The 126,799-nt window shown below is 49.7% G+C and overlaps 2 protein-coding genes and 1 long non-coding RNA gene across 4 annotated transcripts in view; 2 read left to right on the forward strand and 1 right to left on the reverse strand.

Annotated features, from left to right (window-relative positions):
* Positions 1-2,281, forward strand: part of LOC122383550 (tectonic-2-like) — a 5,737-nt gene extending 3,456 nt beyond the window's left edge. For both annotated transcript variants that reach the window (XM_043370071.1, XM_043370078.1), the window contains exon 5: positions 1,099-2,281. In XM_043370071.1, coding sequence (XP_043226006.1) covers positions 1,099-1,264 — 166 coding nt within the window. In that variant the 3' untranslated portion in view covers positions 1,265-2,281. The remainder of the gene's footprint in view (positions 1-1,098) is intronic.
* An 8,743-nt stretch (positions 2,282-11,024) lies between these two features.
* On the reverse strand, positions 11,025-67,337 carry LOC122383500 (leucine-rich repeat-containing protein 4C-like). Its single transcript, XM_043370006.1, has 11 exons — positions 67,141-67,337; positions 46,789-47,016; positions 45,118-45,162; positions 41,243-41,322; positions 40,574-40,759; positions 38,721-38,896; positions 35,735-35,868; positions 27,075-27,227; positions 23,721-23,901; positions 18,874-19,013; positions 11,025-13,847 (listed from the first exon to the last, which is right to left on the reverse strand). The coding sequence occupies exons 2-11, from the start codon at positions 46,952-46,954 to the stop codon at positions 13,594-13,596; spliced, it is 1,515 nt and encodes a 504-aa protein (XP_043225941.1). The 5' UTR covers positions 46,955-47,016; positions 67,141-67,337; the 3' UTR covers positions 11,025-13,593.
* On the forward strand, positions 54,403-56,520 carry LOC122383561. The gene is made up of 2 exons (XR_006256860.1): positions 54,403-54,971; positions 55,689-56,520. It is a non-coding gene; the product is annotated as an uncharacterized LOC122383561 (long non-coding RNA).
* Positions 67,338-126,799: the final 59,462 nt, after the last annotated feature.

Here is a 126,799-nt window from a genome sequence, read left to right on the forward strand (position 1 = left end):
AAGCCGTCAGAGTACCTGGCGCAGTCGCCGGCTTAGCGTGCTGTGCTCGGATGGTTTATAGTCGGCTCCAAACTTGCTCAATAAGTCTTGCATGGTGTTAACTTTAACTGAAGTCCGTGTAATGAAGGCCTCCCACCACGGCACGTTCACGGCACCTGCTGCGCTTTGACTACCCAAGGCTGCTGAATGAAGATAAATTGAACTGCTGTTATGGGGATAATATCGATCGACAGCAGCCGGGTTACCAACGGGAAGAGTTTATCAACATTATGTTAACAAGCCGGCCAGTTATGCTAACTCCTCTTGCAGTTAGTTTCTCCAGCATTAGAGCAAATGAGTACCTTCTTAATCTTTAGTATGAGTACCTTTATGAAATGAGTACCGTTTTCATACTATCAATGAAAAAGTTTCAATGAACACTTCTCCCCTAGCCATTAATCATTAGTCGATGGGGGTGGTCATGAAATCATGGTTCTTAATTTATCGTACACTCTGATTTACGAGGCGCTCTCCCCTGCCAATTTGGATCGATATAGGGAAAACATTACGCTACTACGACGTCCTTTGGGGTCCGGATGCCTGAATCTGGATAAGTTATTGCATCAGCCTGTCGGTTGATTTAGACAGGGTTGTGCTAAGTTTGGTTGCGATAGGCTTGCTCAGTTTGGGGCCATTCAGAAGTGATTGGAACTTTTTCGCCCGGTAAGCAGTTGGTGGGTTACCGGCGTTTTCGAGAGACACATTGTGTTTCATTGGTTTAGGGATGAAACTCTTACTGGCCACTCATTTACCGTACAGTCGAAAAATAAAACAATAGGGCGGTAAAGAACGGAAAAGAAGTGAAAGTGAACTAAATGCACAGAGTCGCTATGTGTTGTGAAGTCCTTACACACAGAGCGTATGTTTGGAATTAAAATTCTGACTTTGGGGATTGTATAATGTACATATATTGACCCATCACCCGCATTACGAAACTTATTCTTATATTTCTTACAGGTGGCTTGGTGAGAGTAACATTTGAGCGTTCAGCTATTCCCACATCCCTTATCGATATGCATTTGTAACGCTATTCTGACGACACTGTGACGCTGTCGCCAGGGTGAACGTCACCTCTGCTGACCTGCCCGCCGACCAGCTTGGCCCGCTGCTGACACTTCAGTCAGGTCAGTCACGGCTGTCTGTCAGGGCAGTACATACACGCCAAGGTGCGGTACTGCCTCGCCCGTCACAGGGCTGCCGTGCAAAGGCAAAAACGCATATCTAACATTTTTCTGTCAGCACAAAATTTTACACAGGGGCGAGTTTTGTGTTTTTCGGTCATTGTGGTCTTCCATTGACCAGAAGCGCAGCAATGTATATATCATTTGAAACAGAATAACGCGTTCTACCTATGTACATGCGTATCATAGTCCAAAAGTAATAAATATTCATATAATTACATAAAAGTTTTTCTGCCATTGCAATATTTTCTTTGCGGGGGTGACCCATGCCAACGACAAACGCGTATCTGGGCAAATCCACACAACGGTAGATATGCGTATTTGCCACTCGGCACAAGGCGGTAGCACTATGGCAAATACGCGTGTTGGGAGATATGCGCACGTGCCATTGGACACAGACGCCACAGCTAGCTGGAAAAGAGACGTATAGTAAGATGTGCATAATTGCCACAATCGTCCTATCGGACTAGACAACTAACATATTGGATGATACGCTTGTTGTTTCGTGGCTCGTGCATACAAAACTTATGCCCGTAAATACATATGCACACGTAACTGACCACACCCTGTGATCAATACGGGAGATGCAGATTCACATAGCTGGCAAGACGTTTGTGCGTTGGTATACATAATGTTGTGACGCTGTCGTGGATCCTCACGCAAGTGCCTGGTTCCGTAAAAAGGTTGCCGGCCTTTTAACCCTCGCACTTATAGAGCGGGGGAGGGGTCGTATGGAGTATGGACCCCTCGGTTTTTCGAGACCGCCAAAAAGCGGCCGATCGCAACAAAACTTTACTTACCCTTGAGTTTAGAAATTTTACACCTACTCGAAACAATCTGATGACCTTGACCCAAATGACCTTTGAGCTGTGACTTATTTCTCAAGACCGTGTTTGGCCGAAATCGCGATTCGGCGTATATCAACTCACATTATCCGCGCGTTTCCAGTCTTCCAGGGGGGGGGGGAGTGTTTAAGGTCCAATGAGTTCCTTCAAGCACAGGGCCTCGGCTAAGGAAATTTGACTACTGGGGCAAATCGTCAAAGTGTGTTGGCGCCCTGCTGGGGGGGGGGGAGGTTGAACACCTGCAATTTTTCCTGCGGTTTTTCGCGGATATCTCAAAAACGGCGGCGCTCCAGCATCCATCAATTCTACACGTGTTGTAAAATTTCAGACCAAGGTCATTCAAGATCAGGTCACCAGGTCACTTCAAGTGACCTCACCTCATAAAATGTTTCAATGAATGCCGTAGCTACACCGAGTGACCGATCGCTTTGAAACTTCCAGCGATTGATAAGGGCAACACTGCATGTACAAAATTTATATCTCGGAATTTTCATATCGGGGACCTAAGGTCAGCTCAATTTTGCGACCTCTATTATAAGTCAATGGGAAAAAATTCAAAACCACCTCTTTTGGACGAAAGTCGTTCTAAACACTATAAAACACTGTACGTGACTTTGACACACTGAACATGAAAATAGCACCCGTGCCCCTTGCTTATATGCCCCTGAGGTCATCTCAGTTCACGAATGGTATCTAACAGTTTTTCGCGAATAACTTTTGAAAGAGGCATGCTAGAGCGATGAAAATGCCTTAGTTGTGTTTGGCTCGACGATGCAGATCGATTGATATGCAACATGACAATTTCCGGTCAGATCATGACCTTACCTGAGGTCGAATTTTCACGTTGACCTTCAAGGTGAAATTGTAGTTAATTTGATGCGTCTTGACGAGAGGAACACGATGTCGGTAAAAGAAAGCTCGTGCAAGGCATGAAATCTTCTATTTTGGTAGTTTTTGCCCATTGCAGGCAAAACCGTTGACGTTAGGTCAAATCTAAGAGAAATAACCAGAAAGCATGCTAATAAGGCTATCAAATGCGCTTTTCCGCGGTGCTGTAGCTCTAATTGGTTCCCGAGTTATGCGTCGGCATCTTGTAAACTGTCGATATTCGACCTGAAAATCGGCGAAATTTGGCGTTCACCATGACCTGACCTTTGACCTGACCAAAAAAGTGGCCGAAGTAATTTCGTCATTATTTTTGACGCTCTTTCGAATGAAGATGGATTATGGGGTGCAAAAAGACATGTCTGCCAATGCACGCCTATGTTTTTGGATAGACATTGAGGGTGCAGCTGCACGCCGTGCACTCCCTCTTCCGCCGCCCCTGATTTCTTGCCATAAACGTCTTCAACCGCTCCCGAATGAAAGAATGTGCGTTAATATTGATGTATTCTCATTTTGTGGAGGTTGGGCAAAGCCTGACGACTACTGGGGCATTCCTCGACTCTACTGAGGCATTTGCCCCAGTACCTAGTTAACATGTTAGCCGAGGCCCTGTTCAAGCAGGGGTAAATTTTAGCACAGGAGGCGCACTATATACTTTGTTTTTACATGCCGATTGCCGAAGTTGGCGTCCAATTTTGTTATTTCTTTCACAATATGATAGCAAATACATTTTTAAGTACATATTGAGAAAATCTAGTTAATACAACCATAAAATGGCAGTTAGAACTGTGCTAAGAGTAAGACCTGTTCCGGTTACGGCGGGATCAGCCGACGCGGAAAGTTTCAGCCGCAATTTTGTGCATAGGTAAACCCTCGTAACTCAAAATTTTACCGGCCGATTTTCGTATTTCTTTGACCATTTAATTGCCAGTACATTTGCAAGGCTCCATTGGGGTTTAGACGCGAATCGATTATTATCAGCGGTTACAGCGCATTGCAAAGACGGAAATGTCCGGCGCCGGTACAGTCTATAATTTAGGCGGTTAATAACGGCCAAGGCCAATTTTTTTGCGTTGAAGCTTTAGCTTTTGTCAATGCATGGCAAAACACCTGCTTAATTTTCAAAACATTTATAATATTTGTTTTACGCTGGCATGTTTTATTCAAAGGGGACACAGTCTCAGAGTCGGTACATATACCTAATCATCTAAGTCATTACGTAAAACATGGTAAAACATTCAATTAATAAGCGTTTTTGCAAGTCCCTCAGAAATCAGCCCCGGGCAGCGACGGACTGCCGGCCGGCCGACCGGCCCCGGGTGGCTGGAAGCAGGGGCCAGTCATTTGGTCCGGATGTGTAGGAGCGGGAGCAGCACTCTTTCACGTATATTCGCGTATTTATTTAGGCACATCGACATGCAATGTCATTATATCTGATACGATGCGAGATCACAGACCAGAGATCCAGCTTATAACTTATATTAAATATTTAACCGATGAATCAGATCAAAAGGACTATGTACGATGTACGTCAGATACGTATCCAGGATTTCGCCCAAGAAGGGGTCACCCGCTCTTGAAGGGGCCCGCGAGTCATCCGGGGGCCCGGTTTCAGCCCAGGCAAGGACGTATCCAGGACCTTTCGATGGGAAGGGGGGGGGGGCACGGTGGGTGTAGTCCCACTGGCAGACGGGCCTCTTTAAAACGGTCTTTGCCGTGAGAAAATGTGGAAAATTGGCAAGTAAAGGTATCATTTATGCCCGAGGAGTGTCCCTAATATTCACTAATGTCTAATGTGCATAGTATTTTACGAGCGAGAGAAGCGAGCGAGCTCCTCTGAGTCACCGTCCTCTGAGTCACCGGTGTGTGGCGCGCTCAGAGGTGCCAGTGAAAGGCCGTCAGATGCGTTGGTTTTGGGTCCTCACAGGCGCCGTTGCGGGGTCTCGGGGCTTAGAGACACTGGTGGGGCCATCATTGGCATGTGTGTGGCCGTGCAAAGTGGCCTGCAAGTGGAAAGTGGCCCTTCATAGGCTGGCAAGGACACTCAGAGGATGGTAAGAGGCCCTCAGAGGCACTGGTACGTGGCCCTCAGAGCCGCCAGGCCGATGTAGGCCCTTAAGATGCGCTGGTGTGGGTCCCTTGGAGGTGGCGTGAGGAGCTTCGCAGGTGCTGTCGTGGTGGCTTTTAGAAACACTGTTGTGGGCCGTGGGGCTATCACAGACGGATGTGGAGCCATTGCAGCTGATCCCTCATTGGCCGTTACTAGGGCCATCAGATGTCGGCAAGATTTTTTTTCGAACTACTCCGCCACCCATTATTAGGTGACCAGGAGTGCCCCCACCCTCAGCCCAGCGACTCACAGCACCTTACGTTAACACCAGACAAAAATAAAAAAGGATAAGTCGCGGCACTCCCAGCTAGGAAAATTGAAAAAAAAGTAAGCAAAAGAAGTGCGGGAACCGGTTAATAAATAAAGAGAGCCAAAGTAGTCATTGCTGAAAGCAGCGGATGACTGTTCTACTACATCTAAGAAAGAAGTCATTCATACATGCATACATAATTGGTTAGTAGAGTGCATTCAGACTTTCACTCCTAGAAGAAAAATCAGCAAATGGCAGTCCAGTGGGGAAACATTCTCTCATACACCGGCATTGGGCCTTTATGGAGATAAGTGTGGCTACATGGGAGCCAATTACGTGCTCTCACAAGCCCTGTGGTGCCTTTCCGAGTTGAAGCGCGGCTAGCACGAACCCTCTGCCACCAACTGGCGCCGCAGGGCCCCTCGGGTTCGAAGGAACCCATTGGGCCTTTATGGATATAAGTGTGGCTACATGGGAGCCAATTACGTGCTCTCACAAGCCCTGTAGTGTCTTTCCGAGTTGAAGCGCGGCTAGCACGAACCCTCTGCCACCAACTGGCGCCGCAGGGCCCCTCGGGTTCGAAGGAACCCTAAACCCGAGAACGGGCAAGTACCCACTCGCTTCCTGGCTATAGCCATTGAATCCAAGTGATCAGGAAGGAACCCTTCAGGTAATCAGGGGCCTCTCAGATGACCAGGGGTTTTCAATTGATCAGGGGCCCACCAGGTGACCAGGGGAACCTCTGGTACCCAGGGGCCCCTCAAGTAACCAGGGACCCCTTAAATAACCAGGGCCCCCTCAGTAAACGGAGGCCTCTTAGGTAACTGTAGGAGTCCCTCAGATAACCAGGGTCCGGCAAGGTCTCTCAGGTCCGTTTTTGACGAGGCTGTTATTGACGTCAGGTGCGAGCCCTTTGCCACCAGCAGAGGGCCCTTTCAAGCCTTTTGACTTTTGACTTTTGAGCCGTTTAAGGTCTCTTGAGGGCCGTTTGACGTCTCTTGAGTTCCCTTTGAAGCTTTCTAAGGGCCCTTTGAGCAGCCGAGGGGCCTTTGAGGCCTTTTGAAGGCCTCTTGACGTCAGCTGAGGACCATTTGGGGCCTTTTGATGGCCATTAGACGCCAATTGAGGACCCTCTGACACCAACTGGGGGCTCTCAGACACCAGCTAAGGGCTCTTTAAGTTTGACGCCAGCTCAGATCCCTCTGACAACAGCTGGGGCCCTCTGATGCTAGCTCAGGGCCCTTTGACGCCCTTTTAGGCCTTCTGAGGGCCCCCTGAGGCCTTCTAAGGGCCCCTTGAGGCTTTTTGAGGGCCGCTTGACGCCAGTTGAGGACCGTTGGACTCCAGCTGAGGACCGTTGGACTTCAGCTGAGGACCGTTTGATGCCTTCTGATGGCCATTTGGCGCCAGCTGAGGGCCCTCCGACACCAGCTGGGGGTCCTCTGACATCAGCTAAGGACCCTTTAACCCGCGCCGTGCTGGGGGGGGCGTTTTTACGCCCCCCCCCTCAGGTTTTTCGCGAATATCTCAAAAACGGCGGCGCGCAGCGCCGCCGTTTTTGGTACACGTGTTCCTACATCATTTCCGCACATGTTGTGAAAATTTCAGACCTAGGCCGTTCAAGGTCAGGTCACCAGGTCACGTCAAGTGACCTTACCTCAGAAAAAGTTCAAAGGCTCGCTATAGCTACACCGACTGAACGATCACTTTGAAACTTTCAGCGATTGATATGAGTAACAGTATGTATAAAATGTATATCTCGGATTTTTGATATCTGTGACCTAAGGTCAGGTCAATTTTGCGACCTCTCCATTATAAGTCAATGGGAGAAAATTGAAATGCGCCTCTTTTGGACGAATATCGTTCAAAACGCTCTCAAACATCGGTTCATAGGTAAACATGACACACTGAATAGGAAAAATGCACCTGTGACCCCTCTGTGTGCCCCTGAGGTCATCTCAGGTCATGAACGGTCGCCAGCAGTTTTTTGGCTATAACTTTTGATAGAGACGTGCTAGAGCGGTGAAAACACGTCAGATGTGTTCAGCTCGACGATACGGATCGACTGATATGCAACATGACCCTTTTCGGTCAGGTCATGACCTTGACCTGAGGTCAAATTTTCAAAATGACCTTTCAAGGTCAACAAATAGTTCATTCGACGCGTCTCGACGAGAGGAACACGATGCTGGCAAAAGTAATGTCATGGCGCTTATGAGTCAAAAGTTATTGACGAAAAAACGTTTTTCGTAAAAACGGCTATTTTTGGAGTTTTTGCCCTCTGGAGGCTAAACCGTTGACCTGAGGTCAAATCTGAGAACATTACTCAGAAAGGTCTGTAAAAGGGCTATCGAATGCGCTTTTCCGCGGCGCTGTAGCTCTATCGGTTCCCGAGATAGCCGTTGGCAGTTTCCAAAATGTTGAAATAGTCAACATTTTACCTTTGGTGACCTCTGGTGACCTGACCTTTGACCTGACCCAAAAAATGACCGAAGTGTTTTCGTCCTTATTTTTGACGCTCTTTCGATTGCCGCTTACCGCGTGTCGCTACGTGGCCCAGGAGCCGAGTTAGACGGGGGGGCGTGAAAACGCCCCCCCCCCCCAGCACTCGGCGGAAAGTTCAGGCCACCAGCACGGCGCGGGTTAAGGCCTTCGGAGAGCCGTTTGACGCGAGCTCAGGGCCCTCTGACGCCAGCTCAGGGCCCTTTGACGCCCTGGAAGGCCTTCTGAGGTCCGTTTGACGTTGGTGAAGGCCCTTTGAGGCCATTTGAAAGCCCTTTTAAGTCATCTGGGGCCCTTTGAGGCCATCTGAGGGCCCCTTGACACCATCTGAGGGCCCTTTGACGCTAATTGAGGGCCCTTTGAGGCCATCTGAGGGCCCTTTGACACCAGATGAGGGCCATTTGACGCTAACTGATGGCCCTCGAGACCATCCGAGGACCCTGTCACGCCATCCGAGGACCGTTTGAGGCCTTTTGAGTGTCATTGCAATTTCACCACAATCACCCTGGCTGCGCTACTAGGCATTTTATGGACTCATATGAGACTGCTGGGGAACGAGATGGGCCCTCCCGGTCTTTTCAATCTTTATTTAATCTCATTTTAACACGGTCTTCGGCGGTCTAATGATTAGGGGGCCCCCGACTTGAATGGAATGGATCATCTCATTGTCCTCATTGTGATATAGTGGAATCCAATGATTCACGAACTTACATTCGCAGCAGGCCCATGTCGTCCCCTATCTCCGCGTGTGTCCACTAACACGAATGACGTCACGCATGTGGGCGGAGCTATGGGCGGAGCCTAACGCACGCGGCAGTCCAAGCCGCCATATTTGAATTTATATTTTAATAGAATCTTGTCAATATTTTGGGTGAAGTCAATTTATATGGATAGCTTCGTGACAGTTTAGCTAAACTAATATTAATATAATATGGACGTGCGCATATTCAGCTTGGAATTGCTATTAAAGTTCCGCACCGCGTAGATTCGAACTCGGGACCTTTGGAATACTGCGCGGGCACGCTAACCACTACACTACCGCGACCGCGCGGCGGCCGGCGGCAGGGAGGCTGCGGAGACATGGGGGGACATTTTACGCTTTTGTGAAAAAAGCAAAAGATTTAGCGAAAAACACGTAATAGATAACTTGCAGAAAATTGTCTGCTCTTTCAGATAAGATACTTAGGTTTGATATATCTTGTGCAGACTTCATTCTACAGTGCTTCAAAAATCGCTCATTTACATGGGGATTGAACGGGGCTTCGAGACTTGACTCCAAATGACGTCAGGAGCTGACGTCACGAAAAGGTTGAATCGCCGGACGACCCTACCTGGTATATAGGGCCTTGCATTCGCAGATAATATTGGTTACGAGCCTTTCCCTTTTCACGGCAGATTCACTCATCGAAAAAAAGAATCACGTGTTTCACTACGATACCTCCGCTCAGGAGAAGCGGTCGAAAACGCATATCTGCAAAAATTGTCGAATGAACATGATTGAGAATCGCTCCACCACGACAAAAACGCACATCTACGTTGCTCGTTCACTGTTTACCAAGCCAAAAACGCGTATCTGCACAGATGTGCGTTTTTGTCTTGGAATGCAAAGACATTATAGCACACGGAAACCAACAATACGCATATCTGCAACAGATATGCGTTTTTGTTTTGGAAGGAGGATTATTTAATCCAGACGATTACCAGCAGGGAGTAGATATGTAAAAGTTATGTGTTTTTGCCTCTGTGGATGCCTGCCTAATTGTGTTGTGTGTGCTTTTTCCAAACTTATATACGAAATATTTAGTTATTAAATGACGTATAGACTTTAATATCGATATGAGCATGTGTAGCTCATAGAGAGGAATCGAATGGTATAAAAAAACAAATTTTGCCAAAATTGTTAGTTATGCGTTTTTGCCTTTGCACGGCAGAGGGGCATCGGGGTGGTGTTCGACCGTCGATCGCCGCCTATTACATTTATCGGTGACCTGATGACCAGTGCTCCGGTAACTCGGCTTGGTGACGCCATGATCCTACAACACGCAGATTAGTTCTTGTCAGGGTGATCGGTGCTGAAAGATTTGGTGCCCCGTGGCCGTTTGCTAGTGTATCAACGGCCGGATCACTCTGTGACGTCAGACATGGCGATTGGTGATTGGTGATCATCATGTGTTCATCGTGTGCTGGTGATCACTGGTGATCACTGATCACTGATCGCCAATCAGTTATCAGCACCCGGTGGCCTGTGAGCTGCTATCTCGGTGGTCAGCAAGAGCAACGACATTTTCCAGTGGCCTGCTGCTCCGGGCCCCGTGTCTTGACCCCGCACATCGTCTCCCTCACTTTATCTCGGGTGTTAGTTTACATTTATCTCCATCGCTCCGTCTCCGTCTCTGTTGTCTCCGGTTTCCATCTCCCATCGCTCCGTCCCTGTCGCTCCGTCTCCAGTATATCGTCTCCGTCTCCCCGATCCCTGGTCTGTCTCCGCCGCTGTTAAACCGTCCACATTCCACGGCCGTCGACCTCTAGGACGGCGGGTGTCTGGCAGACTCCCCCAGGGCTCCCCCAGGGAAATCAACCAGCCAGGTGGGGTGGAGTGCCCTTCCGGTGAGCGGGCACCCTCCTCCCCTTCCCGACAGGTGACTTGTTGGACTGAGGTCAGATAGGGGGATTCCGGAGGAACATTTGTCAAAGCTCGATCTTCGTGGAGAAAATGAAATGATTGAGGATTAATGTTTTTGAAATGGTGATTCCTGTTTAGATAATGTTATGTCGTGGACGATGCTGGTATTTTAGTACATGCCTTTTTCGATACCTACTACGTTGGAAACTTCTATATTCTGAACACTTCGTGGTCGTATTCTGAATTTGGAGCTGGCTTATGTAACTTTGGTCGTTAGGGAATTCTGGGTAGCAAGTGCACCGGAGAGGGCTGGAATTTCATTCATTTGGCTTGAATGAGATCTCGCAAGCCTACTCCATGACCCGTGCTGAGAGATTCGGAGAGTGTACTTGTGCTTATGCCTTCTTGCACAATAGCCATCAGACCCAAAGACGGGGGATACATGAGCAGAGTAAATGCGTATTACAAACGGATTACAATGGTGAGCAAATATGAAAATCCGTTCATGCGTACTTACTTGCTCATGTATTCGGAGCCATAGAGTGCCACTCTTCTGATGATCGTCAAACTACGATTAACAGTCGGTTGGTATATATCATAGTGTATTAGCGATGGTTGAGAGGTATATAGCGAGCCGTATGCACGACAATGATGTGGTCCTTCCTCGATAGCCGCCCCACTTTGTAGAAAAATACTTGGCTCAGTGCCAGGACCGCACCATTGGTCATAACGGAGATGAAGACAAAGTCACCACAGACCAATATATATCAAAACACACGCAGCGGCGGTGCGCGGGATCGGGCCGCCGCCCGCCGCGGTGGCTCGCGGCTCCTCCGGCCGACAGCTCCTCCCCGTGACCGCACGGATTCAGAGGGGATACCGACCCGGCCGAGGGGTCACCAGCGTCCACGAGCGGCGGGCGATGGTCGACCGACCAGCCGGCGCCAGACCAGTAGAGAGGAGCTAGAGAGGCAGAGGAAAAACACGACATTCATAGCTCACTAACAGCGACGCTCACGGAGCTAACGAGGCGCTAACGGGCCGCGGGCAGTGCCGGACGACTGCCGTCGGCTCGGAACGGAAACGCCGGCGGCGGCGGCCGCCGCGGCCGGCGCGCGGAGGCCACCAATGATATGATCTTTGTACCGGACGAGCGGTAACACATCGCAAATCACAACAAAGTTGCGCGGCAGGCGCTGCGCAGTGGCGGCGGCCGTGGTACGGCGACACGTTGCAGCCCCGCTGGGCCACGCCGGTGGCCTGGAGCGGGCTCTCGACCACGCGGGACAAACATTGGCGTTCGGTGGGAATCGAACCCAACACACACGCCTCCCTTCCGCCTCCGCGCGACGCTTCTGGCCGCGTTGAGCGTATGCTTGCGCGTCGCAAACTAAGTGCAATAGAGCCAACGCAGCAGACATTCACAGTCAGTGGCACACCAGGGCAATCAGCGTCATCAAACGGATATTTTTTAGAACACAGTTGCTGCACTGATTGCCTACTTGTTCAAAGATGCTGTTTAGAGGGAAGTGAATGGTAGGTATCCTTATGATCACTTCGGAGAAACGTTGCTCATTATATCATAAAATGAAATTGTTGGGAATGTCTGACTCGGACACCAGGAATGTATTCTGTATATATATCCTGTTTTATGACGCTGGGCCTTTGCATGCTGCACGCACATATAGCATTGGACAAACCTTGAACAATCGACATGCCTGTGTTCTAACGGACTTTTATGAAAATCTCATTTTCATCTCCTCATGCATTCTCCCTTTCATTTTCTTCTTTCACTCTCTCTCATTCCTGCTATCTTCTCTCTCCTCTCTCTTTCCCTCTCTCCCTCTCTCTCCCTCTCCCTTTCACTCTCACTCTCACTCTCTCTCTCTCTCTCACTCTCTCCCTCTCCCTCTCCTCTCTCTATCTCTCTTTCTCTCTCTCTCTCTCTCTCTCTCTCTCTCTCTCTCTCTCTCTCTCTCTCTCTCTCTCGTAGTGCCGAACCACGGCAGTGACGGGGCGAGAGCGCCTCGTCTTGGTCCGGTCGGCCCAACTCGGCTCACGTTAGCTCATTTTGCCCCAACTTAGCCTAGCTCGCCTCTTAGCTAGCACACGGGCAGCTAGCTCACACTCTGCATTTGAGAAAGAAGAGTGCCGGGTACCAATTTGTATCCCACTGCTCGACATAAACTCTAGTCTCGCGACAGATTCGTGCCGAATTTGAGACGAACTGTGGATAATTACGACGCCCAAAAGGTGACTAACACCCAGGGGTTAATGTTATGGATATTGGGTAATCTGTCATAAAGCTGAACCAGTTAGGCCGTAAGCGAATATTAGTGGAGAATTAAGCATGGCTTTCGGGCAGGAAAGCCGATGCCAGTTAACGACAAATGTCGGGACATCGAACAGATCCTATTGCATTCAATACACGAATTTTATATACATACATTTTAGGATAAAGTCGTGCGTGATAAAATGGAATTGACCCAGCTGCATTAAGTCTTATTTGAAGATAAATGATTTCTCACAAGCAACATTGGGGATTTCGTGATAAACAGTTTCTTTCCAACAATCGCACAGATCCTTCTTCTGAGGCCATTTCTTTTGATGGATATTGCTTCTGAGACTATCCGTTCTCCTTAGGGCGAAACAAATGGCTGAACCTTTCAGTGTCTGTATCATTAGGGGTATTTCTTCGGCGGCACTGACCATTGGCTGCCGGCCTGCTCTGAGAGCACGGGGCTGGGCTGTAGGTAACCCTCTGACGTCCCTGACCGCGGTGGCGGGCCGCTATTTTCTGACATTACTGACAGGAAGTGAGACGAACGGGTCTACAGTCGCAACAAACAGCCCTGAAACTCAACACAGTGCCGCCTGTCGTGCAGGACTGGTGCGGGGAATGGCGGTCAAGGTGGCCGTCTGGATGGCCACGGACTGGATTTGGGCGGGTGGGTCGTGGGACCGTGGACTGGCCGTTACTGGGATCGCGGGAGTGCAGATGAACGAGCACCACCCTTCCGGAACTCGGGACGGCGGAGACCCGCGCGATCGCGTCACTCGACAGTCACACCATACGTCCACGTCCACGTCCTACACTGGCAGACCTTGACCGTGGCAAGACCCACCTACCAACGAGACGCTCACAGCTGGTGGGCTCGCTACTGCCGCGCAGCTGCCGAGCCGGTCAGCAGCAGCAGCTGCAGCCAGCAGCTGGCCGCTGCGGCCGGCGGCTGGCCGCCAGTCGGACAGTTGAATTCGCTGCGCGGTAGCTTCTTGACGCTGACGATGTGCCGGCTGTCGTACTTTCTGCAGTGTGGGTCGTGGTGCAGCGACTGGAACTCCTCCTTCTCCGAGTGGTTGGTGATCCACTCCTTGAACCAGACCATGTCGCAGTTGCAGATGAGCGGGTTCTCTGCAACGTACAGCGGCGGGAGGCAGGGTTAGTGGAGCTCGGCGAATGACAAGTTATTCAACTTGCATGTGTGCAGTGTTTAGAAATATGTATTTCTTGGGAAATCTGACATATTCATACTTTTTTCGAAAACGTAGCTTCAGGTGCGCTTCAGGAACCGCTTTTTATGTTTCTGGCGGTAATTTAATCGGCATGATCCAACTTTGTATAAGTCACATTGATATAAGTCACCGAATGCTGGGTCACCGGCCCGCTTGCACTGGGAGGGCTCGAACTCCGAATGACGGTAAAATAAGTAACTAGAGCAATTTGCATTACTAAGGTAGCTCGACAGAGATTTATGGAGCACATAGGATATTTTGAATATCGAAGTTCAAGGTCGAAGTTGAAACATATGAAGCGAAATATACGACGGATTACAGTAGCATGAGATTTATGGAGGCCATAGGAAATTTTCAGTATCGAAGTTCAAAGTCGAAGTTTAAGCACAGGAAGCGAAATCTAGGACGGTTTAGTTAAGTACGTTTGCGTGTTGCATAGTACGTTGTCGTGGTTGGGGCATTCCACGTCAAATCAAACACCGAAATCCGTCATCCCCTTCGATTTTTCTGAAAATTTGTAGGCAGACTGGGCATGGTTCAAAACCGAGTTACGTATAATATTTTCGAAATTTGATAGCGTATCGCTGAGATATAGGTCATCGAATATAGCGAAAAATGCCACACATCAATTTTTTAAATGGCTATAACTCTGGTTCCTTTTCTGGTATCAAAATGATATTAACAGGGTCTTATAGGCAATTGATAAGGCTTTGATTTTTAATTATAAAATTAAATTGAAGTGACCTTGAAATGCATTTGACCTTGAATTAAAACAGAAAAATTTAAATAGCAAAAAACACGTCACCTTCGATTTGGGTAATTTTTACATATTATGTCCGTCACAATGTTCCTAACCATCTGTGAAAAAATTGGAGTGGGCCATTCATAACTTTCGCGGCAAACGCCGTTTTCATGCATCAACATCACGCAACCGCGCGTGACCTTGAAAGACAGAGTCAAGACATGCTTGCTTGTGTACACTTTCTGAAATGAATGATTGCTGATTAGTGATATCCCAAACTCTGCGAGAATGGAAATGCATAGTCATCGTAGTCAAGCATTCACGTTCCATAGTAAAAGTGTCTCAAGCAAACGGTATTTTGCGGTGAATTTTGAGCCGTGTGGAAATGCATCATGAAGTAAATTCAACGAAAACATTATCACGCAACGATATCTTCACGTCTTTTGATCTTCACTAAACGAAAGAACATACATTTTTTAGTAAGTATGGGGAATTTCTAGTTATTCCAATAATAAATATGGCAGTTAGAGGCCTGCTAAGAGTAACGTACCGCCGGCTGAGGCGGGCTCGGCCGATGCGGGAAACGCAGCAATCACAATTTTGTGTTTACACGTTTATATTTCCATTGTTTATCAACCGATTTTCAAAATTCTTTCATCATAAGATTGCCTGTACATTTCTTAGTCTTCTCACAAAATTTGACGCGAATCAAACGTAATCAGCGGTAGGGAGCGCGATGTAAAGACGGAACCGTTCCGTTCCGTCCCGGCACAGTCTACAATTCAGGCGGCGCGTAGCGGTCGGCGCCGGCTGCCGAGTCGCCGCGTCGCTGCGGCGACAGGATGTTCACTTTACACCGCTATTACTAGAACAGTTGTGAACCGATTTTCTTATTGCTTGCACGATGAGATGTCCAATTCAATTCTTGACAGGTAGCCATAATTAATTTCGCATTAATCTTATGAGATATTGGCGAAAAACAGGAGGGGTGGGCGAAATTCGCTCTTCCCCCTCCACTGCGCGTGCTAACATACGTTTGCATATGTGCAATTTTCTTCAAAACTTATGAATGGCCCACTCTAATTTTTTCACAGGTTGTTAAGAATATGGTAGGCAATAAAATATATGAAAATGAGCCAAATCGAAGGTGACGTGTTTTTTGCTATTTCAATATTTGTGCTTAAGAACAGAGTTAAGCAAATTTCAAGGTCATATATTTAAGTAGGTGAAATTCTAAACAAATGCTTAAGAAATTACCTGTACAGTAAGGTTTATTTCATTCAAATCAAACAAGTACAACTAAAGTTATGGTCGTTCAAAAATATAAAGATGCAACATTTTGTAAAAATTTGATGCCCTATATTTAGAAGACCTGTGGTCAGAATGTGCAAAAAACATCAATGTAATGTCCGGGGCCACACAGGAACTCGCTCACAAATTTATAATGAAATCGATGATGGTAAGGTGCAAAACAGCCGATTTTTGTTCGATTTGACGTGGAATGCCCCGGTTGTCTCCTGGATGGTCTGTGCTTACATTCGCGTCTCCTTCATGACAAGTTTTGCCACCCTCGTAGCCCTTTCTTTGTACTTTCACCGCCCCTCATTTTGCTATGTAGACAGCAGGACCGGTCATGGCCTGGACCGGTGATCTGAGTCCCGTTCGTGGCGTGACTCGGAAGCCACAGATGACCTCTGCACGCTATCGTGTCATCCCGGGCACACATCCGCCCCCTGCCATCGGCGGCTGGCGTCCCTCCTGAGCGGCCTGTCACCGCTCTGTCGCGGACCCATTACCACCAATGGCGAAAAGCCACTGATTGCAGTGGACTCGTTGTGAATAAATAAGTTTCAAGTTTCAAGTTTCAGTCGCCCGCAGAATCTGCTTTTACAATCCCGTCGGCATGGGTGACTGGCTGGGTAGACTGTGCCGCGTCACAGACCAGCGCTGCGGCACAGCCTACCCACGCAGTCAACGTCGTCGTACCGCGGCGCAGTCTCTCGTCTTGTGGACCGGGACAGCCAAGTTAATTATCATGCCGGATGCGCCAAGGAGCTGCTTTTGATAAGCAGAAAAAATGCCTGTCAATCCTTTGCCTTACTCCTTCCTGGAGACGCACGCATATTCAATATTCATCTCACCCTCCGTGATCGGGGGTGCGACAGCGTCCTTTCCCACCTGTGGCCGCCTGCCGCTCGCCGCCCGCCCGGGATCCCTATCCCGCCGGTATTCCGCCTGCAGCGGTGACCGGGCAGACCGCTACCGGCCGCAGACCTCTGTTTGTTGTCCGGTGTTTTTGGCTGCGGCGTCGTCCGGCCTCCCCAGGGACCGGGCGACGGTGGCGCGGTCTGGTGGCGGCGGCCCGAACTAACGGTAGCACACCTGGCCGTTGACGATCAATGGGTCGGCACCGGGCCGACGGCCGCTCTCCGGCGCCGACCTCCTCCGTCCCCGGCCGAGTCTCCGCCGACAGTATTACTTCAGTTCCCCGACCGAGCCCACGCGGACAATATCCGACCGACCCACAGCGGTCACGGTTCGTCGGAAGGTCATTTCAGGCTCAAAAGAAACGATATATACCATTCGAAAGCTGACGGTGAGCTGAATCCAAAAATGTAATTTTTATCAAAATCGATCGATGGCCTTTTTCGAAAATTGCGTTTTTGTAAAAACTTAATAATCTTTTATTCAACGGGCTGTCCCGGACATTCTTGAAAACATAAACATGTATTTTTGAGTTCCAGTGAAAGCTGAACGCCAAAAGAACAATATTTAGCGAAGCAATATTTCCAAGCATTAATATGCGTCTCCCACAGCCGACAATAAGGCGCAATCACACAGCTCAGTGTCACTATGGACCAAAGTCAGCCACACAGAAGCGTGAAATGACCCTTATCGACTCGCAGACCCGGCGCTCTCGGCCCGCCTGACCGGCCACGGAAAGAACGTTCGGCTCTCGTTCTACTAAACAAATGTCATATTTGTCAGTTTAACTGTCCACATCGCTATTAAAGTTATTCAGGCTAACTGTGAAGAAAATTCATTGTTCTTTCATCTTCACATCATGCATTAATTTACATTTGTTCATGTCTACTTTGCTCAATTGAGCTTGGTATCATGCCCATATAAGGAAAATTGGCCGCGCTGAAATGTCAGAGGTTGCACCGGCCTCAGCTCGGGTGGAGTGGGGGTAGCGCCCGGCGGGGCAGGGTAACCTTTGACCGGTCGCACGGCCGAGCAGCTGTCACCAGTACAGCCTCTGACAGTGAAACCCCGCTCACTTCCCCTGCGCGGGCACTGATCGCAGCTGGATGGAACAAAACATGTATAAGAAAAATGTAAATTAAAGCATGTTGTAAATCAAGCAGAACAATGAATTTTCTTCACAGGTATCCTGAATAACTTTAATAGCGATGTGGACAGTTAAAGTGACAAATATGACATTTGTTTAGTAGAACGAGAGCCGAACGTTCTTTCCGTGGCCGGTCAGGCGGGCCGAGAGCGCCGGGTCTGCGAGTCGATAAGGGTCATTTCACGCTTCTGTGTGGCTGACTTTGGTCCATCGTGACACTGAGCTGTGTGATTGCGCCTTATTGTCGGCTGTGGGAGACGCATATTAATGTTTGGAAATATTGCTTCGCTAAATATTGTTCTTTTGGCGTTCAGCTTTCACTGGAACTCAAAAATACATGTTTATGTTTTCAAGAATGCCGGGGACAGCCCGTTGAATATAAGATTATTAAGTTTTTACAAAAACGCAATTTTCAAAAAAGGCCATCGATCGATTTTGATAAAAATTACATTTTTGGATTCAGCTCACCGTCAGCTTTCGAATGGTATATACCGTTTCTTTTGAGCCTGAGATGACCTTCCGACGAACCGTGCGGTGTGCCATTGACATACTGTTTGAGATTATTTGCTCGAGTTGATTCAGTTATTTGCCGCATTGATGCCAATACTTTGCGAGATTTTTTATGGAGTCACATGAAAAGAAAGAAATACAAAATTTATTACGTGCAACACGACTTAAAGGATGCAACTGAACGTTACAATTGTTCTATCGTTCGAGCCGGCTCCTCGAAGTCGAATCTCTGTTCAATGACCGATATTAGGTAATCAAAGGACGGTTACGCTGGATTTCAAGTTCCCACCCTGAAGTTGCCGACCCATTGGCGAGGCTCACCGTAAAGGTCGATGACTTCGAGCGTGTTGAGCATGCTCTCGACGGTCTCCAGCGGCAGGGTGGTGATCTGGTTGTGACTGAGCTGCAGCCACTCCAGTGAGTGCATCTGCAGGAAGGTGCCTTGCGGGATGTCCTTGATGCTGCGGAGAGAGCGACGGGGGTCACTGCGATTGGAGGAGGACGAGGGTCGAGGCTGACACTGCGGGAGGGACGGGTCATTTGGCGTGTGACCCGCTGCTGTGGAGTGTGGGTCCACTCACATGACCCATCTCGTGTTTGACCCATCCGCTGTGGTTGCACGCTCATGTGAGTGCGCAGCTGTGACCCACTATTGTAATCACTACTGACTGGATCGCTTTGCATTGCAACTTGTCTACCGTGACCCGTCCGATGACTGATGGGTCCTGTCGTTTCCTTGACTCGCTTTGGTTCGTTTGCTGTGACCCCATCGCTGGCTGGCACGTCTGCTGTGACCCGCGTGACCCGTCCGTTGTACCGCGGTCGCCGGCAGTATATATCGACCGTGCCCCATGTCCGGCTCTCTGGCTAATGAGTGGCTGATGACGCCAGTTGCGCCGGCCCGGTGCAGTGATGCACAGGAAGGCGACACGCGCCGGCCCGACGCACGCCCGGCCGGCGGTCACGCTAATGAACCAGTGCCGACCTCATGACTGTGCTACTGCACGTGGGAACGCGGAAGCGCGCACAGCGGCGAAACGACCGGTCGGTGGATGTTTGCTCAATAAAAGTGTGTGTAGTGACTGTTTTGTGCGGATGCTTTTTTTACAAAATACATACACATTGTGCCTACTGGTGCGGGGCGGAAATTTTTGGTGGATGGGAAATATCCAGATCCCTCTCGCCAGTTGCCAACTGGCTAAATTTGCAATATGCATGCATAGAAACGCGGGTCAAAGGACGTGGATCCCTCCGGTCGTGAACTCGCTTCCACCGAATTGCGAGACGCACGCCGAGTCCGCTACTTCACACTGAGGACAAACTATGAGGTAATCATTGCCTGGTTCATCAACCAATCAGGCAAGTTATGACACAAATTATCCGTATGTTTGCCTGATCGCTAATGAAAATGAGACTCTAGAGATCTTATAAGATAATTGTGGGACGCATGCGCGACTAACGAAAACCGACAGAACTTTCCCTGTTCTGAACGAAATCTCGGATTCTTCCTGCTATCAATAGCTTTCACATACTTCTTCTGCAACTTGCTTAAAAAATGCATTACAAAAGGTTTAACAACATGCTTCGCTTTTAAATGGCCTCTTTATCCATTCCCACCGCCAGCACAACCCTTGTTTGGTGCGCCGACACCGACCGGACCGACCGACCGACCGACCGACCGACCGACCGACCGACCGACCGACCGACCGACCGACCGACCGACCGACCGACCGACCGACCGACCGACCGACCGACCGACCGACCGACCGACCGACCGACCGACCGACCGAGACCGACCGGACCGACCGACCGGCCGCTGCGGGAGGTCCTCAGACACGCAGCGGGGCGGACACGGCGACCAACAGCTACGCTCGCCGCCGGACTATTTTCCGCGCCCTAATGGAGTTTCAAATCGGCTGGACACGGGGCTGCCGCCGCTGCGGCGTTTTTGTCGACGGACGGCGAACGGCCGTGCGTGAGCTGTCGATTGGCTGGGCCGGCCCTCGCCGTATTGTTTGGGGGGAGAGGGAGGGAAGAGACCAATATAACGCACGCTTTGCAGTCAGGACAGGAATAAGCCGAAGATTACTGTAGTAGAATCCGCTCAGCGACATACACCGTGTATGTCGCTGAGCTGTATGGGTTGAGGACTTCATATGTGGTGGATGCTCACCGGTCAGGCTGGCTACAATTAACCACCCTCGTTATCGAGGAATCACTTATGTTCTGACAGGTTGTTTATCGTCGTATTCAAATATGCACGACCCACTCCGGCCGTGCCGTGATGCCCTCCCTCCGGAGGCCTTGTTTTGAGAGATGGCTGATTGACAACATTATTCTGCTGCACTTTGCAGGTAGCTTGCGACATTGTTCCGGGAAGTGGCACGGGCAACATTGGTCAATCTAAATATCTACGTTACGTAACAGTCTCAGCCACCTGTTGACAACGCGCCCACGGGAGCCATCCGGCTCGCTACGGGGCCTAGTTTCGGTGAGACGCTGACAGTGGTGATGCCGACTGGCAGGATTTTATCGCCATCGTCAGGATTTCGCCGGAATCGTGATGAGGCTGTATTGCCCGTGAGAGCTTCCCAGTTGGACTGAAACTAGAGCGTCCATTCGGTCGAATGGGCCGTCCACCGTCGGCGCCAGTGTCCAGCTCAGCCCATTGTGATGGAAATGGTGTTGCGCCACTCCCAGCGGATCTGTGCCGAATCGGCGCCTCGTCTCGGCAGGAGCCTTTCCGAGTCCTCGCTCAGTGTCGCCGCGCGCCGCACGATCGAGTGGCCATTTCACATTACACACATAGCTGTGAACGGTCACATTACACACATAGCTGTGAACGGTCGGCTTTATATCAGCCAGACCACCAGGCAGGGTTGTATACGACTCAGAGTTGAATCATGAATCGACTCAAGAATCAGTCGTTTTTCTTCGAGTCATGAGTTGAGTCGAATCAAATAATTTGAAAGCTTAATGAATCATGAGTCGAGTCGATTCACATATGTATAGGCCACTTGAGTCAGAGTTTGAGTCGATTCAAGGTAACGCGAGTCACATTTTGAATCGATTCAAGGAACTTGTCACAGTCTGCTCCAGCCACCAGGTAAGATAAACTTATTTTTAAAGTCATGAAACTGCTAGTGAAGTAGTGAGCACCTTTTATGTTTTGGCTGGCATCAGCTACCTATTATATTCAACTTTGGCAAGTCAGCATTGCAATTGCCTCAGCCTGTATTTATACCTATATGCAATCGCTACATCTGTGGACTGTTACTGGAATACTCACATTGGGTTGGCTTTGTGAGTGCTAGTAAGGGACACTAACAGGTATGAGATAGATGCCAGTTTACAATTGAAATAAAACCTTAAATAATTGTCTATCAAAGTTGTCTAGAAAGACCATCAATAACCCTCACATTTTTCTTTTCCGATGGTTCACAATTGCTAATTCGTGGTCGCGCATGACGTCGCAAATAACTATTCGTAAACAAGATGAAAATGAAGTTTTTATTTAATTCAAGCTGATAAATGAATAGGAACAGATTTAAAACGATATGAGAACTTGATCTTTTTAGCCAGAAAATTATAAAATGATAAAAGTGAAGAAAAAATATAACATGATTTGGTTTCAAATTAAAATTGTATGACGTCATTAACGTGGACAAATGTTTCTCGAGCTTGCATAGATAAGAGTAATATTTGTAAGTTATTAGCAATTTCTGTCGACAATCATGTTTGCTGCCATATCCCAAACGTAAAGGAAAAGCAAAAAATCGTAGCGGCGCTACCATAGCTAAATAAAAAAACGCTACCATAACGCAAATCAACTGGAAAGTGACGTTTTATTTAACTTTTGTTATTTATAATTAACGCAAACGTCCATTTTTAGGCTTGGTGTTGTATTTTTCTGCTAAATTTAATAAAAATTGGTTTGTTTATTTTGAGTTTAATTAGGTATGACAAGCTAAAGCTAAGGTTAAGATAATTGACGTCATGTGTTTATACCTTTAAAAAGTGAACCACACTACATTATTGGATTATGCCCTAAACCTTGTCCTGGTTTGGTCCTGGTTAATTCTCAAGGCCACAAGGCAACAGGGCATGAACAAAATGTTTTTTCTTTGCATTTTGATATTCTAATTAGCCTTATATTTGGCTTCATATTTGTCATATATTAAAGGCTTCATATTTGCATTCTTATTTAGAAATCAATTCTGTGCTGGCTTGCAGCTGGCACGTAGTTAAGTAGTTAGGTACATGTTGATTTGCTGCTGACATTTTTATTTACATTATAGGTATGCAAAGTGTGTTATGTGGTTTCAATAATAATAGCAACATGTTTTTCTTTATTTTTATTTCATACACAAATGAAATGGTTAATGTTAGATTTTTAAAATATCTACATATAGCTCACTAGTTGTCAGGAATTACATATGCAGTATGCACCCATGAATGCATTTCACTACATAGTAAAGCAAGCGTCACACTTCTTTTTGCAACAAAGGAGAGGCGCTGTAGGTTAGGTTTTAGGTTTTAGGTTTTAGGTGGTAGGTTTTAGGTTGTAGGTTGTGTTAGGCTATGCCAGGTTTGATTAGGTTTGGTTTGGTTTGGGTTGGTTGATTAGAAAGCATCTCTGGGTACAGCGCCTCTCCATGGTTGCAGAAATAAGTGTGACGCCTGCTTTACGACTACTTGTATTTCTTGGGTTTGCACAAACATTTTATGTTGAATAACTTGATGAGTCTGTCCAATGAGTTGAGTCAGAATTGAGTCATGAGTCGATTCAAATTATTTAACAGAACCCTTGAGTCATGAGTTGAATCGAATCGTTAAACTGAAAATATGCTTGAATCATGAGTCGAATTGATTCATATATTTCTTGTCATGTTTGAGTCAAGAGTTGAATCGAATCATTTCAATTAAAGTTTTTGGAATCATGAGTCGAGTCGATTCAGTTTTAGGAAACTCTCTTCTGAATCGACTCACCAAAAATTTGAGTCGTATACAACCCTGCCACCAGGGCGCCTGGGTCCCAGATTTCGGCACCATGGGGGCAAACTGATCACAATAATTATTCCCACTGAGTTCCCAAGTGTCGGCGACCGGCGTTACAACGGACGGTGTCCATTAGAGACAAAGCCCACCCGCTGTCCCGGAACACTCACTGGTTGTGCTGCAGCCGGAGGAACTTGAGCGTCTGTCCGTAGGCCTCGAAGGCATCCTCTGGGATGATGGAGATGTTGTTGTTCTTCAGGTCGAGCTCCTTGAGGCGGTGGAGGCCGCGCAGTGCCTGCTTGGGTATCGCGAACACCCGGTTGTTGCCGAGAGAGAGCCACTCGAGAGACTCTGCCGAACAGGGAAAGGCAGTCAGGAACTCCGAGACGGGTATGGTACTATGGTAGCTAGGGTCGGCGGACTAGGAAAGGTAGTCAGTAGGTAACCTCTAGTCAGAGTTTCTGCCGATTCCGGCTCGGTATGATGTCCGGGTCTGCGAAACAAGGGACGATAGTCGAGGTTTCTTTGTGCAACTGCACACTACGGTCAGACTCTTGGAGCGCAGTAAATTGTCAGTCTCCATGAGCATTGAGCATGCTGTGCACGTTATGTAAGGGTCTCTGTAGAGCACATCACAATGCTCATGTCAGTGGCTATCAAAGGCGCTGGCACATAGTTACGGCCGCACTGATAGATCCTGTAATAAGGTAATTCAATTTTCCACGAAAATATGCTTTTGTTCTCATGTGTATGCGGGCGGTCGTTAGACCTTCGTGTATCTATTTTTATTTTTAAAATGCCCTTGTCGTTAAGATATTTTGAACCAACAATGCATAAATGATATAGACATTGGCGACCAACTCGACGTGCATTTGCCATCATTCTGTGCCTTTTTGTGCCCAACACGCCGCACAACCATCCCTCCAACCTCCTATTCCACCCACCTATTCCACCTGTCACCCCATCAGTCATCGCGTCTCGGCCGGACATCACTCGGCGCGCGGCCATCGGTCCGTGTCGCCGGTGCCACTTGGATCACGGCGTCGGCTTCCGACTGCTCTCACGGCACATCCGGCCGGGCCGACGGCCATCCGGGGTCCGCCGGGGCTGTCAGGCCGGTCGTAATGGATGTAACGGGCGTCGGCGTCACCCCGGGGCTTTGGGCTGGTAGCCTCGTCACGGCCTCAGCCATTCTGGGAGTGGTGTAACTTGTTGGTCCAGGAACACGTCGGAGATCATATCCCTTCGGTGCCTTTGACTTTATTTTAGCATTTTATTTATCCTTTCCCGTACCATTTGCATGATCAGTTAGCAAAGACCAGCGGGCGCTCTCCTTCGATATCTAGGTCCAGACATCGTTTTATTGAACTTCATACTGTTCTTAACTACCGCACATTAGATAAAGAAAGTATTTTGATTTAGGCATGCATCGATTTGCCTTTATATGGGTTGAAAGTTATAGAGCCGTACGCTGGTGACGCAACCTGCGTTCTTAGCTAGTGCCTCTAAGTGCCTGACAAACTTTGGTTGTTTTCAAAATACAAACTGGCCATTTTATTACCCCTGTGCACGAAAAGCTGACATGTGCATTACGTTTCCGCCCAAGTGCCGCCTTTAACCTGTCGCCGCTTTGTACAAGTGTTATTTATGGCTGCATCCATTCTGCCCGGGCCGGCCGGCGGTGTTGGGCGGCCACTGACGTCGGCACTACGTCACCTGCTGTTGATATGACGTCAGAACATTAGGGTCGTGCGTGATGGACGGAGTTAGACACTACCCTGGGGACGCGGGCCGGCGTTATGGTGACCGAACGGGACCGGTGCCGGCTATTCTGGTATTGGCCCGGAACGGCCGGCAATTACGATATCTCCTCTGGAGACGCAAGTTAGCCATGAACTGCGTGACGTCCGTCAGTCTGCGTCAGAGCGCGTGTGTCAGAGAGCGGCGTCACTCCTGCCTTTCTCAACAAGTGGCAGTTTTTTTTCCTGACCATGGAAATAAGGAAGCGGCCGATACATGATGTCTTGTGAAAGTTACTTGACATATTTATGAGTGCTAAGCATCTTTTCGCTCATGGCACGTAATCTAGGCAGGGAAGGCAGGAGGTACGCCTTGAATAGTCCTTTTCTGAAAGCGGCTCCAGTGACATGAGCGCCATCCGTGTCATGGAACCCAGGAGCCAGCGTCAGTCTGCAGTCATCAACTTTCCAACCATGGTTCCAGCCATGTTTTCACCATGGACTATCTGCGGCACCCATCCACTTCGCCGCGCCCTACCAGCCGTGCCAGCTCTATCACGCTGCCCGACCTTACTCGGCGCCACGCCGAGCATCAGCGTCGCTCGCGCACCGCACGGCCGCGCCGGTAATTTGGCCAATCGGCCAGTCGGCTGGGAAGGCGGTCACGCCTGGCTATTCCAGTCGGGACGTGTCGTCTCAGACGGATCAGGCAGATGGAATTCGTCCCGGGACGGACCCAGTCACGGACTCACTGCAGTCAGTGGGACACTGGCAGTCAGCGATACTGCTGCAGGCGCCGCAAACTTCAGCGACACACCCTTGGAAAATCTCGCCTTGGAGTGTTGACCGGACTACAACATTCTGCAACGGTGATAGGTCGCAACTGATGCAGGCTCTTTTCCTCATCATCCAGTGTCACTTTTTTTCGTTTTGAAGTTTCTACCTGTCAGATATGGAAGGAGAGGTAACCCAGAGCGACTGGGCTGCTGTTTTCAGTGACGCAATACTGACGTTGCTCGACCCCGGCCCGTTTCGTCAGCGATCATCCTACGGTTAACGCTCGTCCAAAATTGCGATGTCACCCTGTGAGGTGTGAACGGAAGTTGTAGGTACTCGAGTCTACTGCCACTCATGTTGGTACAGTTTCACGCCGCAAAGCTGCGCACTGCTCTGCTGCCGCCTTCAGCCATAGTTAGAAGTTACAACTTCACGAGCTTGACGCCGCAAAGTTGAACACTTGTCTACAGTCCCACCCATCTAAACGCCTAGTTTTCCTCTGGACCCCAAACTGCTTTTCTGACTGGAAACGTCTTCGCGCAAGTATTCACTGGAGTCGAAACAGCGAACCAGTTTGTAATGATGGCACACACGACTTCTGGAAACCGTCAAGGTCAACGAGTTCGTGCCAGGATGGCAGCAGGAAGGGCTCCTTGGTTTACCAGGGGAAACATAGCTGAGGCGGTTAAGGTACAACTCAACAAGTTACCGAGTAACTGCATCGGTTTCCGACAAGATCTTGATACGTTGACTTTAAGTTGCGATTGAACAAACGAATAGTATCTCGAATTGATAACATCATCGCAAAATACTCCTGCCTGCGCTACGAAACTTCCTGTTCGGGTAGTCTTTTAGAGTCAAATAATGTAAGGCCGTGACAGTAGGGTATGCTCATTCCTATGCAGATCCTTTGAAGAAAGATATTTCTTTCATTTAAGTTTGGAACTCTTATCTCCTGTGTCTATCCATCAGTGTAATTATCGCTCAAAGCTCGGCAGTTGCACTTACGTTCCAGTCCCTCGAAGGCCTTCTCATCGATGTAGGTGATCTGGTTGCTCTCCATTTTCAATGTGGTCAGCTCCTGCAGTTCGGAGAAGGCCCCCGGCGGCAGCTGCTTGATCTGATTATGCTCCAGTTTCAGCGAGTCCAAGGTGTGCAGGCCTGTCGGACGGAGGATATCCTTGTTAGACTGATGCGCCGGTGGGACCTTTGGGGACGCGCATGCCTATCAGCCGGGAGAGCGGTCGCTTATTGAACCGGACAGGGCTCCCAGAATGGTACAATACAATGTTTCGCTGTGAAGGCGCGAGGTAAATGTGCCTACAACCAACCGCAAGCGGTCCGATGCTTGCCGACTTTTTAAGCGTCACCTACGTTTGTCTCAAATGCCAATGAAGTACGAGGGGCGTTCAAAAAGTTCCCGGCCCAACCATGAAGGAGTTGGAATTTCGGCCTGCAACGCGGTGTGTTCAATGATGTGTTATTGGGATGTCCACTTACGTAGCCATTAACCAATCTGCCCTGTGATTGGTTCAGGCTGCTAATTAATCGTAACATAGTTTGCCATTCCCGGTCAGAATGGGCGACGCCCAGAAGAGAACAGTGATATGGTTCATGCATTGCAGAAAAATGCACCAAACGTTATTCACAAAAAGCTAGTGCCAACACATGTTGAGGTTTGTCTTTCTTACAGTAGCGTCAAAAAGTGGGCAGCTCTGTTCAACTTTGGTCAACAGATCATTAATGGTCACCCCCGCAGTGGCCAGCCATCAACAGTAATGACTCAAGAAAATATGAAAAATAAGCACTTCTTTGTGAAAAATGACAAATGTTCTGGTCCGGAACAACGCAGCAGAAGCGGAGGTGTCTATCAGGTTCCTCAAATCCATTCTTCGACAGCGTATTAATATGTTTAAGATCTCTGCAAGATGCATCCCCCGTTTGCTGACTCCAGAGGAAAGGCAAACTCGAAGGGAGGCGTAACGCGAAAATTTTGGCCCCAATATCGAAGATCCAAAAGAGTTCATTGAACTACTTGTTACCGTGGAGGGATTGTGGGTGTCACACGTTGACCCTAAGGGCGTGACCGAGTTGCACAAGTGGAAGCACACTGAGTAAAGGCCACCAAATGTGTGCGACGTGTTTAAGTCAGACGGCAAGGTGACAGTGGTTGCATTTTGGAATGCTGGCGGGGCTGTGCTCGTCAACTTTCTAAAACAGGGGCGCACAATTAATGATGAATACTACACCTCCTTTCGATAACAGTAGCGAGCAGCAGCTATCAAGGAGAGACTAGGGAAGCTGACTAAAAGTGTGCGCCTGATCCAGGACCACGCACCAGCACACATGAGCAGGGTGACGATCAGCGAAGCAGTGAGCTGTGGCTTCGAGTTGTTGTCACAGCCACTTTTTTCTCCGTACCTTGCACCCTCAGGCTGCCACCTCTTCCCCAACATAAGGAAATTGCTTAGCAGTGGCAAATTCGCTGACAGCAAGGAGACAAAAGCAGCCGTCTTGGATGTGCCAGATGCGTCCATAACCCACTTGGCTATGGAGACCCTGAGGCCTCTCGCGAAGCGCTGCGCGAAATGTTTTTGTCTTAACGCTGGTTATTTGACTAAATTAACATTTTTGGTCTAATAAGTCGACGTCGTATCTCTGCTCTTTCATGGTCGGGCCGAGAACTTTTTGAACGCCCCTCGTAGTGATTAATGGAATGGACGGTTCGTCTTAATTAAGCAGTGGTTGTTACATTTCGATTGGAGAAAGCCACACCCACGTAGTTAACTCGATATTTACGTCTAAGACAAAATTGCGAAAAGGACAAAAATGACTATTTTCTATACAAATCGAAAAGAAGTACGTGTGTGCTCGATGGCACCCCGGCCGCCGACAACCCTCCCTGAACATCTCATCTCCATCTCATTACGGCTCTAGCAGCAGGTATTCATGGGTAGGGCGACGGCGCTGTTACTCAAACATGGCCAGGGCCGCGACTGTGGCACGGTCCGCCAGTGCGGGACGCCCCGCCTCCACGTTGTTTAGCCCGGCGAGTGTTGGACCACATTGTTGAGTCTGGTGGTGTGGTGATCCTCTCACCACCGCGCGCCTTTGTTCTCCGGAGAGCGGCAGGGAGCGCGGCCCCAGCCCAGCCGAGGTCGGCTCAGCTCCAGACCGGTGGGGCCACTCTGTATTGGGTAGTAGCGGTCAGGCCAGCCTGAAGGTGCGTGGTCGATGCAAGTAAATTGTTGTCAAACTGGCGTGTGAACCCGACCTTCCATGAAAAAGGCTGATCAGCTGTTGGCAGTGGAAGGATAATGGTCTATGAATGGTCATTCATGTTTGCACATGAGCATTCAGCGCTTATTTTCAGATCAAATGGAAGCAAAGCTATTTTCGGCTGATTTCGCACAGAACACGCACTTATTGCTCAGTCTTGTATCATCCCTAGAAATTTATCTAAACACTGTATCTTAAAAGAATCAGCCAGGACCCTAAGTCCAAGGACATAAGATACACAGCTCAAACCTTGAGGGCTCCAGGTTTCTTGCAATTTTCTGCCATATTTAGGTAGCATTTAGCGAGCATTTCCGCTAGCTCCATCTACTGATGAAAGAAAACTGCTAAACTGATTTCGTGCCTGTGCTTTTTCCACCGAAAACTGTCCATTTTAACTCTGCGCGCCGCAGCGTTGTCGCCAAGATTGATTCAGCGGCGCCTGGGCGGGCGGTGACGCCCAACACAGCCCAAGCTCACCAGTCCAGGATGGAAGCTAATGCTACAATACCGCCGCCTCACCGAGCAACCGGACGCGATTTCGTGGAATAAACCAGTATAACGCCTTTTGGGGCGACCAGGGGCGGCGGATTCGGGGGGGGGGGGCAGGGGGGGCAGTTGCCCCCCCTGGCAAACTCGTGGGGGGGCAAAAGTATCTTTTTGCCCCCCCATAATTTGTGACAAAGCTTAGACAAGAAACCATATACCTGATTATTCTGTTCGATCATCTGAAAATGTAACCAGATGCCCATATACTTTATCATACGTTGCCTTTCTTAAATGGCAAGCGTTAACGTTCAATTGAAGTTTTCCGCTCTTCAACCTAGTTTTGGAGGCATTATAAGCGTCAACGTGAAGCAGTGGCAACCCAGGCCTTCAGTGACCGCTTACAGGGGCGACGGATACGGGGTGGCAGAGGAGGCATCGTTCCCTAAGAAACTTTTGGACGAGGGGCAAACGTATATTCTTGCCCCTCCATAATTTGTGCCCTAAACATGAGGAAAATTTCCATAACCTGATATTGCAGCTAGCGCTCCTACAGTTTGTCCAACGGTGCCTTTTGAATATGTGTAAATGCTAACCATTTCCGCTTTATATCATTTTGTTTTTGTCTTTTCAGATTCGATTTATAGATGTGTGCAAGTGACGCAACTCATACCTTCAGTGGTCGTTTGCCTCTATGTTGTGCCTACATAAATGCCAAATCGCAAGCGAGCGGAGACGGAAGGGCTAGGCATTCGCTTGCGGGTAGTTAGGACTGATGAGCGCTCATAATAAGCCACTCCCCCGATTTTTTCGAGCGCAACAGTTTCCAGCGCATAAAATGGTAAACGCCGAGGTCGTGCACATTGACGACATTGACCAATGCACGGTATGGTATGACACCCAAAGGCCGGTCATCAGAGATCTGCTTTGGGCATTCGGAGGCTTGTGTGGGGCCAGTGTAAAAACTGGATGTTCACTGTTCAGTATCCGCTTTATTTCAGTTTTCACTATTAAAAAAGTAAAAATTAATGTTGGAAACTTTTGAGGGTTAGGGCACTGATCATTAGTGGGCCCCCCTCTGTCTAAAGGCTGACTATAGAATAAAGAGCATCAAACACGAACAGCAGCGGCGGAACACCTTCAATTAAGGGAGGGGGGGGACTGCCGACTTTTGGTCCCATTCTTTCCATGCAACGCCCATAGGGCCAACGTTAAAATGCCAAAATCAAAGGGGGCACGGTGCCCCGGTGCCCTCCCCGTTCCGCCGCCTATGAACACGAAAGCAAAATCTGAGGCATTTTGGAAAAATGAGTATGCCCCGCAGCGTCCGATAACTACCACCTTCCAGTGGGTCAAGCCAACGGGGCCCAAGTCTATTAGACTATGGCACACTTAACGAAAGCACTAACCTTGTCTCACTTTTTGTTGAAGTCTGTTCCGAATAGTTTCGGTCATAGACTGGCTGCACTGAGGTCGTTTGGTATGTGCAACTGTAATTAAAGCCACCTGAGGCACCCTAACACCAGGCTGAAGCTAGGGTTGGAAATGCTTCGTCTTTGCAGATATCACTGGCCGCTGATTCTCGAGTGCCTAAATCGGTAGATGTCGTGGCAAAATTTGGTGTGATAATTTGGACCTTACCGCAGTCAGCGCACCCTAAAGCCCCGATAAAGAAACGCCCCACCCAGAGCTTCTGGATCCTCATTCCAGTCCACCGTTCCTTCACCCTAGCCCGCCGCTCCCTCGCCTCAGCCCTCCGTTCCCAGCTTGACGAGCGTTTGGGCCTTAGTTAAGCCTTGCTGTAGGCTAACTGTATAAACCCATCGAGACAGCCCGTCTCGGTGAGCTTAGTTGGCGAACTACTGCCTTGGGGAGGGTTTCTGGCGGATCGCTGTCCCAATAGGTTTAGATGCGACCGACTGTCTCTGAATGTTTGAGCGGTCTCCTCCCGCTGTGAGCTAGTTTCAGTTGATATCTGTCTCAGAAATAATTTTTAAAGGAAGGTTAAACGGAAATCGAACGGGAAATGAACAGAGGAAATGGTAACGAGTTACCTCATTGAAGAATAGCGCTCGCCTACTTGTTAAAGATTTGGAACCGTTCTTCAACATCTAATATGCGATCGGGTTATGGCACAACTTTTCCCATTGGAGTTTTTTTTTTCTAATACAGCAATACGAAAAGCGTTGCATCGTTTACTGGCGGAACCAGGGAGCGGGCATTTAAAGCAAATATTTTCTCTCCCTCCCCTGGCTCCTGCATCGCCCGAAATAGACAAAACGTACCTTATGTTTCCTAATAATAACACTTTTATCAGATTTGTTTTTTCTTTATATTGTTCAGCAGTAGATCCGTAAGGAATCGAAATCCGAGGAGTTTTTGGATTTTGGACACTTGGGGGGGGGGGGTATGTCCCCTACAGCGTCGAAAACGCCTTTCTGGATCCGCCTATGACATCATCTCGACAGGGATCTTGCCCCCCCACGCCAAAATCGAATCCGCCGCCACTGGGGGCGACTAACGGAGCGAGCGAGAGGGTGGGCCTTGCACGTGCGAAATTTCGAGGGGGTACCTCCAACTGACTTGTGCACGGCACCCTACTAACCGGTCTCTAGCGATGTGCCAAATTTGAGCACAATTGGCCCAGCCGGTCTCGAGATCTGGAAGCGGCACCCTGCACGTGCGCACGTGCAAAATGGGTCCCAACTGACTTGTGCACGGCACCCTACTAACTGGCCCCTAACCGTGTACCAAATTTGAGCGCAATCGGTCCAGCCGTTCTCGAGATCTGGAAACGACCCCTGCACGTGCGCACGTGCAGCAGCACCCCAACTCTGGCACATGGATATGCATTGCCTAGCGGGTGCCTACCTACATGCCAACTTTCAGCGCAATCGGCCCAGTAGTTACAGAGATATTGCAACAATTACAAAACTGACACCTCTTCGTTTTTCACGTGGCACGTGCATAAGGGGTCACCCACATGCATCGGGAATAGTCCAATACTTGGTAGAAGGAATGAAGCTACCCTACAAAAATTACCGCATGTAAATCGGTCAAGTGGTTGCTGAGATATAAGCCTCGCAAAAGCGTGACCACGGCCGGCCGGCCGGCCGGCCGCTCATACTCAGAAATTTCCGTTATTCTACGTAAGACTCCGCTCGCTTCGCTCGCTCCGTAATCATACAGCCGGCGGGAGAGAAAGCTCTGTTTCGGTGGCGCCACTCGAGCCCCGCTGATGTATGTGCATGGTACGTGAGTCGTCATTTATGCACCGCGCGTTTCAGCGTACCGGTTCGGGTCGGATCGGCGTCAGAAGCTACCCTCTCGGCCCCGGGCCCTGAGAGGTGTTCAGCATTCCAGGCCGGCTGGCTGGCGGGATTATATGCGAACGTTTTCTCAGAAGCTTATGGTTGCATGAATGGACCTCGGGAAAAGGCTGCACCCTCTGACACCATTTCAAAGTCTTTGTTTTTGGAAGAATACGAGTTTCTGCTCTTGTGTTTTCAATGTAGATTTTCCAAGCGATACATGACGTTATTAAATAGTACCTAACCTTAAAATATCAAAAGATAGGTGTGGTATTTTGAGCCAGACGATTCCTAGAACCCACGGTGAATGATTCCGAACCGGTCTGAGGCAGGTGACGCCGACTGGCATAGCGGTGTGACCGGCCACGGACAACCACGGCCCTGGAAGTCCCGGACTGTCACTGTTTGCTAACTTGTAGACGGCAACGAGCGCCGGCGGAGAAAAGTAATGTTGCAGGGAGTGCCCTTCGCCCTATCGCAAATGGCATCGTGAACATCTTGCGAACTTTGTGTATATGCTTCTCTAGCCATTTAAACTCCGACTAAGACTGTGTCTTACTTTCATAAATGGGTACTCACAGGAAACTACAATGATGCTAATGATGTAGCATCATTATCGTATATATACTTCCGGGTAAAGGCGTGATTTTGACAGCGGGGGCATCCACAACCCCCAAGTCTTCGCTCCTGGCAGCGAGCGAAATATGTACTTTTCAATTCAGGTGACAAATTCAAGTGACCAATTTGCGAAGCTGCAATAATGCAAAGGTTCATAGGCGGAGCTCGAAAGATGCAGCCGAACTACCAAGACCACCAAAATAGCGCGTCTGTCCAATTTATACAATGCGGCGTTTGCGTCAGTGAAACACGATCTAACGAGCCCCGGTGTGTGGTCTGACGCTTTAACCGCCGCTTTAGTGGTGTCATAACCTCCAAGACTTTCATCGTTATGCATGCGAGCATGCACAATATTCATAAGCAATAACCATCAGACAGCATGTCAGTAAAGCCTGCAACCGCTCCTGGCGGCCCAACTGCCGGCCGTTGTGCGACTGGGCGCCTCTGACCGGGCGTGGCGGCGGTCGTGGCGCGCCTGTCGATGGGCCCCGCTCAGCTCGGTAACGGCTCGACGGGCCGTCGCCGCCTTCCAGCTGGGCCGCGCCGCTCGTCCCGGGAGCATTCGCTCGGCTCCAATCAGGGCCGGATCGGCGCCGTCGCCACCGACAAACTTTGTCGGCGTCCTCTGATGACGCGTGACCTTTGTCGCGGCGGCACTGGCGGCACGTGCACTCGTCGCCTAATGTCGGCGTCGGCTCCGTCGGGCCCCGCCGGACGAGCGCAGTTATTTGGTGGCCCGAGATTCGTTGCATCCATACAAACATGTCGCTGCGGCCCCCGGACGACCCCCGCCGTCTGAGTGAGCGAGTCGACATCGGCGGGCGGGCGATGGTTTAGGTGACGCCCCCGCCGCCTGACTGAATACCAATCCGATCACCAAGGGAATGCTTCAATGCTAAACACTGTTAAGCTTTGAGGTGTTCCCTTGGTAAACAAGCCCAGAAGTGAAATGAAATATAGATAGTAGACTGGATGTCTTCTCGATGCAATAGGTAAAAGGAGTCTCAGGGCTCTATGTTTTACTTTGCCGTGTTTTCATTCTATCCTTTCGAATTCTCTATGTTCTTCTTAGACGGAAAACGTAATTGATCGAACTTGAAACTTTGAACGGTGTTCAGGACAAAGCAGCCTTATTAAAATGCAAAGGCAACATTACAGGGACATCCAACACCATTAGCAAGAAAAGATCACAGCGACAGTGGGAAATTAAAAATTATGCTGCGAAAAACAACTCGCTTCATTCAAACAGCTACAATGGAAAAGTTGACAGCTGTTACGATTGATCAACTCAATTCCAAATGTGTATTACGGCGATAAGACAAGTGGTGCTGCTTCTGCAGCAACTGGTGGTTCGTAGTGATTGGCCTCAAATGCAACTGGTGTTTTGAAAGCGCATAGTGTCAACAGGTACTGATACCCTAACGCATAGTCTCAGACTCTCAACAGGTGTTTATAGCCTGCGCACGAGTTGTGCGACGGAATTGTGTGCTTCCATAAAAACAGCTCATCATCTCCCGTGAGTGAAGCCTTCTGTGTAAAGCTCCATCAAACTTTTATCACCGTTTTGCCTCACTAGGCCTCGGACGTTCCTCTATGCCTCTCAACTGAGCAATCAACATTGTCGACCTGTTTATGCCTCTACTCGGCTGCTCAGCACAAACACGTCGTTGAGTTGACGAGCTTCACTGCCTAGTAGTGGGCTGACACAATAGCTGGCTGTGTGCAAATGATAATAGCAGCGATGACAGACGCAGACGCAAACACTGAGCTCATATTTCATAACCCACGGGTCGTCGCGACACCGACCCGTATAATTTCGTTTAATCCGTCTCTGGTTGGTGGATTCGGGGGCGGTGGGTTCGACGTGGTTTGTGCAACACACCTCCCACCCCGTCGCTCCTGACTGCCTTCTCCGCCTTCCCTGTTCCCCGGGACGGCTCGGCCATGCCTGGGATGCCCACTTCGCCCAACACCTACCTGAGAAGTCGTTTTTCTTGATCTCGGTGATGTTGTTCATGGAGAGGTCGAGGGCGACGAGTCGCGTCAGCGGTTTGATGGCCTGCGCCGGCACCGAACGCAGGTGGTTCTGGACCATGTTCAGCGTGTGCAGACTGGTCAACACACAGAGACACACAGGTGGTTAAAAGATGACATACTGTTATTATTATTGTTATTACTGTTATTAATATACCACTCAGTTTTTGCATGTGTAGTAGGGTGTCCCAAGCATACATGGGAAAAACAAAACTATGAAATATTCAAGGGGCTGAAGTTTGCCCCGGTTCCACTACCGGTAAGGAAGACACTGGTCGAGTTTCAGAGGAATCAGAGTATATTTAGAGGTTGCGAGCTTGTGCACTTTTTAACTGAGCAAACCCCATTCCATAATATGTGTAGGTATATACCGATTGAACAAGCATGACAAATCAGGGTATTTAGACAATTTTACAGCAGAAGGTAGCACTGCACTATCTATGAAACTCTTTGTCTATCCATCCTTGATTTTCTTGGGCTGCGCCTGCTGATGGTGATGCACTAGCTGAAGCAGGTATTGCTTCTGCTCTTCTGACTTGGTGGTGGTGTTGTACCGCTAGATAAGCGAGATTCCCCGTTCGGCGGCATCATTGACGATATTAAGAGCCCTTGCTCTATGGCTGACCATGTGATAGGCTGCGTCGTCCTTCCTTAAACTCCTTGGTTTATTTCGCGATGAAACCTGGGTCCACCACCATAGTCGTCAGCAGGAACATGGATGGACCAGGAGGTTACAAAGTCTTCGAGAGGAATGCCAATGCTGCTTCAACATGGCGGCAATTGGAGATCGTCATATTCCGTCTCAGCCTAGGCAGTAGGACCGTAAGAGGGACGACGAGCTGGTCAGAGAAGCAGCCGGCTTCCCGCAGGAGGTGCCGGCAGAAGCAAAGGCCATCACAAGTGCCGGAGTAGGGGCGGCTGCAACTGCTTGACGCATGACATGGCCAGACTCCTTCTTCAAGAGGATCTGGGGAGACCGGATGCCGACCTCCACCTCAGTCTCTGGCGTAAGCAAGGGCTAGGCGGTGGATGCCTATCGGCATCAACTACGTGCTGGATACTGCAGTAGGTATGTCGTACCAGTACATCCACCGGATCGGCCGCCTCCCGGCGCGGACCTGCCCAGTGCCCAGGGTGACCCGACCTGCGGTACTCAGCGGTGAGGTGCGCCGTTTGCAAGGAGACGACACACCTGACCAGTGACCATATCCTGATCCGGTGTATGTGCCTGGACGATCTTCATCTTAAGTTAACCGGCAACAAAGATGCGACCGAGACGCAGCTGCAGAGAAGGGAAGTGGTCGCGGCATTTGCCCGCAACTTCAGGCACCATCAGGAGCCTAACGATGGTTTCTGGAATGATGCTCGTCGATGGTCGCCTTGCGGACAGTTTGAAGATGAAAATTGTGGCCAACCTCCGGAAACCGCCAAGGAAACAGCTGAAACGACTGGAGGGAAAAAGTTCGAACGATTCTGCCCCGTCTGAATCATGCCATGCATGCGATCCTAGTAGCCATGTTAAAATGCACCTAAGAAGAGATAAAAATGTTCATTTGCTCGCAACCTCTAAACGTACTCGGATTCACTTGAAATTTTGTCAGCATCATATCCCAGCCAAGTGGAATGGGGGCAGCCTTCAGCCGGTCAAAAATTAACAAAAAAGTTTTTTTGGGACACCCTAATGTGGAGTTCTGATATGTATTTGGCTGACTGGTAGCATCACAACAATGTCATGATCTAAGAACAGGCGATGCGAAGTCACCCCGGGCCAAGATCTGTGGCCGTAAACTTGCATCTCATTTGACATGTGCTCTCAGTTGGGCTAATGAAGAATCTACGCCTCGGATTGATGTAGATTTCCGTTTTCCATTATCAGTTAATCATGGATTTCACAACTGCCGTGTATGGCATAGCGCCCGGCACTTGGTGAGATTAGTCCTGGATAGGGCGGCGCCGCTCGGGCGACTATCATCTATCTTCCGCGCGCCGGGCGGTCGGCGGAACCCGGTCGGCAGGTAATCTATTCGCCCTGTGTCTTCATCAGCGAGCGACACGACGGCCGAACACAGCTGCCAGAGGCGAGAGCCGCTCGATCGCGACTCTCTGAAACGCGGGCCAGACATCCTGTCTGCAGGGGTGGTGGAGTCAGCGCCGCGCGGACGGCAGCGGCAGCGAGATGAGCCATTCTGGGCCGCACTGGGGCGCGATTCCTTCCGCCGAGACGTGGCGACGACGCCTGGCTGATGGCCTCGGCGACTTCAATCGTCCGATCTGACGGCTGGAAGTGCGTTACTCGGCCCAGTGACGGTCCCCGTCCCGCGGGGGACAGAGTGGAGCGAACGGCTCGCCCCCGCTCGTCCCGTTCGATTGACCGGCGCCTCGGCAACATTTAATGGCCTGGCTGGCTTTGAAGCGGCGCACAATTGGCGTGTGATAAATGATTGCCCAGCGGGGCCGAATGCCGCCCACCTACGCCTACGGCGAACGGCGGCGCTTTTGCCTCATTAATGACGCTGGTGGACCGAAGGCGATCCCCTTGTCGGCTGCTGCCACGGTTCGATACTAATGTCGAGTGTTTACATACGAAGGTCCCGGTGCGTTTTGCAGGAGGCACAACTAATTAAGCACGATTGCTGATAGATGAGGTAATTTCTGATACGCGAACTGACGAAAATCATTTCCGCTCTTTTTAATTGGCATTGTCTACAATTGTATGTACGTGTTCCCATAATATATGAGCCGGGATGATGCTGGACTGTCGATAAGCGTTGTGCGTCGCCTTCAAGCGCCCAACGATTCTCTTGAGCGAAACTCGTTATTCGGAAACCCTGACACTGCTAGATCTTGAAAAGAGAATATGCTTTATGCTTTATGGATTAATGCGGGGACCGATATTCCCAGTCATTCGGTCAGTCCCGTAGTGGCTCACTTGGGCAGGCCGTAGAAGGCGTCGTCGTCCACTTTGCTGATTTTGTTGTAGTAGAGGCTGAGCCGCGACATGTTGGCCAGCCCGGCGAACGCCCGCGCCGGGATCTCCTCGATCTGGTTACCGTTCAGGTAGAGCGCATCGACCTTCTTCAGGCGCCGGAACGCCTGATCCGGAATCTGCGGAGAACCCTGTGGTCAGCAATAGGAGTGGGAATCATGTGTTCTTAGGAGAGCTGAAAGCGGATTTGGCGGAAAGCGGAAAGCAGAGCTGAAAGCGGAGAAGGATGGAGTCCATCGTAAACGAGTTATTCCTTTAGCGGTCATAGCTACTGCATTGTGCTCATTGCGAGACATTTTCAGTACAGCCATCCAGCCGCCAGGCTTCGGTTAAAGGTTATGGACTTTTTGTGTTGTCAGTCGGGCTTTCGCGAACTTTGTTTGAACTGTCCATTTTTAAAGAGCGCCCACAGATCGAAAGAGTACTCGAAAACGCACCCACGGATCGCCATGACGTGCTGTAGCAGTGTAGATGTGGGTACCTACGGCTACATCTAGTGTTGGATTGTGCGCTGCGATGTCTGACCGCTGTTCCTGTCGTCTCCTGCTTTAGGCCCCTTGTCCCTGGCCTCCTGGCTCTTGCCCCTGACCACGATCCCCCATCACTAGCCCCTCTCTGAGACCCCATTTTCTCAGCCACTCAGCCACTGATGCTGCTTTAATGTCCCTGGTCCTCAGTCTCCGTCCTCCAGCCCCATTCTGGCCCGCCCGCCTATCTGCCTTGTCAGCGTGTCGGGGCTCGTCAGGCCAACTTTTTCTGCGTCGCTGCTCTTACCGCCGCCGGGCGGCTAACTTTCCGAGACACGTCTTGGCTTCAGGCTCTGACAGACTGTTCAATAATGTAACAACGCTGCAACGCAGCTCCCGACGGACGGACGCGAGCCCCCGGCCCACTCAGTTCGGCTACTGTGGGTTTCGATGCCGTTTTCGGGCAGTTTCTTTGTGTGTGGCTTCAAAACACATGTTTTGACTGCGGCGCTCGTATTGATGGCCATGATTGATTGTCGTTACTTTTGCATGCAGCTGATTCATTGGTTTTGTTTTTTTTACGAGCGAAAATGGCGAGGCACTCCGCGTTATTTGAGGAGCGCGATATTCGAAGACAGGGAGTGAGTGAGTGGACGAGTGGATTGACGAGGGAGAGGGAAAGTGAGTTACAGTGAGTGTGTATATAGGTCAGCCTGAACACCGCGTATATGCTAGCAGCGAGTAGGGCATTATCGACTATCCAAACCTCTGTTGCGCCGAGCATCATTCGCAAATGCTGACAGCTCCATGTCTCTGTCCGTGTATGAGATCTACTGCGCGACCAATGGCTGCCCAGCGCCGTATTCATGCATTCCACTGAACGGGCGATGGGTGCGCCATGTTCCATTCGCTCTGCGTCGGGCCCACTACGTGGGGCCCGATGCGTGCAGCACTGCAGTCTGACCACAGAGTCCACCAATGGCACCGCGGTACCCTCCGTTCGCCGTCCCTCACTGATCCTCTTACCGGCCATCGGTATGCAACGAGGTCTGTTTGCGTATGTAGATGACTGTCTCTGGAAATCTGCCCCATCGGCGATCGAACATGTGGCGTGGCGCACAAGGGATTGTGTGCGGGGGCGTCGCGGTAGGGTGCATGAAGATTGGGCCAGGGCGAGGAGAAAGGATAAGGGGAAGTAGTGCGAAGGGAGTGTGGACGTAGAGTTACGTCAGGATCGGCTTGGTTACGGATGTCCGTGTGACGTTTTCAACTAAATTTCGTTATTAATCTGTGTGTCTTCGACGCATGCTGGTGGGTCGAGCTGCTGACCGTTTTGATGTTGTTGGAGCTGAAGTCGAGCGTCTCCAGCGACTCTGCCAGCGAGCTGAGCGCGTTGTTCTCCACGACGGACAGGTGGCTGCGGATGATGTACAGGTGCTTGATGCTCAGGCTCATGAAGAAGTAGTCGGGCAGCCGAGACAGGTCACAGTCGCGGATCTTCATGTACTGGATCGCCTGTGGAAGAACCGTAGGACGTTACAAGTTCGGATAGGCCGGGAGGACGGTGGGGCGTTAGAAACCGGATAGTTTGGGGGAGAAGGGTGGAGAATCATACGCCTCGGTCAAGAGAGAGTGCATGTGAAGGGTCACTCTCGGATCGCATGTGTGAGTGCGATGGGACGTCACACGCTTGAATCGCCTGAAGAAGTGTGAGACATCAGCCGCCGTTTGGAGAGAAGTGATACGCGTGTTCGCACTGCGCAATGCACATGATTCCAATGGTTAATGGAGGCTCGAATTCAATCCCTTATAGATGCTTTAGGTTTGTCTTCAGCGTTAATACTATAATAGAAATATTTGTAGGATGTATCTTTAATCTTATCAAAATAAGTGAGGATAACGTGGTCCAGACAGCGTCAGCCTGCGGTGCTTAAACATCTGCGAGGAAAGATGGAAAGAGAGGAGGAATGCCGAGATGGGGAGGAGTGTGGCACTCACCGAGTTGGGCACCCCCTTGATGTGGTCCATGACTTTGTGGAGGGTGTCGGCGTTGGCCGCCTCGCACACGATGTCCAGACCTAGCGGCACAGCGGGAGGCTCGTGAGCGGTAAAAGGGGCGCGCGCCCGAGGACGGAACAGAGCGAACAGCACTATATAGTTAGACGGTAGACTCGGGTAAACGGACAGACGGACGGAGAGACGGACACGACTGATGAATGTCTTGGCAGACCCTTGGACTGCAAACTCTGACAGATGGAGTGATATGGACAGACAAAGACACGTTCAGACTGGATGAGCGTGTCTAACAAATAACTGTTATATTAACTGTTAAATAATAACTTTATAAATAACTGTTAATAAATAATCATACTGGGGTATACAGACACAGGTTCTGACATTAGATGGAGGAATTTTGGGCATGGGCCATTCACCACGCAAAATCAGATGCGCTTGTCGTGAATGAACATTGGACAGGAAAAACCGGACCTCTCATTAGTTGACAGATATGGCAAAACGGATTTAAACGTATATGACACACATACAGAACGCAGCTAAAACATATACATTGCACAGAAACGGCACTGAGCACAAATATTCTGCTTAAAACAAATGACAAATGTTAACTGTAGTCTTAATAAGACGTAGCGACTCTGGCAAGACATTTCATGTAGCCTAATTAACATTAGCGTCGCATACAATCAAGTGAAACACCAACAGCCTTAAGGCTGAGGAGTGAGGAGTACTGCACGCACGACGAGTTCCTACTTAACGGGTAAGTAGTCGGTTTAAGCAGTTTGCTATTTCTATTAGTAGCGCAGCTTATGAGCGTTAAGCGGCTAACATACTCGAGTCCGATATTACCAGGTAACCATTAGTGCATGCGCGGATCGGAGGCTTAGCTTTATAGTCCGGTAGAGGCCCAACACGCATTTCCAGTCACCGAGTTCGATACGCTTGTTGATCCCTCAGAAATAGCATATCTTGACTTTCATTATTCTTCTTTGTGCCCAGTTATTTAAAATGTGAACGGAACAGCCGGTCGGCTGGCTGCTTACCGCTTTCCCAGCTACTTGCCGCAAGGCGATTCTTTTTCCGTCTAATGATATAAGACTGTTTTCAGGCGGATCATTGATTTTATGCTAACTCCGAGACTCGGGGCCGGTGAGCCTGCCGACGGGCACCAACGCCTGTACCGCCACCTAACCGGCCTACGCAACACAAATACTTTTTGGGCAAGACTGTGATGACGGCGGCCCGGCACCCCCCGGAAACAAGCGTGCAAAACAAAAAAACGGGCACACTCATTCACACAGCCAACACAAATGGGTCTCGCCCAGACAGACCGGTAAGAGGTGCTGTGTTACAGTCACAATCGAGGTAACACATTCATGATTTGTGTGTTGACAGGGTGAAGTGTGCTCATCGCATCGCACACTGTGTTGCGCGTGCTATCTAACGACTGGTGACACACTGCGGGGGGGGGGGAGGGGGGCACGGCCGGCCGGCGTGCGGGACGGAGGTTTTGAGGGCGTTGTGCCACGCAGTTGTGGATTGAGGATGATGTTGGATTGGGAACGTTGGACTGCTAGTGGAGGTGAAGTTGATACTTTTGGAGATGATGGATTGTGAGCTGCCGGTGGCTGTAATTGACTGCGAGAGGAGGTGGAAAGTTGAACTGAATGCTGAACAAGGAAGTGGAACAGAAGACCGCCGGTGAAGGTGGAACTGTGGGCTGCAAGTGATAACTGGCAGGATGTGAGATCAGTGGATCAATGGTGAAAAGGGATAGCTGGACCTTTTCATACGATCAAGGGGCCTTGGGTGGCTGCGTGGTGTTTGCGATGCCGCATTGTTGGAGATGGTGGACGTGGTGGACCGCTATTGGACGTCCATTACTGAATGCTCATTCTCTTTCACCCCTTGCTCCCTTTCGTTGGGGACGGTCACGCAACTGGTGGATTGGATTGAGTCTTGATTTCCAGGCTGCAGGTGTGGTAGCCGATAGTATGATTGATGATGTCATTGATGTCACCTGGTCATCGATGTGCTGCTGACACACTGATGACAAGGTGACAAGGCGGACCGTTCCCCGGTGACATGGCGAACGGATCACACCGTCCGGGGATAAAGCGTCCTGTCCGACAGGCGCGGAGGGTGCTGAGCGGATCAGGCCGGCCGCTGGCCGCCGCCCGCGGACCGCTAAGAGGCTTGGCTGCTAATAACGTGGTCGGAGGCGGGGCGCGGCGCGGCGTGCTGATTGTTTTCCCGGACCCCGGTGCCGGTCAGGTACTGCAGTCGGTGCCGATATTGCCGGCACAGGGCCCCCGCGGACCGACCGAGCGACGGAAGCGACGGGCCCGGCGCTGGCGGGACGGGCAAATGAGGCAGGCCGCTGCTGGGATAGGCGCATGGGACAGGTCGCGGAACTGACTGCTGATCTGATCGACAAACGGGGCGCGGCGCTGACGGGACGCGCCGCCGACTGGATCGGCTAGGGTGACCCAGTACGCCGGGAGGGAAAAGGCTCCCCGTCGCCAGCACGAGCAAGGCCATTTGATTACCTCGAAGGTTTCAGCGTAGGGTGGGTTTGAACATGCCTTCGCGCGTATACATTGGTACTTATGTGCTCTTTTTCTTTTTTAAATGAAATGATCAGTAAAATTTGGATGAGCTTTTAGTGAAATTTACCTTAATGTTAATAATTCAAGCGAAAAATTATCAACCTCATATTTTTTAGACTTTTAAATCACCACCATATTTCTTTATCCAGATAATAAAACAATGTCATCTCTTCTGGCTGATATTTGCTTGCATACAACCTTGTTAATGACACTCTTGGAATATCCACAGAATCGAGTTTTTTCTAGTTTGTCCAATAGGTATTTCTACGAAGATTGTTTTCAGGGTTATTACGAGTTAACTATGACTGTTTTTATGTTTTTTGTTGTTGTCGTAATTGATGCTTTAAATTCAATAGTGTTTTAATTGAACGGCGAACAACAATGTCAAGCATGAGCGGATCTTTAATGAAATATGGCCTTTGGTTCCTGACGTCATTATGAGCATGGCTCTGGTTTATTGCTGGCTTGCCTCTATAACTGTCAAGTGTCAATGCTATTCGGCTGGTATGTATTTGAAATATTTCAAAGCATACGATTTATTTAACCGTAAAAAGATAATTGATTAGAACCATCGGCTTGCAAAGCGTGGTTTCGAGAACACTACGCGTATCGGAAACTTTGAGTGACACTGGTAGCCATGTCTGGGTTTTCTCAAAATTGTCTGAAGAGGTCACGGATCGGGTCAGGGTTACGGAACGGATAAGGCCAGCGACAGATCATGTGACGAACAAATTGAAGCTAGTTTTACATTCTTTCGTGAGATGGCTTTAACATTTAACAACAGATGAATTGTGACAAGTGACATTGGAGACAGCCAAGGCAACGCGTGGATATGCAAATGACTTGAAAGTGTTTCTCTTCATCAGAAGTTCTGTCGTAAACAAAGATTAAAGTCAGCGTTCCGACGCTGTGTGTTGCATTATGCATTAGGAGGGGTTATGGGGTTATGCAACGGAGAACTGTTATACTTTGCGCGGCTGCGCCAGGTGTTTGGTAAGGCGACAGTGACTGTGTGTTCAGGATAAACAGTGTCGGGCAAACAGCGGTAGGCAAAACACGCTTTTGGAGGGAGGAGCACCGGACACTGGGGCACGGCGGACACCGGGGACCCGGCGACCAGACGGCGACCGGACACCGCGACGCGGCGACCGGCGGACACCGGGACACGGCGACCGGACGCTGGGTTCCCTCTCGACGGCCGGGGTCAGCTGCGGGTCAGCGCCGGCCGGCCGGCACACGGCAGCTACTTACATGTCAGCGGTGTGCCGTCTCCGCCGAGGTGAGGTGCGCAATTAGCTGCAACGAGCGCAGGAGAGATCACGTAATCAAACCGGGGTCAGACCGAAACAAAAACAACCGAGTGGCCAGCGCGGCGGCTCTCGTCCCCAAACAACCAAAACGCCGGCGCTCCGGCTCACTGCGGGCAGCGCGCTCCCCGGGCGGGGGCGGGGGCGGCGCTGCTGAGGGCGGCGCCACGACTCTGGGCGGGCGGACGGGTTGGGCGGGCGTCAAGGGGACAAAGGGGCACCATCTCCCTTCTGGCTGGGCCGCGCGGCGCGCCTCCCAAAGCAGCGCTCCCGGCAGCCAGGCAGGCGTGCCCCGGCCACGTTTTGGTTGTTTGGCGAGACCACAAAATAAATCTGTAAGAAGCCATGAGCAGAGGGGTGGCAGCGCGCGGACAGCCGGGTGGGGCGGGGTGGCCGAGCGGCCGCCGGCAGCCGGCAGACATGCGGGACGGCGCCGCCGGCCGGACGATTCGGACGTCTCGGCAGGGGCAGCGGCGGCGGCAGCAATAGCGCGAGGCGACCACATGCGGTGTCAGTGAGAGTGTGAGATAGAGAGTGAGAGTGTGAAAGAGAGGGAGGGAGAGGCGCAAGGCCGGGGAACAGAGACAGACAAAGGTCAAACCAGAGATAAACCAGAGGTGCTCTGTGCCGCAGCCGGTAAACCGCAGGCAGTCCCGGGCCGGAGATGGATCACCCGTCGTCTCCATCTCATACAGCTACGACTGAGCTCGCGCCGGCCGGCGGCCCAGCGACGGCTAAACCCGGCGAGAACGGCAACTTTACAAACTTTCCGAGCTTGTTAACTGCTCGCCATAATTGGACATGAACTTAACACGTCGCAGGCGCTGTTAGCAGCAAATGGCAATTGCTGCTAATGCCTCACTCGTTATCTGATTGACTGTTGTTCTCGGGCATGAATTTTGCAGCGGCGCTAGTGACTACATACCTGACGACGTAGGATCTTTGAGCTTCAAATGGGTACAATTTGCCGTTACTCGCTAGCTCGTTTCTACGTTTGTGGTAGGCACGATTATTATCTGCTAGAGGATTTATTCTCGTGAAAGCGCAAAAGTTAAAGATGATTTTTTTTTTAACCATAAGAAGTATTGCATTTCACTTATTGCATAGTATCCCTCATTTCATCTTATAGCAGCTGTTCTACCGCGCATGGTTCCCACACTACGTGGACGACGATAACCTGCTCACGGATGGACCTACGATGGTTCCCTAGTGTAACCGTTGTACTGTCCACTGCCAGAGGTCTGACGGCCCCTGCAATATCTGAGGCTGCTCGGCATAGCGCCAGGCAGTGGTCAGAGCAGTCGGGACGCACCCCCTACGCTGCGTCCCAGGCAGCCCCTGCCCTGACCGGTGAACTGGCTCGCGGTCCAGTGCAGCGGTTACTCGGTAATTGAACGCGCTCGAGAGGAGACCCGCCCCGGCGCCACTCTGAGCCGGCCCGGGTCAGGTCGCGCCGCGGCCCCCGGCGCCATCTCCTCGACTCTCAGACCTGATACAGATTTATTTTGTGTCTGCGCCGCGTGGCTGGCTGGGCGGCGCGCTCATCTGCTCACCGACGGCTCGGTCTCCGGCGACCGGTCCAGGCGGGTAGGGGCCACGCCGGCCCCGCGCTCACCTTTCGATTTGGTCTTGCACGTGCAGGGCTCGATGAGGCGGCCGCTGGGGCAGCTGGCGCGGGCGAGTGCCGGATGAGGTCCGGCCAGCAGCAGCAGCAGCAGCGGCGGCAGCACGAGCAGAAGGATGGCAGATGGCTGGCGGACCGGCCGGCGGGCGGAGTCCATGACTGCACGCGCGGCGGACGGGACGGGTGGGCCGAGCCGGGCGATCACCGGAGCATCACCACCTGGCGACACGGGGACCGGGTACACGGGCCTTAGTGATAGGTGGCCGTGGGGTGGCATGGTATAACAGGCTTCATTGGTCGCAGTCAAGCTGTTTGAGAAACACGAGGGAGGCTCGGCCTGACTAAGAAAATACATAAACGAAGTAAATTAGTGAAGTGATTATTCGTATCGCAACAAGTATCCCGATTTGTAATCAATTTATTTGCGCGCAAACCTGTTGTCTGCCAATTGCCTGGGTGATTTTCTGTGGCACTAGATTTGTACGCACACTGATGTCAGGACACTGGTCCTATATTGACATTCACACAGCAGTAATGATGTGTCGTCTGCTGGCGCTGGGCCGGCCGTCGGACGATCGACTGTGGTGGTGTCCGATGTGTTATTCACCTGATGACCACCGTAATGGCGATCAATGACCCAACCGCCCGACAGGAGTGGCCCGTGCATAATGAGGGCGCGCGCTCCCAGACGGCGAGCGCCTGGTCATAGCGGAACATCGGGCGACTAAGGGTCAACAACAGTAACTGTGGGAATTGGTCAGCCGGGGGCGAAACCTGCGATAGGGGATCCTCTTTCAGCTGATGTCTGAAATGATTTAACTAGCTGGAATCTGGATGTTTTATTATCATTTGACTCAGATAGGTACTGTGTACACTTCTACGTACTTGCCGACATTAGACCAGAAAAGCTGTTTGTTGAATTTATATGTGTTACACAAAGCTGTGTCACAAATATTATCGTATCACAATGCGACAATGAATTAAATTTCTGAGCACATACTTACGCCCCTTTGTAAATTACTATCTGATTATGACGGAAAAGAAAATGTCTTATTTCTTAGCTCTTTTCTAAGCTCCACTTATCCCTAGCCCATTTACCTGATGGAATATTCGATGTGGACCCTGACCGATACTGAGCCGCCGTACGTCGGTTCGCGTGCCGCGCTCCGGTCAGCCACTGGTACAGCTGAGTTACGCCGCACGTTCAGTAGGCTGTGATGGGCAGTCGCATGTCGCTAGGTGGGTGCTCAGACGGTGTGTTATGTGTATCGAGTTTCAGGTTGTGGCCGGCTTCTTCCAAGTTACGAGTGTCTGGAACCACAGTAATTTGGCTGTGTTTGCTGTAGGTGGACCCATAAGGAGTTATTACAGCTACAGATCACCATTCACGACTTGAGGACATGGTATGGGATCTGAAGGCCTCTGACCTCGGCACTCGTTACCATTTATTGACTTATGAGTGCTTTTTATCGACTAAGCTTCTCTGAAAATTAAGCTGTACGCTTAACGTATATTATTTGGCGTTTTAGATCATTTTTGGCTGAGGGACTTTGACTCAATTCGTTTTATTCGTCTATTCCTATTTTGCGAAATGCTTACGTTGTATGCACCAGTGCATTATATTGGCTGTATGCTATTGGCTTTAGGTATATTCGTGAAATTTTGTGTTTTACGGTTGATTGGGCACAAATAGATTGTCGTCTATTTTTCACAAATTGGGCGTCGGCTTGCCTCCCCATAGCATGTTTCCTTGATACTTTGATTTTGTGACATGATGTCTGGGTTATATCATTTTTAAATGCCAACGAACTATTTTTTAACAGAAATAGTTTGTTGGCTTTATTGGGTCGACGCTGCATAGAAGAGTCCCTCGAACTCGACAGTCAATACACAGGGCACTGTGCCCTGTCTTGGCCAAACCAGAGCTAACCGACCTGACCGAGTGCCTTGACTGACCAACCCTAACCTAGCTGCACCTGGCAGCCTCTGGACGTCTCCTAGCCTCGCCCCCCTCGGTTTGCCCATTGCCACTCTAGGCACGGGGTCGCCAATTTCCCGGAGTGGGTCGCCGGACGACGGTGGCCACTTGCCCCGCTGGATGGCGTAATCTGGGAGGCCCTGAGGACCGTAAATGGGGGGAGGGGGGGGGGGTCCAGGGGGACGTGGGTGGGTAGGGGGATATATGTGATAACTTTGAGACAGGTGTGGCCATAAAATGCACCACTCATTCATTTTGGGAGAGAGTATGACGGTGATGATTTGGCTCTAGACCTTTCATCATACGCCAGAAAAAATAGGAGTTCTTTTTAAATGGAGTTGAGTCTTTTGAGCCTAAAGTTATTGTGTCGACTTTGCGAAGCAATGTGTTAATGCTATTTGTATCTTACATCGTGTAGGTATTTGGACAGTTTTCATCTGTTGATGTTGTATAGTGCCGACGGCTCTGCTTTTTTACTACCAGTTGATCGCGCTCGTTGATGTTCTTTTTGATTTATGCTGCATTTTCAGTTGGAACTTGAGTGTCCACAACACGAGGTAGGCTTCTTGATTGTGCCGGCCTGCTTTTATTGCCTCACACGAGTGAATGTGTGGCCAACGAGCGCAGGGAGCTACCAGGAACATTAATGGAAAAGAAGCCACTTCATCATTGACACAAAGCGAAACCTTTTACAAAAGAAAAATTCCGCTTGGCAGCCGCCAGGTGCGCAGAAATACACCGGAACATAACAACACATTTACGATTCATTCACATTGAGCGTGTGCATTACCTTCATCGATTGTGGTAATGGTTGTTATTACTCCAGCGATCGATTAATGGACGCTTAGAACGCTTCTGTGTTGAGGATGCTATCTGATTAGCGTGGTCCGAACTGCGGCCCGCTTAGGACATATTAGCCTTTCTCTTGACCATTATCTGGCAAATTTATGGTTCACCCTTGATGCAGATTTGATCAACTTTGATTCGCAACTAACATGTAAATTATTGCCCTATGTGACGTCACTGTAGCCCGAGGGTGAAGATCGAAACATGGTTTATCGCCCGAGTCGTAGCCAGGGGCAATAATGCTTGTTGAGGTCTTCACGCGAGAGTTTGTGGCGAGTTCTTACTTCCTTTTATTAGAGGTCTTTGTTCCTATTTTATCACGCCTTATCACTGAACTCTAATATATACTTTATTTGCGCCTTATTTGATTCATGTTTATTTTCTTTTATTGTTGCTGCGCTCGTGAAAAACAATTTTTTTTAGCTCAGAAAACCGAGTCAACGTCGATGTTGGAAATTGTTTTTAGTTCAGTGTGCGGCCTACTCTGAAACTGTTATGTTCTTTATTTCCGTCTCTATAATTATCTATAATTATATCATTTTTATCTTTTTGTCTCGGCCGCCACATTGATGACCCCGACATGATATGAATTTAACTTTTAAATAGTAAATTATTCCTCTTCAATATTTTATATCCTATTCTAAAGACGACTTCAAAAGAAAACGAGGAAGACTGCATGTCAAGAAATCGAAACGAAAACGAGATACTTCTTCATGACAAGAAATACATCCGTGTACACTGTACAGTGAAACACAAACCTAAACAAGAAACACAAACAAGAAACACAAACCAAAACAGTGTTGTGTACTTGGTGAACTGTATGTATGTACCTACTTCGTGCCTATTTTCACTGTAACGCCCACGTTTCTGTGGTTGGTGAAAATAAATGAAATAATAATAATAATAATCCGACCAAAACGATCACCTGAATAATCGCCGGTGATTTCGGGCCGCGCCGCACCCACGCCGCGTCGCCTCCCTCCGCACCGGTTGATACCAGCGCACCAACCGCTCAAGCTCGCTTCTCCAAAGAGCGGCTCCACTGAATTGTGGCCTAACCAAGGTGGATCCAGGCCGCGCTGAGCCACGCCGCCTGCTCCACCGCGGTGTTTCTTATCTTCGTACCTACCTACCTACATACCCAAGCGTTCGTCAACGACATGAACCTATATGTCGCCGCGAAACGCAGAACACAAGTCAGCGAGTCGCAAGTCGCCGTCGCCGGAGTTTCCGGGCTGCGCCGTTTTATCGCCGCTCCCGTCCGACGCGGCAGGCGCTGTGCCGCCATTAATAAGAGCTGGTCTGCGCCCATTCTGCCTGACAATTTGTAATCGATTTTGTTTAGCAATTTACTATACCTATTTTCTAGCTCCGCTCTGGGGCGGGGAGTGTTGTGGCGAGTTCTTACTTCCTTTTATTAGAGGTCTTTGTTCCTATTTTATCACGCCTTATTTGATTCATGTTTATTTTCGTTTATTGTTGCTGCGCTCGTGAAAAACAAGTTTTTTTTAGCTCAGAAAACCGAGTCAACGTCGATGTTGGAAATTGTTTTTAGTTCAGTGTGCGGCCTACTCTCAAACTGTTATGTTCTTTATTTCCGTCTCTATAATTATCTATAATTATATCATTTTTATCTTTTTGTCTCGGCCGCCACAAGTTACAGTGATGTCACAGAATGCAATATTTTTTTCTTATTGCTCCTACCCATTACAGTATTCATTTTATTACATGACCCGCTCGGACTCGCTAATAAATGTCTCTAAATTTGTCGCGCCCAGAAGAAAATTGAAATAGGATTAAAACTCGCTCAGATCATTATGGCCGGTTGTCATGGTATCATTAACAAAAATATGGAATCCCGGAGAAGAAAATTGAATGGGAAAATTGCGGTAACAATCTAAATTATTACTCACCCAGTTTACAAAACTTGTAAGTCCTTTTGTTGAAATGTGTGACCTGTGACCCAGTCTTGCTAAGACAGCTTCATGGTTCAGGCCCGTAAGAAGCCCTTTTATAACCAGTGTAAAATTTTTCCGGTATTAGCCTGGAAAATCACAGTTAATGAAATCTGCTAATTTTTCATCCTGGCTCATAATTTTCATCTTTCAACACAAATGCACCAAATCCTTATTCAAATTGGTTAAAATGTCCCAAAATAATGTTAGAAGGTTAAAAACTGCACCTATCATGAAAACCACAAAAAATATACATGATAAATTATACGCACCTTCCTTTCCAATCAGCAATGATAGTAATGACACATGGAAATATCTCAGCACAGTGTATGTATCATGCGCTTCGTGATTGCCTCGATTAAAAAAAGAAACAGAACAATAAAAAGGTGTAGGTAAGTGCAGATAAATACACTCGATAATACAATATTATCAATCAAATAATGTCTAAAAATTAAAATTGAATTAATTATTGCTTTTGTATAAACATTCCCTGAAGAATTGCATTAAACTAGTTCTACAACTGAATGATGAAATTAGGATGAAAAAGCATTAAAAAGGCCAGGCTGAGGATGAAATTTTCCAGGTAACCGCGGGGATCTCTCACGCCTTCATGAAGTTTCCAAATCATCTGCTGTTTGGATTAGCATGTTATATGGATCGTTCTCCATGTTTGCTGAAGATATAATAGAAAAATATTGAATATTAGGGAAATTATAGCTGTTTTCTTACAGAGTGTCCGAGGATGAAAAATTCTTCGATTTTTAGTCACCAGTCGAGAATGCTTGTAGGGAGTCTAGTCAATATTTTTATGACTGTAATGCATTTTTTAGAAGATAAGACACTGGACTTCGTTATAAGATACATACAAACTCTTAGATTGCTGTTGATATAAAAATATTGCCTTTCGAAAATGAACAAAAATTTCATCCTCGGACTGGTGTCCAGGCTGCAACATGGACGCAAGCTATCTCATGATTTGATGAAAGATATGGCAAATACTATACATATGTGACAGCCTCGATCATTTTTGAACTGTGTGGTGCAAGTTTCTTCCGATTTGATGCCATGCAGGCTGGGTAATGTCTCGAGGGAAATTGCACCTCTTACGGTGTATAGGGGGCCGGGTTCGGTTTAATGCAACGCAATTATTTAGTAGCCGCATTTGCTGGCGCCAGCGTGACAAACTACGGCGCAAACAACGCGTCGCGTGCCTTCCGTTTTCAGAGAGGGTAATGATCAGGATATAATAATAATAATAATAATAATACCGTTTATTTCATGCCATCAGAGGCACATAACACAAATACAGACAGTCACCAAGCAACGTAATGATAATGCGTCGCTGGGTAGCTCTCTGAAACCTGGTAGGTATTTTTATTTTCAGAATTATTTTAATTTTACATTGTGAAGAAGTTGTTCACGTTCAACCCGAGCACTATCCTCTCTGATCAGAGAAGATGGTGCTGATTGTTGCCCATAACTTGTGAATAATGACCATAGGTCCATACTGATACGATGAAATTTTAGCCCATTTGCTTATATTTTCAACGTGTGCCCATCTAAAACAATGTTTCTGCATTTATTTGATGAGTCTGTCCTGATTAGCATCTTTTCAAAAAACTGTCCCCATTTCTCCTTGTACCTGGATACCTTCTTACCCAATGACTCGGATATGATGATATCGGACATGCAGTCTTGTCAAACCATGTGCTAGGTAGCTAATTTTGAGAATGAATTGACTGCAGGAATATTCATAAATATGTTACTTACTGTAGATCATTCTTATTACCTATGAATAAGACAGCAACTTGAACTACATATCTAGCTGATCAAAAAGGTGGATGAATGACCTCGGCTTGGATGGTGCACTGAAGCACCAACCATGGTGAAGATTTCCATAGTATCTGTTCAAACATTAGTAAAAATGTATAGTATAGGTGCTTTTCCATGTGAAATATCATTGTTTGTCATTTGCAAACATCAAAGAGCTAATAAAATGCTGATTTTCCTGTTATTAGTTAATTTAGTCTATTTTCAATAATGACACGAGTAGGTTTTGGTTGTAGATGTATGTTGTAGGTGTATTTTTGGTAAGTTTAGGTTAGGTTCTGTTAGTTTAGGCTTGGTTTGGTTAGGCTATGTTTTGTCCGAGCTGTTGGTGCCACCGTGACGTAATTCACGTTGTCATTCTTTTCATCATAGCACCCGTTAGTGTAAAAATCATCATTGCATGTTAAGATCGGTCAATTTTTTTCATCACTGACTGGTAAAAAACAAAACTTTTTTCATCTGCACAGGAAACGGTGAAGTAAAAATTTTACACTGTTTATAACACTTCCCTGCTTTTGTGTCGGGCAGCGGGCATTGCTTTGGTGATAATGAAGTCTTGGAGCAGCTGTTTACACACATCTTTTGTTTAAATTGGGTACATTAATTTCTTCAGGTTCCTGTATCTGACAAACTTGTGAAAAACTCCATTAGCTGGTCCCCTTTGATGTATGTATGCTCTTTGAGTCTTGTCTGTTGGTTACGGAGCGAGCGAAGCGAGCGGAGTCTCATACTGAATTAAGGGAAAATCCTGAGTATGAGCGGCCGGCCATGGGGACGCTCTTCAAAAGCTAATATCTTAGGAACGGGACATCCGATTGACAATTAGGCGCACGTGTTGCTGGAGTGTCCGTGCTTTTACGGCCTCCGGCTCCGTGCGCGGGGAAACATCGTCGGCGCGGCCCACGATGTCGAACGCGACGACATGGTGGCGATCTTGGTCGCCGGCTACGAGGCCCACAAGAGCCTTGTTTTGGCTACGGCGGCAGCTTTGGGGCTCACCGCGCCCCCGCCCCGGTCCAAGCCGCTACCAGATGGAGACGACTGGGACATATGGGTCCCGGCGGGCCGCTTCTGCTCCAGTGCGCGCGCGGAGCTCACGGCGCCCCCGCCCCGGTCCGAGCTGCTACCAGGGAGAAGGCTGTTACACTTATCAGCGCTGGTCGGGCCACTGGGGATGATCGGGGCAGCATCTCCACCGGATTGAAAAAAGGCCAACGTCCGAGTGCGCCCAGTGCAGTCAGCAGTGACACCGAATGTCCAACAGGCCGCTGCCTGGTCTGCGGCGAAGCAGCAGACAATTAGGCGCACGTGTTGCTGGAGTGTCCGTGCTTTTACGGCCTCCGGCTCCGTGCGCGGGGAAACATCGTCGGCGCGGCCCACGATGTCGAACGCGACGACATGGTGGCGATCTTGGTCGCCGGCTACGAGGCCCACAAGAGCCTTGTTTTGGCTACGGCGGCAGCTTTGGGGACACCACAACAGCTGACGGCGGCCGCGGCCCCAGAGATGCGCACCTGCGGGCAGGGCGGCCGCTGATCTACATCTCAGCTGATTATACTGAACAGGTGGGTACTAGGTGTGTGTGTGTAGGGGGGGGGGGTACCGATGGAAGCTATGTACGTCATGGTCGCTCTGATATGGCTGTTGAACTGGCTTGGCTGATAGTGCATCTGCAGGGTCAGCGGGGAATTGGTCTCCCGAGCCTCGTATAGCAGTTGTGCGGCAATTATGTGCCGTACCATGAACCGCCAACGACGTGTTCTTGGTAATTTGTGATACTTTATTGTGTCTCGTACTACTAGCTTGGCCTTTTTCCGTGTCCGTGCTGTCAGTAATTATCTTTCCTAATATCAGCTACCTTTTGCATTAGCTCCTGTGGTAACTTACTCTCTGACATTCCCTTTTCGGCCTGTCGAGTAACCGCCTATGCGTTGAAAGCTCGGTGTTCGCCCAGCCCTCTCCCCGTGTTTGTTCGGTGTTTGACCCGGCCCCCTCCATCGTGTCAGGTCGGTATTAGACCTAACTACTCCCACGTGCCAGCTCGGTGTTCGATCTAACCTCTCTTCTGTGTCAGCCTGATGTCTTACCCAGACCCCTCCCCGTGTCAGATCGGTATTTGACCCAGCCCCCACCCCTTGTCAGCTCGGTGTTCGACCCAGCCGTTCCTCCTGTGTCAGCTCAGTGTTTGACCCATTATCCTCTCTCTTGCCAGATCGGTATTAAACCTAACTACTCCCCGTGTCAGCCTGTATTAACCCAGCCCCACCCCTGTGTGATGCCAGACGGAGGAGACTGAGGCGCTGGACAACGAGTCTGTCTCTGGCCGTACTGAAGACGCTGCATCGGAAGACCGTCAGTTCTGGTTGGGAATCTGGCTGCTCTGACTCCGTCCAGCTGGCCGACGAGTGCGTGCCAAGACAGCCGCCGCCGCCGCCGCGCGCGCGCCAAGACGGCCGTCTACCGGCGCCGATGCCGCCACGCGCACGCTAGACGCCCGTCCACTGGTGCCACCGCCCCACGCGCGCGCACAGTCGGCAGCCGCCGCGTGTGCGTGCCCGCCCAGAATATGCGCTCTGCCGCCGTTGACTGCGGCTCGAGATTCATGTTCAAGGTTTAGGCATACACTCATGTTAATTGTCTACATTCATGAAGGTGCGTGGTGACAAAGATGCCTCGTCTGTGGCAGCGGATTTGCTTGTTCCGCCTCAACATGTGCAAAGTTGTTATGTAAACTGATGCGCTCGGCATTCGCCGTCCGCTCGCGCTGGTGGCGCGCGAACGAATGACCTGGCCCTGTTCATGGCTCATGCGGACCTGACGAGCGGCGGTATGACGCAATCACATAGACGGATTACCTTTCACCGCGAAGAAAATCATTATCAGCTGGCTTAAAATTATGCAATTGTTTGCCCTCAGTTCGCCAGGTAATATCATTCTTTGATCATTCATGCTGACTTGCGAGGCTGATATTTGATAATATATAGTGTGAAGCGTTCCATTTTTTTCTTATTTCAAAACTCATCTGTGTATCTCGCAACAATAATCAACCGAGTCTTTTCTGTTCTGCAGAATTTGGAAGCTGAGCGAGACTTAAGCAATACATTTGAATAATTCGAACAGTCGATAGTAAGTGTATTCATGCCCATGTGATATGACCTCATTTAACTCTTTAGCAGCTACTTTCTTGCTCTTTGACGGGGTTATCGGTGCCGACAATTCACGCTTCACTCGAGTTCATCATTCCGAACAATCATCAGATCTCCACACATTTTTATATAAAATTTGCACACACATTTTAGTGTTTATATGTTTGTGTATAGTGTGTAGGGAGGGGGAGGGGCTCTAAATAGCCCTCCTCCCTGTCAGGCGCGGTTTAACTAACGCTCGCCGGCCGAATGGTAGGGGGGGGGGGAGCGCCGCGCCTTTTATATTTTTTTTTTTACGATAGCTCGGGACACGCTGGAGATAGAGAGCTGGACCTTAGCATACCTGACATTTGATTCAACCCGAATCTTGTGACATCATCCGCATTTTCAGGTCAGGTCAAGTCAATGACCTACGACATAAGTGAGCATCTGCACGGTCCTAAAATGTCGCAACTTCGCAACGATCTCAGTGCCAGAGGAGCTTTCAAAGGGAGATGAAACTTACAGTGCCTAATGGCTAATATCATCTAGAGGCCTCACACCTTGTACATCTCGGATTTTTCCTAAAGGTCACATGAGTTCAGGTTATTTATTAGGGCCGAAAAGGTGAGGGGGTCGTACCAACGATATGGGCGAGGGTTAAATTACGCGCATGACATACAATCTAATGGCGATAAAACACGATTAAAGGTGATACTAGAACGGGTTCATGCTTTCGAATCGAGTAAGCGAATAAAACCGTGCTTACATGGACTGTGTTAAGCTCCGCCCACAAGTCCATGGATATATGAAAATAACTCATAGAGAAATTAGGCTCCGCCCACTGTCCATGCAAACACCCTTATCACATCTTTTTTTGGTCCATGTATGTCGGTCGAATTCTCTACCCTTAAACACGTCAATTTCGGCACAGAATCGGGCTAGTAACAAGCGGGCAACTTCGCTTGTTGTCATGTCAAGAGGGCATCGTCGAACATTCAACGGCAACGGCGTGACACCGAAAAACGTGGACGTCCCTGTAAACACGGACTTTACTTCCGTCCATGCATATACGAATTTCGAGAATGGGTGTCGGCATCAAACTTCCCACATTTCGCTGAGCCGGTCGCCCGGAGACATGACGCCTTCGGTGGCCGGTAATTCGATTTGGGTCGGCCCGGCTGCTGCGCGGAGGATGTGACCTGCCATCGTCTCTGGGTACATGTCGATGACGAGGTGGTGTGGGCGGCACAGGCCGTAGGGGGGGGGGGGGGCACGTACCGATCAACCTCCCGGGGCCGGACACTGAACTGAACTCACGCCTCCCTCAAACCAGGGCAGGACCGAGCGATGACAGGTCCGGCCACTTTTGGCACTCACGAAGCCGGGGAACCCCGCTGTGAAATCCAGAATCCCGCTGTGAAATCCGGTGAGACCATCGTCGCCCTCCGGCTGTGTTCGCAGTCATGCCGAAGCCTCTCTGCAGATGCAGGAATAGCTGTATAACGATGGCACGGAAGACGTCGAGCGTCGTCTTGACTCGCCGTGCGGCGTGACCGGTCCCGAGGCGCCGCGGAGACATGCCTATTTGATGAGGCTGGGCAGCGCGCGTCCGTTCTGCAGTTGCGTGACGGACGTATCACACGCCCGGAGGACCCTGCTACCGCGGTGGGGCGCACGCCGGGGTCTGTTCGCTTGCCGCCGGCGCAGCGGTCTTAACCCGCGCCCCGTAGGGGGGGGGGGGCCGAAACGGCCCCCCCCTGTCCTTTTCGGTCGATATCTCCTAAACGGCTGGAGATATCGCCACCAAACTTTCAGGACCCCTCCGGGTATCAATTTTACACATTGTGACCAAAAATTTTTCCAGAGGCTATGATAGGTTGGCCACAAATGACGTCAGAGTGACGTCATGTTCTGTCATTTTCGACCGAAAAAAGACCTTCGCGAGAAGACCTGTCAGGACTACAGCTTTGAAGATACAGAAAAATGATCAAGACATAAAAGGTGTAGAATTGACAGGGCTACAAAACTGCTATCTCGAATTTTTGAAATTTCTGAGTTTTGACCCCCAAAAATCAAAAAACATTTTTTTGGATATATTCGCCAAAAATCCAAAAAGTTTTTTGAGTTTCGAAAAAACCGGAATATATGTGATAGTGCCTACCGTCTTCTATCTACATACCAAATTTCAGATCGATACCTCGTTTTTTGGCCAAGTTATAGCGAAAAAACTGTTCAAAAATGATGACGTCAAATTTTCAAACTCAATTTTTGGCAATTCTAGAACTCGTAGAGCAAAACGAAGACCACCATTAGACTCCCCGTGACGAGCTGCATCGAATCGATACCCATTTTATGCAAAAATATCAACTTTGAAATTTGACCTAATTTGACCTGACCTTGACCTGACCTTCACCAAAACGTGACCTAGGCTGGCCCCAAAGGCTGCCTAACCCACATAATCGCATTTGTCATGTAAAATGGACCATAAAACATGTATCACACGACACATTCATATTGTGACCCCCGGTGACCTGACCTCGCTGTGACCTGACCTGGTATCAGTGACCTCAGATAGCAAAGTATGTGTTTGACGAACAATGTACCATCGATGGTTTTCAATAAATTACCAATTTACTCGCTTTCACAGCACATTTCTTGAATTGCCTGTGAACGGTGAAAATCTGACCTTTGACCTGACCTGTGACGTCATCGGTTTGACCTAGGTCAATGAAATTTGGTCACAAGGTAGTTCCCGGGTGGGGCTATCGAACGCCGTTTGAATTTTGAAAATCGGCCGGTAACTTTCCGAGATCTTAGGGGGGGGGCCGAAACGGCCCCCCCCCCCCTACGGGTGGTAGGGTCCGCCGGTAGCCCAACGGGGCGCGGGTTAACTCGGAAGCGACCATCTTGCGTGTGAGGACACAACCAGAGGCGTGAAACATTCATAGACAATTTATTCCGTTATTGGCTTATGATGTCTGTGTGAAAATTCCAGGGATGCCGCTGCGTCGAAGGGTAGTGTGGCCATCGAGTGGAATGATTTTTGTGCATTGCTGCCTCTGCACTGGTGCCTCAGTTCGGAGGGAAAACGACTAGTTGTCGGGTTAAATTTGTGCCTTAGCTTTGTGTTGATGTTGTGAGTTGGACCGTATTAGTAATAAAATAACCTCGCGGGTCGGTCTCCTAGGTGACCGTCTTCAGAGCCAGCATTTCCTCGAGTGGACAGACAGGCCTTCTTTCAGCAGTATCACTCGAGGAGCATAGTGGTGTCGCACTACGGACCGAGTTAAACACAATCTGCGGCGCCCAGTGCGGGTTGTTGTTGGACAGCAGCCAGCCAGACCGGCCTGCTCCCAGCACTCAGTCCTGATTGGTAGCATCGGCCGCCATGTAAAACAATGCCGCGGATTGCGGAACGCCGCACTCGGGGTCGATAAATTAACACAAGAGCCGCCACTCGCCAGAGCCTTTCGGCAGCGATGAACAGAGCCGTAGCGGCGCGACGTGCGAGCAGCGACTGGGGCGGCTTCCATCGCGGAGCCGGTGATCAGGTTTCGCCACCTGTTGGTGGGTATGCCGCTCCAGATCGACCGATCGCCTCCCACCCCTCACTCCGCCCCCCGCGCTGAGCCGCGGCGACAGCGTGGCTGCGATTAATTGGACCCCGGACCGCCTAATTGGGCGGCGGGGCAGCGCGCAGACGGCCGACCGGCGCGGTCCGGGACTCTGATTGGGTCGGCACGGTTCCCTCCCGCCGCGCCGCCGCGGCGACGGCCGTGGCCACGATTTCAGACTCGTTGGGCAGTTTGTACAATAATGATACTAATTAGGAATTAGATGAATTCCAAACGATATCGCTGCTGGATCTTTTAATTCAAATGAACTCATTTTTGCCACATCCAATTCTTGAAATTCCGAGATACTGAAAACTAAACCCGATTCTGAAGAAGCCACTTTGTCGTTTTTTTTTACACAGCAGACATATATCGGCACGGGCATAATTACACACCTTTTACTGACGAGGGATGTCTAAGTGTACATAATGCTCTTTTGCCCTTCGACTCATGCAGTGAACCAGAGGTCTATGAGTGAACTCAAGATTTTTGTCTGCAAGGGATGCAAAACCGAATGGTGAAATTAGGAAAAAGGCGTTCTGTTGCCTCGGCTGTAGTAGCTTTTGCTTTTTTCAACAAGTCTTGATAAAAGCCCGTCCCAATAAACGAAGGCTGGAGGTCCCTCATGCCCGCCGTCGACCGCCGCTTGTCGTCCACTGCCCACCGCCCACCGCCCACCCTCCACCGTCCACCGCCCACCGTCTGCCGCCCACCGCCCACCGCCCACCCACCGCCTGCCGTGCCAGCCGCCGCCATACTAATTAGTAAATGAAGGCGGGCCACGCACAACACTGATTTATCGAAATTAGGGAGTTGGAGGGGGGGGGGGGCAATACACGAACTTCCGTTTCCGTAAACGCCGTGAGGGAAGCGAAAAGTAAGGTAAGTACCCGCACTGGAATATTTACAAAGGTTTATTGTAGGCTAGGCGGAAGACGCGAACAATTAACTGGCTTCTGTATGCATATCCACCAGGTAATGGACAGGGAAGGTTATTTGTTACTGACTGCACAAAAGTGCGTAATGCACCTAAAGAGGTGATGTATCGTCCACACACATTACACAGTCCTACGCTGGAGCGGTAGGCAAACTAATGTATCGCCTTTTTCCCACGGGCTTGACTCGAAGTGGCATTTCGCGTCGTCAGTGAACACACGTGTTCCTAGTAAGTACATGCCTACTTTTGTTTGTTCTGCGCACCCTTGATGCAGAATATTTTTGCTTTTTTGGTTACACGTATCGAATCGATTCAATGCGTACTGCATTTCTTATGAGGTCCACAATAATGGTGTAGCGCCAAAAATTATAAATTGCCCACTGAGTAAAAATTAAAAAAAGAACAGAAAAACAATTTACAGTGACATTGATCTCTTAGCTCATGTGGTAAGGTTGTGTGCTAATTTTACTGTATATGTATGCCGTAGTAGCCAAATGAAAGGACTCACTAATTGCCACCCATACTGATCAAACAATGATCTCGTAAACTAAAGATTTTCTCCCGGGAATTCCAGTGTCGAAACACGGCAACATTTCTAGTTCGATAAGTAATGCGGGACAACTTGCTGAGCACATACGGCGGATTAGCAATGTATGTTCTTCTGCGAACCATGTTTTCTGCAAAGCCATGAATCTGCGGCGCGAGGCGGGATGAGATGCCGGCTGCCCTCGGCGCGGCACGCTCGCGGCGTTTCATCGCTCGGCTGTCGGAGGTCGAGAGGTCAGCGCGATGGATGGTCATTGGATGACCCCCGATCGTGAATGTGCTGTATCCGTATCAGTGGGGTGAGCGATACTAATTCAGCACCGGCCGGTCAACCCGAAACGGCGCCCCGCCCGCCCTGCTGCCCCCGTGATCTCAGAGCACCACTCCGCCTCGCCTGCAACCCCCGTGGCCTCCCCTGCGACCCCCATAGCTCGGAGTATCGCTCAGCGTCCCCTGATACCCCCGTGGCATCGGAGCCGTGCTCCGCCTCCCCTGCTACCTCTGCCCTTTCCTGCTACCCCGTGGCCGTGACCTCGGAGCGGCGCTCCGTCTCCCCTGCTACCCCCGCCGCCTTCCTTCCGAGAGCTCTACTTCACGCCTCACCTTCCTTCCATTGTCTTTATAAGTTGTTGCTAATTATTCCTAATCCCGCCCCTCTGCTGTCCAACTGGCAGGAGCTGCAGTCTGCGCCCTTCTTCTGAAGCCTTCCTGCCGTCGCCTCCAGCCCACTCCCGGCTCTTCTACTAGTTCGCCTCCTCTTCACTTACATTGCCTGCCTCTTGCCGGGTTTTCTCTCCGCTTCACGTTTCCTCTACCACCCATATCTACCTGCTCCCAGCTCCAGTCGGTCCCCGTCGATCCAGCTCATTTAACCCCCATTGTCGTCGTTTCCTCCCTGCCGTCGTCTTGCCCTCCCCTTTGCGGCGCCCGCTTCGCCAACTGCATAAGTGCACAATCGCCTCGTTACAGTAGCGAGTGGGAGCTTCAGTGGAGAGCCTCGGAACTCAATCACAGTGCGGTGGCGTCAAACACAGCTCCGACAGTTCACCCAGCGCGCGCACTAATAGGACCGATGGAAGCAGGGTGTGTAATGTGTATGTTGATCGCTACGGAATCCGGGCTGCAGCCGACTGCCCGCTGGGTTGGGGGGGGGGGGTGTCGGGATGTGTAACTGAGTCGGCGAGTGTATTGTATTTGTATTGTATTTGTATTTACATTTAAGAGCGATCCACATACAAAGTTGTTGTGTCTGGGTTGTTTCTGGCTGAGTCTGGGTGTCTCTGGGATTTTGGTGTCATATCTTATCGAAATATCTGCTGACATCTGTATAAACAACGGTGAATTCTTCTCCTTTGTCAAAGGGAGCAATATGGACTGTTGATGAAGTGGATTAGCTGGAGGACCGTACTGTGGTGTGACCTATAGCCACTTTGATTGTCTGTTACCGAAGCAGACTGAAGTCAGGGTGAATATTTTGATTATCAACTCTGCATAAATATTTTTAATACATGATCAATAATCAATAATTGCATGATGACTACGATACAGTAACGCTGAAAATGGCTACCACAGCAGCCGCCACCACGCATAATCGAACACTAGAAGACTGGTAACATCGATCGTAGTCGACGCACTGCCCGTAGCACGGTGACGGTTCCACTGATAATTAGTAGCGCGATAAGGACAGTACCAGCGAGCTTTCTGTTTCATTATATAGGTACAGCTATGTTGTGTACCCTCTCGCAGGCCATAATTTGAAACGATTCATCTTCATATTACCTCATGTTTTCTGTATGGTCCATAATTGATTTACTGTTTGTGCGTCATTACTGGGATATTTAGGCTAGGCTGGATATTATTCATCACAGTTTTCCTTGTGGAAAAATATGCAAGTGCTTTTCATCATGAACATTTTTTTTTTACTGGAAATAATGGTTGCAGAGAGCGCTGATAACATCATTAGCCTGCCATTGATTGAGGGTGTTTACTGTTTGGCGTTTAACGTCCCCTGCCAACTTTTCGCGGTAACAAATACTAATCAAATGATCGCCTTGACATTTTCTTAGGCTTGTCCTACATCAATTTTACATGGTATATTTAAATGTCGCCTGAATTCATCGAGATTTTTTGAGTCCAGACTGATTTTGTGACGACACTGCATGCCTGTTCTTTCCAAAAAGTAGCATAACTTAAGTAAACGCCACCAGAGACGTCGCGTCTACCACGTAACAAAATGGCCCTATCGAATTAAAAAATCTTATTTTGCTGAATAAGTTTGAGGCTTGATTTTTTTCGATGCGTTTACAAAAAAAAGAGCATATATGATACTACTATGAGCGACCAAGTACCATGTCATTTTTCAACAATATTTGTTTAAAGTTGACTCCTAAATCGAACATCCCAATGTTGTCCACAATGATTTCTATTTTCAAAGTCATTTTTAGCAGCTACAAGCACCGAGCAAAAAAAAAAAAAAAGAAAACACACTTTTGCTTCCTCTGCTCAACTACGGCCCCGGTTATTATGGTTCCCGCCCTTCAACTGGTAATTATCCCGCACACTGAAAAGAAAGGCGAGAAGTGTGTGCGATATATGTAGCCTCGCGGCTTTCGCTGTCACACCAAATCATCATGGGAGGAGAAACTCCCCCTTCCGCTTCCAGCTCTCCACTCGTCATGCTGGTGACCTCGTCAGAACGGCTCGGAGATCGGTGGGAACCCTCAAACGGCACCGCTCCGTCACACGGCCGGTGGGCGACCCCCGACAAAGCCGGCCACTCTGTCAGACTGGCGCCGTCAGTGACCCGGCACACCAGTGCGCGGCCCACCGGGCCCGCACAAAGACTGGCCACATTGACTATTCGGCACGGACGGCGCCAGCTCTCCCGATGGAAGTGCACACTGCAAACTCGCGGCTTTGCTCATTGTCTGGTGTAGACTTTCGAGTGGCAGTGGCGTGAACGTGCTGAGAAAAGTTTCGGTTTTATTTCATTTCTCAAGTTTGCTTTTTCCCTTAACTTTGATATAAGCCCCCTGCTCTCCTACATAGTCAAACGCTGAACTAACTTCGCAGGAAGTTAGATCCTTTGTCTGCATTTTCTATATGTATATATTGTCGTGATAACATTGCAGAGTATTACGAAAGCTTGCATGTTTTTTTTAGAAGTGTTAAAATGCAATTGCAAATATGCATGCTTAAATCGATTTTATGGCTGCCATTTTTCATATGACATGTCAAAGGAGTACGAAAGAATCAAGTCAACGGGACAACTTGTCAAACAGTCTGAAAGGTGGAGAGGAGTTTTGTGAAAAAGGGTGCAACTGGACACTGCACGAAACTACTTTTCGCCACTTTTGCATTCTTGCATAATTAGCTGCTTTAGCAATATGAGCTCGCTTATTTTACGACGTGGGCGTCACGGGCAAGGTTGAAGAAGGATGTGTTACATGGTAATCAAAAAGGTCGTTTGCACATGGTGAAGAGAAATACACAGGATACGCCATCAGCCATCAGCATGATAAGCATGAAACATGCCGACGATGTCCTGTATAAACACGCCTGCCCTGCAGCCTGCAGCAGTCAGGCTAGCCGTTCGGTGTTTATGCAAATCTAGCCAGGCGATGAATCCCGATGAGTCCATGAGTACATACATAGATGCTTGTGTAGATAGATGCATGTGCATATGTACATTGTTGTTAAGTTTGAGCTATTTCGACGCCACGTATTTCAAAAGAGACGTTATCAGGAAACGTTGTTTGACATATATAAGAATTTGGTGGGCAATAATTTCGCTTTCGGGACAAAATACAATTTTGTTTTAATGAGTGCAAGAATAATCATTCATTACATGGCTTGTATGTTAAATGGGTGTGTAATAATTTTGACTGTTGACCGCAATTTTCACATTTAATTTCCTTCTGAAGGAATGCATGTTTTTGTTAGTGACACCATGACAGCGGGAATATTAATTCGCGCGTTTCTGAATCCTTTTTCAATTTTCTTCTGAGTGGTGACATATTTGACGATATTTATTAGCGAGTTGAGGTGGGCCATATAATAAAATGATTACTGTACGAGGTAGGGGCAATAAGAAACAAAAATTATTGCCCTCTGTGACGCCACTGTAACCCTCGGGCGAAAACCTCAGCTACGCCTCGGGCAATAAAGCATGGTTCGGTCTTCACCCTCGGGCTACAGTGACGTCACATCGGACAATATTTTTTTAGCATTGCCTGCTACCCCATACAGTATTCATATAATAGGTGACGAGATAACCCTCATGATTCATATGCATTATGCGCCCTATCCAGGTGCTCGCTAACCTTGATGGACGATGCACCGATTGTTTTTTTTTTAACCTTTTCTAGACGGGTAATACAGCTTTTCTACGCAAGAAAAACACTGATAGATACGTGGTATTCTCGGCATTCGCAAAAAAGAGTTGTCTTTACTGGTCTCCGCTCCCAGTAACATTTTCGGCTGCCATCGACGGCGTTGTGCGGCATCGCATCTCTCACCGACGCTGCGAGCTAGGAGCTGGAGCGTCGCAGCAAGCGAGATTCCACGTCCGACTGTATTGATAATGAAATGCTAGAGCGCCTAAAAAAATTATAGATGATATGCATTATCTGAGCTACCGATATGAGCGAGTTTTGTCACGACAAACATCTGTATATGATCAAATTACACTTGAACTCTTTACGGCAAATGTGAGACATTTAAATCTAGCATGAACTTTTCCCATACGCCGAGATATCCCTTTAGCATTATCCTAGCCGTGCGGGAAACATTTGCACGTGATCTTTCCTGCACTGTTTTCCGACACGGGTTGATGGCCTACAGTTCTGGTGATTTTTTAATAAAAATTTTAAAAAAGGTGATTTCAATAATTAAATTGTGAGTTTCTGAATAGATATTGAACGACGTATGGGAAATATCTTACTGAACTTGCTCTGGGAGGAAAAATGGAAACCTCGGTCTTCAAAAAATCTCCGGCACTTCTCCAACCTGTCTGAATAATATCTCTTCTACTAAACAAACAGACGGTAGCTGGAGCCTAGACTGTGCGGAGAACTGATGACCGCTAACGCGCGCCCTTGGCCCCTTGACGTCCTCCACAATTCACGCCGCTCGCGCAGTGGCCTCGGCTGTCGGCCCGACCGGGAAAACATCAATTGGACGCGATCGACGCTTCCTGCTGGGAGGGTCGAGCCGGCAGGGAACGCTGACTTATGGAGACATCGGTAGTCAGACTCAGTACCAACAATACCGACCAGCTTGGTGAGCTCTGCGAATACGTCCGACACGATGATGTTTGATGCTCACAGTCACGTTTGTCTGAGGCCCTCTGGTCGTTCGGATGTTCATTATGTGGAGTGGTCAATGGCAAGTGAGACTGGCTGGGGGGCGGCATTGCGCGTTAGGGTCACGAAGTGACAGGGCTGCTGGTGAGCAACCGACTGGGAACTGAATGGTAAAGTGATGGAGCGCGGTGGGGCGCTCAGCTCACCTGACCGTGACGGTGGTCCAGTGCCCTGTGTCCTGGGCGGCGGTGACGGTGTCGGTGACGACGGCGACGACGTCCGTGCGGCGGGCGGACGGGCGCGGCGGCGACTGTCGGTGCCGCGCGCCGGACCGACGGCCCGCCGCCGACGCGTCCGACGCGGCGGCGCAGTCGGCGGCGGCGTCACTCCGGCCCGGCTCCTGACCGTGAGCACTGCACGCTCCTGGCGCGGAGACAGTCTCGGGACTCGGGAGAGAGCCGGCCCCACTTCGGGACACATGGGCTTATCTGAATCCATCGCCTGACTAGATTTACCTGCACGCCCGAACGGCTATCATGAGTCATGAGCATGACTGCAGCGAGCAAGGTCATCCAGAACATCGTCCGCATATTTGCTGGTTATCATGCTGATGATTGCTAACCTGTCCTCTGTTGCTCTTCAATACGCAAACGAGCCTTTATATTATCATGCTGCCTACTGTCTGAAATATTCTTGCTATAAAAAGTAATTTATCTAATCTATTTAATATTTTTATAAATATATTTGATTTCAAAGTCTGCAGTTTTCTTTTCTCAGTTCCCAAGAGGTAAACAAAAGTTAAAGTGTAATATCTTGAAAACCAGCAAATATTTTTCGGTGAAATTTGGTGGATTTTCGTTTGTGCTCTTTCTTAACCGAGAGACATCGCTTTTATGCCAATTCATTAGCTTTTTTGAAGGTGGGAGGGTCCCTTTAAGTGATAAACTTCTGACACCCACTCATTATTTTTTTTTTCATCGCGGCCCCTCGCCGCTATTTTTTTGTGGTCATCCGCTTAGGAACAATTCAATTGTCTATCAATCTGTTGTCTTTATCTTCTCCTTTATGTGTCCAGCGATGTGCGGCAGGCCGATTATCGGGCCTCCCTCTGACAAAAGAGACCAGTCCGTCGCATGAACCGGACGACAGCATCCGTGTCTCATGTCTTGTCTTTGTCTCGCGGAGTCATGCCGCAGCTAAGGTCTATCAACAGACATTCAACAATCGCAGCCCGAGGGCTGGCAAGTGTAATCCACCTGTTCACCTAGTCATCGCCCCATGTCCACTTGGTCACTAACTCAATATCCACCACTACCAGCGTTCACCGGTGGCCCCCTGGTTCCGTCCGTCAATACTGCGCCGTTCGGTGACCCTCACAGCGTCCCCTGCCCATGTGTTCCGCGATTAGTGTCGGATGAACGCCACTGAAATGGCAGACTGTCGTTTGTTCTAGGCGATCGTAACTGGGTTACCTATGGAGTTTACCGGACCCGAACGGCGCAGCGAGTACGCTTGCGGCTGGACGAAGTATTTGCAACTGTCGCTGCATGCTAAGGGAAATCAGAACACCGAGGACATGACCGCCCGCGAGAGAGACCGATCTGCTCATGATTCATTCGCATATGGTAAATGCGCATTTGTCTGCAAAAAAAGTGACCAAAGGTGGATTGACCTTGACTGATCGCAGTCACCAATGGCCTCCAACATCACAAACTACAGGGTTCAATTGTATTCTGAAGTACGCGTTTTGAAACCAGTATTAAAAACAACTGGATAGGATCGCCGATCGGATCTGCGAGATGTCGTGGAGTGTGTGGCATGCGGCAGTGACGCCCTGGCTGCCGCCATCCACCTGCAGCTGACGTTCAAACACGGCTAACGAGGGGTGGGTCAACAGGCGGCCGACAGCCGGGGTCCGCCGGCGCTGTCGGCGACGTCTCCGCCGGGTCACACTCCGTCGGACCCGGCGGCCGCCACCCGGTCAGGGTCACGAGGTCGTCTTTAGTGGCCGGTGCCGCACCGCGGGAATCGCTAGCGGTTCTTGTGCGGCGCTGGGACGGTCCTACTCCTGACTCGGGGTGGCGTGTGTTTTGGTCCCGTGGGTTGCGGGCTCTGACCGCTCGCACCAGCACATTACGTATTTTTTTTTTCAGATACTTACACAAGCGAGCTTAACCCGCGCCCCACGGGGGGGGGGGGGTGGGGGCTATTTATAGCCCCCCTCCCGTTTTTCTGCAATAACTTCCAAACCACTTGACGTATCGACGCCAAACTTTCAGTACCTTCGGCTGCATCAATTTGACACCTTGTGTCAAAATTTGAACTTCGTACCTACCATAGGTCGGCCGGAAATGACGTCAGAGTGACGTCATGTTCGGCCGATTTCGACGCAAAACATTGAACCACGGCAATCGCTCCCAAGAGCTCAGTTTTTAAGCTAGATCCAATTTCTTTGCATGAGAGGACTCAGAATAGACTGCGCTATCAAACTGCTATCTCGGATTTTCGAAATTTTGAAAATTTCGAAAATTTCATATAATAAGATTCAAAATTTATATTTTTACATTTTTTCTTTTTTTTTGTCTTTTCGAAAAAAACGGAATATATGTGAAAGAACGCATTATTATAACTAACTCTAGCAAGTTTTAGCTAAATATCTTCAAAAATGGCCAAGTTATACGCATTATTGCAAAAAATAAACAATTATTAATTTTTCAAATCAATTTTTCAGCTCGAATTTGACATCTAACGCCAATATAAATAGCACCATCGTGTTCCTGAGCTCAAACTGCATCCAATAGACACCTTTTTGTTGAAAATTTTAACTTCAAAATTTGACCTTTTTTGACCTGAAAGTGACCTGACCTAAGCTAAATTTCACTCAAAATGACCTCGAATTAAACAGACGACATCAAATTCGAAAAGTTTGGCCTAAATGGACCATAAAACATGTGTCACGTGACCGACGGATGATATAATATTTTCGTGACCTGTGATGACCTGACCTTGACCTGAAAATCAAAGTACAAGTTTGGTACCCTCAGAGTATCTAGAGCATCTGTTCACGAGTGTGTGAACCAAAAATGAGCCTGATCTGACTTGTAAGACGGCGGCCAGAGCCCAAAACGTGAAGAAGCCAAAATGCTAATAATTTTTACTTGACCTGACCTGTGACGTCAATGAAATTAGGTTTCGCTCGACAGTTTTTCCGGGGCTATCAGACGCCGTTTGAATTTTGACGATCGGCCCAGTAGTTTCGGAGTTAGGAGGGGGGCTATGAATAGCCCCCCCAGTAGGGCGTGTTATACGCAGACCCCAGTGGGGCGCGGGTTAATATGGTGAACTGGGTGGTCCCTTTTTTAGGCTCACAATGTTTATCTTCATTTATTTTTATTTTTTTAGGGGACGGGGACGCGAAATACCATCCGATGAGTGATAGTAACGGCCAACGGGTAACGGAGAGAATGGGATGATCCGACAGCAATGAACCTTGAAAGTGTTGACTATGAGTTTTAAGGGTGCCCGTACTGCGTTGGTCATAGTCGACGTCCGATTGCAAACCTCAATCAATTATTTTGACATTGCGTGATTAATAATGTTTCAATGCGCTTTAAACATCGTACGAACAATATGTTTTGTGATGAAAAGGAGAGACCATACATTCTTTTCGCCGAAATAATGCTGCTGATTAGAATCAACGTTTCTGCTCTATTGCACTGTCCTTATAGGAGAGTCCAGGATGTCGTCCGTCGCATGCTGATGAAGTTGGGGCTATTTCGGTGACAGAGAACTTGTTTTGGGCGCGCCGTTGCTCCGTTCACGGCTCGGTGCCCCTCGTTCAACAGGGCCGGTCCGGCGGGCGGCCGCGGCATTGGCGTGTTTGTCCGAGAGCTTTTACGGTCATTCCGGCCATTTCCAGGCAGTTGAACCCCGAATTTCCTCGTATACGAGAAGTGGTGTGGTTGTTGTCCGTGCAGTGTGGGCGTGAGTCCGTCGTTCTTTTCTTGCTAAAAAATAACCTAGCAATATGAGTATGCAAACGAAAATCAGGTTGCATTAGGTCTAAATAATTTACGTACAGTTTCGAAGTTTCCTAGTTCTGCATTATCCGGTGATAAGTTCCCATATAAACCGACGACCTCAAGGCCATGTTCAGTCGTTTCTTGGCTTTAGGGTGGTTCAAGACTCATAACCTGCAAACTTTGGTGGTTTTGGTCGCATTGGACATCATATTATGAATCCAGGTGATGCTCGCTAACCTCTGCGTAATTAGTGTTGTTAGCCACCAAATATTGCTGCGGCAGACCGATGTCGTTAGTCCTGATGACCCTCTAGACATTTCTTTACTGCACGACCTCTGGCAGGTGTTTTGATTTGCTTTGATGCAAGGCACAGATACATTAGCTAGATAAATTTTGTTGCGCTTTTAGTCGGCATTATGCTACCGTGTTTTCACCCTTGTACATAGAATTGAAGAGTGACGGTGAATTTTCAGCTTTGTTTGATAACAGTGCTAGAAAATTTGTATGTGATTCCAGTGCTTTGGCAAAGTGATCCATATCCGATGAAAATGCTGTTTTCCATGCTATCGCTGCCTGCGTTGACGCCGCTTTGCTGTGTGGTTTTACTACAACTGTCAGTGCTCCTTCCCCTCAGTACTTGACCCCATCCTCCAGTCGGGTGATGAAGTCGAACCTCCCATTCCGTGCTTTGGAAACCCTTTATGCAGCCGACAGGCGCCGCGGTCGCTGTTTGAACCTCAATTTCCGGCAGTGGGGCCGTCAAGACCATTTACCTTTTCCGACATCAAATAGAGGTAACATTTAATGTCCCTAAACTGCCCCGTTTCCGTCGATAGGCGACCCAATGCTTCTGTAACATGCACACAAAGTGGTCACCGTGACCACGGGCAACGGTTACGGTCGGGTGGCTCGACCTGTCGCGGGGCCTGCCGCTCGTCACCCCTGCCCCCCCCCCCCCACCTTCCCCAGACGGAGAAGGGCAGCAGCGAGACATGGTTCAGGCGCGGAACGTTGATAGATGCTGGGTGTGCTGTGCCCATTAACTGGTTGTGATATTAATGTTTGACATCACCACTTCCCCAGCCCCATCCTTCATTGACAACGATCTACTGGCTTAACCCTATTAGTGGCAGGGGGGGGGTTGTTTTCATCCACCCCTCAGGTTTTTCGGGAATATCTCCGAAACCGCTGAAGCTACGATGCTGAAATTTTCTGACTTTTCCTAAAACTAAATTGGGCACATTCCCTGAAAATTTCAAGTTCATAACTTTACCAAGGGCGGCTCCAGAGCACTGGGAATTGGGGGGTCCTATTCGTGAAGCGAGTCATTTGGGCGATGATCACGATGCTGATGTATTATAACTGTATGCACCAGTTTTATCATGTGATAACATATACAAAGTTATTGTGCATCCTCTTTTGACACGTTTTTGCTATAATAGGCGGATCCAGGCGTCCAAAAAGGGGGGTTATGTTTTACCTCCCAACATAGGTGCCCTGACACCGCCTATGCATGACCAATACAATTGTAGTCGTTCTCTCATAAGAAAATTGTAACATAACAAGACCATTACCACCCTTTTTAGAAACAGTACCAACAAAAACCTTATTTGCTATACTTTTTGTGTACCCCCAATCTCAATGATTGTATCCGCCTATGATTTTTGAAAATGCATATTTTTAGGATCCATGTGAATTCCTGGTTCATTCTTTATCGATCGGCAAAAGTTGCGTTAAGATTGGTTCAGAAACCTGGCCGTGATAAGCAGTCTAAAATGTATCTGCAATTTGCCCGTTTTTACCCCCCTCAACCCCCCTTTTGACATTTTCTTAATTTTTTTTTTTAGAAATGTAGATCACGTTGAGCGAAGTCGAATGCCGTTTGAATTTTGAAAATCGGCCCGTTAGATCTCGAGATATCAAGGGGGGGTCGTAAACAGCCCCCCCCCCCTGCCACTAATAGGGGTAGCCAGGAGCCTGCCACTAATAGGGTTAACTATTAACCCAAGCCTTAATGCGGATGACTTGCGGCTCGCAGTAGCGGTCAGCTGCTGCGGTTATCTGCCCTCGGCCGCTGCCACCTTTCCCTGTCACACACTTCTGTCTGAACGTCTCTGTGAATGTGTGGTCGCTACGTGCGTAAACTGGCGTAAATGACGCAAAACCCACCATCATATCCCTGGTGGTTCGTGCCTCCCGTAGCCGATACCAGAGCTGAGTGAAAAGTCGTGTTCACTGTCCACTGCTGTGGCCCATTTTCAGGTGAATATTGCATTCCGCAATAGATGGACCGAGATATGAATCACCTATGAATGAGCTATCTATGAATAATCCAGGTGCCAAACATTAGGTACAATTATTTTCAATCATAATTCTTTCTCAACTAGATATGAAATCGAAGAGCGCAGAAAATAATGAACTGTTATATAGTAGGTAGTAGGTATGCTTACTGGGTATGCTTGCTTTATAGCATACCATGCTTTTGAGTAGTGGCTAATATTTTTGAATAGGTTCACAAGTAAAATTGATGGATATCGCATGCATATTTCCTGGCTGCTAAAAACTCAGCGATGTAGCATTGCAAAACACCAGCGACGCAGTCAGACTGAGAATATCGATGAACCAGTCACGTATTCTAGCGTGCGGACCTGACCCGGAACAGCCGAAGGCAAATATTTGACACAGTGCGGATAATTGGCAGATTTGGCAGTTCCACATGTAGGCTTTGTACTTGCAGCGCCAACTTTTGTGACTTAGGACAAGCCTCGGGAGGCTATAGTGCAGTTATATTATTTTCATGTTGGCTGTTGTCCGTGCCCTTCTTGTTCTGCATTTTTATGGCTGTACAGTGTACACTCTTCTTTTCATTTGAATAATTCATTTGAGTGTTGATAAAAAACGTAAATTTTGCGTGAATTTGATTTTCCCCTGTTTGAATTATATGAATGCGGAAAAATATGTCCAATAATAATACTAAGCTGCCGTTCATATTGTGTACCGCTCGGTTTATCTGCAGTAGCACGTTCCATTACAAGTGCGTACTATTTAAGCTGGCAAATTCAACTCACTTACGGGGAAGGAATATGCAACAGCCACCCGCCACACGGACTGCCGGCCGCCCTGTGTGTGTGTGGGGGGGGGGGGGGGCGGAAGATGCGGCCATACCCACCGCACAGACCGACTGTCTGTCTATGTGTGTGTGGGGGAGGGGGGGGGGGGGGGCGCAGCCCCACACACCGCACGCTCCGACTACCGGTCTGTATTTGGGGGTGGTAAATGGAACTGTGGCCCCACCCACCACACAGCCCGACTGTCGGCCCCGACGCAACCGTTCACTCTCCGCTCGCGAGATGAATATGTAAGGAGGAGGTGGTCTGTCGACGGGTGGTAGCGCACAGTCGCAAACAGACGCAAACAAGCCGTCATCTGGGCGCCGTCGGCGGATGGCCGACTGGTGGTGCTGATGGGCCCCAGCAGATGGAGGTGGAACGGAGCGCACGGATGTAATAAGGCTAGTGGTCATAATGCCTTGTGGGTGTTTCTCTTCTTTCTCGTTCCCTCTCACTCCCCCCTCTCTCTCTCTCTCTCTCTCTCTCTCTCTCTCTCTCTCTCTCTCTCTCTCTACCGCCCACTTTTCATTTCTTTCAATATTACATCCCTTTTCTCTTTTTCAGCGGCATTTCTTCCTTTTTATCTTTCTATCTTTTTCAGTGCTCTATTTTTCCATCAGCTTCCTTTCTCGCTCCAGTGATAGCAAATGAATCAGTAAGCGGGCTATGCTCGTGTCAAATCGCGAGCGGAATTTTACTCCTTTTTTGCTCATCAACCCCAGCCAATGTCCGTTGCACTGGGTAAGTAGGTACACACTGCATTTCAGTTGACACAAGCATATGTAGTAACACGGAACATTTGTTCCGTGTTATTATAGTATCCACTGCGTTTTTATCACTCTACTCGTTCACTCTTAGGGACGTTGCATGACACAGTCCAACTCATTACTCTATAGTCCTTCATACACTTCATCCCTGGCAGAACGCAAGTTTGTGCACTTATGTACATACTCATTCAGACGTAAGTAGGAGGTGCGTATAATAGCGCCCCATTCACTGTCAATATTTTTCTTGTAATTGTATGCTCAGAGGGAAGAGAATGAAAGATAAAAAATGCAGAAAAACAGCTGGAAAATTAAACTTCATTCAGGAAGACGGACAAAGAAAAGACACAGTAGTTGGAGCGGATATACAGACATTCTAGCCAACAACATAAATAAGAACGATGAAAAGCTATGAAGAAGTGGGAATTTTTAAACTTGCTCCCCGAATGGTCACAATAATTTCGTTGATGTAGTGTCAACGACTGATCGGTGACCGGAAGCATAACGGCGATATTTACTAGCTAATGTGAATATAAATCGCTATAAATGAGGCTGCAGCGACCGCAAACTGCACCGGCAATAGTCCACAGATGAAAAGTGGTAATCGCTGTGCCCGCCTGACTGGCATATCAATGGTCTGTGGACCGATGTGGCCCGACCCAATGCCTTAACCCGCGCCCGGCTGGGGGTCCTGGATTTCCACGCCCTGCTGGGGGGGGGGGTGTTTGAACCCCCCCTTGTAACTCGGCTCCTGGGCCACGTAGCGATACGCGGAAGGCGGCGTTCGAAAGAGCGTCAAAAATAATGACGAAATCACTTCGGTCAATTTTTTGGTCAGGTCAAAGGTCAGGTCACCAGAGGTCATTGAAGGCAAAATTTCGCCGATTTCTAGGTCGAATGTCGAAAATTTCCAAGAAGCCAACGCATAACTCGGGAACCAATAGAGCTACAGCGCCGCGGAAGAGCGCATTCGATAGCCCTATTAACGCCCTTTCTGAGTAATTCCCTCAGATTTGACCTAACGCCAACGGTTTTGCCTGCAGGGGGCAAAAACTGCAAAAATAGCCGATTTTTTCGGAAACAGTTTTTCTGCAATAACTTTTGACCCAAGCCCTGTACGAGCTTACTTTTACCGGCATCGTGTTCCTCTCGTCAAGACGCATCGAATGAACTATAACTTGACCTTGAAAGGTCAACTTGAAAATTTGACCTCAGGTCAAGGTCATGACCTGACCTGAAAGGGTCATGTTGCATATCAGTCGATCCGTATCGTCGAGCTGAACACATCTAAGGCGTTTTCATCGCTCTAGCATGCCTCTATCAAAAGTTATTTGCGAAAAACTGTTAGATACCATTCGTGACCTAAGATGACCTCAGGGCATAAACAAGGGTCACGGACACCATTTTCATGTTCAGTGTGTCTAAACCACTTGTAATTCGGTGTTTGGGAGTGTTTATAATGTCTTTCGACCAAAAGAGGCGCATTTCAATTTTCTCCCATTGACTTATAATGGGGAGGTCGCAAAATTGACCTGACCTTAGGTCATCGATATCAAAATTCTGAGATATACATTTTGTACATGCTATTGCTCTTAGCAATCGCTGAAAGTTTCAAAGCGATCGGTCACTCGGTGTAGCTATGACAGACATTGAAACTTTTTATGAGGTGAGGTCACTTCAAGTGACCTGGTGACCTGACCTTGAATGACCTTGGTCTGAAATTTTCACAACTTGTGTAGAATTGATGTATGATAAGGTGTACCAAAAACGGCGGCGCTCCGCGCCGCCGTTTTTGAGATATTCGCGAAAAACCACAAGGGGGGGGGTGTTCAAACACCCCCCCCCCAGCAGGGCGCGGGTTAAGGTGCGTGACCTGCCAGGGGAGAAATAGCGGTTGATCAGGAAGGTCATGGTGTCGCGCTCGCATGCCATGCCTCAGCCTCCAAAATAGGGATCAGTGAATTATTTATTTCCTGGCAAATCGTTAAGATTTAGTCGCATTTTCGATGTCGGATACAAATTGAAGTCATCGTTAGCCTCATAAACATCCAGCGCCCGTCATGCCTCGAACCTCGGACATTTTTATATGGATGCCTGCTCTCACCATACGGATTCCAACGATGTACCGGCTGACTAAGCTACGAGACCGGTACATGCGGCTCAATTTTACTATATTAGTGATTCCTTGAGGACTATATCTAGTCCTTGAGTCGTCCAGAGTACATGGCAACTGCTTGTGGTTGACGTGACGCGCCGGGTCCACTTGTAACAGAGTAAGGAGCGGCCAAGGCCATCTATAGAAGGTACAGTCACTCTCCCGCCGACCAATCAGAGACAGATCCTGAGTGACGTCACCCCTGATGCTCGCAAGGGGTGCTCCATTCCTTTACAACGTAAAAATGGCTAACTTCATTTGAAGATTGTTGGTGACCTCTACACATATCGCTCAACCGTTGATGTCATTTGAAAGTCCAACTAATTTTCTAGCGATAAAAAAGAGCAGCAATATGCTAAGAAATGGCCAGTTTTGAAGATATAGACGATTTAAAAATCCTCTGCAGTTACAGGAAAGCAACGTAAAAACGCATCGAGCTTATATTTTTACTATGAATAAATCATTTTTCAGTAAGTTTTTAGATATGGTATAGATTTAATCAACAACTTTATTACAATATTTTTATTACTTGTAGCTTTATTTCAAAATAATATTTTCAAAAATGGCAACCGTTGGCAAGTAGCTTTGAAGCGATTGTGGCGCACCGCGCCATTATTGTCCTGAGGCCCCCTTATGATGTCATCAAAAGTGGAGTGACATGGGCCTGGGAGCGGCCATTCGTCGACCGTCGCGGGCACGCAACCTGCGGTGGTAGGCTGCTCCGGCGTACAGCCGAGCGCGGCGGCACAGCAGCCACGCCAGGTGCGTTGCTGCCGTGGACGGCGGACGCGATACGTCGAACTTGGGGAATCGCGAGGGACGGTCCGTCGGAAAGATGGGTTTGGCGAGTGTTCATGACAGCGGGTGACACACATCCTGTGTGAGCTCCGGTAGCCATGTTTGATGCGATCTGACGTATATTCTCTGCTGTGTGTGCCTACAGGTAGCGGGGGACTGTGCGGCCGGCCAACACCGCTCCGTTTTCTGCGCGACACAGTCAGCAGCTGCCAGATGCAGCTGCCGCCAGCCGATAGCAGACGATGCAGCCTACTCAGGTTAGTCGATAGAAATGCAATTGTGTTTACCGACCTCGTCAATCCTGAAAAATATGATAAGGAAGACGCTATATCTTCTAGAAAAGTTATATTGTCACCTGTGAGGTCCGCACACATCATACTTTCAGGTGCCGGTTTACATGACTTGCTACTGGCATGAACACTCGGCATTTTTTAAGTTTGTAGCCAAAGTTATACGAGTGTAAGAAAGCAAATGAGCACAATGGTCGCGTTTATGGACCACCTCACCGTCTAGGCTTGACGACAACCCTGCCTCCCTTTTTATCTCGCCGACGGGTCATTTCACCTAACCTCACCGATAAACCCTCTCACTTTCTCAACGGGCCGATTAGCCCTCATCAGTCATCTCAGGGCCGGTGAGTGCCTTCCGCATCTCACCGATCCGATGAGCGTTGGCGGAGTGACGGTCCGTCTCGGCACCGGTCGGTTCGGCTCGACTGTGCGCCATTGATCGCCATCGGCCGGCTCCCGAGGGTTTACCGGGCTTTTGTTCGGGCCGAGCCGGACAGGCTCCAGTGCTTGGCCGGCGGCCATTGTTGGATCATTACGGCGGAAGTTGGCCCCGCTCAGGTGGCGGACGGTCGTCCTTTCAGATCGGGACGCCTTCGGTGCCCTCAGACGGGTGTATGCTGTGCCGAGTAGCGCCGCATAAAGCCGCCCGTCGACGACCTGACCGGCCTCAGAATGTGTAGCCGTCGATGCTGGGAGCGTGCCGCCGCCGCCGAGCCGCCCACGCGCTCTCCCGTGTGATCATAATTGATTGGTGGGCGTCGACCCGCCCAGCCGGACCTGATGATTCAGTTGAACTCGGTCGAACGGGCGACTTGACCGCGGCAAGGTCAGGGCTGCGGCCGATGGAATATCTGCTCTCAGTGCGGCATATCTGAATATCTGTCTCTCTGTTCAAACTGCCTGAGACGCAGACGCGTTTTAGCATCAATCAACATTTTGTTGACGTATCTGTGCGCGATTGATTGGTTCAATTCAGCATTATTGCATTTTAAATTATGCCCTCTATGATGTTGGGTATTGCGTAGCCAAAATTCATCGGTAGGTGATTTTCAACTTGGACAAAGAACCGATGGCATACGGACATTTGCCGTGGGAAATTTTTCTGCTGCCGTTGAGCAATTTTGACGCATTTACGGACAAGCAACTTAAAAGTTCGCTTGGTTGGTAATGCTGGTTTTCAGCTTTGCTTGCATGTTGGCGAGTGTATCCGCTCCTATTAAGTGTGTAGACTGTGGGTGGACATAGGAATGTATAAGTCTATACTTACGTGGGTGTTGTTAGGCTTCGTTGCACACAACTTTCGATCCTCAGTCTGTTCGGCCGGGTCACCTTCATAAATAATGGTGGTAGAAGTTCGAACGAATATCATTACAAATCATTTGGCTGTCATGTCATAATCCGGTTCTATTCAATGACTCCCCCCCCCCCCCCACCCTCCCCGGCTGCAGTCAGAGTGGGGCCCGGTACAAGATTGAATCGCTCACGGACTGCGGGCCCGTCTGCTCGATCGCCGCGATTGCACACTGCTGCGGAGGCGTGCAGTGTTTCACAACACACGGGTGGGCAGCGAGTGGGCCGCTGCCGCCGGAACGGTGGTGTTCCGTTCGCACCCCTCACCCCCGTCCTCCTCCCCCGGTCGGCCGATCACCGCGGGCGGGATTTCATGGAACTTTCTCCTCAGAAAGACACACAACTTAGTCATTCGACATACGAACCTTCAGTTGACATCCCGGCAGAGAAATGCAAATAGCTCAGTTGCGGACTCCCTTACGGACGGCGGCCTTTATGGGTTTCCTATAACAATGATTCGTTGATGTAGCCTTGTCATACCTAACATTGGTAAGTAGATTTTGTATTATCCAACTAAATCGTCAAAACGCCATCATGAATCGTACTTCCTTGGAACACACATGGCTGCAACGACCCGGGAATCTACCACTGTGTAGTGTAGGAGCTCGCTTGATGCTTCATTGTATGCACGCAAGCGAACAAATAGCGCCTTTGCGAGTTTGGCTGTACTTTAGCAGCTCAGGCCGCCGCGTTTGGCTACATTCATCACTGTGTTCCGCTCTACCAAACTCAACACAGCCATCAATCAGATCCTACTTGGTGCCGGCTCGCCGCACATCGTGTTCGGCCGCTGCTGACTGCATCCAGCCGCGACCAGCAGTGACCGAGGCGGCGGAAAGCGTTGTTTTCAGCGGTCTGCGCCATTTGATGGCTGACCGATCGAGAACGGCGAGATGTTTACGTGCCGCTTGTGCTGCGATTGATGATTGGGCGGTGCAGGCTGCCCCTCCCCCTCTCCTCAGCCCATCAATCTATCGCTCTGGCCCAGTGGGGCGGGGAGAGGGAGGGGGCGGTCCGTGGGCGCCTTTCCGGCTCCATTTCACTCAGACTGATGGCGTGAGCCGATATAACGCGCCGGACCTCGCAGGCGGCACTCACGCAAGGCGCGGCGCGGACAACAATGTCCCCAGCTATTACAGAAGATGACCGGCCATTGGGCCGGGGTCGAGCCGAACGATGCCGCCATCAATCTTGGCGATTGTTTACAAGCTTAGTAATGTTGCGGAAATCCGTTGGCCATTTCAATAACATTGATTGGTCTTTTGTCATTTCGGACCATAAATTATAATTTCCAGCATGTACGATGCCCAATCGGATGGACTTTGAGAGGATTGGTCTTATATTTAGATGGATGATTGACATCCTAGCTTTAGGGGAGTCTGCTCACCATTCGCCTTTGCTCCCGTTATTGTAATTGCAATATTTTGCAACTTCCCGAGTGCGTTTGACACGTTCAAGTCCTTGTTCGCTGTCCGTATTGGATTAAGTGCCTCTCTGTGGAAGCATGCATTGGTAGCTTCCATGGCTTTACAACCTTGCTAAATCCATCAATCATGGCTGCACGAATTCGACCCATGGATTTAATTTGCCATTGCTGGGCACATGCCATGCTGTAGAAATTGTCACCATTCCTGTCTCCCGTGGGCTTTGTGAAGGGCCTGGGTCGGTACGGAGTTAACTGCAATCAGTGGCCGACATTCATTAACCTTCGGCCGCTGAGCTGATTGGTGTCCTGAAATCGATCGGGGCCGACTTTATGGTGCCGCTGATGGACGCTATTCGCCCGAGGGAAGGTGAAACTGACTGCCAGCCGCGCCGTAGCCGGTCGGTTAGTTGCGATCCGCTCGGGTCGTACCCAAATGAGTTTAAAGGAAGGGTGCCACCTTCCGAAATTTTTGTTCTATGAATCTATTTTACTTATTTGAATTTTTAGACGTGGTTAGCGCGTCCACAATATACAAAAAACCGAAACATTGCATTTAATACATTGGCCAAAAAAAAAAGATCGTTGTTTATATCACCACTACAACTCAAGGTCGTTTGATGTGGCAGCTAGGACGGCTGGCATATCCTGTTGTCATGGCAACATATCATTCTGCCATTTGCATTGATGGCGCAACTGAGACAAAAAGATGAACAAATAAAAAGGAAGAAGATAACATGATTTGAACTAAGTTGTAGTAAGTAAGTTGAACTAAGTAAGATACGTCAAAAGAACATCAAATAAGTCGAGTAAAGGTTTTTCCTTTACAATGCTTAAGAGATCTATGGAACCCTTCATCCTTCATGCAACTTACTAGAAAAACTTCCCAATTAAAATTTTAAAACTTAAGTGTATACCATAAAGAAAAAATATACCCTTTCAAAATGATAAAACATGCTTCAAAAGTATAACTTTTATACATACCTTTGCTGATTTCATGTTTTATAGAATACCCTTAACACGACGAGGAAATAGTGCTGAAGATTTTTGCCTGCCCGAATGCTGGCAGCAAAACTCGCAAATGATAACTTCACGTGCGGATTCAATGCTGACCGTCTCGAGCATAGGTAAGTGAAGCCGGTTTTTAGGTTCATGTGAGGCTAATCTTGTAAAAACTGCGTTGTGTCCAAAAGGTGGCACCCTTCCTTTAACCCTCGCCCGCACATGGGGGGGGGGTGGTTGCCACCCCCCCCAGGCAGTCTTTCTGCTCTGCACTCAACATTTTTTGAGTTAGAAGGCTGATTTTTCGTATAGCTGCTCGTCTATCCTTTCTTGATGTCCACTGAAAATTTCAAGTCTCTGTGATTTTTGGTTTCGGAGATATGACCTTGTTTTTCAGGTCATGTCATGACCCAAATGGCCAATTCTCAACATCTTGCGTTTGCCATGGGCCTTGTGAGCTTTTGACACCCTGAATTCGGCCTTTTTTGCCAGTCTTACCTCTCACCTATCATGGAACATGTTGTTCGACGATGTACAGGGGTCAAGGTCAGGGTCAAGGTCAACCTAGGTCATCTAAGATAATTGCGTTTTAGGCAAGCTGAATTTACTTTTTGTGAAGTTTTTTGGCTGCATTTTTGGTAAAAGCTTCTCAGATCATGATTTCATGTGATATGGACCCAAAAACAATCGGTGCACACATCAGTATACACACAGACACACACAGACATACAAACACATATAATTGACCTTGACCTAACTTGACCTGAAATGACCTCAGCAGCAAAATTCTGGTCGGATAGTGTGACAAAGAGGTTCTAGCTGGCTTGGCACCAGAAAACAGCATCGTCATCGGTATTTGATAAGCAGCGCACTTGATATCCAACGGTGACCCAAAACAGCAACATTTTTTAGTTTGGCCTGACCTGGAAGGTCAATGACTGACCTGAGAAGGTAAAACTGGGTGTCATTGGATTCGTCTCTTCCCAAAGAATCTTTTTGGTCTTTACTGCTAAGCTCTATCTCCAACAGGAACGAAATGGCGCGGGGGGGGTGGCAACCACCCCCCCCATGTGCGTTCTAGGATGGGAAAATGGCATGTGCGGGCGAGGGTTAACGCGAAATAGCGGCAATCAATGATTGCCTGAACTGCCATGAGAATTATCCATGAACTACAGGTATGAACGTCCTTATGCCATGAAGATATGCGAGCTAACTGCATACCACTGGATCTCGTCTCACTCGATTTATTTGCATATGACATCGACTGTGATGTTTTGTATGAGACATAAATTGCGACTGTAAATATACCCCTAGGATGCCGTAATATGTAGGAAGCTGTCATAGGAGCGCCCCACAGCAAGAGCGTCACTTCATTTCAGGAATATCGGGGTAGTTGCCAGCGTCCAGGGCAGCCGGACACCCTTTAAGCCCAAATTTCAACATCATCAGGCATTCTGGGGCGTATTGTTTTGAACTAAACTTAAGCTCTCCGTCGCCGGATGCGGGTGTTGGTGTGGCATATAACGGCATGCATGATCATATTTTATGATGAACGAGCGGTCTACGTGCCAGGCCGGCACCAGCACACTGCACATTTTCCCTCAGTTTGCCACGCCCTCTGATGCACTTTGGGGCGGCCGCACTGTGCCACTGTATGCAACACTGCACAGTGCACAGCGCACACAGTAGTATGTCTTACTTTGATGATATCGGCAGACCTGCCACCAGACTGAATGCCCTGGCTGATGACCAGCCCGCCCTCCCCTGCCCCTCGCTCTATGATGGTCTTTTGTGGCGCCCCAGCAGTTCACTTGCCGTTTGTGAGTCCGATTCAATGTTTGCCAGGGAAGATGGCTGCTCACGGTACATGACCTATGCTGTTGCTGAGTCATTGAAATGATGTATGTTACCCGGATGTGTGGGGGCCCTGGAGTCTCATTCATATTAACTTAGTACTGTGTGACGCTTTTAGCTCCACGATCTATGGACAAACTTTACTGTTTGACCTGGGCTGTGGTCTTATGCAGCCTCTGACATCAGGTGCCATCTCCTATTGCCATTTCATGTGTGTGACGTCTGTTTGATCAGGTCACGGCCTCAATGCCTTCACCAGTCCCCCCCTGGCAGGTGGTTGACCGAATGGATCGCCTGCAAAGCCAGGACACGTATTGTTGAAATCAGGGATGCGGAGCCGTGAAAATTTCAGACGGCTCCGGCTCCGGCTCCGGCTCCGGAGAAAAAAATCGGCTCCGGCTCCGGCTCCGGCTCCGGGTGAAATGTCATGGCGGCTCCGGCTCCAGCTCCGGCTCCGAGTGAAATGGTCCGGCTCCGGCGGCTCCGGCTCCGCGGCTCCGGCTCCTACTCAGTAGTCAGTACATATCCTATGCGATTAATTAATACGGGTGGAAGAAAAAGTCGATTCGATTGGTGCACTTTGCTTCTGTATATGCATAACAAGACCATTATGAATACCACATGTTTTACTGTCTTGTACCGTCAAACCGAACTAGGTCAATATTTGTTTTCCTCTTCAAAAAGGAGCCGGAGTCGCCCCCTTTTTTGACGGCTCCGGCTCCGGCTCCGGCTCCGGGCTATATTGTTTCACGGCTCCGGCTCCGGCTCCGGCTCCGGGCAAAATATGCCGGCTCCGGCGGCTCCGGCTCCAGCTCCGGCTCCGGCTCCGCACCCCTGGTTGAAATATAACACACTGGTGCAGTGACATCGGCCGTCGCGGAAGTGCTTCCAGCTTTTTACGTCTTTTTCACGTCTATTATTATGTTAACATATGGGAAAGCATTGGGCACGTTCTCGTCAAATAAGTGATCATTTCTTGCTGAAGGGAAGTTTCACGGTATATGTATTGGTTTTTTTTTGTTTAAATTGCATATTTCCCCGTAGATTCTGTGGTTAATATTGACTGGGAAAACCTAGATACATCATAGATTCAAAGTTTTAGAGCGCTAGATACCGTAGATGGTAGATGGGAGCGCAACCTAGATACCGTAGATGGGAAAACCTACATAGATACATACCTAATAAAAACCTGGTATACCTATGTGTGCACTGTGCAGGTGCTGTTAATGCTTTAAAGTTTCAGAGCGCCTCAACTATCAGCCCTCAGTAAGCATCTCCATGAATATTTGCAATTTTGCAAAAAATTTGCATCATCATTATTGTCATTTCGGGCTAAATGTATGTTTGAAGAAAATTAATAAAAACTGCTGATCCATTTTCGGCTTGGGTCAACGCCTCCCTTCCAGATTCTCTTCCAGTCAGTTCACACTCTTATCAGTCAGGTCGGGGTCTCCGTCCTTTTCTCATGCCACCGCCAGGTGCTGTATCCGACATTCTGATGACACTGTCGCTATTCCTGACCGGTGTGGACCGTGGCGCCGGTGTGTCAGCGCCCAGCGGTGACCCGCCGTGCCGTGTTTCGGTATGCGGCCGGTCCGGCTGCGGCGGGGCTCCCATTGACCGTCGTTCTGTCTGTGCAGACGTGCTGTGACTGAGCAGTGGCGCCGGCTGGACTCGGCCCGCTACGTGCTGACCGGCGGCGGACCCGACGGCTCGACCGACCCCTGGCTGCCTATCGTCAGGTGGGTTAACCAGGGCCCCGCCGGGCGGGCTGCGGGACTGACTGGTGGGATGTGGGGTGGGTGATGGCGGCTGGGGCGGTGGGACTGGCTGGTGGGATGTGGGGTGGGCGGTGGCCCGGGACGGGAAATTGACTGACTGCGCTCGAAAGGACAGTCTGCGGGGACCGGGGCGTGCGGTGGGACTGAGTGGGGCGGGGGACTGGTCATTTTTTGGAGTGATTGACATTGAATATTTGACTGATTTGGGTGGCTGATTGGGCACTGATGGCAGCTGGCCGTAAATTAGTTGTCAGATGGCTCTCAGATTTTGTCTTGTTGCGCTCAGATGGTGCCCTCTGATATTTTTTCCCTGGGGCAGAGGGCTTGGTGTCTTTCTCCCTGTATGTAATTTGCGATAATTTCTTGTGTCCTGTGGTGCGCTCTCCAGCTCAGTTCGACGGCTCGGTTTGGCGACACAGCGCACTCAAAAGAAGCCTTTAGCATGCGTGTGCTCTTCTTATACGAAATTGTCTGTTTCCTAGGATCGTACAATTAATGATGAAACACGCTAAGATAGCAAATAATTATGTCCGAACAGGAGCTTCTCAAATCCCATAGGCTTACGAGTATAATGTTTATAAGGTATATCATTTTACTACTCCATTGGAATATTTATGAAAGCATGAATGAATAATAATCTGTTTAGAGTTTCCACTCATAACAGGTGACGTTTATATTTACTTTCATTGGCAAGCTGCACTAAGCGTGGCTATAAATTATATCTTTTGATCAAGATGGAATTGTATTATCGTCCAGCATTTTCCTAATTCCTGCACCTGTTGGCCATTATCAAAGTAGATCATATCACTGCGCTTATTTCACCCGATCCCCTCGATGTCACTGTGAATGACATTTTTGATGAAAATGGGACCGCTTGCATGCCGGTGCTGATTAGACCCTGGTGTCTTCAGTAATTTGCGGAATGTTGTCATTACCAAAATGACTCCATGCCTATATTGATCGAGACATGCAAAGGGGTCCCGCAGCGGCAGGACGGACGCTCGGTCATTGCTTGCCGTTAGATGCTGGTTGCCAGTATATCTCTCTCGTTATGTTCGCCGGTAGTGTCTATTCATATCGATCTCAATCTTCACTCTCTTTTCAGCCATACTTTTTATAAGTTGAAGGAGCTTTTGATTATGCCGGCACCGGCACCGTCACCTACCTGCCGACTCTGTGTCTTAGGAAAGAGAATATTATTGAGCATTGAAAATATGCTCAAACTATAATACTGTTTGAGTTTATTTAAGTCAGGGGTCGGCAAATGGTGGGGTATGTCCCCTTTAGGGGTAATGGAGCCCTTCGGAATTATGGAATTATGGAACGGGAAGGTATGAAATTTCGGTAAACTTGGTTGTCAGCGATGGGGTCTGGCAGGTGGGGGTTATGGCCCTGCCTGACGCGAAAAAAGGGCACGACCCCGGAGGTCCTGCCGACCGCTGGTTTAAGTTATGGTTATTTAATTATTAACTGGTCAATTCAGTTAAACGAGTCAGTAACTAAGGCAATATGCAGTGTGCACTAATGACTTGAGCAGCCCGGGCGCCTCAAAACCCGAAATCGTCATCATCAGCAATTACTTTATTTCTACTTTTCTCTCTCTCTCTCTCTCTCTCTCTCTCTCTCTCTCTCTCTCTCTCTCTCTCTCCTCTCTACTCTCTACTCTCTCTCTACTCTCTACCCTCTCTCACTCTCTCTCTTTCTCTCTCTCTCTCTCTCTCTCTCTCTCTCTCTCTCTCTCTCTCTCTCTCTCTCTCTTTCTCTCTTTCACCGACACACGCATCGGAAGGGAGCACAGCTCGCTATCCGGCCGGTTTAGCGACCGGCTCGTCTCGATTTAGTCGTGGTGCCCATGGGACACACCACGCACTGGCGGTCGGCTTCGGTGCCACCATATTGGGTTGCTGTGCGCAATCGTCTCAGTTCACGGCTCAGTTCACCTAGCTCCACCCACTCCGTTCAGGAGGGCTGCTCCTTTGGACCGAACGACGAGCACTATAGAGACCCGTTCGCTGGTGCTCCGATCGAGGCGAATTATCTATGCAAATTGAACCTGAGAGCCCATCTTGGCGCTACTCGAAACGGCCAAGTGCTAATGTTTCAATAGCTCGCCGCAGGAATATGTGAATCATTTGGGAATGCGAGTTCCGTTGGAAGGGAGATGTGCTCACTGATCATCCGACAAATGGCAAATTGGACGGCGATTGATGGCGTCGATGTCTGTATCGATTGCCGGCATTGAGAGCGATTCGGACGCCAGTGAGCGTGGAGCCTAGTCCCGATACCAGCAGCGCGGCGGTGACAACCGACAAAGCCTGCACTGACGCTGATATGCCACTTATACCTACTGGTGGATCCGAGGGGAGGTTGATTTTCAGCATTGGCCTCTCGCGTAGCGTCTGAGCTTGACGACATTTTGTCGTTATCTTAGAAAGGACAACAAACAACCGGAATTATAAAAAGTTGGTTTCAAAATTGCGCAACAACGTAGCTTGCAGCGAAGCCCATGAAACTCTTTGGGAATGGGAGAATGGGAGTGAGTGAGTTTTTTTTGTGAGTGTGCCCCCCCCCCCGGCTAGTTATGTCAATTGCCGCCTTTGTGGATCTGTTTGTGCACAGCTGAGGCTCGAAGCAACACACTGCTTTGTTGCTGCTATTTTGACACTATGTTTTACGAAACTTCCACTTGAAGCTCCTTCTAATTTCAGCCCCGCTCGCTCGGACTGGCGTGATGACGCACGAATGGTGTTGAGTTGCTCGCTAGATCTCCCCTGGGGGCAGTACGGTTACAATATAGCCGACCTGCCCATCCGGTGTGCTATTATAGCCCCTCTCGTTTTGCCCCATTCACGCGCACATGGTGAAACATTCCACCACGTTCTGCGAATGATACTCTTTGGTGGTCTACTGTACCGCATCCGACTAGTTACAGCGATTCCTGGTAAGCCGTATTTTCCCATAATTGTGGTATGGCGGCAATTTTACTGCTCGCCGTATGCCTTACAGTGTGTTTGTGATATTCCTGGCATGGCCGCATTACTGATGTTTCTGGTATCTGATGAATGTGATGGGAAACTGATAGGGACATACCTTTTAATTGAGGGTGCTTCGGGTTGCTGCCAATCGACACTGAATGCCACCACGAACCTCCCCGCGGCTTTTCCGGCACGTCAGACTCTCCTGGATACGGGACTGACTTTTCAGCTACGGTGGATGGGATCGCCGTGTCCTGTGTCATTCCGAGCTAGGCTCGGCATAGGTATCAGTTATCTAACCGTGGAAGGCTAGGCATGTGCGATGCCTGGCATGTGCGATGCCTCTTATCTGAAAGACAAAAGGAGTGTGGATGTCCCTCCTGCAGGAATCAGGAAGTTCTGGAACATAAACTGGAAAAGCGCGCAGTTTGCGCTGACCGCCGCCCCTCCCCTGGTACTGGAGTGACCTATCCTCCCGGCAGGCCATTCGCGCGCCGGCCGACTCATTCGTCGGCCGTCGATCTCTGCGAATCGGACACCTCCGGACTGATAGCATAAATTGGTCGGCGATGGCCGGTGCGATAGAACCACTCGGGCGGCCACATCCACTCTAAGTGGCAGATTGGTGCCGGGATCGGCCGCCGCCGGCGTGTCCCAGCGGCTACCATCGGACCCCGGACGGCCCTAAAGTCGACCGATCGGCCAATCAGCCCACGGCGCAGCGTTTGAACGCTCACTGCAGAGTGCAGGGCACGCGGAATTGGTGTGTTGGTGGGGGGGAGGGGGGAGACTCGGAGATCGATCCATGCTTGGGTGACATTTCTACACACCAGATAGATGTCCGTGGGAAGACGGGCTTTGGTTGGTTTTATGTTGGCAGTATTGAGTAATTCAGTATTATGTGAGAAAAATCGTTTCCTTGCCGGGTACCTATACTGTGTACTTAGGACCTTGTTGTTTGTTGTTTGTTTTGTTTTTGTTTTGTTTGGTTTGGTTTTGCTTGTTTTTTGTTCTTTTTTGTTTCTTTTAGTTTTGTTTTGTTTTGTTTTGTTTTGTTTTGTTTTGTTTTGTTTTGTTTTGTTTTGTTTTATTTTGTTTGATGTTGGGTTAGGCTCTCTCGGTCTGAGGATAGATGATAAGAGGGGTCGGAGGAGGGTGTTGTTTCTGTCACCTGTGTTGCCTTTGCATGCCCTCAGCAGCGGTGTTGGTTTATGTTACCCCATTATTCCCTGGCGGCTTACGTCGTCCAAAGGCTTTGTCGCCCCTCTTTACGCGCGTGTGTCATTGATCAGTAACGTGGGCCCTGGGCGTGTCTATCGGGACCAACCGGATGGGCAGTCGCGCGCCCGACGCGACGCCGGGGTCAGTCGTCGGGCAAAACCGCTGTCGGTCTTCCTTTGAACTTTCTTTCTTCCTTTCCTTTGTACTTCCTTTCATGCGTGTTTCCTTTCCTGTGTTCTTCCTTTCCTGAGCACTGACGGTGGGTGTGGGGCTCGTCCCGCGTACAAAGCAGCTACCTCCCCCTTTGCCTTTACGCTGTTGGTGAGGTGTACGGGGGGGAGGGGTAGTTGGTGTGCAAAGCCACACACCCGCTAGCCTTTTCCGGCCCGGTCGTCTAGTGCTACACTTCCCCTCCCACACTGGACAGATCCCCTCCCCCCCGGTCCGACTTGTCGCAGCGTGGCAGTTAAAACGGTTGGAACAACGAAAACACTTGTCTGCTAACTTATGTGTTTATTGTTGTAGCGTCCAACGGAGCAAACCCAAGGAAACGAGCGCCTCAATGAAAATAACAACTTGTGGCAAAGTTGGGAAATAAACAGCTCCTATTTATCTAGTTGCTGTTTTGCATATCTTAATAGTCATCTCAAAGACTTGTTTCAATCGCTAAATTTTTAGCGGGGCTACTTTTTTAATTAATACAGTTGTTCAATTAGAATTAAAATTGACTGAGTTTTTAAAAGTTTGTTTTGATCTCTGACAAACCTAATTGATGACAGGCATATTATCTAACGATATCCAAGACCGTAGTTGTTTGAAGACAGCGAGCATTGACTGTGATAAACCTGTCTCATTTTTATTATAACTTTGCCCCCATTTTGTTTGTGTTTTAAATCACGCGATATGCTCAGGAATACACGTAAAACAGATAGTGTGCTATATTGATATTATTGTCTATTTATTGCCAAGTATTTCACCTGGCCAGACGACACTCCTGTCTATCTATCACGCCACACTAATAATCAGCATCATTAATCAGTCGCCTGCGTTTGAGTCGCCGGCATCGGACCTCGTACGTGGCCCCTCCCTCCGAACCCCGCCGGCTCCCATCCATTTCATCCATTCCCAGCCCCTCCCCCTCTGAACCCACCGTGTCGGCTCTGAAATGGGGAGCGGGGTGTGCCGTTGAATCTCGCCACCACACTGGCAGCGCGGCCCTCAGCTACGTGCTGACTCCTGGGGTCGTCCGAACCGCTTGGATGTTTTAAAGGGAGATAATGAGCTTTCTTTTTTCTTAAATAAAAATTACTCGACATCTATACTATTTCTACTGTAGTTTCTATAAAATATGAAAATTTCCTAGCACATTTTCGTATGTGAAAAAGGTTTTATTTTTGCAAAAAAGAAGCAGTACTTGCAGTACTTGTAACACCCACCGAAATGCGTTGTCCTTCTCTATAAAAAAGTCGCAGTATATGGCGCTTTTGTTTCAAACAGCGACGCTTGGGTTTTTGTTTATGTTATCGCCTTGTCGTTGCACGTGCATATAGTTGTCGTTGCTTGGTTGTAAGGATTCTAATTTGAATTAGAGTTAATACGGTTTAGAATTAATTAGATTCTAATTCGGGGGTACATAGTGCCTACTCTTCTTTGTTTCCAAGTATTATTTTGCGCCACAAATGAACGGCAAGCGCCAGAAACGCAGCCAAATCTTGCGATTGCGACTACGAAATTCATTATTTTGGCCTCAGAGCCTGAAGCGAAAAATACAAGCATATTTATTTCAAAAAGACTTCAGGTTTGTCGAACGGTGTTATGAGAATTTCGATAACAGTACTGCATAAGTTTTTCAGTGATGCCGCAAAAGTGTTGTATCTATCTTCTTTTATTGTGCAGTCGGCGGGACCGATTCAAAATTGAGTCGTTGCTACTAAAATAGCAGCATATGGCGACAGATGATGAACAGGAAAAATAGTTGCGTAAATTTAGACATAAACCACCCCCAAACCATGAATATCTTTTGAAGGCACTATAGACGACCATTAACTAACTAGATGTGATGAAGATCAAATGTAATGAATACGCTCATTTTACAAAATTACATGCAAGTACCAAAAAGTGATGTAAGTACTTATTCAACGGTCTTTTTCAGCGCTCCCCGCTAACGTGACTTCAAGTTGAGATATTTGCGGCAAGGTACCGAATTGAGCAAAATGGTTTTAATTTACATTATAACTTGTTGTGTTTTGTCAGAAAATGGTCCTAACTCAGATTTTGTGGAAAAAGGTCATAATCTCCCTTTAACGCAGGCCTCGGGAAAGGGGAAACCATCCCTACACCCGTGATTCGTAGGTGATTTGTCGAGCGGTTTCGAACGACTCTTCTTAGTGCTGGTGGATATATCACGTATATTCAAACAACTTTGAATAAGGATGATGTTCCACGCGTGGACACCAATGCTTCACGTGCTTTTTCGTGTGCACGCGCTTTGGAACCCCCAGACGCTGCCTGTCCTCCGTTTTCGGGTGACCCAAGTAGGTACAGCGCAGTCCACTTTTCTGACGGAAATCTGCCGTTTCTAACTCGGCAGCTGGGCCCATCCTATTCGAACAATCGCGTGCCGACTGGCGATTCTAAGGTCTAATTCCGGCGCACTTCGTTCGTTCTCACGGCCCTAATTCTAAATTTAAACTGTATGGCTGCCCGAAATAAGCGAGAGGACGTTGCATCAGTTTTCAGGGCAGGAATTAACCGTCTGGTCTGAGCAATACTGGTCGTCATTTGGACTCAAATGATGTGTGAGGCCCGCCCGTCCATTGGGGGGGAGTCACGCAACTTTGTGAGATGATGTCAGAGTATATGATTGTGTCCGACAGAATTGGTATGCTTGCTGGATTATTATCTGCTAGGCGACAATCGCTCCTCGCTTAATGTCATGTGTTTGAAGGTGACATAAGTTCCTGAGTTATGCAATGGCTCGTTACAGTAATTAAATTTGTTAACAGCTGGTAATTCGACTTATTTAATTTAGTTCAGCCAGCTTTTATTTTGTAAGGGGTTGGATGCGGTAGGAGGGAAGGACAATGGGCACAAGAGGGACAGAATTGTTATTCTATCGACGCTGCTAATAACTTTAAATAACAGGTAAAATAAAATGGTTCCAAGATTTGTATAAAACAATGATGTTGGCACATACATGTATTATGTATCAGGCTGTACCATTGTGTAATGTGTAGCGTACAACTTTTTAGACGATTTTCGATGACCTCCCTGAACGGATTATTTATTTCAGGGCAGTATTGCAAAATGTTTTGTAAGCAAAATCACATTTAGGTGTTGTGAAAAGAGGGTTAAGAGGACATTTCCACTCAGAATGGCACCCTACCCACCGGAAGTTTAAACAAGCATTCATTCGGAAACAGCTGGCCGAACAGCTGCGATTTCTCCTTGTCATGTATTTTGACATTTCAGGGGGCGTTTAGTTGTGAACTTTTCTGATCAAATATGTTTTGGCGAGAATGGGAAATTAGTGGCACGACACGAGACAGCGACGGCGACACGTGAGACTAGCTGTATGGGACTGGGCGCAGTGGGGATGGGAGGGGCGGGAAGAGGGGAGGGCGGTTTACGAGGGACGGGCGCGGGAGACGGTGACGGGAGGGAAGGACCAGTGCGAACAGTGACGGCGATGGTGGAGGACGGGCAGCGGGAAAGGTCATCTTTATAGCACCATCTGTCAATCATGGCGAAATGAATCATCCACATGATCGTATTTTGCCTCAGTGGAGTACCGTCTTTCAGTGCCGTCGGTGTCTGGGATTTTTACCGCGGCGCCCCTATGGAGGTCTGATAAGGCGCCTCTGTCCACTAAGTACCGAATGGTGCAGTTCTCTCAGGGCCATATCTTCGGCAATCGGCAGTAAAGACTGCGGTGCCCGTCTATTCGCTAACTCCGCCGGGCAGTCCTAACTCCTACATGGCTCAATTCAGTCTCTTTTTGAGAGATTTCATTTTGAGAGATTTCATTTCAATTCATTTGAGAGATTTTGTATTGTTTTATAAACCAGGAGCGTGCAAGTCATTGTATCCCATAGACATAGAACATATTTTCAACTTGTAGCTTTCAGAGGCGGATCCAGCTCAGAGTCTTTGGGGGGGGGGGCAAACCATAACAATTTATCGATTCTTTCCATGCCTCGTCCATAGGCGTAATGTTAAAATTATGCCGTTGGGGGGGGGGGGGGGGGGCAAATGCCCATTTGCCCCCCCCCCCCCCCCTGGATCCGCCACTGGTAGCTTTGACATGTTTATATGGACAATCATCATATCGATTCTCATCAACGCATAGCTAGTCAAAGATGTGCATCTTACTATGGGTTACTTAACCCGGCAGGCGGTGGGCCTACCAGCCACCTTCCACGCGGTGGGGGGGGGGCACTTTTTTGCCCCCCCCGTATCTCCGAAACTACTGGACGGATCCGGAAAATTCAAACGGCGTTCGATAGCCCTGTCAAATTTGTCGAAGGAAACCAAATTTCATTGACCTCGGGGTCACCGATGACGTCACAGGTCAGGTCAAAGGTAAAATGTTTCACCGTTCACAGGGCTTCTAGGGAAAGCACTATAACACCGAGTAAAACGCATTTTGTCGAAAATCAGCGATAAGGCGTCAGTTGTCTAGTGCATATGTTGCTATTAGAGGTCACTGGTCATACCAGGTCAGGTCACAGGTCAGGTCACCAAAGGTCACCAAGGGTCACCACATGAGCCCAACTTTACTAAGGTTATGTGATGCATGTTTTATGGCCAGTTTTTCATTTCCAACTCAATGGTGTTGGTTATAAGACCATCAGGTACGGTTTAGGTCACTTTCTGGTGGAGGTCAGGTCAAGGTCAGGTCAAAAAAGGTCAAATTTCAAAGTTGATATTTTTGCATAAAATGGGTATCGATTCGATGCAGCTCGTCACGGGGAGTCTAATGGTGGTCTTTGTTTTGCGCTACGAGGTCTAGAATTGCTAAAAATTGAGTTTGAAAATTTGACGTCATCAATTTTGAACAGTTTTTTCGCTATAACTTGGCCAAAAAACGAGGTATTGATCTCAAATTTGGTATGTAGATAGAAGGCGGTAGGGACTATCACATATATTCCGGTTTTTTCGAAATTCAAAAAACTTTTTGGATTTTTTGGCTATTATATTCAAAAAATCTATTTTTTGATTTTTGGGGGTCAAAATCCAAAAAATTCGAAAAACCGAAATAGCAGTTTTGTAGCCCTTTTGATTCCACACCTTTTATGTCTAAACCATTTTTCTGTATCTCTAAAGCTGTAGGCCTGACAGCTCTTCCCGCGAAACCTTTTTTTGGGTCGAAAATGACAAAAATGACGTCACTCTTACGTCATTAGCGGCCAACCTATCATAGCCTTTGGAAAAATTTTTGGTCACCATGTGCGCTAGCTGCTCCCGGGAGGGTACTGAAAGTTTGGTGACGATCGGCGCAGCGGTTCTCGAGATATATCGAAAAAAGTAAAGGGGGGGGGGGGCAAAAAAATGCCCCCCCCCCACCGCCTGGAAGGTTAACAATTCACCAGCATTCGAGGTCAGCTGACGAGCAGTGATATTAATTATTGATTTGTTGAACGCTAGCAATGGACGCATGCGAACTGGACTCTGCTTATTAAATTTGAAAGAATATCATTTCATGCACGCACAATGCCTTTTGTTGCATGATGTGATGTAATTTCGCCCGAGGGCAGTCCCTGCACATCCATTTCGAGTAAGGGGCATTCACGGCACCAGCTCGCTATAGAGCGTATTACATAGTATTGGTGTTTGCGGGCACAGCGCTCGTACTTGTTTGATTCTATGCTAACATAATAACTGCCTTTGTCGGCGTAATCAACGGGTGGGACACGGTGAATGGTGGAATTATTCCTTTATTCATAGGAATTATGCCAGTCTGTACAAACAATTCCGGGCAGTGCTACCACGGCATTCACGCCCCTGTGTCACTGTCCACGGACCGGAAACGGTCCGAGCAAATTGCTTGTTTCGCCACTGCGCTGTGTAGGGAGACCAGAACAAAGTGGACGCCCTTGTGCATTTTTTTTTTCGATGCCGACGCTTTATTCTAAAACTTAAGGGATTCTTTCTATACCAGCATTATAATGTGTATGGAATTGCTTTGAATTTCAATTTTGTTTCACTTCTTAACCCTCGCCGGCCGAGGGGGGGGGGGGCGGGTGCCGCCCCCCCCATAGGGTTTTTTCGCGATAGCTCCGAACACGCTGGCGATAGAGAGCTGAAACTTGGCATACCTGACCTTTGATCCAAGCCGCATCTTTTGACACCAACCGCATTTTTGGGTCAGGTCAGGTCACTGACCTATGACGTCATAAGTGAACCTCTGCACGGTCTTCAGATGTCGCAACTTCGCAACGCCCTCACTGCCAGAGGAGATGTCACAGGGAAATGAAACTTGCAGGATCTAGTATCCATTATGAGTCCCACAACTTGTATATCTCGGATTTTTCCTAAAGGTCATATGAGGTCAGGTCATTTTCGTGACCTCACCATTATAAGTCAATGGGGAAAAATGAAAACTGCTATTCTGGCGCCGGGAACGATCTCCAACTATCTCAAGCACACAGAATCGTGATTTAATGCACTCCTTGCAAGGTTAGATGCGTCACTTTTGCAATGTTGACCTTGCGTGAAGTCATTTATGACGTCATCAAGGTCATATTAGTTTTTCGTCAATAACTCTTGATCAAATTGAGCTAGCGAGTCGGGAAAGCCTCCAATGGACTCAGGAAGGCCTGCCGAATCGAATGATATGCGACATGACCTCTTTCGACCAACTTCGTGACCTGGGGGTGCTGACCTGACCTTGACCTGAGGTCAACACCCCAAGTTGACCTGACCCGGACAAAAAGTATACCATTCGACGCGCCTGAGCGAGGCGAACACGATGCTGCCAAAATCGGCGCTCTGCGGCCGTTTTTTGCGAAGTTATTCACCAAAAACTGAACCGTACCCTGGGGCACTTGACCTGACCTCAGAGGTCACCGGTTGACCTAGGACCTTAAAATCGGGTACCAATCTCTGCGTCTCGTAACGGCGCACACGCTCGTTTTTTCCGCGACGCGCTAGCTCCACCAGGGGCGAAACGGCGAGGGGGGGTCGTACCCGCCCCCCCCCCCCCCCCTCGGCCGGCGCGTATGTAGAAAACCAATAGGTCCGGCGAGGGTTAAGGCGGTAACATTCATGTGGTATTTATAACTTTTCCAGCCAATGCATTTTTTTCACAATGCCCCAGCCCCAGGGCAAAAAAAGCGGACCCCGGAGACCATTTTGCCCCAATATGAAAAGCAGGGTAATTGCATCAAGTACGACAACGTTGTTGATGCTTAATGTCTGTCCATCTGGTCCCGTCCCGTCCCGTTCCGTCACGTCCCGTCTCGTCCCGTCCCGTCCCGTCCCGTCCCGTCCTGTCCCGTCCCGTCCCGTCCCGTCCGGGAGCCCGCCGGCCCGCCCCGCCCGTCCGTCCGTCCGTCCGTCCCGTCCCGTCCCCCGTCCCGTCCCCCGTCCCGTCCCGTCCCGTCCCGTCCGTCCGTCCGTCCGTCCGTGTGCGTGTTTGTCACCGTCTGCGGACAGTTGAGTGGCGGACTGGGCGGTGCCATCAGCTATTCATGACCATTGGAGTCCGGTCGATGGGTCGTCGATGGCAGTCGGCCCCACCAGGCGGTCTGCCGTGGACCCACTGCGGTGAGCCGGACAGGTGGAGACCTACAGGTAGACTGGGTCGGCGCCGTAATACAGAGAACGCCGAGTGACCGTCTGATGCAGTCTGTAGAGACAGTACCTAATCATGGCTGGTGTTTACAGACTGGCACTTCGCGGGTGGTAAGACAGTCACGGCTCTTAGATATTCAGATAGCCATGGCTGATGGCTGATGCAGAGGCGGCCACCACTGGTATGCGGCTAGTCACGGCCAGTGTAGGATAAGTCACGGCTGCTGCAAAGGCAGTCACGGCAATGTCAGATCAAAGAGATACCTCCGTCGCAAGCTTCGGTTCAATGAAGCTAAAAATGGCCTCCATTGATCCGTGATCAATGCTTTTAGCGGCGCCAGTCCAGGCAGGCATTGTGCATAAGTTATCATCTGAACGCTGCGGTCAGGTGTACAGAAATGTCATGCTTCAAACCAACTGACCATCATCCACAGAACTGCCAATTTTCTGAATGCTGGGTGCTGACCAGCATTGCTGTTCAATCCTACTTTTGCGTTTGGATCCAGAACATTTTCAGCAATAATGGGTGTTTGCTTCGTATGTAGATGGACTGAAAGCGGAGCAACTTGCCTTTTTCAAAATATATGTTGATCATTTTCATTTTAAATGTAATGATGAGTCACCTGTCTCACTTTAGATAAGTCATCGTGAGTTATGGCGCGTTTCATTGAAAAAATCGGCTTTGGCTCTCTTCTTAACAGTTCGCATCGTTCGGCTTGAGGTAGATTAAGACTGCTACTACTTGACGCACAATAAGTTTCCGACAAGGCGCAACGTTCTGCCCCTCCTATCTGTGGGGCCGGGGGAAGGGGGTGGGGCGTCTAAGGTTGATGACCGCCGTCCTGTGGCCGCGTTTGTTGGCGGTCATCAACAGCGCCCCTCATCCCGCGGCCGCGGCCTTCTTAACGAGTCCCTGCGGGCCACGCTACTCGCAGTCCGGATATTTACTCGGTGGACCGTTATTCCGGCGTCTTCTCCGCCGTTTCTGACACGGACCATTACTCGTTACCGTAGATGGGCCGCTGCACGCCGCCGGAGCCTTGCACAATAGATACATCTGATACCGGTCTCACATGGGCTACCACGTACCAAAAGAATGTTACCCAGATCATTACATCTGACGCATATGAGTGCCGCAACTGAGCTTTGGCCGCCGAACTTCTACACACAACGCTATGACACTGAAGTGTCTGAAAAAAACTCTAAACCCTTATACCCACAAAATAATTTGATATCGATGACATCCTTTACTGTGTATTGGTGAGATGGCTCACGTAAGTCTCTCACTGTTACCGAGTTGACGTCAGGCTCGCCCCGTTACCGAGCGACCCGGTTGACCGACCCGACCCGTACCCATAGGTCGATGGCTCTCAGCTATTCGTCTGGGTTATGTTTCCTATCAGAACTGGCGACGACCGGTACTGGTTTGGCTTTGGTCATACGGTGAGGCTCGGAAATAGCGGCCAGTCGGCGGACTCCCCCGCTATGAGAGGATAGATAGATAGTCGGCGGCCAGCCACGGATGTACTGAGCTACTAGTTAGCACTAATATCTAATAGCTAATAGCGCTGAGAACACTGCGTTGTGTCAATTATGCCGGGTGTGGCTGGTATCAACGGTGGTGTGGTTATTGTTATTCCCCTGTGCCGTTCATTACTAATGTTCTCACCGTAAATGATGTCTCTATTTTGCACTGCTGTCGTATATTTCCGCTGTCCTGGCTGTGCCGCCTGGCGCAGGAAATGGACAATTGACCTCGGCAAAGGTCAGCGAACTTAGGACTAACTCCCGCGCAGTTCCGTCCCAGGGAAACCCCGAGTGTCAAATGACGATTTAGAGGCTTTGTTCCATAATGCATTTGGAAATTAAGACCGTGTTCCGCTATCTGTCAAGTGCGTATTCATTTGAGGTGTTGGGTTACGTGATGTCGATGATGTATGCAATGAGTTGGAGGGTATCAAGGCTGCCAAGTTGGAATCGGAGTCAGAGTCGAAGTTTCCGACATTTTCTAGCCATTTCAATCCAGTGCTATCGATTTAGGCACTGATACTTGTTGCTTATCTAGAAGAGGGTGGTTAGAAAAGAATGAGATGATGTTCTTTTGAAAATACTGCATAATTTGCGTAATTTGTCTGCTATTTTTCTTTGATAGAGTAATGGACATTTTCATTTATATCAAATGCAGATTCTGATGGTGGGTTCGTTCAGTATGCCAGGAAATTCTATAAATATCCCAGTCGTTCCACAGATTGTACGGTCTCATCTCCGATGTTATTCCCGCTGCAGTGCGTTTGTGCGGCATTGGCCGAGCCCCGGTGACGTCTGCCGCCCGAGCGCACTTGCCGCGCTCGTAGCGTGACATGTCTGTGATGACGGGCGGCGCCGGGCGCGCCGGTCCGGCCGTCCGATCAGATTCTCGCAGATCTGAGTCCAATTTCTTGGGACGAGTTTCTGCGCCGAGATGAGGTCGGCGTCCGAGCTCGGCGCCGGGGCACGGTTCGTCGGAAGGTCATCTCAGGCTCAAAAGAAACGATGTATACCATTCGAAAGCTTACGGTGAGCTGAATCCAAAAATGTATTTTTTATCAAAATCGATCGATGGCCTTTTTTGAAAACTGCGTTTTTCTAAAAACTTGATAATCTTTTATTCAACGGGCTGTCCCGGACATTCTTGAAAACATAAACATGTATTTTTGATTTCCAGTGAAAGCTGAACGCCAAAAGAACAATATTTAGCGAAGCAATATTTCCAAACATTAATATGCGTCTCCCACAGCCGAAAATAAGGCTCAATCACACAGCTCAGTGTCACGATGGACCAAAGTCAGCCACACAGAAGCGTGAAATGACACTTATCGACTCGCAGACCCGGCGCTCTCGGCCCGCCTGACCGGCCACGGAAAGAACGTTCGGCTCTCGTTCTACTAAACAAATGTCAAAGTTGTCAGTTTAACTGTCCACATCGCTATAAAAGCTATTCAGGATACCTGTGAAGAAAATTCATTGTTCTGTCATCTTCACATCATGCATTAATTTGCATCTGTTCATGTCTACTTTGCTCAATTGAGCTTGGTATCATGCCCATATAAGGAAAATTGGCCACGCTGAAATGTCAGAGGCTGCACCGGCCTCAGCTCGGGTGGAGTGGGGGTAGCGCCCGGCGGGGCAGGGTAACCTTTGACCGGTCGCACGGCCGAGCAGCTGTCACCAGTACAGCCTCTGACAGTGAAACCCCGCTCACTTCCCCTGCGCGGGCACTGATCGCAGCTGGATGGAACAAAACATGTATAAGAAAAATGTAAATTAAAACATGTTGTAAATCAAGCAGAACAATGAATTTTCTTCACAGGTATCCTGAGTAACTTTAATAGCGATGTGGACAGTTAAAGTGGCAAATATTACATTTGTTTAGTAGAACGAGAGCCGAACGTTCTTTCCGTGGCCGGTCAGGCGGGCCAAGAGCGCCGGGTCTGCGAGTCGATAAGGGTCATTTCACGCTTCTGTGTGGCTGACTTTGGTCCATCGTGACACTGAGCTGTGTGATTGCGCCTTATTGTCGGCTGTGGGAGACGCATATTAATGTTTGGAAATATTGCTCCGCTAAATATTGTTCTTTTGGTGTTCAGCTTTCACTGGAACTCAAAAATGCATGTTTATGTTTTCAAGAATGTCCGGGACAGCCCGTTGAATAAAAGATTATTAAGTTTTTACAAAAACGCAATTTTCAAAAAAGGCCATCGATCGATTTTGATAAAAAATACATTTTTGGATTCAGCTCACTGTCAGCTTTCGAATGGTATATACCGTTTCTTTTGAGCCTGAGATGACCTTCCGACGAACCGTGGGGGCCGAGCTGGTTCCGACCACGCCCGCCGACCGCCGCTCTCCGAGCTACGGAATGCATATCTGTGGAACGGAATGTTCTCGGGAAGCTCGGTGAGCTGTGAACACGCGGATAGTGATGTGCTGTTCAGCTGTATGGACCGTGTATCTCACGTGCATCTCACATCTCACGTTTAAGATGGTAGGCGCTTATCGCTTACGATCTAGGCATCTGGCCAGCTTCAGCAGCCACCCGCATGCGTCTCATGCGATGACGATTAGCGGTGGTTGTCGGCTCCTCGTGGTTATAGGTTCAGATCATCGGCCGCTTACGCCACCACTTCAGTCCACATTAACCTTCCCATGGTCCGCTTAGTAAATTGTTTGATTAATTTGCAGACATCAAGTGCAGTGCATTTGTGCCAATATTTCATCGACACTGAAGCTATTATTTCCTACGGCGCAGACCCTTATGACCTCTGGGACTGTCGGGTCATATTGTGTTACGCTGTGAGCCTGCAAAGAGCCATGTGGGGACGCTAAAATAGACACCGGTATCGTCCGGCTTCAGCGTACGCCGTACATCCCACCAGTTATTCTTGCCACCACCGGCGGTATGGGAGCGACTGCACCACCCCGTAGCGTAATGTATGTTGGTTCTGCCATAGTTTTGAGCGCCAGACACGTCGGTGAGTCGAAAATACGCCGACCTTTTTACGTAGGTAGCTAAAGCGTCACTTTGAATGAAATACATCGCTTTGCAACGTAAGTAACGAACTCTGAACTCATTCATTCAACTCAGTTCAACAGCTGTTACAGTTGACTAAAATATGCTTCCATCAACTGGAAGTGTGCTAGGGGCTACTTGGAACTGTTCGTCTAAACTACTCGGGCTAAAGGTGTAATTATGCGATAATTTACCCATGGTATAGAGCATGCAGCTTTGTTTTTCTGTGAAGGTTTTCATGGGTGTTCGCCTGTCAGGCTTATTCAGTTCCCCGACGATTTCTTCCAGCATCCGGGCAAGAATATACATATGCCAACGAAGTTTGTATGTTTTTTTCCCTGAAAGTTTATCCCGCGTCATTTTTCTCTCTTTGGTGAGATTGAACTGCTTCCGGCAGTCTCTCTGTAATAGCGCGGACTGGATGAGACATGTGCGCTTGTGTTCCTTTTGTCCATTATCATGCTGTATAAGTTTTTTCATTTCATATCCACTAGATTTTTGCATATAACTTAGACTCTACTAGTGGTAGGCTTCTAGCTACCCCAACACCCGTACACTAAGTACTGCCCCCCCCCCCCATCATAGTAGCAGGGGAGCGTAATCCGCCCCTCCCCTCCTCGAGATCTCGATGTCTGCTGGACCGATTTTCACAATTCAATAGTATTTAAAATGGTTGCCGTTTTTTTCTGTAACGACAATGTTATCCATCCCCGGCCACTCGTAATCTGGCTGGATGCCTGGGAAAAATCCTTTTTTTAGGGGGGGGGGGGAGACTGTGTTGGCGTACAATGAGTGGAGACTGTCCATTCGGGTTATAATAGTGTTGTGGACATTGCCCGTATACTGCAGAAATGAAATCACTCGTATGCCGACTGCTCCAATTTTCCCGGAGAATCGTTGGGGATTAGGTTTACGACCATGCTAAACTACATAGCTCTGTTAAATATTCATTTGCAATTAACATCATAATTCCATTAAACGTTCTAATTAGGAAACACTCGATCTTTGAGGACAACTTTCCTAGCAGCAAATTGGATATGATCGCAATTTAAGGTAGGCTTAACTAGTTTAGAAGTGTAAGATGCAACAAACGGTGGCTTGTTTAATCCATTGGCCACTAAGGTGGCAAAGTCATTTTCTATCACGTTGCAAAAAATAAGCTCGATGCAATGTCATTCATTAATATCACACCATTTCGCCCATCTTTGCACAATGTAGGGGCAGTATATTGCCAGCCGTTTACAACATTAAAGCTTGTATTTGTGATAATGTAGAAGATTATCTAAATTACAAAGTCCGTGATAGGCAATAGGCATGCACCGCTGTTGTCTTTATTATATCCGCCAACTGATTAAAGCTGCACCATACATTTTCCTTATGTATTTTTGTCAGTTTCCTAAGCACCGTGTCTGTACTCTGTGCTCGCCCTCAGGGAGGAGGACCCTGAGTCGGCTGCTGATGTCGGCACGGAGGCCGGCTGTCGTCTGGTGACCTCACGGCACCTCCAGCTGGTCTACACCGCCGCCGGTGACGGCACCGACCGGACCGGGGGACCGCGAGCACCGCGCGACGGCTGGACCCTGCTGGGTGCCAGGCTCAGGTGAGAATCAGGAGAGTGTCAGCGTCACACAGGTCTGGTAGATTCAGAGAACGGATCTGCTGTCAGGCTAGGTGACGAGTTTGGGGAGGTCTTTGTCACATGCAGGTATGATAGCGTTCGGGAATATGTCTGAGAAGGTAGGTCAGGCAGGACTCCAACGTAGCTGCAAGGCGATTTAAAAGGCTGGACCGAATGGTGGACCACGTCGATACATTGGCTTATAAGTTATAACTGACGGCCATGCCAGAGCATGGGCCATCCAGAGTCAGAGAGGGAAGGAATCAGAGGCTGTTTCAGACACCCTGCACTGATGCATAACACAAGGCGGCTTATATTGCCATCAGCTGCACCTCTCCCTGACCTAACGGAACCCCGGCGCGGCCCGGTTCGGTCAGTGTCGGGCCGCGGTGGGGCGGTGCGGCCGCCCTGCTCTCGGTCCGGCCAGGTCGGCCCGACCAACGCCCACCTGCAGTATTGATCAGTGGCCGTCCGCTTCCATCCAGCGGGCCGGACGGCCAGTTGCCTCCAACTCACACCGGCCGAGGGCGGTCGGGTCCACGCCGCAGTCGACACAGGTGGACGGCGGCCCCGGCGGTGTGCCCAGCAGATGGACTGAAAATGATACCCCGTGGTGCCGCCTCAAGTTCCCAAATTGGATGCAGTTGGATTGCGTGGCACAGCTCGCTGGTGACAGTTCATGGTCCGTGTGTTTGAGAGGGTTTCAGATGAAACGGTAGTCTGCCGCGCAGCTGGGCTAGTGGGATGATGCACAATACACATGCAAGGTGTGCTGTTCCTCAAGCCGGTTGACTGGCGCACGTTTTTTGTTTATCATTGGTGGATGGCTAGATGTTAAAATGGACATTTTCATTACATTAGTTAGCTTATGATAAAGCCCATGGTTTCGAGCTTTTAATCGTTTTAAGATTGCTATCGATAGTCTGCAATTTTGCTTGAAAGGCCCTTTATTTTAGTGGGTTTGCAAAAAATGACCCTAACCTACACCACACAGTACATACAGTACACATGTATTTGATGGAAACCTCACGGTTCCTGAAAGGTCATCAAACACTGGATGGGAATCCCGGGCTTGAGGAAAAACGTCCGGGATCGACATCCATAATGGTAACTGGGCGCAAACGGTGACTTCGTGAACGTTGGTGTTCTGACTGGTTTCCTGTCTGATGGTGGTATCTTTGAGCATTTTTAGCACCGGCTGCCTCTTGTTTACCTACATATAGCTAACAAGGCTAAGTGTTTCGGTGTTGGCCCAATGACGGTTTATTAGATTTTGCTTAGCCTGTTGGTCGAAACTTTTCCGTGTCTGGCCCGCAGTATATTCGAATCCACCGAGTCCGCTCGGTGTTTGGGTGTCGCGTGACTGGGACCTCCGACAGTCGCCCTGCCCGTCTGGCCGGCCGGCCGGCGATACAGGACATCGATACCGACCGGCCGGCCGCGCTGTTGCGCCCACCGACCGACGAACAGTGTGGTTTACACACTCCTCTACCAGCCCGTGGGGAAAACACGGCGCCACCGCCGGTACCCAGCGGTGGCCGGCGCGCATTAGGCGAGTGTCGGCACTCGGCGGCGCGCCCGGACGCTCGCCGGTGACGATGGGAGTGCGGCTAATGGCCGGTAGCCGGCCGGCCGATAATGCGCGCCCGTTGTCCGCTCTGTGTCGCCGGCCGCGTGGTCGATGTGTCCGCCGTCACGCGGTCAGTGGCAGCCGGAGCGTCACACGCCGTCACACACGGGCGTGACGGGCTGCTGTGACGGCGTGGCGCCCTTTGGTGGCCGGCGGTGACACGCTGGGCCTCGCTCCAGTGAGGCGCGTTGTGTCACGGTGGCGTGCGGCGTCTCCCACTCCACCGCCACGCCAGCCGTCCATCAGTTTGACCTCAACACGAAGACACGATGGTCCACCGACGCTGATGGATGTCCATGTTCCTGTTTATTTTATGTGTTGGGAACGTCCTAGCGGTGGATATTTTGCACTCAGGGTGCACACACAGTAAAGATATGTAGAGCATACAACATACGATTTACGAGATATGCCGTGGGGTTAGATGAATGGTAAAATAGTAGGCCAATAGAAAACGGTACTGAGTGTATGTAATGCCCCGATGTGACCTTGTTTATACGAAGAGTATATCAGGGTCCCTTTCGATCCCCTCCCCCGATGTGACCTCACCTAAACTAGCCCTGTCGGACCTCCATAGTCCATACCCCCGCGCCTCTCTGGGGTGAACCTAGCTACACCTACACTCATTCTCCACCTTGGCCCACTAGCGATTCCCCGTTCCGTATGGACCGCTCCCCCTCAGACCGACCACGATCGACCAGTGTGTGTATGCTGATGAGCCCGGTACCGCCCGCCGGCCCTACAGTCACATTAGCTAACGTGGCTCAGCGCGGTGGTCCGAGACTAATCCCGGCACAGGTACCGCGCTGAGGGGGGGGGGGGGGGGGTGAGCTTAGGGGAGGAGATAGAGGGGGATGTTGTACTTTGGTGAGGTCAGACAGGTGGGGGGGGGGGGGATCAGGGGAACATCAGGCAGGACGGTGGCAGGTAAGACCTGCAACTGGTAGGGTGCACAGACTGTGACCAGACTATAGGGTATGGGTGTGGCCAGACTGGGGTACGGGTGGGGCCAGACTGGGGTACGGAGGAGTCAGACATTGTGATGGGGCGGAGACAGAGTGGTGAAGTGGAAGTAGGCAGAGTGATCAGGCTTGACTGTCGAAGAAATAAGGGCTGCTAATGGGTCTACTGTGGCACTGTTACATAATTAAAGCTTCAAAGCAATTGCCTGGCACATTTTCTTTCAGGAACAACCTTCGATTAAATTTTAGAGCGATGGGGATTACTGATACGTTTATGGCTCGCATGGAAACATTGAATAGGCGACGAATTAGGCAGCCGCGGTCGTGCTGGTGACTTATGCTTAGCTGCCGTGAGTTCCACCCCCTCTGACTCTCGTAAAACACTGATTATATATTTCAGCCACTTAATAGGCTATGTGGGCGTTTGATTCGGTGCTGGTGGTGCTAAACCGGCTTATATCGCGCTGTGTGGGTGTGCTAACGGTGAGCTGCGTGCCAGCGTGGTTTGTATAGGACATTCTTTGCCGAGTCAAAATGTTATGTTTTTAATGTCCTAATAACTGCATGTGTCTGCATAAAAAACAGTCATCGTGTTCAAGAATCAACGCTACCTCGTCCAACATTTCCCATACAGAACAAATACAAATATAACGATTTCACTGTTCTAGGGTTTCGAATATAGATTGCACATGGAATGTTATATTACCTGTTTCCTTTATTGAACGCGGGCTGGAGTAAATAACCAATCCCCTGCCAGCTCGACAGGACACCGGCAGCCGGTATCAACAGGCACTCTCCAGATATGGCTGCCGCTGCGCCATTCTTCCACAGCTAAATTGAACCTATCATATCGCATAATGTGCTCATTATGAGGCGTTTCTTCTCCCCCTCGGTCTGCGGTGTAGAGTTCCGGAGACCGTTTTCAGCTGCCGACTCACACCGGTGGTATCTGGCCACGGAGAGGAACGGATCGACGCACCAGCCACCCGTCACATGCGCCGTCGAGCACGCACCATGGCAGGGGATCCAAGGATTCAACCAGTTCTGCCGGTCGGTCTGCCGCTAGTTGGCCGATGTTGTGCCGAGTTTTGAGCGCCGGGGGGGGGGGGGGGGGCAGAGGGAAGGTCTGGGTGGTGGGAGGAGTGGAACAGGGCGTTTGGTGGTGAGGTCTTTCAGAATGTGGACACCGTGTCGCGGTAGATAATCCAATCAGGATGTTTTTGACGGTGTATATGTGGTCACATTTCATGGCTGTTTTGGTGGGGTTGGAGTGTGCCCGCTTCACATCGGCTCAGAGGTTCTTTTTTTTTTGTACAGGTGGGACCCATTCCTCCATCAAACTCTGAATTTTTCCATTAGCTCATATCCAATCATGGTCAAGTTTTCTTTGCAATCGTTGCTCAAGGTTACGTAATTTTGTATTTACTAGATGGTGTAGGACTTGTTTTGCTGCTAATAGAACAATTAAAAACATGGTTAAGCATTAGGTATTTGTTTTTCGGGTGTTCTCGGTAGTATGGAGACGAAGCAACGTTGAATGTAATGCATCGTTATTTGAAGTGACTGTCCAACACAGTCACTTTCAACGTACCTTTGAAATAAGGTGATTATTTGTTTTGTTTTATCGTTCATCAACAATGCATATTGCTTAGCCTTTTGTTCCTCTTACAACGGCTTTTGCTTTGTTATTCAAAATAGTATTGCTACTTTTGCGCGTAAATGTCGCTTTATATGAACCAAGCAAGCGTCCTAGATTTATATCGACGCGAGGCATAAGTGGTTTGTCGTGCTCCATTATGTCAATTCACCAATGCCAGCTGTTTTTGACCACTGTACAAGGAGCACGCATCCGGCATCGTGGTAGTGCTGCTACCTACTATAGGAAAGGTTTTCTTCCAAAGTTCGATGTGACGTGAGGCTTTACGGTGGTCTGCCTCTACGTGGCCCGGCGAGTAACGATGGGTCTCGGTAAAAGCCCGCGACAGTTACCTGAATCAGGGCAGACCGCGTAGCGCCACTTCTGCGAACCGGGCGCCCGGAGGCCGCGTTGTCTGCGCTAGTACAGTTCCCCGTAGTGCCATTCTGGCGCATTACGCCGCTCGTCCGGCGGGCCGTCCGTCCAAGTTCGGCGCGCTCGGCGGCGCCGCGTCGGTGCCGGTGCGACGCTGCTGACATTTCGCGCTGGCCGCCCCTCCGCCGTCCCTCCGCGCCGCGAGACAGGCGACATTTGTGTCGGCGGCTCCCCGCGGGGCAGCCGGCGCCGGCCGGGCTGTCCGCCCCCGCCCCCGCCGAGGTGTCTGAGTGCGTCGGCCGACCGCCGTGATTTGGCGGCGTGGCGGCCGCCCAGAGCCGGCCCGGACCCACTGAAAGGTCACCGGACGCAGGCCGCTCGTGCCCCGCCCCGGGCCGGGCCCGCCGATTGATCCCGCCTCGCGTGGGCGCCCCTGTGGGAGACGGGCGCCGCCGGCTGCCGACGGCGCCACTCGGGGGCACAGCTTGTGATAGGCTGGCCATGCAGCCCACCGCCGCGCTCCGGTAATTAAGTGACACGGGGAACATGGACTTTGAAAGGGAAATGAGCTTCCGCGTCGCTTATGATTATGTGATGATTCCCGGCTAAATGATTGACGTTTGGTAAATTATTTTTGCAATAACTTCGTTGAGGATGTCGATAATGGATGATGTTATTGCTCTAGCACTCATTTCCAAGTACCTGCCTAGCATATGTGTGATGTAAATCATCGAAAATCATTCAGCTTTCCTTCGATCCCGACCAACAAAGGTTCATTCTGTCACTTGCAGATAATTCACTGACACGAGACATGCCCAGAAGGCCAACTGACTTATGTGGTGCGCCATGCGTAGGAAACGGCTACTTTCGACAGTCGGCACGTATGAAGTGAATGTCGGCCGGCTGCCTCAGAGTTCGGCTATTTGCCGAATGCCTCGCCAGTTCAGCATGCATATCATATTGCATGTCATGCTAATGACTCAGACGTTTTGAGACTATTTCTTGGTGGTAGCACCCAATAATGAAACGCTTTTTTTCTTATTTACTTCTGCCTCCATAATTGCCCAATCACTTCAAAGGCTTCCTCACTATGCTGTGCGCTAACTGCGAGAGCCTACCTCGCTCATGGTAGCGCGGCAAGTCCATAGGCCAGGCGTCACCAGAAATCGAACCCGAAGCCTTCCCCAAACTGAACAATAGCCTGACCATTTGCACCACCCTGGTCCGCCATGTCGTGTTACCTACGAAAATTGTATTTCATAAAAATGTTCAATTATCCATGCAGTTTCGCTGTAACATTTCAAAGCAATATTTAAAGCAACTGTAATTTAAAAGGTGCTTAGTTAAACATAAAATGGATGCCCACTCCTAGAACACTTAACTTTGAGTTGTCTTGCTTATGTCTTTTCCTTGCATGTCTGCTCAACATGAATTAACCAGTAACCACTACGATGTCACCTGCTGAAAGGATGCCAAAGTAAGCGGTAATTTACCAGTAAAACGCCTTTTGGGCGAAGAACGAGCGAGCGAGATAGTGAGCCCTGCACGTGCGGAAGGGCGAGAGGGTACTTCCAACGGGCTTGCGCAATGCACCCTTCTAACCGGTCGCTAGCGGTGTACCAAATTTGAACGCAATTGGCCCAGCCGTTCCTGAGATCTGGAAGCGGCATTCTGCACGTGCGCACGTGCAAACGGGGTCCAAACTGACTTTTGCACGGCACCCTACTAACTGGTCCCCAACCGTGTACCAAATTTGAGCGCAATCGGCCCAGCCGTTCTCGAGATCTGGAAACGCCCCCTGCACGTGCGCACGTGCAGTAGCACCCTAACCGCAACACATGGGAATGCATTGCCTGGTGGGTGCCTACCTGTATGCCAAGTTTCAGCGAAATCGCCCCAGTAATTACCGAGTTACTGAAATGGGAACAAATTTGGCACCTCTTATTGTTGTATTTTGCACGTGCACTGGGGGTGACCCACATGCATCGAGAGTATCCTATTTTGGGTAGAAGAGATGCTGCTACCCTATAAAAATTACCGCAATTCAATCGCCCAAGCGGCTGCTGAGATATGAGCCTCTCAAAATCACTACTTTTGCAAAACAGCTTGAACACCCTTGACTTTTCACGTGGCACGTGCCACGACGGTCACTGAGATGTATCAAAAGTAGTCAATTACGGGGTAGAAGGGATGGGGCTACCCAACAAAAAAGACCGCAGGCCAATCGGTCCAGCGGTTGCTGAGATATAAGCCTCTCAAAAGCGTTACAGGCCGGGCCGGGCCGGGCCGGGCCGGGCCGGGCCGGGCCGCTCATACTGAGATTTTTCCGTTATATTGAAAAGACTCACTTCGCTCGCTGCGCTCGCTCGCTCGTAATTAATATTTAAGAAGCCTGAGTCCTGACTGACTTATTGTAATAGCGCGGTGCGGTGGCGTGCCAGTGTTACATATGTCAAGTGTAATTTGTATGCCCGCCGTGAGGCGGTGTAGAAATTGTTTACCGAACCTACATTTTCAGCGTAGCTGTATTTGCGCTCCTTTGGGTTTGCTTGCTGGACATAATTTGAGCTTCCGGCGGAGTATCGACAAAAAAGTCAAACAGGGTTGCTGCAGCGCCAGTGGGCAAATAAGTCCACGAACGTAGGAAGACACGATTAGTTAAATAACGACTCGTGTCCCGGTTAATCGGTATTCCTGAGTAATCGTCAATACGATGTCCCTAGGGCAAAAATACGCGCGGACGAGGTGTATGCAATTTTCCCCAAATTTATAATGCGGTACGACGGCCCATGATATTCAACAGAGCGTTTTGCTCACCATTCCCAGCGCCGTCTCGATGACGAGACCAGCAACGCATAAGAGTGTCGCGTGTATATTTATAGCACCGACTGATCTTCAAACAGAATTACATAATTTTCTACATGTCCACATTGCCGTATAATGTAAGACTTTGCTCAGTATCCTACCACCAGCCATAGTTTAGCTCACGCCAGTTCATAAACAATTGACGACATCAGCAGCGGCACAGAAATAGATGAGGATTCATCATTTTACGCCCCGCACCACTTATTTATGCAATATCGGCGAGTTGGCTCCTGTATAAATCCTATGTAAATCCTATGTAAATCTTGGTTTGCCCTTCGTAAAGCCGGTATGAGTTCTAGCGATACTGTTTGTTCATATAGCATGCTATTAGTCCTGATACCGTCATCACAATGGATTATCAAATTACGCTTGTAAGGGCGGTGTCCAGACTCGGGTCTCAGGGATGGGGGTTGGTGTGGGGGATGGAATCCAGCCGTGCCAGCTCTTGCAGATGTCCACCTGTTCCGTTACTGTTCTATCTAAAAAGTATAGTCAACGTTGGCTGGGAAAAGAAGAGGGTTGTAGAGGGGTGTCACGACCCCCTGTCCGCCAGTGTCATGGGTCTGGTGGGTGCCACAGACCCGGGGCACTGGTCACCCATCAAACCACTCCTCTTGATGTCTGTAAGAAGAGATACTTGAGTGTCGCTGGTCATCGTCAGCGCATTGTTCAGTTGTCTGTACCACTTGACTGCTGAAGTGCCGATAACGGCCGTAGAAAATTGGAGCCATAAAGTCCTGAAGAGAATGTGATGGCTCTTGGCTGGTAGTAGCTCCCTGTGTGAGTACTTGGCCACTGTTTGTCGTATATCCTGTGTTGACCTCAGGTCAACGGGTGCCCAAATGGGGGGGGGAGGGAAAGGGACAGTGAAGTGGGGACTGGATATGGGGACGTGGGAAAAGCTCAGAAAACAAACTGCCTTGAGTACAGTGTGGGAAGATGTGGTGCGAGGAACGGTAGGTGAGATACGGAAACGAAAAGTAAATTGCAACAACGGAGTGCTATTACCGGGACAGTTTTGTGAGGTAAAACTGGACGGTTAGTGCGATTGGGGTTTGGGTGGTAGGTAAGATCCAGGACCCCTGATGCTGGTTTTGATATTGAACTTAGGCGCCTGCAATTGATTCAACAACATCGCTACGCACTGTACTCTCTTCTTGTGAACTTGGGTTGGTGTTGTGCTGCGTGGTGCTCAGTGGTGCGAACTGATACTGTGATCAATGATGCTGACTGTTGACCCCATCCCCACCGGTCAGGTACTCGGGGTCGCCGTGGCCGCCGCCCGGCCCGGCCGGAGCCGCCCCTGTCCGTCTGACCAGCGTGGTTAGCTTCACTGAGGTGCCCTCATCGCCACCGAAACGGCTCTCCAGGTGAGTGCACGGTGGGATCAGCCTCATTAGACGAGTCACGGACTAGGATCAACTGTCCTGAGTCACGTAATACACCTTTTTGCACTACAAATCGGCATCTGGTCATTCAATTTCGACACTTTGCATTCAATATCGACAGAGCTACCTCCATTTTGACATACCTCACACATTTCGAATTATTTCATCAATTTTAAATATCACCGGTTCATATTCGACCTGTTGCGTCAAATTTCGACAGTGGCATAGAATTTCGACAATGGTCAGCTGTAAATGAAGAACTGCATTTGACTTTGACATTTTACGATCAATTTAGACAACGATTGTTTTGCTTTTTTATAGATTTACTTTAAATTTATGATAGAATTGTCTTATCATGTGAAAGCTATAACGCATTTTCACGGATATGTAGGAGTGCCCCTCCCCCGCTCCTCAGCCAGTGGGCTCTGCCGCCGCTGACTTTGGGGCTGACTGGTGGCCGCTGTTGAGCTGTTGCCGTCCGTCGTCGCGCTGCTGTCGTGGTCCGGGCCGTGGGCCTCCCGCGGCGGTGCTCGTTGTCTGCCGCGGATTGGCTGCCCCTGGACGGCCCGACCCGGCGTTGGGTCGGGCGTCGCGTATGTTCTGATGCGGAGTCTCCCCCGTGTCGTCGTTTCCATCCGCAGGATATTCAAATCCTTCTCCTCCACGCCGCAACCCCTTCTCTAGGCTGGACAGGTAACTTTATCTCATGCGGGCAGTGCTCCCTTGGAGCAGCACCGCTGCTCCCGGGGTAGCACTCCCGTAGCCGGGTGCAGAGAGTAGGTACTTGGGGGCTGATCGGCCTGTCCATTCGGACGGGCTCAGCCCCGGTGACTCTAGGGTGCCTGCCCAGACCAATGTCTCCCCCAACTTCCTACCTCCCGGCTCTGCAATTGTCTCATTGGACCGAAAGGGCCTACCGCGCCCTAACCCAACAAAACAAACAAACAAACGATGCGGAGTCTGATGAAGGGCGGCGGCATTCAAGTCATGCCACGTCGTCAGAACAGGTCGGTGTGCGCCGAGGGCCGGTGTAGAATCATAGAAGCATTCAGGGACCCGTTCGACATTCGACCAGTGGCGGCGGAAGGTAATTCTGGATGGGGGTGCAAAGTTTTCTCAAGGGGCCCCTCTGGAAGTTGTGGGCCCCCCTTCATTTTTTTTTGAGTGATTATTATTGATTTATGAAAAACGAAGATTTTGGAAAACTATCCCCATGCACACAAGTTCTGTAAAAGGTTTGAAATTTCAGTGCACCTACCTATCTCAAATAATGAAAGCATAAAGAAGCGAATGCAGCTAGTTTTTTTTCGGCTAATATTTTAGTCTAGTCACCACCCGCAGCGTCTCAAACCACTTTTCTGGATCCGCAGTGGACCATTGAGGGCCTTACGAGACCGTTCCATGGGCGTCGCCACCACTACGGACACTACGGACAGTGTCCGTACAAGTTTTGGAAGGCCCGGAAACTTGTACGGAATGTCCGTACAAGTTTCGTCGACCGCAAATGCAGTCTTCGCACATGTTTGAAGCAGGTTAAAGTTTATCAGGCCCCTATTTGTGGTTAAAGTTACGATCCAAGGCCGCCCCAAAGTCAATGTCACGCAAGAGTAGGTATATAGGGTGTAACGAAGTTATTCGGACATCTATTTCTTATTTATTAGAACTCAGCCCGGCCGCGACCGCTAAAGCCGCGCTTTGCCAAGTGGTTAGGAGAGTTGCCAAGATAACGACAAGCATACGACAACAATCAATCTGCAGATTTACTTGTATTCTTGGCAAGGCAGATAATAAGAACTAGAAGGCCCACATCATGACCCACCAGCCCAACACTATCCACCCCTTAACTTGGTTCTTCTGCCTATCAAACTGAAAAAGACAACGCAATGGACGGGAAAATAGCTAGTGCACCACCTTTGGCCTCACGCCAAGACACATCCACTGCACTGGTCGAGGGAAGACATGAGCGTTTGGTGGAGTGGGCAGCTATTCGCGCTGTATTGTCCTTTGAACCGTCAAAGCGGCTTGTGTTGGCTGCCAGTAACTCATTACTCAAACGTGCCGGCCGTCACCGGCGTCAAACATCCGGCCAAGATCCAGATCTGGGACATGTTCAGCTTATGTGCGATGTTCCAGCTGTGCATTGTGTCAAAGAAGACCACCTTCAGTGACGAGTATTACCGAGGCAGCATCCTGGCAAACAAATAATTGGAGCCGCTCAACCGGACGGCACGGGAGGGCTCGATTTCTAAAAACGCATTGATTTTGATTCAAGCCACGCTGCCTTCGTGCAGGCTGGAGCGCTACATTTAACCCGCGCCCCGTAGGGGGGGGGGCCGAAACGGCCCCCCCTGTCCTTTTCGGTCGATATCTCCTAAACGGCTGGAGATATCGCCACCAAACTTTCAGGACTCCTCCGGGCATCAATTTTACACATTGTGACCAAAAATTTTTTCCAGAGGCTATGATAGGTTGGCCACAAATGACGTCAGAGTGACGTCATGTTCTGTCATTTTCGACCGAAAAAAGACCTTCGCGAGAAGACCTGTCAGGACTACAGCTTTGAAGATACAGAAAAATGATCAAGACATAAAAGGTGTAGAATTGACAGGGCTACAAAACTGTTATCTCGAATTTATGAAATTTTTGAGTTTTGACCCCCAAAAATCAAAAAAGCATTTTTTGGATATATTCGCCAAAAAATCCAAAAAGTTTTTTGAGTTTCGAAAAGACCGGAATATATGTGATGGTGCCTACCGTCTTCTATCTACATACCAAATTTCAGATCGATACCTCGTTTTTTGGCCAAGTTATAGTGAAAAAACTGTTCAAAAATGATGACGTCAAATTTTCAAACTCAATTTTTGGCAATTCTAGAACTCGTAGAGCAAAACGAAGACCACCATTAGACTCCCCGTGACGATCTGCATCGAATCAATACCCATTTTTTGCAAAAATATCAACTTTGAAATTTGACCTAATTTGACCTGACCTTGACCTGACCTTCACAAAAACGTGACCTAGGCTGGCCCCAAAGGCTGCCTAACCCACATAATCGCATTTGTCATGTAAAATGGACCATAAAACATGTATCACACGACACATTCATATTGTGACCCCCGGTGACCTGACCTCGCTGTGACCTGACCTGGTATCAGTGACCTCAGATAGCAAAGTATGTGTTTGACGAACAATGTACCATCGATGGTTTTCAATAAATTACCAATTTACTCGCTTTCACAGCACATTTCTTGAATTGCCTGTGAACGGTGAAAATCTGACCTTTGACCTGACCTGTGACGTCATCGGTTTGACCTAGGTCAATGAAATTTGGTCACAAGGTAGTTCCCGGGTGGGGCTATCGAACGCCGTTTGAATTTTGAAAATCGGCCGGTAACTTTCCGAGATCTTAGGGGGGGCCGAAACGCCCCCCCCCCTACGGGTGGTAGGGTCCGCCGGTAGCCCTACGGGGCGCGGGTTAAGTCCGTAGGAGAATCAGAAGTGACATCAGGAGAAGCTCTTATCCTTCTGGACTAACGGGCGCCGACTTGGAAATAGTTGTCATCCTGATTTCATAGAGATATTAAGGATTTATGTCCAGCGGGAAGTGAATAAGGGGACACCCGGCACCAGGACCGCCCAACTGTATGTGAGCACATACATGCTAATACGGCGTCTGTCCACATCAAACCCACTTCTTGAAAACCCAGTAGCTGGAATGTTACAGGCATTTCTAAATCTTATGAAAGCTGGCGATATCTTGATCAAAAGGAAAACCTCAGGCTGCCTTGTTTCTTAATCACAGCGGGAAGAAAGGTGACCGGATAATTTCGTTACACCCCGTATCCTTCTATAGGCTATTTTACTGATACGTCAGTCATATTACCCTAATTATGTCACTTTTGTCATCCTGAGGCTCTAAATGAATGCTTAGATCAAAAGGAATGACAAAATCGTAGCCAGTGACTTCAAATACAGCAAATGAGACTGATCATGTGTAAACGTCAACCAAAGGCCATTCGAGGTCACATGAGGTCAACATAAAACTTGACCTTTTCAAACAACCTATATGTCATTCGACGTGTCTTGACATGACCAATGCGTTGGTACCACTGCTTTAGGTCTAGGACCTTTTTTGGTGAAGAAATCTGCAAAAAAGCCGCAGCCCGGGGTCGCTAACCTAACCTTTGACCTAATGTCGCTAACCCTTTGACCTAACGTAGGTTGGTATCAATTCTTTTTTCCCATACCTATTGAATTGTCCACCATGTGAAACATAGTGGAACAGGTATGCAGGAGTGCCCTTCCATGCCCATGTGACCTGGCTACGTTAAATACCATAGAACTTCATTCAACGAGGGGAATTCAAGCACATTAGGTCACATCACTCCCCGCTCTTTTTTTAGCTATGGACAGCCCGCCACCACAGGTATTAGTAAAAAGGTTACCCCTGGGGACCCAGCAGACAGATAGCATGGCTAGTGACGTCCGCTGAGTACCCAGGGCTGACAATGGTTAGGTAGGATAAGGACAAAAAGAGACGAAATATGAAAAAGCAAACAATGCATGTAAAATGTGTTTCTATTTTTTCCCCAAAACCACTAGGCATTCGGGGGCTATCGCAACTATTCGTCCGGGGTGTGTATGTGGGGGGGGGGGGGAGGACGAAAAACACCCTCCCTGGGTCCGCGTGGGTGAACGCATCTGACGAGTATTACGGCTGACAGAATATGTCCGTACAAGTTGGGGACCCGTGGCGACGCCCCTGGACCGTTCCAAGAAGACCGTGTTTAGAAGCCCCTTGGAAACCGACCACATAGAGACTCCTCCAGACTTTTTTTATAAATTTAGCTCGAATGTTTGAATGGACGGATTGACAGAGCCGAAGCCCACGCTAAGCAGAGCTTGTTGCGTAGACCCCGACCCCTACCGTCCGATCGCGCAATTCCGGGTAACGGGAGAATTTAGATGCCAAAGTTTAACGTGCCCTTCAAAGCCGGACACGGCCTGTCCCACTCAACTGACTTCAACTGGCTGCGGCTGCTCCCACCAACCGCAGACAATCCCCGTCAGGAGTCTCAAATATCGAGCGCCGGAGAGTCTCGGACCCGGGCTCTCACTACCGGGAGTCCAATGCTCTACCAACTGAGCTACGGGACAGCCTAGACAGGCTTCAGACTTACATGACTTCCCAGACTGAATGAGCCCTCCGATCAGGGTCGGTCCCTTGAAAGTTGCTGAAAGGTTTCAGAAGGCAGTATAGGCTCGAAAGTCTTTTGGGGGCTGTCAGAAACCAGCATCGGACCCCCAAAAAGCCTATATGGAGGCCCTCCAAAGCCGGGATGGAGGCCACAGGAGCCGATGTTTATCCTAAAGAGCCGGTATGGAGGACTGAATAGAGGAAAGGGGTCTCAGTGGAGCCTTCAGGGGCAAGCGTTTGAGCCCAAAAAGCATGTGTGGGGTCTTAGAGGCAGGTAGACCCCTGGGGTATGCAAGGGGTCCCAGGAGCTCGCGTGTGAGTCCAAATATTCGGCTGGCGGCTACCAGAACTAGCATGGGGATTCTTAAAAGCCGCTTACCTAGATCCACATTTCATGGGTCATGAGTCCCAAGAGTCGATGTAGGGGCCATAAAAGCCGGTGTAGGGCCCATGGCCCAATAAGTTCCGACATTGAGACTCTCAGAGGCCGGCAACGGGGCACCAAGAGCAGATAAAGTGCCTCAACAAGCCGAAATGGGGCCTGAGAATCAGTGTGGAATTCCAGGAGCCTGCGTGAGCTCTCGGAGACCTTCGTACTTCGTAAGGTCCACAAAGGTCGTTGGGTCCTCTGAATCTGAACTCTGCGGGACCCTCAGAGGCCAGCATGTCTCCTGGCACCTGCCTGCGTTGAGTTGAGACCCTCCGAGGCTGTCGTAGGGTTCTTCAGAGGCCAGCGTTGGCCCTTGAAGCCTTCGTTAGGCCCTAGAAGCCGTCAAGAGGGCCCTCAGAGATCAGCGTGGCCCCTGGAGCCTGCCTGCGTCGAGACGCTCAGAGGCCGTCGTGGGGCCCTCAGACGCCAGCGTGGGCCTTTGGAGCTTGCGTTGGGTCTTAGAGACCATCATGAGGGCCCAGGAAGGTCGTCGTCAGGGCCCTCAGCCCTTAGGGACCGTCCTGGGGTCCTCAGAAGTTGTTGTGATGGCCCTTAGAAGCCTTCGGAAGGATCATCAGAGGTCGTCAGGAGGGTCCTTGGCCATAGTGAGGGTCTTCATGGGCCCTCAGATACCTTTGCAGGGCTCTCAGAGGCCTTGGTAAGACCGCTAGAGGCCATCGTTAGGGCCCTCAATAGACCGTTGCAGGGCCCTCAGATGCCAGCATAGCCCCTGCAGCCTGGTTGTGTTGGGGCCCCCAAAGGCCGTCGCTGGGCTGTCTGAAGCAAAATGGGCCCTCAGACTTGAGTTGGGTCTAGGGCCGTCACGAGGGCCCTCAGAGACCGTCGTAGAGGCCAGCGGGGCCCCTGGAGTCCTGTGGGACCCTCAGCGGTCGTCATGAGGGCCCTTAGTGGTCGTTATAGGGCCCCAAGGGACATAGGTCGTCATGAGAGCCCTCAGAGATCATCGTAAGGGCCCTCAGAGGCCGTCATAGGGGCCCTCAGAGGCCAGTGTGGCCCCTGGAGTCTCCTTGAGGCCCTGGAGTATCTGTGGGACCCTCAGCGGTCGTCATGAGGGCCCTTAGTGGCCGTTGTAGGGCCTCAGGGGACAGAGGTCGTCGTGGGAGCCCTCAGATATCGTCATAAAATATCGTCCTTGGCCATAGTGAGGGTCTTCATGGGCCCTCAGATACCTTTGCAGGGCTCTCAGAGGCCTTGGTAAGACCGCTAGAGGCCATCGTTAGGGCCCTCAATAGACCGTTGCAGGGCCCTCAGATGCCAGCATAGCCCCTGCAGCCTGGTTGTGTTGGGGCCCCCAAAGGCCGTCGCTGGGCTGTCTGAAGCAAAATGGGCCCTCAGACTTGAGTTGGGTCTAGGGCCGTCACGAGGGCCCTCAGAGACCGTCGTAGAGGCCAGCGGGGCCCCTGGAGTCCTGTGGGACCCTCAGCGGTCGTCATGAGGGCCCTTAGTGGTCGTTATAGGGCCCCAAGGGACATAGGTCGTCATGAGAGCCCTCAGAGATCATCGTAAGGGCCCTCAGAGGCCGTCATAGGGGCCCTCAGAGGCCAGTGTGGCCCCTGGAGTCTCCTTGAGGCCCTGGAGTATCTGTGGGACCCTCAGCGGTCGTCATGAGGGCCCTTAGTGGCCGTTGTAGGGCCTCAGGGGACAGAGGTCGTCGTGGGAGCCCTCAGATATCGTCATAAAAGGGCCCTCTGAGGCCGTCGTGCGGGCCCTCAGATGCCGCATGGAGCACCAAACGCGGCTCGGGACACTTCTAGCCGGTGTGGGGGCCCCAAAGACTAGCATTGGACGCTCCTGACCATAATTGGACATCCCGGATGATTCCACATCAGTGTTCGTTTCCCGATCACTGGTTTTCGGGAGAAAATGTATTGGATGGTGCGACGGGCCCCTTGTACAGATTTTGGGGGTGCAAAAAGATATGTTTGCACCCCCATGTTTTTCGATGGGGGTGCAGCTGCACCCCCTGCACCCCCTATTCCGCCGCCACTGCATTCGACGGGCCCGCTGCAATTAAACACGCCACCGCTTACAGCCGCTCAAGACGTATAGGGACGGGCGTTTTGTCGGAGCGATCCTGCATGCGTGCAATGGGTGACCATCAGCAGGGAACAACGAAGCATGATAAGGATTCAGATGGATAAGGATGCAGATGGAGTGAGAGTGAATTTACCACCCGTGCTGTAGGCAAAATTTATTTACATAAGGTTCTGAACAGCATGATTAGGAGTGACTGGGACGACCAGCATCCAGCAGGTCTTTTTTCTTTATTTTTCATAAACTGCCTAATTAACGATTTTTAAATAAGCAATGTCTAAATCAAATGAGTGATGTCGATTTTAATTGTAAAATGACGAGATTGAATGTCTCGTGTTTAAATCCATGTCTATCGTCTAAATACGTAAGGCCTTGTCGAAATTGAATGCCCCTTGCCGAAATTATGACTGATATCGATGTGGTGTGCCCGATGTCAAAGTAGAGCCCATATGACGAAACAAAATGCCCCTATTCGAAGCAAATGAGACATCGCTAAAATTGAATGCAATTCGCCGAAATTGAATGAAAAGATGCCTATTTTGAGTGCAAAAAGGTGTAGATCAGCTGGGTCACAGCCTACGATCATATGGGTGGATTAGGTATATGTCTCAAGGGATGTCCATTGGACTGAGCTGAGCCAGGATTGGGCGTTTTACGCGCCATTTTGAGACCCCTGGCCATAGACGTCTGTATACAGAGGTGTATGCCATGGCCGTAATGCGTGCCGGTCATGGTCGTTACGTAATATGATAAAGCGATGTCCTAAAGTGTATCGCATAATGATGTGCCATCGGGGATTAGATGCCCTGGTGACCTGCCATAGATGCCCTCGGAGACATTCGACATTTTGTGAGGCTGTACGTACTACCACGTCTACCAGGTCAGTGTGTGGTGCAAACAGTAGTGGCGAGGTCAGGACAAAGGCTCGCTCGACGCTCTAATTGCTAGAGTTATTATTGTTATTTAGTACCAGTACAAGCAAGAGCACTATTTTCGCCAAATTTCATTGTTTGGCCGTCCCCTGCACTGCCTCCGCGAGTTGCTGGTGGTCGGCCGCTCCCAGCTCCCTGCCAGGTAAGCTGTGCGGTGTGCGTCCGGCCCTCTGCGGTATATCCCGTGTGTGCTCCAGAGAGCTCGTTACTTGGGATCACCGGCGCTGGTCCCCAACTGTCCGTCTAAGCCGGCTTGGCTGGCTCCACCGGCCGACGAAGACGGATGACGGCGCCGTTGCCATGCAATCAGCGTAATACGGCCCGGCCGCGACCGTGGCCGGCTGTTGATTCAGAGTGATGGAGAAACGGGCCTGCACCGTGGGCTGGCTGCGCCGGATGCCGTGCTCTGCATATGCTGCTCGGCTACAGAAGTGCCGCGGCCACGGCTCCCGGAGCTTTGAAGCTCCGGTTCTTCGTCCCACACGTTGTGGTTGGGATGAAAAACCTGAACCGCTGATCTGCCAGTCAAACTAACTACATACATGTTACGAGAGGCGGCATCCGGGACTCGGTATTTTCTTATAACTGGGACGACGTCCGTGTGCAGTAAGCGGCTGCGATCTGATTTTCAGTGCTGTCATCCGGGACGGAACAAGGGCTAGTTATGTTGAACAGTATAATGAAATGGAGTTCGAAGAATGCTCACGAAGAACGCCAGCCGAACCCAGGTTAAACTCTGCGTGATGTTGAGTTTATGGGCGTTCAGCAAAGACGGTGCTGTTGGTAAGTTGGTCTCAATATGGAAACTTCTGTATTTCACCAATATTTTCCAAGTTCTCTGAAAATGGAATTTCGTCTTAAAACCTAAATGCCAGCCTGTAATCTCCCTGGCTCCTTTTGGCTACACAGCCTCTTGGGAGGGGTCACCGGACGGTGACACCGCGCTAGCCAATTTCGCTAATTAGCCGGTGATTTGTCGACGGCCTCCCGGCAGCTGAGCGCTGTCGTTGCCGGCGCGACCCTGGCTGTGGTCCGCTGGGAGACCCGGCTCGGGCAGGGAAGAACGGCGGTGGAGGCACGGCTCGGTTACAGCGTCTGACCCCTCCCCGTGACCTCTCGCTGGAAGTGTCAGCGCCCGAGGACCCTCCCCTGTCACCACCCATCTCCCTGGGCCTGATCAAAGTAGCCCTTTGATCGGGCGCGCCTGCCTGCCCGACAGGCGGTAGGGTTCCGATCGCCCCTGGCCCAACCCGGACGCGAAGGAGACGCCAGCTGCAGGCGGCGCACACGCGGAAGGTCGATAACAGGCACGCGTCTCTGAACATCCTGTTCAAACTTGCATTGCTCGTGTGTGGGGTGGAATGGAGTAAGGCACACCGTGTCCGGCATGTGAGGGCCGAGGGGTTCCGAGAACAAGTGTGGCTCAGGGTTGCTTCTTGCTAATGTTGTTTGCTTAGACAGGTCGGAGAGTGACGTCCATTCGGCGCTTCCTTACAGCTCTGTTGGTCGATCCGAGGTACGCCTCAGCCGCAGCCAGCCCCGTAACGCTACAGTGGTGTTAGGGTGGGGCAGGCTGGGAACGGGTTAGTGTTTGTCTGGCACAGTATAATTATGTGTGAGCTTTAACGCATTGCGCTACACATTCATGCTTATTACTAACGTCGTGGAAATGAGAACCGAGTGCAGTGGAACGGAGAAGGTGTCTAAGAGTGTACCAACGACCAGCTGCAAAAAGTGTCACATGACACACACACACACACCAATATCCGATTAGCATGAGTTTGTTTTTACTGGAATTTACGCCACCTGTAACTCGCGCTGTTGCTTACATCGCGTCTCCCAAACCCACTCCGTCTCCCCGGCCCCAACGCCTTCCAGCATCGGCCAGCTACATACACAGCCCGCGAGCTTATAACGCTAATTGAGATAAGTGTGACAGCGCGGTGCGTCGGTCGACGGTGGCTGTCGATCGATGCTGAACCGGCCCGGTCCGTCGGTCGCTCGGTCTGCTGTCGACCGGCGGGCGGTCCGTGGGCCGACCCGCTTGTAACTCTCACTATGGGCGGCTGGTGCTGTCCGTGCAGCGATGAAATGTACTGGTCTCTTATGGGATGGCCTTAATCGTGGCGCTCCGTCCATGACCCGATAATTCGAATGGGATAAGGCCATAGGAGACATGTGCCGTGTAGTCGACAGAACCGTTGGCAACTGGTGTGCATAAATTGCAGGATTCATGTGCACGTACAATACGCACAATCTGCATGACCGTACTTACGTCCATTCGCCTTATGTGATAATGGACATGGAGCTTGGATTTATTTTCAGGTCTTTTAGGCATTCGATGGTTACCGCAATTATCTTGCAGCTACCTATTTGCTTGAACCGAATGGAGTGTCAGTGCCTTAATAATTTTCTAATAAGATTATGATGTGTAAAGGCGCATTCTAATCATTTTCTGCATTATCTAGGCCGTAGCACCTTTACAATATTAATAGGTGACTTGCGCGAAATGACTTGCATATTGAGCCGCTCATCGAGACCAATGACACGGGAAATTGTATTGTTGCTCGTCAAACCTGCGAACCTGCGAACGTTACTCACAATCCCGATGCAGCGACCGCGAGCTCAACGTATGCTATACGGCGGTGATAATTTAGAATATGCCGAACTGGAGCGCGGGCCTCTGCGAACTGGAAAAGCTGCTACTCTCGTCATTCCTTTCCTTGCATTCTTTCAGTGATTCTGAGCAGCTCTCTCAGCTCCTCGACAGGGCCTGTATTGTGATTTGTGTGAACCGTCCCAGCCCCTCCCTTTGTGGGCCAGCGCAGAGTAGACCCGTAGTGCTGTTGTTTGGCACAGTGTGTTCCTCACTGGCTTTGGTCGATTCTCCCAGGCGGTGTCGTCTTGACGCCGTGTCGGACGGCCGGATGGACGCGGAAGTGCCGTCCTGGGGCGGCCAGGCGCCTCCTTCCTTACTCTCTGCCCTCTTACTCTGCAAACTTTCGACACTAGAGAAAGAACGGCCCGCACCAGCCCGCTCCGGAAGTACCAGCCGGGCGGCCGATGCGCACAGAAGAGACGCCTCTCCCAGGAGACACTCTGCTCTATACCGCTCACCCACCCCAGACGGATCCCGCCCCGCCACGCCGCAGGTCTATAGTTGCGGCAGGGCGGGGACTATTCCATAGTTATCCTATACAGGATAGTCCCCGCCCCACTCTGTCCTACAGAGCCACGTCGCGTACTACGGCGCACTACCCACGGCTCGCTGGCCAAATGAAATGGACGCTCGCCGGCATCACACGCCGTTTACTGCAGCGCTGCAATTCACTGCACGCTCCGCGGTCACCTAGCGATGGCGACTTTTCCAAATTAAACCCGGACGTGAAAAACTCGACCTCAGGCGTCAGTTGGGGTTCATATAAGTTAGGATTGCTTTCAAAATATATGTGAAACTCGAAGGTTTGTAGTTTAGCCTTTAAATTAAGCATTTTAAAGAGCCTCGATATGGTTGTCTGCTTCAATCTTCACCAGTCTGACGGCCGTAGCAGGGTCGTCTATGTCACCTTTTAACCGAGGCGCCGCTGTTTTATTTTGTTTTATTTATTTATTTATTTATTTATTTATTTATTTATTTATTTATTTATTTATTTATTATTTATTAAATTATTATTTTTTGAATGCCAATGCCTGATCCTAACTACTGGTGCTAACGGCGTTATATGATAACACCTGTTATCTGCTCCTGCGATTGTCTGGTAAAAAGGGCGCTGACGCCTCCCGAGTCCGACCCTTATAGCGACCGCTCCCGTGCTTCTGTGCCGTCAAATGCGGAAACATTTCGTGTGTGATGAACAATTGTTGTCTCTCATTACGGCGTACACCCGGGGGCGTCGTTTGTCTCTGGAACAGCACCTGCTGTCATCACTAAACCTTGGACTGGGTGCTCTGCAAACACGGCTCTGTAATTCGCTGGACCTGTTTTGCAATTGCACTGCTTCTCTTTCAGTGTTGCAATGCACCGAAGCCACAGTTAGGCTTGTAACTTGTCAGCAATTATATGTTCTATTAATCTATTGTTGCAGTTCCCTTTGGCCACTGAGGATGGATATCTGCCGTTGAGTTTTCTGGCATTTTATCGGTGGATCCAGAAACACATGGCAGGTGTTTGATGTTCTGGTGAGGCGCAGTCCCCAAATAGGTCTCTGTTTGCTTGTGTCTCTCTGTTTGTTCACATAGTTTGTATTCTAGCCTTGTCGCGTAGGGTCGGCGTCGGGTCATAAGTGGTCATAAATGGAGGTCCATGTGCCACACATGTGCGCGGCAGCAGGGACACGCCGGCCCGTATCTCGGGCGGCCCGGCTGGACAATGAGAGACGGGCGGGCAGTGGAGAGCAGGGCGGGAGAGAGAGAGGACGGGTCGGTGTCCGCGTTGAGATGTCTGAAGGGTGAAGAAATACAGTCTACGATAGACGCAAAGTTTGAATGCCACAAGCTATTTCGGCATTTTTCTGACAAGTGGTGAGAAGATGCCGAGTGTCGAGGAGGAGACCAGTGACGCCGCGGGAAGAGCGGTGATGGAGGTGACTCCGGCGTTCGACGCCAGGACTATTCCGGAGTTCGACGGAACTGGAAACGTAGTGGAGTGGCTGGAGCAGGCTGCTCTCCTGTGCGAGCTGCGATCAGTGTCCTTGATGGCTGTGTTGCCGACTCGCCTGCGCGGCGGTGCTTTCGCGGTGTGGTCCCGAATGCCCGTAGCGACTCGTCATCAGCTGCCCAGCGTGAAGGCTAAGCTGCTGAGGGCCTTCGCCATGGACCCGTTCACCGCGCAGGCGGAAATGGCACGGCGTCGCCTTCATCCGGAGAGACGGCGGATGTGTACTTAGCGGCGCTGCAGCAGCTCGCTGAGTTGATGGGAGGTCTGCCGGAGAGAGCTATCGCCATCACCTTCGTCAATGGGCTGCCGGAGGCTGCGCAAGCTGCGGTTCGGGACGGGCTCGGAGACGAGTTCACTCTCGAGTACGTCCTGGACCGAGCGAGAGCCGTACTGTCCAGGACAGCAGTCACGGCAGCGCCACCGGCGGCGGCAGCGGCGGCGGCGGGGGCGGCGGCGGCGGCGGCGAGTGGGCCATCACGTGACATTTCAAGGTCAAGTCGCCGGCCGGCTCCGATCAGATGCTGGATATGTGGTCGCCCAGGTCATATCGCCCGGATGTGCCCAAACGGCTGCGGCGGGGGAGCTGCATCAGCGCCAGCACCTCCTCCGCCGTCCACCGAGCCGGCAGCAGAGCGCCGGTAATCCAGATGCTGCTCGACGGGCGACCGTGTCACGCGCTGGTGGACACGGGCTGCGAGGAGACCGTGGTGTTCGCGGGTTGTGTCGATAAATGGGATCGATGTGAGACAAACTTGACCGCGGTGAATGGGAGTGTCGTGCGATGCTGCGGGAGTGCAGAGGTGCTGCTGGAGGCACAAGGCCGGCGGGCGGTGGTCCGTGCTGTGGTAGTGGCGGAAAGGTTGTTGGGTGTTGACGTGCTGTTGGGCATGACCGGATTAGAGGCGCTGGGTGGTGTGTTTGTTAGTGGTGGAGAGGTGCGTTTTGGTGGTAAAGTGGTGACGGGGGAGCGTTCGGGGTGCGCCGGTGTAAAGGCAGAATCGAGCGGTATGTCGGGAGCGGTGTCTCAGGGGCGTG

The sequence above is a fragment of the Amphibalanus amphitrite genome, unplaced genomic scaffold (assembly GCF_019059575.1).
Source record: "Amphibalanus amphitrite isolate SeventyFive unplaced genomic scaffold, NRLGWU_Aamphi_draft 000012F_arrow, whole genome shotgun sequence".
Lineage (NCBI taxonomy): Eukaryota > Metazoa > Arthropoda > Thecostraca > Balanomorpha > Balanidae > Amphibalanus > Amphibalanus amphitrite.

What these genes read in the sequence shown, in the direction of transcription:
- LOC122383500 (XM_043370006.1), bottom strand. Translation starts at nt 46,954, where the DNA reads ATGGACTCCGCCCGCCGGCCGGTCCGCCAGCCATCTGCCATCCTTCTG. An exon ending in GTGCAAGACCAAATCGAAAG is followed by an intron (nt 45,163 to 46,788) that starts GTGAGCGCGGGG and finishes CGCTCGTTGCAG; the next exon opens with CTAATTGCGCACCTCACCTC. An exon ending in TCAAGGGGGTGCCCAACTCG is followed by an intron (nt 40,760 to 41,242) that starts GTGAGTGCCACA and finishes GTTCTTCCACAG; the next exon opens with GCGATCCAGTACATGAAGAT.